The 144,179-nt window shown below is 35.8% G+C and overlaps 1 protein-coding gene and 1 long non-coding RNA gene across 2 annotated transcripts; both read right to left on the reverse strand.

The window, feature by feature from the left end:
• Window positions 1–17,599: 17,599 nt before the first annotated feature.
• Window positions 17,600–67,841, reverse strand: LOC123666382 (calsyntenin-1). Its single transcript, XM_045600477.1, has 22 exons — window positions 67,832–67,841; window positions 66,645–66,832; window positions 56,400–56,521; window positions 53,844–54,061; window positions 52,942–53,088; window positions 49,885–50,085; window positions 47,867–47,947; window positions 46,197–46,379; window positions 45,489–45,616; window positions 44,239–44,419; window positions 43,778–43,915; window positions 43,107–43,239; window positions 42,363–42,556; window positions 41,949–42,121; window positions 41,134–41,250; window positions 40,464–40,612; window positions 37,274–37,471; window positions 34,332–34,530; window positions 33,668–33,818; window positions 31,084–31,265; window positions 29,882–30,002; window positions 17,600–19,860 (listed from the first exon to the last, which is right to left on the reverse strand). Exons 1-22 carry the CDS (start codon window positions 67,839–67,841, stop codon window positions 19,793–19,795), a joined length of 3,282 nt encoding a protein of 1,093 aa, XP_045456433.1. The 3' UTR covers window positions 17,600–19,792.
• A 5,200-nt stretch (window positions 67,842–73,041) lies between these two features.
• LOC123666369 lies at window positions 73,042–77,743 on the reverse strand. Its single transcript, XR_006745247.1, has 3 exons — window positions 77,673–77,743; window positions 77,537–77,539; window positions 73,042–73,052 (listed from the first exon to the last, which is right to left on the reverse strand). It is a non-coding gene; the product is annotated as an uncharacterized LOC123666369 (long non-coding RNA).
• Between the last annotated feature and the right edge of the window lie 66,436 nt (window positions 77,744–144,179).

Here is a 144,179-nt window from a genome sequence, read left to right on the forward strand (position 1 = left end):
ATTTTTGATTTTTATTTTTACCTGCCTGCCCCAGAAGGAGGATAATGTTTTGCTTTTTTTCATCCAGATTTCTCACTAAGCCAACTAGCTTGCAGAGGTGATCCTTCTGACCACTAAATCGTATCGTAATGTAATATAACCTTTTCTAACTTTTTTTTTTTAAATATATAATCGGCAAACAAGCTTACGGCTCACCTAATGGTAAGTGCTTATAGACGTATGCAACACCAGAAACATCGCAAGCGCGTCGCTGACCTTATTCCCATATTCCCCCCAGGAGCTCTGGTCATCTTTCTCACCGACACGAACACAACACTGCTTGAAAACGGTATTATTTAGCTGTGATCTTCTGCAAGGTCGAGGTACTACCCCATTTGGGCTGCTCCATATTTTTAGCAGGAAATTTCCTGCTGTGCCATACCTCAATTAAAAACGTTAACGTAAGTTTTTATCAATGAGTTCACTTTCGTCTATTACAACTAAACATCCCTCTTCATAAAATATCATGTAAATAATAACACCAACTGATAAATAGTTAAACACAAGAGAAATACTACAAATATAAATCGAAGAATTTACCCTTCATAGGATACAAATATAAAATAATATTTTCATTTATAGATCTCGGCAAATGTTTAACAATCATTATCGTGGCCGCTCTACTGTCGTCTCTGGTTCAAACAAAAGTAAATCGAAATAAGGATCAACAAAACATGGACGTATTAAACGGTAATGGGGAAAGCATGGGTCGGAAGATTTTGTATTACCGTAAGCCGCAAATTGTTTATTGGTCGTTGATATGTTGACGTTTCCATTTCTATATCGCTTGTTACGAGTGTTCGTAATTTGACATTTGGCACGAATTTGCTTCTGGCTGTATATTGATAATTTTACAGGACCTTTTTCACTTAGATAAAAATTATAAGAAGAATTATCTCTTATGGAATAATATCTCAAAAATCTCATAAAAATATATACAAATAAGACAGTTTGGAAGAAATCGCTTTTAGCGATAAGATCGCCTTTTTACGTCTTTCTTTGTATGTATCACTTTTTTGTAACTTATTTTTGTGGTGTGCAATGCAGAGTATTTATTATCAAACAAGGACAAATGCAGACCAAATTCTCATACCGAGTTATGAGATCTATGAGATTTTTTACATGGTTAGAGCATAGGTGCTAATAAAAAACGAGAAAGATGTGATTCAGGACTATGATTATCACTAGAAGAGCTGCAATAACGTTACTGGCTATAGAGGTGGCCCAACTGAGGTAGGACACAGCAGGAATTTCCTGCTCAAAATCTGGAGCAGCCTGACTGGGGTAGTACCTCGACTTTACAGAAGATCACAGCAAAATAATACTGTTTTCAAGCAGTATTGTGTTCCTGTTGGTGAGTAAGGTGACCAGAGCTCCTGGGGGGAGTGGGGAGTGGGTCGGCAACGCGCTAGCGATGCCTCTGGTGTTGCTGGTGTCTATAAGCTACAGTAATCTCTTACCATCAGGTGAGCCGTACGCTTGTTTGCCGACCTAGTGATATAGAAAAAAAAAGAAGTGAAGATGGGTAGAGATAAACGTACCTAAAATAAGAGAGTGGAAAGCTGGGTCGGGGTAGTACCTAACTTTTATTTGTTAATTTTTTTTTATAGTTTGCTGTGATGAGCGAAAAGTGTGAAGATGTGTGAAAGTTTAACATGCTTGATTATAATCAATGTTATATGTATAATATTAAAATAATTTAGATAAGTGAATGGATCATCTAGAAGTAGACGTTTCGAAGTCAGCAAATTGTCCCACATTCAAACTCCAGATCGACGTCATCGTTCACAGCGGATTAAGAAGTGTTCGTGACAGCGGTGACAACTTTGGGGTGTCATTAGGTAATGAGCTCAGTGCGAACTGTCGTGCGAATGAATGACGTCGAGTGTTCCGTCTCCCTCCCCTTTTTGACGATTAGAAGGACGAGCGGCGCGACTTATCAGCTTTTGGATGTAAGTTTTATGGCATATACCTATGGGTACACTGAAAATAAGTCGTATTTCTAAACACTAGTGCAAGCAGGGTATATATCCAATTCCCCAGTGCTGCAGCAAAAAATCTTTCTATGACTGTTATTTTTAGTTTAATTTTCTTTTTCAGATTCGTCACTACTTCATTAGTAATAATCTAAAATTTTATATTGTATGTTGTAATGTTAAGGGAGATATAATCTTTAGAATCAAAATTAAATATTCCATTTGAAATATTTTCAGTCTGATCAGTAGACTCAAAGATAAGTCATTCAAACAACATACTTTGCAACTTTTCAATAATAGACTCATATTGCAAATTAAATTATTTAAGATATATTTTACGATAACATGTATATTAACGTATTTTAATATGAAGAATACTCTTTAAAATGCAAAACTGAAAAACTGCTTTAAATGTTACCATTTAACCAAATATCTCAGATTGGCCAAGTTTCTCCTCGATTGTGTATTGCGAGCGACATGTCGGACCTTGTTCCTTTAATAAGTTAAATTAATTAAGACCGACGTGACTTGGTGCGTATGTAACTGCCGACCGGGATCACCAGTTAAGCTTTAGGGTTCCATATGCAAAAAATGCCTAAATCTAAAATTCGGCTACCCGTGGACTATTTTTGGACATATTTGTGGACTCATGTTTAACGATTCTTACTTTTTGTAATTGTTTTCTTACTGTACATTCCCATCGAAAAAATGTCGGCACTAACGAACGTATAATTATTTATTACAAAAATTTTTGTAAACATTACAGATTTTAAATTAATCTAATGCGTATCTATCTAAATATATCTATTTATATCTATCTAAATTAATCTAATCTAATTCTAATAATCTAATACCAAATCTTAGGTCTCGATATACCGCTTGATCGTTCTGTGAAACATAGCAGGCATTGAATAAAAAACGAGCGTGCTTTAGACCACACGACTGAAGTAAAACTTTCTAGTTGCCCCTAAAGAAATGTACGAAACGTAACTATCTCCCTCTCTTTCTATTTTCACGTACCTTTATCTTTCTCTCTCTCGACTTCCGTTCGCCTCGCCCGATCACACTTTTCGTAAAGGTCTCGTCCCACATTCACCAGCTTACTCCCTAACTCAAGCAAGCGTAAAAAAATTTGCTTCAGAAATACATGGTAGAGTTGTATCCACAAGGCAGCACTTCACTAAGCAGTCAGTGCTTGAATTAGCGGTTACTTTCGCACCAACTTCGAACTGTATTTTCGCATAGCAAACAGTTTGCCGCCGACCGTAGCTATACTTTGTTATAGAGGTAATTAAATACTTTAATGTTTATTCGCTTCGCTTCAGCCTGTAAAATCCCACTGTTGGGCATAGGCCTCTTTCCCCGTGTAGGAGAAGGATCAGAGCTTAATCCACCACGCTGCTCCAATGCGGGTTGGCGGATATATTCCCTACTATGAGTAACGATCGCTATCAGGTGTACATGATAACAACCGGGACCGACGGCTTAACGTGCTCTCCGAGGCACGGTGGGGAGACCCACAAGGACTGCACGAACACCCAGACCACGGCAAACACCTGTATGGCCAATACAAATGTTTGTCATGTGCGGGGATCGAACCCGCAACCGCCAGCGCAACAGGTACAATCCATGGCTGTGACCGTTGCGCCAACGCGGCGTCGGTAATGTTAATGTTTATTGTATTTATTCAATTCCGCAGATATCACGTAAGTAAGTATAAATAAAAAATACATGAAGGAGAATAACGGGTTGGTCGATACTGAAACCTTCATAGAACTCTGAAGACTAATAATAAAAAAGTAATAGCTAATATATAGTCAACTTTTAAGTTGAAACAAAGTAAGCCGAAAATACGAAAAATAAATAACAAAATAACATATCCAAACACTATTATTAATCTATATTCAGCTATATAATACTAGAGAATTCGCCATGACAAACCATTTAAGTAAGCAATAATAACATTCATAGGGATGTCATTTTCCCTTCACTTGTTTCTCGAGGACCTCTATCTGACAGCGGTCGTGAACGCTTCCGACGGAAGTGCGGCTCGGGCATAAATCATATTTGGAGTGGGGAAAAAAATGTCAAATACAATCTTTTGAACGTACAATTGATTAGTCAACAGATATGAAAATGACGAAGATTCAATTATGTGAGATTATTTTTCATTATAAAATATACATTTTTTATACTAGGTAGGTTTATCTACAAGTAACCCAGCGAACGTCGTACCACCGTATTTTTGAAGTAAACCTTCCTTACGCACACTTGATTTGTGGAGTGAGCTAGCTAGTGAATGCGTGACGACGGCGTTACGAAAAGTGTGATCGGGCGAGGCGAACGGAGCAAGAGAGAGAGGTGCGAGCACACGTTTTCTTTCTCTCTTTCTCTCATAGCCAGTTACGTTTCGTATATCTAAGACAAAGTGCAGGCCTATTATACAAATGTTTTACTTCGGTCGTGTGGTCTAAAGCACACTCGTTTTTTTAAACATGAACAGAAAAAAAAAGAATTTTCCTATTTGGTGCCGTCGATCGAAGGCGAAAGGATACGTGCAAAACGTAGGTACACTTCAAATTTTTTTTTTTATGTTATATAAATAGAAGTATATAATTGTATAAATGTATATAAAAATTATTTCAGTAGTACAAAATTGTATGTTTGAATTTAGGATTAGCAACAAATGTATGGGGCATATTGGATCTAAGTCTCTGTAATCTCGAACGACTTGATAAAAACTTATAATTAACTATTTTCAAAATATTCGATTGATAATAATCTTTCTTAACATTTTCAAGACACACTTTTTAATGCGCAGTTTATTATGTGCAGTAGGTACAAAAACATAACTATAGGCTATACAAGTTCCAGAGTTTCGTGAGTTTTCATCAATCAAAGGAAATATAATCTGTGTTATTTTGACACCATCAACGCTTATGAACAAATAAAAATTCTAATTATCACTATGTGCATATAATTATACACTAAAAGGTATATAATTAGGTCCGATCGAAACACTTAAATGTTATTTCGATTAAGGGATTACAGTGCCGTTGTTTACTCCCGGGTATCGAACCGCAGACCAATTACAAGGAGCAAATATTTGTCACCCAACATCACCCCCGAGAGGGGTGAGTCAAATTGTAGTAGAGAATAGAATTATACAACTATGTATAATAAAGTTGTGTGTCGACGAGTACAATCATATATCTTATACTATTAAACGAGCAATTCTTGTATATATATATATATATATATATATATATATATATATATATATATATAATCTGAATCTCGGAAACGGGTCCAACGAGTGTCAATAAAGTTGTAATAAGCTCAGGTGGGAAATCGCCCGGTCGCGATCGACCGTAAAGACCACGGTTCTGCAAATCCTTAAATTTTCAGATCGTTTATTATTTTTTCTTTTTTTTTTCTCTAATTGCACTCGTTATTTCTTATTCAAATAGCCAGTTCTTATTTTTTATTATTATATCGGTAAAATCGAAAAATATTTTTCATATTTTATCTTTATTATTTTTTAATATTTTTTTTTTATTTTTGATTTTTTGTTTTTGTTGATATTTTTTTATTATTGTTGGTAAAAAAATATTATTTATATTTTAAAATGTAATTAAATATGTAATTCGTATTTAAATATTATTTCTAAAAAATACCGAGCTAAGCTCGCTCACCCGGGTACTTTTATAAGTTATTCAAATAGGTTTTAGAAGTACCTTTAAATCGTCATTTTACAAATACAAATTATATTTTCAATTTATTAATAATCTATAATAATATAATAATGATGAAAAGTTTGTTTGTTTCGTCTCGTTTAGTCTGCCTATAATTAAATTATTAAAATCATTTTGTTACAAGTATTATCTGAATGAAGTCTGACGCGTCTTTAAAGTTTGACCCTCGCTAGTAAAATTGTCCATCAAAGCAAGCTAATTTAATCCACCCCGGTCTCAACACCTCCGCCTTTGTGTGTCTGTCTGTCACCCCTTTCTATTAGTCTATGCTGATCGTGCGTTGGTGATATCAAGCTTTATGTGATTTGGTCGAAAACATTTTAAAAAAATACCCAACCGACTTTGAGATGGACATACTAAGTTCTGTGTTCTGTGGAACTTAAAAAATGATTTTTTTATGGTCTATTTGATTCTTAAGTATGAGAATTTATTGAAAATAAGTATTACATTAAAAACCGACCGGCATTGGAGCAGCGTGGTGGGTTAAGCTCTAATCCTTCTCCTACATGGGGAAAGAGGCCTATGTCCAGCAGTGGGATATTACAGGCTGAAGCCAAGTATTACATAGGAAATCATCACAAGGTAAGGACGAGATAATTAAAATCGATAAAGGTATCGTTATTTACTCGTAAATGTGTTTTTTTTTCATTTTACAATTAGATATAATTTATTAGTTTTTTAAGATGCTGATTATTATGATAACCTACCTAAGATTGATTTTTTTAATGTCACACTCATTAAAAAAAATCCCAAAAAATAATAAAGATACTACGACGGACAAAATAAAAAATAAATAAAAAAATACTATAGGTACTGCAGGGTATTGCCATATTAAAAAAAAATATTTCATTATTAACTCGGACAAAACCGAAGGCAGAAACTAGTATGCAAGGAAGGTATTTAATAATGTGTTAATCTGTCCCATTAACACCTGATGTTCGGAGGGTCGCGAGGGTTGAAGCGGAGGCAGAGGGCGGGGGTTATTAAATTAGTGTCGGATAAATAATGTCCTTACAATTTGTTCAACTGCCGTGAAGTGCGGCGAACTGAGATTTAATTGTGATATTTTATACGTGATATGATGTTACAGATGTATTGCATATTCTATATAAGAATATATATCTGACGACACACACTTCAGTGATGTCCGATCGAAACCGGAATGAGGCGTTATTAAAATCACTCTCTTAAACATTATATCCTTTATAGGCCTTAAAACATTTGTAAGTCTAAAATCGTTAACTTTAATTTCGCGCTAAAAGTTTTTAATATAATTTCTAAACTATCTAGCACGTTTAATTAGGTGTGGAAGCGCAATGTGTAGGTACATAGGAAGTCGCGTTTGCAGTAAATAATTGAAATTTGAATTCGTTGGAGACCACAGTGAGGTACTTCGTTCGTCTGGAAATCTTACGCTTAGAATCTCTGTACGTAAGACCAAATATTATCAAGGTTCATTTGCTGTTCAGGCTATTATTTTGTGGAATACTTTAACCTTACACATTCGGAAAGCTCAAAGCATTGTCTGTCTCTTAATATGACATAACTATAAATATGTGTGTGTGTGTGTGTGTGTGTGTGTGTGTGTGTGTGTGTATGTATGTGCGTGTGTGTTTGTATTAATTTACTCTATGTGGTGTACAATAAAGAATAAATTAATTAATTAATAATAATTTAAAGAAGATACTTCTGGGTAAAAATGTTTAGTAGTTTTTTAGAGAAACACCGTTAGCGTCGGACCGCGTCCTAGCTTTACTAGACAGTTACAGACTTCAAGATCAACAATCTTTTACGTAATAATCTACCTTCCTGTAGGATAAAAAAAGACACAGGGAATTTAAAGCCAGTGTCATGTTGTTTATTTTCGACAAAAAAATATCCTTAGAAACAATTTTTAGGAAACTAAGCTAATCTCTTGTCCCTCGTCTTTATTAAATACTAGCTGGGCTCGCGATTTCGTCTGCGTGAAATTTAATAAAAAAAGTTGTTTTTCAGTTCGCAGAGTTATAAAATAAATAAATTTCTTAAATAAAAGTAGCCTAGTTTACTCCTTATTACATCAGCTATCTGCCAGTGAATGTCCCGTCCAAATCGCTCCAGCCGTTTCAGAGATTAGCCGGAACAAACGGACGGACAGAGAGACAGACAAAAATTATAAAAAATATTATTTTGTGCCGTGTGTACAAATTAATTTAGTAAAAAGCGGTTATTTTATTATTACAAGCAGACACTCCAATTTCATTTATTTGTATAGATTACAGCAAATTAAGATGACTAACGCTATTCTGCTTCTAAAAGACATTCTTTCCAAATAAACTTTCAAATTTAAAGTAAAATACTTTAACTTAAATAGCAAACGTGAAGTAAAGGCGATGTCCGGTTTATTAAGATCGGCAGTTCCTGTGTCATTGTTCGCTGTGTACAAATATATCCGTACAGCTTAGCGGACTGTAAAGGATTACATCGACTTTAATCTCTCTATTAGAGAAAGTGTTAGGATTTTTTTGGAAATATTTCGAATGGTCAAAACTGCCGCTACACGCTTGATCGCCTACGCTTCCTTTCACGATCAAAATATGCGTTTTCATTTGAGTATTGCAAGTATGTCTTGTGTTGAATGGAATTATCGTTTCATTGGAATTGTATAACGTAATATTACTGGTCCTTGTATTGTGAAGATATTTTTAATAGATATAAAACCAATTAAGAAATGTTTTTTTAAGAAAAACATTTTTCGTGTTAACTTGTTTTACAAAGTATAGGTACTTATAATATTTTTAAATAATTAATTATTTTAGATATTAATGTCAATCTACCCACCGATTCCGATTCCGCTGAGAATGATAGTTACGAAACTGAACAGTTATAATAAAAATTGTTCAAATTAAAAAACCTATTAATTTTGAAGAATTAAAAAAAAAAAACCTACCGCACATTTCTGCTCATAAATATAATGTTTAATTTCATATTTATACTATTCCTTTTTTTTAATTATTATACTTCTGCTATATTTTAATGATTTGCTGTAACTCTAAAACTGTTATTTAATGTCTTCTAAGGCGAGTGATCTATGCACCCGTAACTGGCATGCATACCGGACTATGTACATGAACGTGATATTGTAATGTTTAGTATGTTATGCTGTTGGTGTGTCAGTAAATAAATAAATAAATAAAAAGAATAAAATTAAAAAAAAAAAAAAATTCAAAAATTTGCGTCGAATTAAAAATATTGGAAGTTAATTTTGTTTGATCTAAACGTTAAAAATTAAAAACTATACTCGACCTTGTGTTAATTTTTTATTAATTTATTGATCGACTTCAAAAAAGGGGAGATGTTCTCAATTCAACTATATTTTTTTATAATTGTCATCATTACAGCCTATACAGTCCACTGCTGGACATAGGCCTCCACAAGTTTACGCCAAAAATAACGTGAACTCATGTGTTTTGCCCATAGTCACCACGCTGGGTAGGCGGGTTGGTGACTGCAGGGCAGATTTATAATTGTGTTTGCTTGCAAACGAAAAAAACCGACTTCATTACACCGATAAGTAGTAAATACAAAGTCGGTGGACGAAAAAAATTAACAAACACACTAGTCACCACTATGATTTTTGAAGATTCCCCTCGTTTTCTCTGGAATGCCTTCATCAAATCCTGGTTTCCTTATCATGGTACCATTTTAAGGATATCTCCTTTCTAACAAAAAAAAAAAAAAAACCAGCAAAATCGGTTTATAAACAACGAAGTTATCCACGAGGCCTAACTCCGTCTATTGCAGACGATTTAGACAATGTCAGAAAGACAATGTGTTGCTTAGGACACTCTTCAGGAAAACGCAGAGTTGCCTAAGCTCTGCGCCACCCCCTCGACCTCACTGGCTAGGCCCACAGGAACGACAAGTCGATACGTGTGGAGCCAGTTCGACTGCAGGAGTCTTTCGCATTTTAGAGCTATGCCACGAATGCTTAACGGAGACCCCATTCCGGGTTTCAAATGAAGTTTTCCTTCTCCAGGAGCCTGATGATTTTGGGCCCGGTTTATTACTCGGTCGCCTTTTACGACCACCACGGGAAGAAAGGGGCTGGTGCTATTTTACTCGGCCGACACTACACGGCGCATACGCATGTGTATCCGCGGACACATAAAAAATATACAGTCGAATTGAGAAGCTTCCTTCTTATTGAAGTCGGTTAAAAGTGTATATTACCTAAGAGTTTTTACTGGTTGGGCCGATTTCGATAATAATTTTTTTTAATCGAAAGGTTGTGCTTGTCCTATGGTTCCGTTTAAATTTAATCGAGACCTGTCAAGTACTTTGCGAGTTATACCTAGTAATGCGTATTTGACTATTTTATCGTCGACCTACGTTTTATTATACCGCATAACTTTTTACTGGGTGTAACGATTTTGATGATTCTTGTTTTAATCGAAAACTGGTGCTTGTCATATAGTTTTATTTAAATTTGATCGACATCAGATCATTAATTTTTGAGGAATCTTTCATAACACGTTTTTACATTACTATTTTTTCATCCACCGACGTTGTATTACTTTTCGATGTAATTGAAGTCAGTTTTTTTTTCATTTGCGAATAAACACAGTTATTATAAAATCAAGTATTCTAATAAAAGATAAATTATATAAACTAATTCCCAGACAGAGAATAGTGGCGTTGAAGTCTTTTGTTTCCACGGAAGAGGTTACCTACCTCTTTCACTTCTTACTTCCACGGAATACGTAGGTTTGTGATGTTATGGTCTCATTACACGGGCTATTTTGGTTTATGCACACAAAACTTTATAAATTTAGCTCCAGCCGTTTTCATTGAGAAAGAGGCCTATCCTCGAAGGAGAATGTTATGGGCTGAATCAATCTACATTATAAAAATAATTAATAGTACATAACAAAATATATATAATGTTTATTTTTTATTAAGATACACGAAAAAATATAAATTGCAATTACTAATATTAAGATGTTACAAAAACTGATTTGAGTTTTGCCGGACAACCAGTCTTGTTGATATTATCAGTAGGTACACATTCGACTTAATGCTTACGTACATTAATTTTCTTAATGCTAAGAATAGCATTTATAATAGTAGGGAATATATCCGCCAACCCGCATTGGAGCAGCGTGATGGATTAAGCTCTGCTTCTTCTCGTAAATGGGGTAAGAGGTCTATTTCAGTGAGATATTACAAGCTAAAGCGTTAGAATAGTCAGACAGAAAGACAAGAGGTCTACCAAATCAACCATTGATAGACCGAACAACCAGATCAGAGATATACGTCACTAAAAAGATATTTTATTTCACCAAATGTGATTATGCGAGGTTGAGATTGTTAACTTTGTGTCTTACCTAAGCTTATTTGTGAGGATATGTGTACTATTAGATAAGCACTAGGTTAGTGGTCTTATGGGTAAGTCGGGTCTGAACAATATTGATCACTATATTTAGTTTAATATGTATTTTTTTATGTCACTAGGTCGGCAAACAAGCGTACGGCTCACCTGATGGTAAGCGATTACCGTAGCTTATAGACACCTGCAACACCAGAAGCATCGCAAGCGCGTTGCCGACCCAATCCCCAATCCCCCCAGGAGCTCTGGTCACCTTACTCACCAACAGGAACACAATACTGCTCGAAAACAGTATTATTTAGCTGTGATCGTCTATAAGGTCGAGGTACTACCCCAGTCTGGCTGCTCTATATTTTGTGCAGGAAATTCCTGCTGTGCCCTACCTCAGTATGTATGAGTTAGTTATTTAATTATAGGTAATTATCAACACATTTTGCTTAAAATATATTTAGCACAGCGGTCGCAGCACTGGCTGTTGCGCTGGCTGTCGTGGGTTCGATCGTTGCTCACGACAGACATTGTTTTTGGGCCATATAGTTGGTTGACGTAGTCTGGGCGTTTGTGCTTGTCTATTGTGTGTTTCCGGACCCCCGAGACAGGGGAAAATCCTACTGGGGGCCGTTGAGTGTGAGGCGTTTATTTGTTATTAAAATTGTGTTACAATATTATGAAGTTTTTAACTTGACAATGTTCGTTTTTACGTGTAAGACGTTAAAATGATATCAAACTGAAATCACTTTAAAATCTCTTAGAAGCACCTTTACACAAAACAGAGGAATATATATAGGGGATGATGTGAACCACAACCGGGTTCAGATTCTGCTTAGAATATTAACATTTTGGTTTCTGGTATTTTGGCTACCTACACTTTCTTCTATTTTTTATATTATACGTTTAATAAATATAGAATTAGGTACATATAATTATGTTTTGCACGATAGCCAGCGTTACAACACCTACTCATCTTTGATGTATTTAATTGTTTATCATTTACGGATAAAGTTGTACCTACGAATTTTATTTCGAAATGAAATGAAATGAAAATATTTATTTCGCCATAAGGTGATTAAACTAACAAAAGAAAAAACACCTTAATATTATGTATCATCAACATTACAAACATAGGTAATGTACCCGGGGCTATTACACAACCGTTTTTAAAGTTATAAAAGAGTAATTTAATCTTTTTACGCCTGTGATTAGTTTAAAAAATAAACAAAGAGACGAAAAAGAAAGTTTAACTAGGTATTGTATATCAGTAGGTGGTGGATAATGGCATCGACGGTTCGTTTTAACAATGACGATTGTACCTTATCGCTAAGTTGCACGAAAATAAATTAAAATTTAAGTAGTGATTAAACTAATTTAATCGCATGAATTGTATGAAATTCTTGTGATTAACGCCGAGTTGCACGAAACAAAATTAAAATTTAACTAGAGATTAAACTAATTTAATCACAAGAACTTCATACAATTCTTGCGATTAAATTAGTTTAATCATTACTTAAATTTCTTTTCGTGCCAGTCGACGTAAATTAGTTTAATTCTACTTAGATTTTAATTTTGTTTCGTGCAACTTGGCGTATATCTATTAAATATTAAGTGGTAGTTTAAGGTGTTAAAAGATTTGATGCATCAAATGGATGATTATAATGTATCTAAATTATAATGATTTATAATTACTACAATAAGTATATTCCAGGGATTATATCACCATAAGATCACATTGCCAGATCAATTAAAAATCATTAGAAAATTTTCACAGAGTTTTCTGTCGCGGTTTCTCTTTTCGACGGTATCTTAAGAACAAGAACACAGTAAGAAGACAAATATGATGGTCACCAACCTGCCAGCTACTCTGCCATCACACACTACCACCAAGTGAGCATTCGCGTCACGGTCATTGCACTGACGCAGCAAGATGGCTGCGCGGACGCGAAATTTGTGACCGCGAAAGGCGCGCGAAAAGTGGCCCTGGCAAACATCCCCCCTCGTCCCTTCACTCCCCCCTCCAGCTTCACGGGCATTCGCAGCCCAAACGACGGTCGACGCCTTAATAATTCAAGCCTAGCTCCGCCCCCCTTGCTCTACCTAGCGATCTCTACTTTATAATGTTGTTCTGTCTCGTTCTGATGTGTTGCGCATTTCTATCATTGTTTCTTCCGTCTCTATCTACCTTATGGTGTGGCTGTATTTATGTCTCGCTCGCTCGTCAGGCGGGTCTCGTCGCGTACATTATGCATCGTGTTTGGCGAACGTTTTATGAGGTTTGCGCAGTTCTGTGTAGAGTCAAACATTACAGAGAGTTCTCTGTTAATACTAACATTCATTGAGTCGGTAACTGATCTCTAGAATATTTTATGAGGGTCAGTTATAATTAGTTATAATAATTAGCTGGTCAGTATATATTTTTATTGTAACATGAAAAGCAGTGGCTTGACCTTGTGACCTTTTGTCCATACAATTAATATATAAAATATAAAGCTTTTGTGTTTGTTGATTGTGTATAACTTAGTAAATTACTTGTTTTTTAATTTTTAAATTGACTATCATCAGCTCTCAGATAGCAACCAGCTAACCTAAATTGTCAGTATTTGTTATGATTAAAGATTGAACTCGCGTGGTGACTATGGGCAACATACATGAGTTCACGCTATTTTTGGCGCGAACATGTGGAGGCCCATGTCCAGCAGTGGACTGCAATAGTGATGATGATGCTGATAATGAAAGATTGAACCCGGTAACGCATGAGACAGTTACCGAGAACGTATGTGATGCGCGTTGTCAGTTATAGAATATAAATAAATAAATATTTACAACATACACAAGCGGTCGTCTGTTCTTACGGTAAGCAAGTAAAGCTTGTGATATAGGTAACATCTGACTGGTATAGCTAGAAATTGTTTTTTCAATTGTTGTAATTTTTTTTAATTTTTATTTATTTTATTTCAAAAATAATTACAATGGTCTTACAGCTTGATTGTCCTCGCCAAACTTTGCTGTTTGATGGCGGGACACGTGCAATCATTACTCGTTAGAGAGGCATAACTCGCTTGAGAGCAGATTGGCAGATTATGCTTGCGATGCTTCTGATGTTGCAAGCATATGCTGGGGTAATCGCTTAACATCAGGCAGTCCGCTTGCAATGGTTTGCTACTATAGTGTTATAAAAAAATAATTAATAAAAATTCAAGCAGGAAATTTTATCCGAATTTGGATCGGTACGATAGGTCGTGCGTTTTCCAATGTACCTAGAGTACCTACTACCTACAAATTTATGTAGTTTAACCTCAACAGACAGGTTGACCTAGATATTATATGACTGTATCGATTTTTCATACTGCGTGATATGTATTTGATTTTGCTTATAATATTAGAAATCATATACGAAATATTTAGTAGGTACTTTATCATATTTACGCTTCAGCCTGTAATATCCCACTACTGGGCATAGGCCTCTTTTCCCATGTAGGAGAAGGATCAGAGCTTAATCCACCACGCTGCTCCAATGCGAGTTGGCGGATATATTCCCTACTATGAGTAACGATCGCTATCAGGTGTACATGATAACAACCGGGACCGACGGCTTAACGTGCTCTCCGAGGCACGGTGGGGAGACCCACAAGGACTGCACAAACACCCAGACCACGGCAAACACCTGTATGGCCTGTATCGAGCCCGCAACAATCCAGGCTGTAACCGTTGCGCCAACGCGGCGTCAATATGAAATATTTAGTAGCTACTTTATCATATGTTATAAGTTTGTATAATTACTAGCTGACACCTGAAACGTTGTTTTGCCATATATGTTATCAACCCCCTTAATCCCCGCCCCTTTATAACTTAAGGGTATGAAAAATAGATGTTGACCGATTCTCAGACCTACCCGATATGCACTCGAAATTTCATAAATACCGGTCCAGCCGTTTCAGAGGAGTATTGTAACTAACAATGTGACACGAGAATTTGTATATAAGACTAGCACACTTGGCGTCACGCAAACCTTTTTTTTATTTTTGCAATAAAATATCGCAATCATTGATCAAAATGAAATGTAGCCTATAATCTATCTGTGTAAATAGTTTTATTAAAATCGGTCCAATAGTTTTGGGAATTAGCCCGGACAAAAATGGTGACTAGAGATTTTTTATATAAGTAGGTTTAAATAAAGGTTTCGATTAAAATAATTGAAAAAACTCTGGACTCTGGTAAATTTGATCTATATGTTGAACTGGAATGTTTTGGTGTTTTTGATTTATTATTGAGCAGATGATAATATTTGCAAAATCCAGATAGAAAACAAATATGCAATTATTTATCTGGATGTTGTTTTTTGTGGGTGTTCCTATCAGATGGTAGTCCTTTATTGTCAGCAGATTAAACCTTCCGTCCAAGTCATTATCAACGAACGAAAATAACAATTACAAAATAATATTTTTTTTAATAATTCAATTTAGAAGATTAAATCTCGGTTTACGAAATATTTCTTTGAAAATTTCGATCATTTATTGATTTAGCCTTTGACATCTCACTGCGGGGTAGAGGCTTTTACCCAAGTAGGTCATGTGTGAGAGGAGTCGAATATTTAACCCATATGTTTTTATTAAACATTATAATGGCATAATATGTAGCTTTTATCCATTTATAATAAGTCTTCAGGATTCTATTTTTTTTTCTTAAAATTTAGACATTGTGCCTAAGGCTTTTACTGGAAAACAATTTTTTGTTACATTATACTTAAATATGTTGTCAGATGCCTAAAAGTGGGTGACTTATCTTTTAACCTTGCCGTTTTGGGTCAAATAAAGCGCTTTAAGGTTCGGCCTCGAAAAATAAAGCCCCTCTTTTTGGACAGATTTAGCCAAACATACATCTTTATATTTCGGCTTTGAGTAGCTATTGACACAGCCCATTCAAAAGACGCTCATTATCTTTTTAAGCCTACCTCGATGTTCGATTCCTTCATCAACCAACAGATGGCGGTGCGATCTGCAGTCGTTTGTGGTTCAAATATTAGTGTAAAGTCGACTGCTGCCATCTAACAGAAATTTTCAAGCAAGCTTTAGTATTTAGGATGCAGTGAACAGTTTTTATCTAGCCATAAACTTCAGAGATGGAACCACTGTCTTTTTAGTGATGTGAAGGTTCCATAAAAGGAAATACCTAAACATCTCAAACTCATGAAACCTTTAGGTCTTCGCTTGCCCTGCCCAAGTGTGATTTCATATCATAATTTGAGGGTCACATCGAGATCAAAATCTAATATTACTTTATTCGAGATCATTTGTTTTTAATTTCAAGTTCTCGTAGTTTGAGATATCAATTTGTTCTGAAAATAGATATTTACATCGTTTTTTATTATGCACCGCGACGAAGGTATACAGCAGTATTGTCTTTCCTTATTCCCTGCAGAGTTTTATCTAAAAGACAAGTGTTTATAATAATAAACGCTTCACTCTGCGGCCTCCAGTACTGCTCAGCAGTACTTTCTCTTGTTTCGGGGGTCCGGAAACACACAGTACGCAAGCATAAACGCCCGACAAACATTTATATGGCTAATACAAATGTTTTTCATGTGCGATGAGGGGATAGAACCCGCAACCGCAAGCGTAACAGCCAGTGCTCTGGCAGCTGCACCAACGCGTCGTCAGTTGTATGTTGACGCGCAAAATGTCGTGTTTACGGTATTATCAAGGCCAAAAAGAGGCCTTGGACATACAGAGAAAGTGACAAACGTGAAATCAAATGCCTGTGTCACAGGTAGTTTATATAAGTTATGTGGAAGCCTGCAATCAGGACCATATTACCTATTATCGTTTCTCTAGAGATCCGTCTAACTTAGTTACTTACTATCATTAAAACAGCATAGCAGATTCAAGCAGTATTATTTGGCTGTGACATTATGTATGGTTGAGTTGCGTCCCAAGCCGAGCTGCTTTAGATTTTAACCAAGATATTTTTTTTCTGTACCTTACTTTATACTTAAAAGTTGTATTTGATAAATGTTATGAAATTTAAAAGGATATGTGTAGAGTTGTCTACTATAAGTCCACCAAGTTAATTCACTGTAGGTGTTCGCTTTAGCCATCCCACTGCTGGGCATAGGCCTCTTTTTCCATGTAGGAGAAGTATTAGAGCTTAATAGACAAGGACTGCAAAACACCCAGACCACGGCAAACACCTGCATGGCCAATACAAATGTTTGTCATGTGTGGGGATCGAACCCGCAACCGCCGGCGCAACCGCCACAAACCAGTGCTGTGACCGTTGCGCCAACGTGTCGTCAAAATATGAACTTAGTTAACTGTAATATTATAAAATATAATTTAGTTTCGAACATTAAATAAAAGTGGACTTGGGATTAAAATTGTGTCGTTTCTCATTTCAGAAGCTTTAACGGAAAACAAGAATGTAGAAGGAATAAGTTGTAAGTAAATAAAGGTTTATAATTAAAACATCAATTATTTTAAACCAACTTTATTTTTAGCTAAAATATAATAATTCATACATCAAAGAAGTTACCTAGGTACAGTAATAATACCGCAAAAATACAAAAAAAAAATGAAAAAATATATGGATTAATTAGGTAATATAAAAGTAAGATTAGTAGCTACCTTATGGTACATTTTGAAAAGTAATCAAAAAAAAAAAAAAAATCTGCATTTTGTGCTATTACTTTGAGTCGTGGCCAAAATTTATAAAGTCAGATCTTAAAACTATAAAAAGAAACGGGAAAGTGTCATTGGACGGTTGTCGAGTAAAAGCAAACTCAACGAAATAATTAACAGAAAACAATATGGCGCGTGCTGCGTTCGGGAACGTTACATGACTTCACAAAAAAATGGCGCGAAAAATGTAAGCTACCGGACTCATTCGTACAACCTTCCCGAACCCACTACGCACCTTATTTAACCTGTAAAATGTGCCCGTCATACGAAATGCATATTTGCCAAATTTTTATCATTTCAAACCATAAACGAATGGTCATACAGTCCAAATTCATATAAATCCGACGAATTATTTCGTTCCAACCGACGTTTCGTACCGAGCACACGAACAGACAACAAAACGTGCGAACACACAAAAGTCCAACTCGGATAGAAAGGGACAGAACGAACAACACTCGACGTCAACTAGAGACGGTACACCAATGATTATGTCGCGAAGGTCGCTCAGTGCCGCAAGTACAGTCGGACTACACTAATATGGCAAACTATCCTGATATGCAAACCCCTGAAAGAGACGGAGCGATGCGGAGTCGCGCGTGCGAGCGAGACGGCACTAGTCGGGATCGAGAAACGAAACTACTCTTACGCTAGGGGGTTCCCCGCGACACTAACACGTAGCCACTTAATACCTAATTGTTAGTAAAAATCCCTTAACACATTCAAAATATATATATATATATATATATAATTATATATTAGTTACTTCATATAGTAGCTGATACTAAAACGATATCGTCTGTATAAGTAAGTGTATAGTATAGTACATCTATTTTTTTTTTTTCAAATAACTCTGTGCCTAATATACATTTAAGCCGATTCGTTTGAGAAGCTCGTAAAGGGTGAAAGTGGACATTCCGTTCATCGTAAAACATTAAACTACGTGTGAAATATTTTGTACCGTTACATAAAATGCTCGGACCACGTGGTCCGTATTGTACTAATTAAATGCGTAAATTAATTATGGCGTATCGGTAATGCATCGTTGAAAGAGCTCTTCGAAATGAATTGATCGGACGAAGCGTCTTACATTTAATATATAATACATAGTATTCCATCGCTTAACACTAAAATCCTCTTACGACCGACTCCATACGAAATAACGATTAAGTTTTGATACATAGGTACAGTTCAGAATACCAGAGGACTACGCCCGCTCAGAGAGTCCTACGAAAGCAAGCGAGGGGGAAAGTATTACGTATAGTATTGATATGATCAATTTTTAGACTTATAATACACCCACGTTAAACACTATTTATTTATTTTTATGATACTTCAATAATAATCACTTCGTCGGGACGTTGGTCAAAGTATAACGTAAACTAATTTGTGCCTTCCCTTAATTTAGATTTCTGCGTTTACAAAAATGTGTTTTTTTTTCGTCTACAAAATCAATTCCATTATAAAAAGAGTGCTAAGAAATTTCGCTCGTATTCCGACGCGACCGACACGTAACATGTACACTGTGCGTTACAATCCGAGAACATTTCATTTGCCATGTTATGTATAATTCATTTTGAAAAACAGACATCATTAAAGGTTTATGTCGAAAGACAAGCTGTTTCTAGAAACTCAAACTGGTAAACCGAAGATATAATCCAAAGTTACATACTTCATAATTAATTAAGTACATTAAACAATGTTTTGTAAGTTTGTTAAACAGCAATAAAGTCTTATTTTATTAATTTAGAAACCACTGGATACATTTTACAAAAACATGTTACTTTGTCCAACTTAAAATAAAAGGCTTTTATTTCGATTAACGACCGCGATATTTATATTGCAAAATGGCGGTACAAAATTCGCCAGATCAGCTAGTTTACACGGTATCAAGAGCGCTCGGCCGCGGTCGGGGTCGGTCGGGGTCGGTCGGGTCGGTGCGAGCGAGAGGAGTGCGTGCGAGGGAGACGGCGATAGTGTAGTACTGCATTACATCGTGCTGTTGTCCCACTCCAACTGGCTGATGTTCCTGTACTTGTGTTGCTTGCCCGGAACTACTGGAAATTATCAAATTAATGTCGTGTTATTAATTGAATTCTCAAATTATACTAAATTGATACCACTGTAAAATTACTAAGAAAATGGTGTGCGTTGCCTCTATCAGTTTGACGGTTCATATGTGTTTACATTGAAGTACATAACATTAGGTACATATCATTTTATTTGAAATTAGATAATTAAAAAGTATAACAGAAAATATAAATCAAAAAATCTATCCACTATCAATTTTTAAGACACGACGAAAGCGTTCGATTTCGTGTTTACAGTTACAGATTATTGTACCCACCACAGTTTATTGTTGAACAAAATGTACAGGTACGGTATTAGAGGGAAACAACTCGATTGGTTTTATAATTAGTTTAGCAAAAGAGAACAGTGTGTGGTTATAACAAAAATCGTCAGATCGAAAAAGAAAATTTCTATTCGACCTATCGAGTAAATGGCTATGGAGTACCGCAGGGAAGTGTTCTGGGGCCTCTATTGTTTCTCATATACATAAATGATTTACCAGATGGGTTTGATTATGAGTGTATATTATTTGCTGATGATACGACGATAAACATTAAAAGTGATCATAGATCAAATATTGAAAAGGAGACTAACTTGGTTTTGACAAAAGTGACTGACTTACTAAAAACAATTTGAAAATAAATCTTTCTAAAACAAAAATTATACAATTTCAAACTCATCAATGTAATATTCTCAGTGTAAATATAAATCATAATAACACGAAAATTTCAAATGTAGAATCGAAAGCTTTTTTAGGGATACAAGTAGACAAGTATTACTATTGGAAGGTGAACAAAATGTGTGAGAAACTTGAAAAATTTGTTTACGTCTTAAAACGGCTCAGGAATGTGGCAACTGAGAAAGCGGCAATGCTGGCCTACCATGGCTATGTCTCATCAAACCTTCGCTATGGTGTCATACTGTGGGGAAACTCTGTAGACGCAGATAAAATCTTTAAAGTTCAAAAAAAAAATGTCTGAGATCATTATGTGGAGCTGGTTACCTGGATAGGTGTAAACCACTTTTTAAATCTCTCCGCGTCCTTACGTTTCCTTGGTTATACATTTACAAAACAGGCATATTTGTAAAGAAACATACATTTATTTAAAACTTATGACAGTGTACTTCGGATCAATTTTCGACGTAAACACGAGCTATATATGCCAATGCAAAAGTTGGCCATATATAAAAAGAATGCTTACTGTATGTCAATTCGAATGTACAATAAAATACCAGGATTTACCACTGATAGTATTCAAGAAGGTTTTTTATGAATTTCTGTTAAATAAATTATAATGTTAATGTATGTTACACCTGAATTGCTGCTGCTGATTATGGTAGATAAAAGATATAAAAATAAAAGTTAAAATATAAATATATTTGCTAATATTTAATTGATATGAATGAGCTCACGAACGCGCTGTACGATGATGATATGTGAACGTGAACTGATGTATTTAGCTAATGAATCGTGCAACTAACGTAAACTGCTGATCGGGCGATATGTATGTGCGGCTGAACCGTACATGCTCCCGGGCGAGAAGATGAGTGAGGTATGGATGATGTGAGCTAAACTAAAACAAGGATGAAACCGACATAAAATCTTAACGGCTAATTTACAAATGGACCCGACAATTTTTAGTTAGCGAGTACGTCTAAAATTACATTTTAATAAAACAGGCGAAGTGTTTTTATGAACCGATCGATTAGTCTGATTTAAAATGTCTTGACCGAGAACACTGACACTGTAATCACTTTGCTCTGCTTTTTCACTCACACTTATACACTTAAAATTTTTCGAACACACACAATGTACAGTAGTGTCCTGCTGACCACTGCTTGGAGGCGGGCGCGAGGCTCGAGCGCGTCTGCAGGTCGCGCGCACCCACGCGCCGCCCGCAACCGCCAGCCCAGCGGCCGCCAGGCAGTAGATGGCGACGTAGTGATGGACGTCATGATAGCTCAGGCTATTGGATTCATTTTCTAGGCTGTCCGAAGCCGACTTTAGCCGCTTTATATTGTTTTCGATGTTATCGATATCTTGTCCGAAACCGTCTGATATATTCATCGTGTGGATAGGGATGGATATATTGATGATGCTATTGACGGGTGCGATCTCTGGTGCAAAGATTACCGGCTCGATATTTAACTCATTAGTCATTATTTTATGAGGCGTTATCACTAGCGTATTTCCCCGAATGATGCAGTCGGTACCGAGAATTATAATATTAATACCCGTCACCTGTTCGACGGTAACCCGATCTCGACATATGAAACGAAAGGTACATTGCCCGCAACAATTAATTAGATATGTGTTTAACTTAGTAAGCTTTTTCCATGTAGTTTGACACGCGCTAGTTATGATTTCACAGCTGTTCGTTTGTTTACTTTTTATACAAAGGTTCTCGTCCGTCTGTCTCTCGTAGACGGGCGTTTGAATTTGGCAAAGATAATTTGATAAAATATTATCGTTGTATTCTATACAGTTCTTAAAGTCATTCTCAGTTACCGGTATGAAGGTATCTTTCTTTAAATTTATTGCTATGTGATCAGATATTGGAAGAAGATTAACCATAGTACGTGATGAGTTAGCTATTTGGTGATAGAGAGGTATGGCATTGTAAATTTCGTAATCGTCTCTACTTGTAAGAGGTATTTGGATCTCAAAAATGAAATATTGTTTCGTCATTCTAGCTTTGACCTTTAAAATCCTGTATAGGTTGGATAAATTATTTCGGAGGTTATCTAACGGTAATGACAAATCCTTTGTTATCTGGCTGGATATGATACTTAGCTCGTTTTCCATCTGAATAGGTGACAAAAGATGCACATTAAAATGTTGAAGGTTAGTAATGGTATCCAGAAGAGTATCTTGAATATTACGCAAATTTGCCAGGACATTGTTAGCTATGATGCTGGACATGATGAAGTCATTAGTATTTTCTATGTCCGACATTTTAATCTTAATATCATATGACTCCTTTTCTAAGTTGTTAAGGTGTTGATTAAAAGTCTTGTACTGTCTTTCCACTGTGGATTCTATCCTTTTTAAAACGTTATTTTCCGCTTCTATAATCGATGTTTGATTTTTCCACAGCTGTGCTAGATGGTTTTGATTGATTCGAATTAAATTAATGTCTTTTTCATACTGAGACGCAAAACGCTCGTCTAAGACGCCGAACAATGTATTCGCGATGTAACCGACACCATTGACAAGGCCTCGGCGCTTGCGCTTACGATTATCAAAATGCTGACTTAGTAATATGCGGTCGTTGTACTCGAGCTCGTTGATTTCGTGGATCAGCTGTTGTAATATTATGTTACAATGTATACTTTTAGTCGAGTTTTTACATAAAATTTGCAAGTGATTAATATAATTGTTAAGTATCCTTGTGCCGTACAAATAAGGTTCCATATCGTAGTATGCCACTAACTTCCATTGATCTTGTATTACGCGCATATTTCCGATTTTTTCAAAATATATGTATTTGCTATCGCTCAATCTCGTGATGTTGTAGTTAGCTTGCACTGTTGAAGACATAAATAACATAAAGATCATCAGAATCGATAAAAAATGGCTATAGAAGGATTTCTTTGATGTTTTTTGTTTGTTGTTACGTGATGATATTTCGTTTGTAGTTACGTTTATTTCGCTGCTTTTATTTTCACTGCTATTTGACGGTTCGATGTTGACGGGTAGAATAGACAGCTTTATGACGGGTCTTTTGATAACCGAGCCATTTCTTGTTTTGACGGAGACTACTCGCACCAAGTTGTCGGTACCAGGATGTAATTGGATCACTCGGCCTAGAGCCCACTTACCAGGCGGTAAATTAGCGTCATGTATCAATACTATGTCGTCGATTTTAATGTTTTCTCGCGACTCACGCCATTTGCTTCGAGCTGCTAATTGAACTAAATATTCAGTACGCCACCTTTTCCAAATATCGCTGAATATTTTTTGCGTAAGTTGCCATCTTGTTCTGCCGTCTGTTTCAGTCTCTATAACTGAAAGGATGGGTCCGCTGGACAAGAAGTGAGCTGGTGTTAAATAATCAATGTCATCTGGGTCTTCTGACATCGTACACAGCGGTCTAGAGTTGAGACAGGCTTCGAGCTGCGCTAACAACGTAGAGAATTCCTCATAAGTGAGCTTTTGGTCACCAACCACTCTACGAAGATGATGCTTTAAGCTTTTCACTGCCGCTTCCCACAGTCCGCTGGCACTAGGCCACGAGGGGGCATTAAAATGCCAGTCGATTTTCATTTCGCTGATCTCTGTGAAAAACTCATTTGATAGGGTCGATTTCAAGTCGAAGTGTTCTTTGGCTAAGACTTTATTAGCTCCGATGAAATTGGTCCCATTATCGCTGTATAAATGACGCGGGGTACCTTTTCTTGCTGCTAATCGACGTAGAGCTGCTAAAAACGCCGATGATGATAAATCGGAGACCAATTCAAGGTGTACAGCTTTTGTGACCATACAGATGAACACGGCAACGTATCCTTTAGTGGTTTTAATACCTCTTCCCCGATTCGCTTTAATATCTACGAATCCCGTATAGTCAACACCGGTATGAAAAAATGGGCGCGTCGAATTTGTCCTTGCTTCAGGCAGGTCACCCATTAGCTGTTCGTTTTTATCTGGATTGTGACGCTTGCATATAACACAAAGACGTAAACGATTCCTCACTACTTTGTTTCCGCTTATGATCCAATACTGCTGTCTAAGCCACGACTGAGTAAGGCGGGCACCTCCGTGAAAAGTAGATTTGTGAGCTAGATCGATCAGGAGATTAGTAAGATGACTTCTGTGTGGAATGATGTATGGATGCTTCATATCGTAAGGGATGTTGCTATTTTTGAGTCTGCCTCCAACGCGCAGTAACCCGTTTTGATCTAAATACGGATTTAGGCAGAGAAGCTTACTCTTAGAATTAATTTTTCGTTGTTTAGAAAGATCATTCATTTCTTGCTCAAATTCAGATTTTTGAACGTACATTATAATTTTCTGTTTTGCGTTGCTTAATTCGGTCGATGTTAAATATTGTAATTTAATGCTTTTGTTTGAAAACGCTCGCAATATCCATGCAAGTACGCGCGTCGCTCGCGTAAAACTGCTTTGCTTGTGAATTATTAAATTAATAATATCAATTTCGTTATTGTTACTGCTGTTTGTTTGTAAAGTATTAATTAATTTTACTTTAGTTTCTAAGTCGGTTTGATAAGTTATTTTATTTTCATGGGGATCAGAAAATGATGACAACCACGTAGGTCCGTTCCACCATAAATTGTGCTGCTGTAATTGCTCGACTTTCATGCCACGGCTAGCACAGTCAGCTGGGTTCTCTGTGCTTTTTACATAACGCCAGCATACGGGGGGCATGACGTCAATGATTTTCTTAACTCTGTTGGCAACGAAAGGCTTCCACCGGTTGGGATCTCCATGAATCCATCCTAGTGCTGCTGTGGAATCACACCAACCGTAAACCTCTAGAGTTAATGCTGATAGGCTCTGTTTAATTTTACTCATTAGTTTGGAAAGTAAAAGTGCACTGCTTAACTCCAACCTGGGTAACGAAACATGACTGGAGTTTGAAGTTTTATTAGCCGGTACAAGTCTCGTTTTTGCTGCTAATATTGTTACAGTGGCTGCGTTTTGATGTTTAATACAGGCGTATATTACGCATGCGTAAGCTTTAGTTGAAGAGTCGCAAAACCCATGTAATTGAACTATGCTTTCTTTACCGCTACCGATCCATCGAGGAACTTTTACTTCATTAATCTTTTCAATGTCTGCTCTCAATATTAACCATTTCGCATAAATGTTATCGGATATGACATCATCCCATTTCAGATTTTCTAACCAAACACTCTGGAACAATAGCTTAAGCTGGACTACGACTGGCGCCAAGAATCCACAAGGGTCAAATATTTTTGATATTTCTGCTAGTAGAACCCTTTTAGAAGGCTTGACTGTAATTGGCGTTGTCATCTTGCACTGAAAGGTAAAATTATCGTCCTTAGCGATCCAGGTAAGTCCGAGTGCTTTCGTTGATTCCTGATGTTTGAAGTCATAGACATTTGGGGAGCTGGGTGCTACATCAACACCCTCGAGTAGCGACTTCTCATTCGATGAAAATTTGCGAAGGTTAAATCCTCCCTCTTTGAGCAAATCGATTAAGTCATGCTGTAATGTTTTGGCTGAGATGACGTCATAACTACCACATAAAGCGTCATCCATGTAAAAATGCTGTTCTAACGCTTTTGCTGCTGTAGGAAAACGATGACGCTCATCAATAGCTAGCTGCTTAAGCGTCATCATTGCTAAAAATGGGGCTGATTTAGTGCCATATGTCACTGTGCTAAGCTGATATCTATTTAAAGGTTGATTTGAATTATCTCGCCAAACTATGCATTGATAACGTTGGTCATCGGGATGCAAAATAATTTGTCTGAACATTTTTTCTAGGTCAGCTGTAAAGGCGTATTTATATTGTCTCCATTTCAAAACCAAAATCAAAAGTTCTTGTTGTAAATTTGGGCCTCTGTATAAAACATCGTTCAGACTTACACCCGATGTCGTTTTACCCGATGCATTAAATACAACTCTAAGCGAAGTAGTAATAGAGTCGGGTCTTTCAATAGCGTGGTGCGGCATATAATATAATGGTGTCATATTCGCTTTTGTTATTAAGTGCATGTGACCTAAATTGATATATTCATTAATAAACTGCTTATAATTATAAGCTAAATTTTTATTTTTGTCGAATTTACGCTCAAGCTGATAAAATTGTGCGCAGGCTGTGGGTTCAGATAATCCTAACTTCTCATCAGCGTCAGAGTGAAGTGGAAGACGTACCACGTACTTTCCATCGGATTGGCGAAAAGTAGTTTCCTTGTATTTTTGTAGACATTGATAATCTTCGAACGACATTTCCTCATTTTCGTTAATATCTTCAATGGACCAAAATTTGTGAATGCTGTCTAAGTCAACCATGATGACATTACAGTTGTAGGATTTTACACTTCCGCACAAAATCCAGCCTAGCCGCGTCTGTTGCGCAATAGGCATGTTGTCACTTTCTTTGATGATTCCTCCCATAATTATAGAAGAATAAACATCAGCGCCCAGTAATAAATCTATTGTTCTGCTACGATAAAATTCAGGGTCTGCAAGTTGTATATTTTTAATATATTCCCATGATGGTTTTGAGAATGATTTGTTAGGGAGATTGTTTACAGCGTGGCGCATGATAAATACATCTAGATTAAGCTGGTACGAGTCATGACAAGATGATAGGGTGATGTTCATAGTACCTTTGCAATTATTTTCTTTCGCTCCTACTCCTAAGATAACTCCCTTGCAGTGCTTACGAGGTAGTCCCAACCGTTGAGCGCCATTCTCGGTGATAATCGACGTTTGAGATCCCTGGTCGATAAGCGCTCGCATGGTATGAAGAGAACCATCAACAGCTTGGACGTTGATCAGAGCGGTTGCTAATAAAATCTCCTGAGTGTCATCTAGTGACGCGTTAGATTTCGAAACGGTGCTGTTGGACTTTGTATTCGACGTTGCAGTGTTTGCTGATGCGGCAAAGGCTTCATGAACCAAAGTATGATGATTTAATTGGCACTTATGACATCTTTTTCTTGAAAAACATTCATTACCGTTATGATTATAAAGGCAATTTTGGCATAACGATAGCTTTTGAATTGTTTGTCGCTTGATATTTGGATGATACGCTAAAAACGTTTCGCAATATGGAATGGCGTGATCTTTATTGCAAACGGGGCATTTTGTCTTCGCTGTTGACGTTAACCTACTTTTGCTATTAAAATTATTTGATTTAAATAATTGATTTTCATTGCTTACGTATGATTTAAATGTATATGGTTTTTTTAAATTTGAGGGCTGAGAAATATGTTGCGGATGCGGGATAGATTTTGAGGGATCTTGTTTTCGTTTAGAGGACTCTAGAGCGGTAAATTTGGCTTCTAAAAATTGTAATAAATCTTTTAAAACTGGTAAATCTCTCGGATGCTTGAGTGACTCGATGTAGTCGTTGTGAGTGTCCGCATCTAATTTTTGCGTGAGTATATATACGATGATAGGGTCCCAGTTCTCTATGCTGACTCCCAAGTTTTTGATAGCATTAAGGCATTCGTTGGTGGTGTCGTGAATCCTTTTAATTGAAATTGCGGACTGTTGCTGCATAATAGGCTGGTTGAGTAGGACACTCATGTGAGAATTAAAAATTAGTTTTGTGTTGCTGTATCGGTTGTTTAGAAGATCCCAACATACTTGATAGTTATCTGTAGTTATGTGTAGATGTTGCACTAGCTTTTCTGCTTCGCCCTTTAATTTACTTTTCAAAAACTGCATTTTTTGACTATTTGATAAGGCTCGATTCGTGTGGATGGTTTCGACAAACAAGTCTTTAAAGGATAACCACTGGTGGTAGCTCCCACTAAACACAGGGATATCCATTTTCGGGGTGGTTTTCTCCCGATACAGATCAGACCACATCTTGCTGTTGATACTTTTTTTAATTTCGTTAAATTTTCGCTCGTAGCTGCTGAACATTTCTTCGTAGTCTGGATCGTCTTCGTATAGTTCGCTGTCTATTTCCCAGTGCAATGCGTCAATGATGGTCCAGCGTGATTGTACCGACTTCAAAATATCTTCGTATTCCCATTTTTCTGAGACAATGTCGAGATCGATGCTGCTAATTGTACGCTGAAATGCCTTAAAATTGCTTCTTTGCCTTTTCAACATTTCTTCTAATTTGCTGCTATTACCTTGGGTTCGCGAAGTTTCTTTATCGGATGACGTCACCGGACGTGACACGCTGCCAGACGACGGTATAGCTGTAAAGCCTGGCATTTGCAACGGGGTGGCTGGCTTTAGTACACTTTTTTCTTTAGACTCACTGGGTAAAAAGGTGAGTAAATAGCTGCGTGTGTCATTATAAAAATCGGATGTTTTCTTATAGTAATTGCTAGTGAAATATTCGTTCGATTTGTCGCTAGAATCGCAAAGCCTCAAATGATTATTTTGAAACTCCTGCCAATAACTTTCTAAAATGCTGAGACGCTTTTTAATATGAGCCGGTGTCTTACGTTCGGCACCGTCTTTCTTAAAATTAGTTAAAAATTGATTCATAGCCTCCATGATCTGGGTTTGGCTAGCTAGAAGATCTTCCATTTTATAAAATGATATAAATACTGATACTGCTGATAATAGAGAGCTGTAGACTCACCAAAGCTGCTGCTGGTTGACTTACGTGGCGGCCCTTACTGCGCTCGTAAAAAAATCACTCGCGATATAAGTCCCGCTCACGATAAGCTCGAAGGACCAAAAAGATGTATGTTACACCTGAATTGCTGCTGCTGATTATGGTAGATAAAAGATATAAAAATAAAAGTTAAAATATAAATATATTTGCTAATATTTAATTGATATGAATGAGCTCACGAACGCGCTGTACGATGATGATATGTGAACGTGAACTGATGTATTTAGCTAATGAATCGTGCAACTAACGTAAACTGCTGATCGGGCGATATGTATGTGCGGCTGAACCGTACAGTTAATGACTACTTAAATGACCATATGTGACATGGATTTTGTTATTAATTAATTCATATTCATATTTTATTTTATTTTTTAGTATTGGCATGATTTATTTCGTTTTTTTTGATAATTTATAAATTAAAATGAACCATTTATGTTGGCTAACTATTAAATTTGACAACCTGTATACCATATTCTGGCAATATATATAAATTATTAAATTATTATTATTAAAATATGCTACAAATAAAAATCGTAAACTAAATAAAATCTTAATTAATTATCAATCAAGAGGAAGATTATTCCGATCTAAATTTTAAACTATTTGGACCTTACATTACAAAAACCTATAAGCTGTATGAATCTTTAGTAATTTATATTTTTTGTTATCAAGTTTGTATTTTTTTTTCACAATAATTAAGGTCAGTTACCTTCATCATCTTCATCAGAGGAGTCATTGTGTTCGGATTCAGAGTCAGAGCAGGACTCTCCATCAGAGCTATCCACGGCGACCGCGCCACTACTGGCCACGCGACCACACTCCGGTGCCGCCTATAATGGTAAACATATTTTATTTATTTATGTCGTCAAATATTTTATTATTATTTAGAGACAACACTTATTGGGACATGCAGAGTGAATAACAACAATCATACATATCACGGACAGTTCTGTTTCACAATTACAGTAATAGATGGCGTTACTTGTATTTTGATACAATTAATAATAGTAAAAAATATTAATATAAACAATTACAAATATTAGGTGTATTGTGTGTGGTTTATTGATATGGGTCGAGCAGATATATTTTAGTATGAATTTTGGAGCAGCCCGATTGGGTAAGTAGTTTGATCTTGGCGACAATCACAGCTAAATACTCGCTTATCATCTGGCTAATTTTTAGACACACGAGTACAAAATGATTTGATTAGGCTGTTTTCTCAGTGCGTTTTATGCTCCAGTGGTTATGAGTTTGATTTCTTCGAGTGTGAGTGTAATATAGGTATTTCAGTGAGTCATTCAGTTCACCCTATTGCAGACTGCTCCGTTAGTTCGGAAAGTGTCTGCGGACCAGTGTACGCACCGTCTTCACCACGTTGTGGTCATTTCGTCCACGTCGCTAATGGTTTCCAGCGAATCGAGTAGGTTTTGGAGTACCAGTTGGAATTGCTCGAAGCCACATAATATTTGGGGCAGAGTAGGTCGGAGAATAGATTTCATCAAGCAGGCCCGATTTTTGCGTAAGGCTTATATTTAGAGTGCCCCATAATAACCGGTGGTCGCTGCCGGTGTTAAACCTGTTAACCACTGAGACATCTCTGAATATATGCCTTCTATCCGCTATGACGAAATCTATCTTGTGCCTCGTCACAGTATCGGGGCTTTGCTATGTCCATCGCCTTTGGAGCTTCTTCTCCAAAAAGGAGTATACGTACGTATTTATTTAAACATATTTTCTTTACATAAATATATCTCGAAAAAAGTACCCATGTCAGTCGGCTTTTCCCGACAAGCGTTCAGCTTATTGTACTTCATAGCATGTACTATTTAAGCTTTGTTAATAACGTTTTTGTGGTGTAAAATAAAGTATAAATAAACAATTTTAAAACAAATAGTGTGTAGGACGTCTCACCTCGTCCATGGGGTTGACAGTGATGGTGAGCGCGGAGTCGTCCCACGCCATCTCGTCAGGCAGGCGCGCGCGCTGCAGGGCGGGGCGGGGGCGGGGGCGGGCGCGAGCGCGCACCACGCCCAGCGCGCCCAGCGCCACCACCGCGCCCACGCACACCGCGCCGATCAGCACCGCCACGTTGTCTGCCGCGCACGAGCTTTACTTTACTATACAGCGCTAGGTAGAGGACTGTCTCGCACACGCACGCACGCATACACGCACACACATACACGTGTACCTAATGACAGGTAGATAGAGATACATATATACCGCTAAAACATACTCATTAAATCTGGTTCTGGAGCGCAGCGCGTGCGCCGCGAACAGTGTAGTGTGTATGTGATCAGTGTGGTCGTATAGAGCGGCACTCAACAGAGACACTCACTGGGGGCGCGCTCCCGCGGCAGCTCCAGCAGGCGCGCGGCGGGCAGCTCGGCCGCGTGCGGCGAGCGCAGCGAACAGTGTAGTGTGTATGTGATCAGTGTAGTCGTATAGAGCGGCACTCAACAGAGACACTCACTGGGGGCGCGCTCCCGCGGCAGCTCCAGCAGGCGCGCGGCGGGCAGCTCGGCCGCGTGCGGCGAGCGCAGCGAACAGTGTAGTGTGTATGTGATCAGTGTGGTCGTATAGAGCGGCACTCAACAGAGACACTCACTGGGGGCGCGCTCCCGCGGCAGCTCCAGCAGGCGCGCGGCGGGCAGCTCGGCCGCGTGCGGCGAGCGCAGCGAACAGTGTAGTGTGTATGTGATCAGTGTAGTCGTATAGAGCGGCACTCAACAGAGACACTCACTGGGGGCGCGCTCCCGCGGCAGCTCCAGCAGGCGCGCGGCGGGCAGCTCGGCCGCGTGCGGCGAGCGCAGCGAACAGTGTAGTGTGTATGTGATCAGTGTAGTCGTATAGAGCGGCACTCAACAGAGACACTCACTGGGGGCGCGCTCCCGCGGCAGCTCCAGCAGGCGCGCGGCGGGCAGCTCGGCCGCGTGCGGCGAGCGCAGCGAACAGTGTAGTGTGTATGTGATCAGTGTGGTCGTATAGAGCGGCACTCAACAGAGACACTCACTGGGGGCGCGCTCCCGCGGCAGCTCCAGCAGGCGCGCGGCGGGCAGCTCGGCCGCGTGCGGCGAGCGCAGCGAACAGTGTAGTGTGTATGTGATCAGTGTGGTCGTATAGAGCGGCACTCAACAGAGACACTCACTGGGGGCGCGCTCCCGCGGTAGCTCCAGCAGGCGCGCGGCGGGCAGCTCGGCCGCGTGCGGCGAGCGCAGCGAACAGTGTAGTGTGTATGTGATCAGTGTAGTCGTATAGAGCGGCACTCAACAGAGACACTCACTGGGGGCGCGCTCCCGCGGCAGCTCCAGCAGGCGCGCGGCGGGCAGCTCGGCCGCGTGCGGCGAGCGCAGCGAACAGTGTAGTGTGTATGTGATCAGTGTAGTCGTATAGAGCGGCACTCAACAGAGACACTCACTGGGGGCGCGCTCCCGCGGCAGCTCCAGCAGGCGCGCGGCGGGCAGCTCGGCCGCGTGCGGCGAGCGCAGCGAACAGTGTAGTGTGTATGTGATCAGTGTAGTCGTATAGAGCGGCACTCAACAGAGACACTCACTGGGGGCGCGCTCCCGCGGCAGCTCCAGCAGGCGCGCGGCGGGCAGCTCGGCCGCGTGCGGCGAGCGCAGCGAACAGTGTAGTGTGTATGTGATCAGTGTGGTCGTATAGAGCGGCACTCAACAGAGACACTCACTGGGGGCGCGCTCCCGCGGCAGCTCCAGCAGGCGCGCGGCGGGCAGCTCGGCCGCGTGCGGCGAGCGCAGCGAACAGTGTAGTGTGTATGTGATCAGTGTGGTCGTATAGAGCGGCACTCAACAGAGACACTCACTGGGGGCGCGCTCCCGCGGTAGCTCCAGCAGGCGCGCGGCGGGCAGCTCGGCCGCGTGCGGCGAGCGCAGCGAACAGTGTAGTGTGTATGTGATCAGTGTAGTCGTATAGAGCGGCACTCAACAGAGACACTCACTGGGGGCGCGCTCCCGCGGCAGCTCCAGCAGGCGCGCGGCGGGCAGCTCGGCCGCGTGCGGCGAGCGCAGCGAACAGTGTAGTGTGTATGTGATCAGTGTAGTCGTATAGAGCGGCACTCAACAGAGACACTCACTGGGGGCGCGCTCCCGCGGCAGCTCCAGCAGGCGCGCGGCGGGCAGCTCGGCCGCGTGCGGCGAGCGCAGCGAACAGTGTAGTGTGTATGTGATCAGTGTAGTCGTATAGAGCGGCACTCAACAGAGACACTCACTGGGGGCGCGCTCCCGCGGCAGCTCCAGCAGGCGCGCGGCGGGCAGCTCGGCCGCGTGCGGCGAGCGCAGCGAACAGTGTAGTGTGTATGTGATCAGTGTAGTCGTATAGAGCGGCACTCAACAGAGACACTCACTGGGGGCGCGCTCCCGCGGCAGCTCCAGCAGGCGCGCGGCGGGCAGCTCGGCCGCGTGCGGCGAGCGCAGCGAACAGTGTAGTGTGTATGTGATCAGTGTAGTCGTATAGAGCGGCACTCAACAGAGACACTCACTGGGGGCGCGCTCCCGCGGCAGCTCCAGCAGGCGCGCGGCGGGCAGCTCGGCCGCGTGCGGCGAGCGCAGCGCGTGGGCCGCGAAGACGCGCGGGGCCGCGGCGGGCTGCGGGCACACGGCGCTCTCAGAACGAATCGACAACACTGTGCACTATTCGCACACGGCAGAAGTTAAACTTGTTTAGATCCATCTACATGTATGTATACACAGTCTGTTCAAAAAGTATCGTGATTTCGAATTTCCTCGGGCTATGTATATTCGATTTTTGATTTTTTTGTAGCGTTATGTTAGTACTCAAGTCCCATACTGATGCTGAAAAGGTCGGCCATTTTGAATGTTTAGTAAATTTTTGACAGCTGCTTTGTTTGGATGTGAGCCAAAGCTCGTCTTCAATTTTTGCCTATTCCTAAAACTGGATCAAAGAATCTGTATTAAATTTTGTGTGTAAAACAAAATAAAGTGCGCGGACGCATTCCGAATGTTGACTGTGGCATATGGTGAAGTTACCTTGGACCAAAGCAACGTTTATCGGTAGTACAAAATGTTTTCAGAGGGCCGAGAAGATGTGAACGACGAACAGCAATCCGGACACCCGAACACGTCAACAACAGACGAAAACATTGATAAAGTGAAGAAAATAGTATTGTCCAATCGTCGAATCACCGTTAGAGAAATTGCCGAGAACCTAAACATATCGATTGACTCAAGCCATTTGATTGTAACTAATGATTTGGGCATGAAGCGGGTCGCCGCGAAATTCGTGCCAAATTGCTCAATTCCGACCAACAGCATCGCGTTAACATTGCTCAAGAGATGTTGAACTCGGTCCGTGACGACCCAAATGTGCTCCAGAGGGTCATAACTGGTGACGAATCATGAGTTTATGGTTATGACGTGGAAATCAAAGCTCAATCATCCTAATGCAAGCTGCCGCATGAGCCAAAACCGAAAAAAGCGCGCGTTGGATCGTGAATTTTTTCTCACAGTTTCCTTTGATTGCAGGGGCATGGTGTATTGTGAGTTCTGGTTACAGGGTAGTACGGTCAATATTCCTATATTACTTGCAAGTTATGTGCAATTTGCGCGAAGTAATCTGCCAGAAATGCCCGGATTTGTGAAAGAACAAAAACTGGCTTTTGCACCATGATAACGCCCCTGCTCACACATCGTTGCTTGTGTGCGAATATTTGTCTAAAAACAATACAGTAATGGTCCCACAGCCACCGTATTTCCCAGACCTGGCTCCCTGTGACTAATTCCTGTTCCCGAAACTGAAGAGGCCTATGAAAGGACGAAGCTACGCCACGATTGAGGGAGGAGATAAAGACGGCAAGATCACGAAAAATGATTTTTTTTAAGTGCCTTCCTCCTCGAAGGATTGGAAAAACTATGGCACAAGTGCCATATATCCAAAGGGGATTACATTGAAGGAGACAAAATAGATATTTATGAATAAATAAATACTTTTTTAAAAAATACAAAATTCGCGATACTTTTTGAACAGACCTCGTATAATATCACCCCCCATCCCTCTCTCTATCTATCTTCATTAACTTATATCTCCCTTTCAACTTCCGTTCGGCTCGCCCGGTCACGCGTTTCGTAACGTCCTCGTCAAGCTTGCACCAACTTACTCCCCAAGTCGAGTATGCGTAAAGAAGTTTTGTTTCAGAAGTCGATTGACGGTAGGTCGTTGCGATTCGCTCTACCGATGATGATCACCGTCGGTAGAAAAAGATCGTAAGCGCCATGCGGAACGCGTCGATTACACGTTTCGAACAGTAATGTATTCTATCTTATTCTAATCGTTTTTACCGTGATACATTTTCGTTTCATCGACTTTCAAATCACAACGATTTTAAAGAAGTTTCACTTCAATAGCAATAATAATTTTCATTTGCATTAAAAATGACATATTACACAGTATTGTCAATGCGTTCACATGCTTAATTGACAAAATTATTTAAAACTAATTACAATTAAAATATTACGAAATATAAAAAAATTAAAAAACAAACTGTACATAAAAAAAAACTGATTTTTTACACGATTGATAAATGTAGAGTAAAGCTTACCACAATATATTAATGACAACCACATCTGAATCGGATAAGCCGTTTCTGAGATTAGCGTGCACAAACGCACAGACAAAAATTATAGCAACCATTGTTTTGGCTGCTATTTGCCTTGATAAAGGTTTTAATACATTTTTTCGGTAAAGCTTTAGACTAGGAAAAACCGAATTTCGGGACCGTGGGGGGAAGGGGAGGGTGAAGGGTGCGGAACGTTACCCCTGGTACCACTGTCACACTTCGGAACCCCCAAAGTTTTGAGGTTAGAAAAAAAATCGTAGCTTTCACACGTTATTTTCACATTTCACACGAGTTTTTTTCACATTTCACACGCTATTTTCACATTTCACACGTTATTTTCACGTTTCATACGTTATTTTCAAAATAAAAACGATCTCGATTCCAAGATCAACAAACGATACAACTTACGTTACTCATACTCCGTTCCGTAGTTTTCACATATTACTTTCATATTTCACACATGATTTTAAAATTTCACACGTTAATTTAACGTGTGAAATAACGTGTGAAAACACGGTTTTTTAACAAACGATACATTAATGTTTAACAACTGAGAAATAGATGTTGCAATAAAAAATGACAATCCATTTATCGTTTCGCTCCAAAACAAAGTTAGCATAAATTCATTGTTTTTGTTTAAATACGTATAAATAATATAATAATAATTTCTTTATTTCAGGTAACAATTGACCCATAAAACAATTCCTCTTAAACAATTCTTATAACAACTAGAAAAATTAATGAATGTCACGACAATTTGTAAAATACAATAATAAAATAATAAAATCACATTAATAATATACAATACCTAATACAAATAAATAATTTTAACAATAATTTCATTATATAAAAACTAAAACAACTAATTACAGCAACACAATGTCAAATATGATATTTAATAAAATAGATGTGCATACATACAACGGACACGTAAATTTTACTATTTAAAAATAAAAACATGTACCCAATAAAAACATATAATATGATTCTAATGTATTGTTCACTTCGATATCTAAGGCAAATACAACTTAAATAAAATAAAATTAATAAATGTCACGACAATTTGAAAAATACAATTACAATAATAAAATGAAACTAATTACAATCACACAATGTCCAATATGAATAATAATAATAATTAATATTTAAAGCTTTCGCTCCGGCATTTGTATCGCAAGGTGTCTATCGCAGCAATGCCGGAGGTAGAAGCAGTCAAAACGCTCCGCGATCATCTTCAGCACACTGTTTTGGCAACCCCTTACTCTACGCACAAAAGATGCGCATCGCTTACGCATGGTGGTGTGGAAGCAGTCGGTTCTTGCGTCTGCAAACATGCCTGAGGCGCTGCAGCATCGGGGCAGCCCCAACAGTATCCTGAATGCATTATTGTAGAGGACACGGAGGTCACTGTATCTTTTCTTTGTGTAGTCAGCCCATAAGCTACACGTATAAAACGAGGTACAATATGCTCTAAAAAGTGTTATCTTTACTTGGGCTGAGCAACGAGCAAACCTTCGAGCTAACATGTTCGCTCTAACTGACAGTGCCCTCCGCTCCCTCCCAATGTCTGCATCATCCTTGAGACAAGTAGTAACTATATGCCCTAGATACTTAAATTGCTCCACCATTTTTAAGGGTATACCAGAGAGAAGCACGGGTGGGCCATTCGGGGGGCATTTTGTTCCGATAGCCTCAAAGACCATGCATTTGCTTTTTAAAACGTTATATTTTAAGCCATGATAACACGCGTAATCCTCACATGTCTGTACCAGCTGTCTCATTCCACTGATTGACGCACTCAGCAGTACCATGTCGTCCGCATAACTTATATTATTTACGCATACTCCATAAAGGCAAAGGTCTAAGATCATACAGTCTTATTACTTGTTATGTTTTTTACTTAAATATATTTTATTTTTATTTATTTACTGTTATATACGAAAAATACTCAATATTTTAGTTCATTTTATATGACAATAAATAAATTAAAAAAAAATAGTGATGTGAAAAACATGACATGAATAAAAAAAAATTTAAAAAAAGGGGGCGCGTTTAAAAAAAAAGGGGGCTCTTTATAGGCATAATAACGTTACAAAAAAAAAATAGTCCTAACCTATCTAATTTAAAATTTTATTATATGACAATAATTATTATGACATAATTGACATATCAAAAATTTTAAAAATATTAAGAAGAAAAATGAAGTTACTTCAGACTTGGCTCCGGCCTTGTGTTATATCAGAACGAAACTTACAAATTCAAACTAGGCTGTATGGATTATAGTCCCTTGTCTTTCCTTATTGGGGATAAATTTTAAAACAACAATTAAAAAATATTAATTACTAAACAAGTAAACACGTTTATTTTCGTATAGTTTTTAAATCTTCAATACTATATTAAATATAATAACAATGGCAAGTGAACTAACAAGTGACTTAAATGAAACTGCCAGTACTAATGGTGGAAAATTATTAAACGCAAAATTAAACATAAAAGTATTAATGTAGTTAATGTACATGGTTTATAATTAATATTGTATATACAACTCTGCCCTGCTTTGAACCTGCAGTAATCGATACCACAATTTAAAATTGTAGACCAAAAGATTTTGAAAATTGATTACATATTTTTAATTATGTTTATGCAGTACATACTTATTACGTTTACTGTTTATTAGTTTAGCATATAACTTTTTTGCAACAAATACTAACTAAAACCAAATGTAGTACAACACCTTTACTATATTTTTAGTAGTATTAAATATTAATTCTGAAGCAAAGTTTATGAGACTAAATACATTAATAATTAACAATGAATCCATCTTGATTGTGATAATAACTCTAATATATAAATTAGTTTCGATACTATAATTTAAAATTATAGACCATTAATTTTAAAAATTGACTACATATTTTTAATTTCATTTATGTTTCTATAAAAATATTTTACACAATTGTTTGTTCAGATTGTATATTTCAAAAGAATGATAATGAGTAAAGGTATATATTTAAAAAATAAAAATAATATGTTTAAAAATAATAAAAATTATAATAATTTCAACCTGATGTCTCATGATTCCACTTAATTTAAGTTACAGGCATAATTCCGTTCCAAAAAAAACCCTAACCTATCTAATTTAAAAATTACACCGTTTATAGACATAGTTTGTTACTAAAAAAAAAAAAAAATAACTAACCTATCTAATTTAAAAATTACACGGACATAGTTATGTTACAAAAAAAAAAAAAAAAAAAATAACCCTAACCTATCTAATTTAAAAATTACACTGTTTATCGACATAGTTTTGTTACAAAATAAAAATAACCCTAACCTATCTAATTTAAAAATTGCACCGTTTATCGACGTAATTTTATAACAGTAAATAAAATATATTTAATTAAAAAAACATAACATGAAACAAGGCTGTATGTTCTTAGACCTTTGCCTTTACAGTTATTTAAGCAAAAACAATGAATTTATGCTTACATTGCTTTGGAGCGAAACGATAAGTGGCGCGCCATTTTTTTTAAAGCATCTATATCTCAGTCATTAAACATCAGTTGTATCGTTTGTTAAAAAACCGTGTGAAAACAATAACTTAACGTCTGAAATGTTAATATCAAGTGCGAAATGTGAATATAACACCTGGTTACCGCAAGTTGTATCGTTTGTTGAACATCTTGGAGTCGAGACCGTTTTTACGTACTCCTGTTCGAAAATAACTTATAAAGTTGCGAAACGGCGCATGGATTGCACTGCCCGCAGCGTCGGAGCTAAGGTGAAGTCAGACGCGGAGCTCAAAGGTATTATAATAGCTTTAAATCCTTCCTCTAATCTCAAAACTTTAACCATGGATATCTCTATAACAATGGGGTTTCGAAGTGTGGCAGTGTTACCTTGTATAGCTTCCCCTACACCCTCCACCTTTCACCCCCAAAAACCCCATAATTCGGTTTTTCCTAGTCTAGAGCTTAGCCTATTTTTTCTTATATATCTTCCATGTACATACAGCGATCCGCTACATTTTTATTTTAATGTATTGATTATAATACTTGATATTTTTTTTCATCATAGCATCTACTCGCAGTCCACTGCTGGACATAGGCCTCCACAAGTTCACGCCAAAAATGGTGTGAACTCATGTGTTTTGCCCATAGTCACCACGCTGGGCAGGCGGGTTGGTGACAGCAGGGCTGGCGTTGTCGCACCGAAGACGCTGCTGCCCGTCTTCGGCTTGTTTATTTCATTGCCAGCTTTCATTGCCAGATATTTATTTATTTTTATTTTATATATAGATATTTTTTTTTTACAATTTTATCATAAGACGAAGTGACCTGTATGACCTTTATGAAAGAATTGCTTCGTTGAGATACATCACAAGAAATTATAACTTTTTAAATATTTTGTTTACAAAATTCATAAGCAATTACGTACATTTGTAAGCAGTGGTCCAAAAAGAAACTAGACTGAAGAATTCTAAACATTTTTGAATATCATAACAATGTCATCGTTCCATAGCTTAATTGGCTAGAGCGCCGACACGGTCAGTCAGAGACGCGGGTTCGAACCCCGCTGGAGCGGTCAATTTTTGATATGATATTCAAAAATGTTTAGAATTCCTAATGTGTGGGTAACAAAAAATAAAATCGTATATATTAGACTGAAGAATGTTACCCCTTCTAGTGTACTACTTTTTTATTACTTGTACCCCCAAATTGACCCAAAAGTCCCAAGTGTATAAGTGTAAGAAGAATGTCCCACCTTGTCCCTGGCGACGTCCAGCTTGTCCGCCAGCCCCGCGGGCCGCTGCGCGTGCGCGTCGCCCGCCGCGCGCGGGTGCACGACCGTCAGCTGGGGGGAGGGGGGGGGGGGGGGTTAGTGAACGGCGGTCTACTTTTCTCATATATATATATATATATATATATATTTATATTTATATTTGGTTATATATATATTTGGTTTTTTAAAGGAATATTTCTCCGTAAGTGATATTGGTACTTTATCGACAACTTTTTTTACAATTAAAATATCAAGCTTTAACTGAGGTAGGGCACAGCAGGAATACACTTACTGACTTACAGAAGATCACAGCAAAATAATACTGTTTTCAAGCAGTATTGTGTTCCTGTTGGTGAGTAAGGTGACCAAAGCTACTGGGGGGATTAGGGATTGGGTCGGCAACGCGCTTGCGATGCTTCTGGTGTTGCAGGCGTCTATAAACTACGGTAATCGCTTACCATCAGGTGAGCCGTACGCTTGTTTGCCGAACTACTGGTATAAAAAAAGAAAATCAAAATCATCAAATCAAAAGTACAATCGAATCGAATTTTTTTTTTTGTAATATGTTAAAACTTAGCAATGGAAACACTCACGGTCTGTACGTATTCGTTGCTGGTGAACCGCCCGTTGAGCTCGGAGCACGTCAGCTTGAACACGCGGTTGAGGTAGTACGCGGGCTTCTTGTTGCTGTACTCGATGTTGCGGAGCACCTGCCGCGGGACGTGGCGTTACAGTTGTTGTTGGTGCTGGCTTGATGTGTGCACTTGTTCTGTACTATTGTGTGTATGTGTGTGTGTGTCTATGTATGATTAGTAAGTATTGCAATGAAACACTACTATTTTTGGTTGAGATGTACGAACGGTCGTGTCATGTAATGTGTGAACGTGTGTGAAGCGTGGGATGTATAACATAGTGTGTAATATGAAGTGTAGAGGCTGTAGTATATAGAATATGGAATTTGGAGTGTGAAGTGTGGAGTGTGTAGTGGGGAGTGCGTAGTGGGGAGTGTGGAGTGTGGAGTGTGTAGTGTGTAGTGTGTAGTGTGTAGTGTGGAGGGTGGAGTGTGGAGTGTGTAGTGTGTAGTGTGTAGTGTGGAGTGTGTAGTGTGTAGTGTGTAGTGTGGAGGGTGGAGTGTGGAGTGTGTAGTGTGTAGTGTGTAGTGTGGAGTGTGTAGTGTGTAGTGTGTAGTGTGGAGTGTGGAGTGTGTAGTGTGTAGTGTGTAGTGTGGAGTGTGGAGTGTGTAGTGTGGAGTGTGGAGTGTGTAGTGTAGAGTGTGTAGTGTGGAGTGTGTAGTGTGGAGTGTGTAGTGTGGAGTGTGTAGTGTGTAGTGTGGAGTGTGTAGTGTGGAATTTGGAGTGTGTAGTGTGGAGTGTGTAGTGTGGAGTGTGTTGTGTAGTGCGCGGGTCACCTTCTGGTAGTTGTCGACGGTGTCGGCGCCGGAGAGGCTGACGCCGTCGCGGGTGAGCGCGGCGCGCACGTCGCTGTCGGGCAGCAGTGCGCTGCGCAGTGCCAGGGCCTCGTGGTCGGGGTTGAGCGCCGGGTACACCGACACTACGCACGAGTCCAGCTTCTGGCTCTCCGCTTCTGTGGGGACAGTTAATCCTTATTAACTGTTATGTAATCGTGTCCAGAAAACTTCTATTTTGGGTCTATAAATCGGAGTAATTGACATATCTTGGAGAAGAGAGATGTAAGTCAGTTTTACAAATTGATCACATAAACTTAACACGTGTGTGTTTGCAGACTTCTCATTTAGCCAAGTACGTAGTCAAAGTTAAATAATAACAATTTAAAATAACACAACGTCGCGCCAAAGTCGTACCTCTAACGCTGTCTCCAGATCTGGCCAACACTTGGACCCTCAGATCGGGGAAGACCGGTAGACCAGCTCGGAAGTGCGCGTAGTCGCGAGCCGCGTCCGCGCTGCCGTTGAGCAGGATGGTGGGCGTCTGAGGAGCCAGGACCATGACGTAGGACTCCGCGGGACGAGCTTTGATTACACGGCCGTTGTCGCAACTGAAAGAATAAATAAGATAAAATTGCTAGATTTTATGAAATTGGCACATTTTGCATAAAATTAGTCTAGAACTATTACTAGTAGTGTACATGTTCAAGAATATTAAAATGTATTGATAATTTAACCAACTATTTTATAATGTGCTTTATTGTTATTATCACTTTTTGAGCACCATAAATGCAATTTCGATTATCATAAATATAATTGACGATGGTTTGGCGCAACGGTCACAGCACTGGTTTGTGGCTGTTGCACTGGCAGTTCGATCCAGGCCATACAGATGTTTGCCGTGGTCTGGGCGTTTGTACTTGTGTATTGTGTTTCCGGACCATCGATACAGGTGATAATCCTACTGAGGGCCGTTGAGTGTGAGCCGTTTATTTATTTATTTATTTATTCAATTCGGTCATTATTATCTTTATCTTGACTTTTATCATTTCTCCATCTAAACGTTAAAAAAAAATTGACTTCGAACATATCAATTGAACAAAGAATCTAAATTTCTTTAGCAATTTTTTTTGAGTAGTTCTTTATTAGCAGAATACTTACGTGATAGTGGTAGCTAGGTGTACGTTTCTGCGACCAGGCGTGGGGAAAGCGCGCGCGTCTCCGTAAGCCACACGTCGCACTAATGTCTCTACTTCCGCTGCGCCGTCACCCTCCACTGATACTGATCTTAGGTCTGGAAGACAATAAGATAGAATAGAAGATAGTTTATATCAAATTTAATCAGACATAGCCCCCCTATTTTGTCTATAATGGTTTAGAATCCTGTAGTTTTCTGCAAAGAATTGATATTAGCATTATACCTTGTTTATCATTATGGAATGAATTTTTTATGCAAAATATTTTTTTAACACAAGATATGGGACAAGTGTCTAATTTGATAGCAGTTCAGTTATGAAGTAAAAGGCTCAAAACTTTAGCAATAGCTGATCTACTTTTTTCGGTAATGATAAAAACTTTACTGTATTAAACGTATACCTTTATGTTTAGTAAGGACCAAGTTTTAATGTTTACTGACTTCTGACCAGAAAGGTTCTAGTGGACCATTTTTCCAATTCGTTTATTACTCCTACCTGGTTATAGACTAGACGTAGAGGAAAATAGGGAAAATAGACGTAGAGGAAAATAGAGGACCGTTGTTATCAAAGTCCTGTATTCTTTTAGGCTAGTTCGAATTCTGGTAGAGAGTAGGAGGGGAGGGCGGGTGTACTTACATAGGTCGGGAGCCAAACTGAGACCCTCTCGGCAGCGAGCGGCACAGCGCAGAGCCTGTGGAGCCTGCACGGCGCCCGGCAACACGCCCAGCCCGGCCAGCCAGCCGTGCAGGTGGTGCTTCATGTCGCTTTCTGTGCCTGACATACACACAAACACACGCATAGTTGAGATACCACGATTTCGTAATTTTTTTCGACATTTATCTTAACCAGTTCCTGGCAAATGTAAACACTTAGTAATGGATGTTAAAGTTAATGATCAAAACCTTAACTTAAGAAGAGTATTTATGGTCATTTTTTTCTCTAAGGCTTTACTATCAAGACAATCAACAAGATCTAAATAACGTATTCGAATATTCATAGCCATACAAAAAGAGACTGGAATATAAATCTTCGAGACCTTAGAGCTGGTAGTATTTGTACAATTTAGTCAGTAGTATGGGTACGTATGTGATGGTTACCTTGCCAGCAAGCTCCCACGACCAGGGTGGTGTTGATGCCGTGGGCGGGGTGCAAAGGCCAGTCATCGATGACCTCCGGCCCCTTGCCATCTGGAGCGCGGTAGGGCTCACCGTCCACGAACAGTTCCACATTGGGGAAGCGAACGTTCACGGCGTAGTGATGCCATTCGTTGTCGCACACCTGGCAATTGTACCATGACATTATTGTACTATAATGTTTTTAAATTTTTTCAGAACTACTCCACGATATTCAGTTGAGGATATTTTTGAACGAGATTATAAAAAGATGAGGAACAAAAGTTTTGGCAAAAGTTGAAGAACTAAGGTAAATTAATTCCAATAAAACTTTTTCGGCTGGCAGACATGGAACTGTCAAGATTAGTTTGTTAATTACTCCTCAATTGTTATTACATTTAATGTGTATCTCTGTTTATTTGTGCCATAACAAGTATATCTGGCCTAACTAGAATATTATCTCATTTTCTTACTCAGTAACTTCCATTTTTTAGACCTCTTATATATGATAAGTCCAAGGGTAGGTGGTTAAGACAGCAAATCCATTAAATATGTCACCTACATTATCCCTAAGTTTTTATTTATTTATCCAAGCCAGCTTGCTTTGGTACTTAAGAGGCTGAAAAGTAGATTAAGTGCAGAACCGTTATCTTTTGAATAATAAACAGACAAGGTGTAACTAGATAGGTCAGAACTTTATTCTTAATACAGAATAACTCTAAGCTGAAATTAGGAACACAACACCTGAAAACTGCTGTTTTAAAATTCACAAAGAAATAATTATTTGGTGCATTTATGATCTTTAACTGGTTACTAGTTAATTCCTTCCTTTGCTAACGGATTTTAGGTTTAAAGAGCTTAATTTCTCAAGAACATTACAGTTCACTTATGAGTATTGTACATATAGACTTTATTAAATATGTAACAAACAGTTCGACCGCATGTGTTTAAATAGGTAATGACTCAAAAGAGGGAAAGGTAGCGATAAAGAATCATGTTTATTTATTTGTTTAGTACGAGTATTATGAATCATATTGCGAACGTGGTTTAGTTTGTGTTTTCGTTTGATTGAAAGTAGTTGATAAATTAATGTGCAGTTTATGAGTAATTTTTTTTTGTGATTGTATTTTTTTAATGTCAAATATTTCACATCGTGAAGAGGTCGCAATTGAAAATAGTTTAGTTCCGCGCAAAAGTAAGTAAATTGAAAAAAAAAATTGAGTAGTAAACAGTACCTCAGGCAACTTCCAACGCCACTCCGCTGGTCTGAATATGTTCAAGTCACCCTCGCCGAAGTCTCTCCTCAGGAGAAGAATCAGACGGCAGTTCCGGACGAAAAGTGCGTAATGGTGTCGATTCATTTCTAGAATATGAGAAATTAATTAGCTGATAATAAATAACAATCTAACAAACGAAGCTTGTGCTATTATTTGGATTTTATATTGTATATGAAATATTGTTTTTTTTTTGTAGTTCGTCTTTTCTTTAATTTCCTTCATTTCTTATTGTTATTGTGTTATTTGTGTACCAAAACAATCAAACAGCGACGAATTGTGGGTTCGACTCCCGCTCGGAATGGATATTTGTATTTGTATAAACGTTTCTTACTAGTTTGGGTGTCTGTCCTAGTGGGTCTCCCCACCGCGCCTCGGACAGCACGTTAAGCCGTCGATCCCGGTTGTTATCATGTACACCTCAGAGCAATCGTTACTCATAGCAGGGAACATATCCGTCAACCTGCAGTAGAGCAGCGTGGTGGATTAAGCTTGAATCCTTTTCCTAAATGGTGAAAGAGGTCTATGCTCAGCGGTGGGATGTTAGAGGCTGATTGCGATATTTGTGTGTCTATAAGTAGTGTGTGTGTCTCAAATAAATGTCATTTCATTTCTGTGATTAAATTTGTTTGACAGTTTATGGTTTTAGAGTATATAATATGAACTTACTATGATCATCAGCCAAGCAGAGCACGTGTTCCTTTCTATGTTTATCGTGGTCTGGAGGTGGAGCGTGGCGCATCCAGGTCGAAATGGAGAAGGTACTTCCAAGGGAATGTTCCAGGATGGACTCCGGGACCACCGCTGATGTGGACTCTCCGTCGAATTCGAACATTTGCTCGCCGTCACGCCCTGGATTAACTAACATTTGTTTGAAACTATGTTTTTTGACAAATTTAAATATAGTAAATCACTTTTTTACTTCAAACAGGACCTTCAAGTACAGTAGAAATTCTGAAATACTTCTTCAAGCAAATAGTGTAGGGTAAGGAATTAACTCCTACACTACACTATGGTTGTGGCGACATCTATCTCGCGACATACAAACTAGAGAAAACTGTACGTATCCTATATCGCGATATCAAAGTTATCAAGAGCGATTGAGTAGACAGGAGTCGACACCGATTATTTATTTACTTTTTAGTTTAAGGAATATTGTTAGCTTTTTTTTGGTATTACTGACCACTGGAAGTGTTGCCACCCGCAAAACAGAGAACAGTCGAGTGCAGGCAACATTGTGTATTTTAGTTGGAAATTGCTCTTAGCCAGTAAATTAACTGAGGTAGGGCACAGCAGGAAATTTCCTGCTCAATATATGAAGCGGCCCCACTGGGGAAATACCTACCTTATAGAAAATCACAGCTAATACTGCTTTCAAGCAGTGTTGTGTTCCTGTTGGTGAGTAAGGTGACCAGAGCTCCTGGGGGGAATTGGGGATAGGGTCGGCAACGCGTTTTCGACGTTTCTGATATTTTCAAGTGTCTATAGGTTACAATAATCGCTTACCATCAGGTTATGTAAAAAATAATGCTCGTGACCTATAAGCGAATATTAATTATGCAAATATTTGCTATCAATTTAGTTTTGTATTGTTTTCGTATTATTAATGTACAAATAAACCAATAGATGTGGATTCTCATATTTTTGTGAACACAGAATCGACGTTATTTATTTTTCGATGAAATACAAACAATCGTGTATCGGTCTCGCAAAGTTTATTCATGTAATTGATTGATTTCCATGTTTTTATTGAAATATTTATTACAGTAATTGTGTGACGCTCTTTCCTTTACACACTAGTGTGTTACTTTTTTGTAAGTACTAATTATATGTACCTATTTTCGCAAATTAGTTGTTTTTGTGTTTTACACTTACTGGTTCATTTTAGCAAGTTTTCATTTACAAGTTTTATTTTTTTATTGCATGAATAATAGTTGATAAAGAGTAAATATGATAATGAGAACTTTATTTTGACAAAACTAAGTATGAAATTTTTTAATCTGTTGTAAAATATGAGAAAGATATCTCAAGTAAAATGTTTTCGTCGAATTAATGAGATAACCAGAATGTTCGACACTTACCACAAAGTGTTAGTGGGATAGTTTTTATTACCACGAAAAAGGACTTTCAGTTTTACGCAAATTTTACGATTTTCGGACATTGTTACCGATTTTTCTTGATCTGATATCCGTATTCGGGCTTTAAAATTTAAAAAAAAAAATGTACAAAGATAGAGGGGTTAGAGAATTGTAGAACTGAGAAAAAACCAGGATGGCATATTTCTAATTCCTTTTAGTAAGTCTTACAGTAAGTTAATAAAATAATTGTGTAAAACCAACCTGAGTCTGGTTTCAGAGACTTGGCCCACTCGTTACCCACGCCTGGGCTCGGCAGCAAGTCGACTGTCTTCGCGTCAACACCTAGAGACAAAATGGTGACAATTAAAAAAAAACGTAAGAGAAAATATTTAAAAACACATGTAATGTCTTAATTTTCAGGTGTGAAATTAGTTATATTTTAATTGTATCTTTTTAACCTATAACAGAGGTTTGCAACAACCTCTGTTATAGGTAAAAAATGTAGACGAAAAATATTAGTTTCGATAGACATTAATTGATAGTAGGGAAACAGATTGTTCTATTGTGACGGTTTTATCAGTGGCTTCTTTACTTATTTAAACGAATTATTTTGTTATGTGTGACCTCAGAAAGATTAACCTGAGGAAGTTCTAGGTGACACTATAATTGTCACTTCTATGTGTACACTTCCCTACCGCTTTCACTACGCTGTGTCCGCTATGCCCAAAGGTTGTCTGGAAGAGATCGCTACTCTAGCGATAAGACCGCCTTTGTACACTGTTTTTTTATTTGTAATATGTCATTGTGTTGATTGTTGCTGTGTACAATAAAGAGTATTATTGTATAATTTTTGAGTTGTTCTTGATGATGCGGATTCAATTGACTTCGTCAACTTGGTGGCATTGCAGTTTGTTTGTTTTTTTATGTTTGAGAAACTCATAATACAACGCAACACGTACAACGCATTATAACACCTAATCCATTACAATCGAAGCAAATTTCAATCGAAACTTCGCACATCGTTTGTTAATTACAAGTTAATTTATCCTCAACGTTTAAGATTCCCACCGGCTTGTACAACACTAATCCATTAGACGCACCTGTTCGTCTCTCCTAACGTAACTGTAAACTTCTATTTAGTTTCGATATAAAATTAAACAATCTGATTGTTTCTAAGACTCAGGGCAAATGGAAAATATTTGTATTTTATCGACAAGCACAAATACTTATAAGAAAAGCTTTAAAATGTATGAATAATCACTAGAATATGTACGCTCAGTGAACAATATGAGTTACACATTAAAGATATCATCATTACAGCCTATCACAGTCCACTGCTGGACATAGGCCTCCATAAGTTTACGCCAAAAATAGCGTGAACTCATGTGTTTTGCCCATAGTCACCACGCTGGGCAGGCGGGTTGGTGACCGCAGTGCTGGCTTTGTCGCACCGAAGACGCTGCTGCCCGTCTTCGGCCTGTTTATTTCAAAGCTAGCAGTTGGATGGTTATCCCGCCACAGGTCGGCTTTTTAAGTTCCAATGTGGTAGTGGAACTGTGTTATCCCTTAGTCGCCTCTTACGACACCCACGGGAAGAGAGGGGGTGGCTAAATTCTTTAGTACCGTAGCCACACAGTACATTAAAGATATATATGCAGTCAAATTAAGAACCACCTCCTTTTAAAGTTGATTAATAAGGATTGCGACGTGTATCTTGATGAAAAGGAAAATTGTGTTTGTATTTAATTTGGGATCCTTATTTCAATTTATTTCTTGATCTGCGGTAGATGGGAATGTTATAAGAAAACGTGAAAGTTTAGGAACGACTTATTTTATACACCACATGTTTTGAATTTGTACGATTTTATTTTTGTGTTACCCACACATTAGGAAATTCTAAGCATTTTTTTAATATGATATTAAAAATCGACCGTTCCGACGGGGATCGAACCTGCATCCCTGACTGACCGTGTCGGTGCTCCAGCCAATTAAACTATGGAACGATGTACCCACTAGATCGAAATTTTTTATATGATGTATTTATTTTCGGTCTAAACGACCGTGTCGCCGTCTATAGTGAGTTCTTTACAGAAACCCGTTGTATTTGTACAAACATTTCTTTCCGGTTTGAATGTCTGTCCTTGTAGGTCTCCCCGCCGTGCCTCGGAGAGCACGTTGAGCCGTCGATCCCGGTTGGTATCACGTACACCTGATAGCGAGCGATTGTCACTCATAATAACATATTATAATATTATAGTAGTATTCAATTAGTCCCTTACCACAGATATTTCGTTGTGAATGCAAGCTGTAAGTATCCCGGTCGCAAGCGACACCAGCCCGGGAAGCCTGTAATGTCACGGCGGCTTGGATGCGGGTCACTCCGGGACACCTCTCGTCACTGGAGCAGGCCTCCAGCCTCGCTGCGGGGAACAGGGCCAGGGGTCCGGTGCCTGGGGCGTAGTCCACGCGTTCCGCAAGACCTAGATATTTATACATGTACAGAAATCATTAAAGCAGTGTTACGTATCTTCTTCTAAAATATAAAATCAAAAACCTTCACAAAAAAATATGTTAAAGTTTTTCATGTACCCGTGATCAAATGAACTTTGCGTGTGCCTAAAGTCATAGAATATTCTTTTCTTTTTGTTCTGAGACAGCAAAAGGCTTTAAGCAAGCTGCAGAATTTTCAGTTACATAATTCGATGCTTATAAATCAAATATCTTTCATATACCATCTCCTTACGTTATCAACCCCATGCTTAGCGGGAGAATTCTCCACAGTTGATTAGTAAAGACATATTACACGTAATATTAACATATTAATTGTTATGGTACGTGTACTTGTCCTGTGTTTCTGGATCTCCAATTAATGTCACGGCAAGATATTCAAATGACATCCCTCAGACAATCTCCGAGGGTTAATTGCGATGCATTATATATGACGCTGATATATGAATGAATTAATATATTTATAGTGTTTTGGTTCCATTATCACATATAGCGAACTCATATACAAGCCGGTTCTCGCAGTTTGCAGTGATCCCGTTCTCTGCTCCGTGAGTTATGGATTCGATTCCTGCTACGAGTCTGGATGTAACATATATATCTATTTTATATGTAATGTTTGTATGCTTTTATCTATAACACAAGAATCAGGTTGCTTATCTTAGGAAGAGACCGTGGATATGTTATAGATACTTATTTATTGATACTAATGGTAGCCCAGTGGTCGAAATTGGACCATGATTTTTTTTTTTATATATCACTAGGTCGGCAAACAAGCGTACGGCTCACCTGATGGTAAGAGATTACCGTAGCTTATAGACGTCTGCAACACCAGAAGCGCGTTGCCGACCCAATCCCCAATCCCCCCAGGAGCTGGTCACCTTACTCACCAACAGGAACACAATACTGCTTGAAAACAGTATTATTTTGCTGTGACCTTCTGTAAGGTCGAGGTACTACCCCAGTCGGGCTGCTCCATATTTAAATTATAAGTTTTAAAATTATTAAGGTTCTATTGTCAAAGACTATACTTCTATATTAATAAACAAAAGCGTATATCTATATGTGTGTGTGTGTGTCATGTATAATATATGGTAGTGTGTGTAAGGTTTTTTATTGATTTAATGTGTTTTTATGCCTAATTCAAAAAAAAAATATCAACATTCTTCACTCTTTCTCTGTATAAACTATAAGTGTGCGAAATTTCACACTCCTATGTTCGCGTTATTTTCGTAAAAAGGGGTACAAAGTTTTTGCTTCACGTATTAATATATAGATATTGAGAATAAAGTTAAATAAGTAATGTATTTTCGATATTAAGATTGAAAATAAAATATTCACGTCAAAATAAAATATTTACAAAAAAAAAACATCAAAGTTTTCAGTTTCTCAAACGTTTTCAATATATATATTAATTTATTCCATTACGAAAAGGTCGGAAATTTCCATTGAAGTTAAATGGAGCGTAAACGATAACGCTGTATGTTTATTTTATTTGCCAAATGATAGTTACTTCATATTATAAATAAAATGAAATTATAGTGAATTTGATTATGTTGGGTACTTGTTTCATGTAACTAAGGGGTTTACTTAGTAACACAAACACTCTTAGATTATCTTCACTTCAGCCATGTCCACTGCTGGATATAGGCCTCCACAAGTTCGTGCCAAAAATGGCGTGAACTCATATGTGTTGCCCATAATCACCACGCTGGGCAGGCGGGTTGGTGACCGCAGGGCTGGCTTTGTCGCACCGAAGACGCTCAAGATCATCTTAATATATATTTATTTACTGTATTTATTGATGGCGAAAATAATTAATATTATTAACAATAATAATTTATTCACGCGATATATACGAGGATCAACTGAAATTAAATTATAAATACGAGTTAGGCATATAAACATACATTTTGACGAAGGTATAATAAGGGACGAAAGTTTGTTCAACCTGAATCGATAGGAGATACCAACACACATTTGAAATGTGTTCATTCTGAGATAAGTTAAGTAGGATAATGAATGGACGGTAATGATACACGATGAACACATAAATATCTATAACACATACAGTCATCTGTTCCTACAATGATATGGCTGCATATTTTAATGCCGTGAGATAACGAGCCGTGTGGTGTCGACCGAGTAGAATAGCATCACCCGTGGGGGTCGTAAAAAGCAACCGAGGGATAAACCTGGTTCAAAATCGTCAGGGTCCTGGAGAGGGAAAACTTCATTTGAAACCCTGAATGGGGTCTCCGTCAAGCTTTCGTGGCATAGCTCTAAAATGCGAAAAACTCCTGCACCCGCACTGGCTCCATACGTATCGACTCGTCGTTCCTGTGGGCCTAGCCAGTGAGGTCTACGTTTCCTGAAGAATGTCCTAGGCGACGAAGTGTCTTTCTGACACTGTCTAAATCGTCTGCAATAGACCAATGAAATAGATAACGGGAATCAAACTCATACCGCCAGGAGAATAAGCAGTGTCACTGCAAACTACGCTAACGGGCTAGCCAAATATGTTTAAGGTGGCAAACAACCATAGCTGTTATCACCTCACTCGTCACAGGAACACAACACTACTTAAGATCAGTAATATTTGGCTGCAATGTTCTGCAAGGTACGATTTGCTTCCCCTTTTCAGACTGCTCCAGATTTTGAGCAGGATATTTCTTGCTATGTCCTACTTCATAACCGTTTCACACTCAACGGCTCCCAGTAGGATTTTCTACTAAATATTGGGCTCAAACTCATGACCACAAGCACAACGGCCGGTGCTGTGACCGCGGCGCCCACGTGTCGTCTCATCTTCGTCAATGAAAACTGCTTACCTTTCCATCCAGCTCGGCAGGGTTTGTTGACCTTGATGGTGACCATGACGGGCGCTGACTGCATCATGCCACAGTCGTAAGCAACCACAGACAAAATGTGGTTGTGGGACTTTTCGTATTCCAGCTGTTCCGTGTTGCGGATCACACCTGCGACATTAATTATTATGATATATGCCTGTTTAAATTAAAGATTATTTGATTTATGTGACAGCTGGTGTTACTTATGTTTGAGATTAAATAGCCTAGTGTCTGGCACGTAATTTCAATTTCGTACTGTCGCCACTGAAGCCGGGTTCAATGCTATCCTGTATTTATATATGTATATCCTGTAAATATTTATAGGAGGACTACTGGATACATCTATAGGTGTCTATGGTTGCTGTAAGGTATCCGAAACATCGGGCATTTAAAAAACCCAATAGATCGCGAGAAAATCCAAAAAAGTTGTTACATTATAATGAGTGAAATTCGCGTAAACATTAGAAAACCATATATTTATATATGTTATCTTGAATTGCTAGGGACTATGTTTTTTTTGGTTAAAGTAAGTAAACGGAGCACCTTTGCCAACCGATTTTCAAACTTCGTAAATGCACTGAATTAAAATAGAAAGAAAGTCTAAACAATATAATTGAGAAGGAAGGAAAGAGGAAATAGGCCACCCCGAAAGAGAAATAGTGGCTTCCAGCTGTCGGACTCTTTTTTAGAAAAGAAACAATTAGAGCAGCTTCTTCAGAATACCTTTTTTGGGAGTTTGGTTTAGGCTAATTCACTAAAGATAAATACAGCAGCAATACTGGCTTCTTCTCAACAGCTTTGTATTAGAGTTTAGTACTAATCTTTATCAATGTGCCAAAGACATAATAGCCCCAAAATAACTTAAATTTATCCAAAGATCTTACCTTCATTATCGATCGTGAAGGGCTGGTTCCTATCACCGTCGTTCAGTATCTCGTACTTGCAAACATCCCCGTACCGCGGCGTGCAGTCGCGGTCGGTTGCCTCCACTCGCACGATTTCGTCGTACAACTTGCCCTCGTCCACAGAACGGACGTACGCCGTCTGGCTGAAGACTGGCGCGAATTCGTTAACATCCGTCACTGTTATGTGGACTGGTACGCTGGAAGAAATTATAATTTATTTCAATAATTTTATTGACGATTGAAAACTTCTCAACAGATCTCGATTAAATTTAAATAGAACACAGGACAAGCGCTAAATTTGAGAAAAGAAAGAATTATCAAAATTAGTACACCCAGTAAAAAGTACTGAGGTAACAAACATAACAAAAATACAGTCGAATTGGGAATTCTTACTTTTTAAGTCAGTTTAAAAAGAATAAAATCCTTGTAAATTGATAAATATATGCCATCGCATTAACCAATCTGTCTTGATGAAAACAGAAGATGAAGTAAGAATAGAAGATGAAGTTAAAAGTACATTTGAATTGATTATTGAATTTTTTAAAGTCTCTTACGCTATTGTAGGTCTGCAGATTGGCGGATAATTTTCCTATTAAGAGAAACGATGGGTTCCAAGTATTAGTGATAACAATCTACGCCTATGACTTTACACCTATTCACTATTTCAGGTACGTTAAGAATACTCTATAGGGGAAACTTCCCGACCAGAAACCAGAAGGTCTACAAAGGCAAATATCTGATCTGAGTGAGAACGGAACCCGCGTTGTAGGATATCTCATCACCACTACAGCAGAACAATCGTTGGCACGATGGTTTATTTTAAACTAGAAGTGAAATATTTATGAATGTCTATGCCCCAGAGCATTTCACCGAGGCAGCACTTTTAATATTTTTTATTTGTTCGACTTTTGTTTATAGAAATTATTCCAACAATCGACGCTTTACAAAACAGGAATAGAGCTTTACTGAAATAAAACCTACAATATTTGAAATTTCTTAAGAACTTGGATATATATTTAGATACTATAAATATTTATATATGACAAAAGAAAAATGTTATTTAGAATCTAGGTCGGTGTTCCTTGATTTCATGTGGCAGAAAGTCGAGATACTATCACCAATGGCAATGTAGAGGCAATTTAATGTGGTCGACATAAAATTCCATACACGAATTTTCCTCATCTACGTTTCTGACCAACTACAAAAAATAGGTACGATTCTATATACCGTTTCATTTTAATTTAAATCAGAAAATATTCGCTCTAAAAGCGTTACAGTCATAAAATTAAAAACTATGCTGATGAGTATTAAATTTAGGTTCCAGGCATCCTATGTTTGTCACGTCATCCTAACCTAACATAACGTTAGAACATGTGTATCTTATTAAACAATGACACAGCGGTTTAGCGAACAATGATGGATTACTGGAAGTGTTGTTTTAACTACTCTGTTCTAATGAGAAAAGGGACAACTCAATAACCATTACGCATTTACAATGATAAAGTACAATTTTCTTTGTCCATTATCTTGAATGGTAAGATGTTGGCAAGTCCAATAATTTCTTGTCAGAATTTGCAGATTGTCGGAACATAGCAAAATAGGACAGTGAAGATGGTTGTACAATTTAATTTCGACTAGCACTGCATCATACAGTACGAACAGTGCTTAATTGAAGGAAAATTTGTCAATCATCAAGACATCCTTTTCCGAGAGGTTTCTCTCGGCCTACACTAGGGACATTACTTTGTTTATTGTAATCTATTTATTTATTTCATACATACAAGTTTACAGAGCTTTGCTCCAGACACAAGTCAATCAAAATTTAAAAAAAAAAACCCGCGAAAACACAGGTATGACAAATGAAGAAATTAATGATAAATGTAGAATTAGAAATAAACAATCTTATCAAAATACAATAATTAAAATTTACAATGTCAATAAAAATATACCGTTATAGTTGATAATATTAAAAGTCAGTTGATAATATTAAATCTATATATATATGAATGTTTCTTTGTATGTCCTTTATAGAATCGTAAACTGTGCATTTGATTATGTCATGATTTTCAGCAAAGTGTTGTGCATGAGCTCACAAAGGTTTCTGAGTTGGTACGACCTTAAAAAAAGCGTAGCAACGCGCGCAGAGTACAGCTAGTACTTAATAAAGCCGTGCATATAATAGGACCATAATGTCTACCAAGGCATCAGGATTTAAGTGTTTAATAATTATTGTGATTAAGCTAAGGTTGCTGGATAACACTTGGTACATTACCTAAGTTTATAATGTACCTAATGTTTATTTTTTTTAATTGATTGATGTTTTTCAAACCTTTATTAGGTTTTTCCTTTTTATGGATGTATATTCTTTTGAGGTTCAAGTTTGTGTCTTATAAAAGGCCAGCAATGCACCCAAAGCTCCTCTAATATTGCAAATATTCGAGCAGCAGTGACTAGTTAACATCAATCAGGTGGTGCTAACTCCCCATTAGAATAGAACAATGATTAACTCGTTAGTCTAATTGTCCGGTGACTCACGTGTTCGAGTAGGAACCGTCGCAGCCGACCGCGGCGATGTCGAACTTGTAGTTGCGTCGCTTCTCGCAGTTGAGCGGGTAGCGCACGCGTAGCCGGGCCTCGTTCTCGTCTATCACCATTATCTATAACAAAAGAGATTTCTAATGTCACTAATCACTAATATTATACGTGCAAATTGGACGTTTGTTACTCAATCACGTGCGAATTAATCTGGATGAAACTTGGCAGGCAGAAATTCGGAAACCGAAAGTAACCTAGATTACTGTATAGCTTAAAATATTTGATTCATATTATGCCAAACTTGATTCAAATTCGTTCAATAGTTTCGGAGATTGACACAAACAAAAAATAACAAAGACAATATTAGCTTGAAAATCAATAACAGAACACCTTACATTTTTTTATTTTATTTAATATACATTCAATGTAGAGAACTGGACCAGTTATACCTATATTATAAGTAAAAGAATAACAAGTACCTTAGATAACAAAAGTGCCAACACCTACATATTATATTTGAAAAACTGGGGCGCATTTAAATCTAGAGTGAAGTCCGTAAGAAAATACAATAGCATAAGAGCTACAGAAGCAACAATTACTATTAGTGGCTGCAAGTTTGACGGTTAATAGCGCCCTCTTCCGGTATTGCGCGAAAACAGGGCCGAATTAGAACCAAACTATTTATGGAGAAAATGGATGTAGTTAACTATTGCAATCTTTTTTGTTGTTTTTATATTGTTTCCGACCTTGACGATTTCTACATATTTTTAGTCTTTTAAAGATAATATTTGTTAGAAGAATCAAAAATTTATAACAAGAACAATAACTAGAAATTGCAAGTATGAACAAAATAAAATACAGTTAGTTAATGTAACACTATTTACAACAATGAACAAAAATAAATAATCTGCCTAAATAAAATCACTTTGCCCCGTAGATAATCCGTCCCTGTTCAAATATACAATAAAACAAAGAAACGCGAACAAAACGAAGCAATAAATGGTCTGCGCTGAAACTTACTCCGTTCAGCTTTAAATAGACACTTTCAAAGTAACGTTGAAGGATTCACTGCACCGAGCGTCTTTATGAACAACTTCAAATCACTCATGGATTCAGTCTTCAATTTTTGTCTTAAGTTTACTTGCATATTTGCTTTGAGAACAGGTATCAAACTGAACTTAATAAGCCTAAGAACTTTCCTCTCCTCTTCATATAGGAGATGTTGGATTATTTTCGGCATTAAAATATTTTGGCCTCATCTTCAAACAACAAGGGAAACTGAGCAGAATGGAAACTAGATTAGTGATCGGCTCTTTCGATTTAAGGCTGTCTTCAAACATTCTACAAGGTGTTATAAAACATTAAAATAATCCCTATTGCTTGAGCCATTTTCAAAGCATTAATTTCATTTTTATTTATGTAAAGGATATAATATTATAGATAAAAATAAGTGCATCTTAAGAATAGGATGAAGCCTTAATTACATTATTATAGAAAGTTGTATACAATTTTCGGACATTGTATTCGAAAAATTTATACAGCTACATTTGTATTTAATATAATTGTGTTTGCTCGCTAACGGAAAACAACAAACTTCAATTACATCGACAAGTAATACAACGTAAGTAGACGAAAAAATAGTCAAGTAAATACGCGAAGTGAATACGCGCTATCATAGATTACTAAATAAGTCGTGATCAGATCTCAAATAAATTTAAATGGGACCACATGACACGCACCATCTTTCGATTAAAACAAAAATCATCAAAATCGTTTCACCCAATCAAAAGTACTGAGATAACATATCTAAAAAAATACAATCGAAATGAGAACCTCCTTCGTTTTTGGAAGTCGGTTAAATATAAATTGTAATAACAAAAATTAACGAGTGTTCATTTTATAAACGAAAAAAAAATGTACTAAAAAATAATTATACCAAAGAAAAATTGTAATTAATAACAAACTATTCTAATTATTTATTTTCAATGTAAGTCTCGAGCAGAACTGAAAACGTCAGTCTATGTAATTGAGATGGCAGTCGTAAAAGGTGAGTTTATCAAGAGTATGGCTTTCCCGAAGTCTCTAATGAAGGCCAAGTACACTTTAACGAGGACTGGATTTTAACAACGCTTCGTAAATTTCGCCCTAACAAGACGATATCGTGTTACCCGTTAAAACTATGTTAAACGATGGACGAAAGTTACTTCAAATAAGTAGAGTTTTAATGATCATTTCAAATGCAGACCTCAGGTTTCAGGACTGCTGATTTGAACTTCTATTATGAGACACACTTGAATAAGGAGAATTATGTTACACATAAATTGCAATTTTATATATTGGTTTTATGCAGCTTAATAAAAAATCCTTTTTAACCGACTTCAAAAAAGGAGGAGGTTACTCAATTCAACCGTATAGACATATATATTTTTAATGCATGTTCGGGGATAACTCCGTCGTTTATGAACCGATATTGATATCTCTTTTTTTGTTGGAAAGTAGATATCTTAAGTATGGTGCCGTGATAAGGAAACCAGGATCGCATGATGGGATCCCAGAGGAATTGAGGGAAACTCTCGAAAATCCGCATAACTTTTTACTGGGTGTACCGATTTTGATGATTTTTGATTTAATCGAAAGTAGTTTATTACGTATCGTTTTATTTTATCGAAGTAGTCACCAACTTTTGGAGTAACCTTTGATAATGCGTATTTACTTGACTATTTTTTCGTCTACCAACGTTGTTGTTGTCCTTTTCGATGTAATTGAAGTCGGTTTTTTTCGTTTGGCAGCAAACACAATTATTATTTCATTACTTCATCATCATTTTTTTTTATTATAGACGGGAGTTTTGTTGAATTTTTATGGTGTGAAAAGCTCTTTTCACGTCTACAATCTATCTCACTTGGGAGTAGATATTTTGAGTTATCACAAATATTCGTTTCTGATCTGGATTTAAGCCTTGTAGATCTCTTCACCGTGTCTCGGAGAAGACATAAGCCGTCGGTTCTAGTTGTCATCGTACTAGCTGACCTAATTAAGCTCGGTTTACTCATCATATGAAAAGTCATCTGCAAATCTGCAGCAATATACCAGAGCACATACACCTTCAGGCTCTATCTTCTTCTATACAGAGATGAGGCTTTTGCCCTTTTGCTATTTAGTTCTTGTGTTCGACACTATCGAGCTACAGGTTTGCTTGTTCTTGGAACCACAGACTGTTATCTGGATTACTATGAAATATATCAGAATAAGAATATTCTGTTTAGTAATTAAAAAAAAAAACAGTATAGTGTTCATATGTATGCTACATAACATTTTTGCACCCCATCCCACACTTCTTATTTAGTCCTCTGCCCAAAGGTTGCCTGGAAGAGATCGCTGTATTAGCGATAAGGCCGCCTGTTGCAGCTGATGCAAATTTTATTTTTATATTTCATTTGTTATGCTATTAAAACCTTGTATTAGTGTGCGGAAGTGTAAATAAATAAATAAATAAAAAACAGTATAGACGCGCAGTGTGAAACAGAACGTGAATAAAACAAAAGTCAAAGAAAATGCACGTGTATTGTATATTAAAATGAAAAGCAACACAACAGCTCACACACTACAAATACATAACAAAAATATTAAGCAACTATGTTATACGAAAACTAGTTGCGTTACAATTCGCAATCCGCAACAATGAGCGTTTAGAACTAACGCCAGATAATTTCTCCTGGGAAATTCGTATCCGCGCTATAATAACTCAACTGTAAAATATCTCCCTTTTATAACTTAGGCTAACATTCACATGTACTGTAACACAGTTATGAACTATATGACCTAGATAATAAGGTTTATATTTGGAAGTTCCGCGTCTGACATGTTCAATTTTATTTATCGCCCTTCGAATTCGTTTCGGAAGTTTGAAAACTTTGAAATGTATCGTTTTAGTCGAGTTTTACATTATTCATTTGACGTGTTTAAAATTTTAAATGTAAGTTTTCGTCGAGAACATTTGTAAAAAAGTATAATTTGTTCGAGAGAAAAAAAAATTGTATTTTAGGATCAGCAGCGCTTTTACAATGCTTCTGATGTTGCAGGCGTCTATATATGGCAACCGCTTAACATTAGTTGGGCTATACGCTTGTGGGTCACACTAATTGTACACAAAAGACAAATATAGACACAGGACCATATTCAGTAATGCTTCCTACTTTTCCGCTTGCCTTGTGTGCCGATATTATTTCGATTCAATGACATTTCAGCTGTGACGTTACCCAGTCAGTTCTCAAGGTGCAAAAAGGTTCATAAGACTTAACTTTACAGCTTTATTAATTTAACAGAAACGTTCAGATAAAAAAAAAAATATTAATCACCTAAGGGATCGGATTTCATTTACCAGTGACAGATGTCTGACATAATTCTTTCATAAATCTAAGTTTATGGTGTAATGTTATCTAGTAAATTTTAAAATAAAAATATAATGGATTGTCTGGAAGAAATGGCTAATTAGCCATAGGTCCGCCCATTGTACTTCACTGTCTGTAACTGTCTTTATGCTTTGTTTGTAATATATTTGTGGTGTACAGTAAAAAATAAATAAATAATAATAAAAAATATTATTATTGAAACCGCTGCCGCGCCGCGCTGTTAGACGTGGCTTCGTGTTTCTAATAATTCTTTATAACTTTATTAATAACTTAATAATAAATTTATTGAAAACTACATTTTTAATTAAGTAATTTAACTAGAATAACAATTTATTTATTAAATTTATTAAGCGCCTGAAACTAAGAGTTTATAAGCAGTTTTTTTTTATACATTCTTCTTCTTCAGGGTTAATGTCTTTCAATAGTGCCAAATGAGCACAGATGATTCCGCCAATGTCACGTAGAATGGAAAATACACGAAGGAGATTGATCGGTGCGGTCGAGGTTACAATTTTTTTTATATACAACTAGGTCGGCAAACAAGCGTACGGTTCACCTGATGGTAAGCGATTATCGTAGCTTATAGACACCTGCAACACCAGAAGCATTGCAAGCGCGTTGCTGATCCTACCCCCATCATACATCATCATACTCACCATCAGGAACACAACATCGCTTGAAAACAGTACTATTTAGCTGTGATCCTCTGTAAGGTCGAGGTACTACACCAGTCGGGCTGCTCCATATTTTGAGCAGGCAATTTCCTACTGTTTCTACCTCAGTTAAGATATACTATACGTGATATATACCTCAGATAAGAGTTAAGGCCAAAAAATTATAACTAAGGAAAAATTAAAGAGAAAGAATTTACCAATACATAAGGGTTACAGGCTTTCTAGCATATAGATCAATAACAATTAAATCACTTATAACACATAACCATTTTTATAAAAGCGAAAGTTTAAGAACTGTTTCTATTTGACTGATATGTTTGCATATCTCAAAATTAGTACCTTGTATAATGTATATGATCAGCGGTTTAATATTATGTCTCGTGCTTGTATCCACACGGTCTATAAGCAGCACAATATATCAATGTCAATCATTCTTAATATCTATCTGATTACATATAACACATTTGAGAAAACATTCACTCAGTCATGCGCCATATTTGATATTTCGATAAACATCGCCAAATTGAAATAATTTCGGAGTACTTGGGTTTAAAGGGTTTGTAGTACCTACTTTACTTTTAAAGTCGAAACTTTTCTGAGGATTTAACGGTATCGTTTCGTTTCGCGAATAATCAAATTAGCTCGGCTACGAGATCAAAGTTTTATTATCTATTAAAGCTTAACTTTGAGATAAAATATAACTGATACCTGTTGGAAGATATTTCAGCATCAAAGTTATCTAATTTCTTATGAAATTACGTTTTGTTTTTTAATTAATTATATTTTTAATGATTTGATAACGGTAACGGACAGGAGTCATGGTAATTGGTTGCTGAGATACCGGTCGCTGGTTTCGATCACAGCCCATGATAAATATTTTTTAGGCAATTTCGATTTCGTAAGTACATTATATAAAGTTATACCGTAAGTTATAGAGTAACCAATGGAAAATATTTTTATTTTTAATGCAGCATGTTACATCCCACTACCGGTCAGAGTCTTTCTCGATGTAGGAAAAGGATTGGAGCTCAATTTATTTATTTATACATACATACATACATACATACAGACTAGATGACCTGGTGAACTTCGTACCGCCTCATTTTTTTTCTTGAATATAATAATTATATATATCGAAATAAAATATAGCCTACCTTTCAAGTTGGATCAAACTGCACACGGTGTGCAAATTTGATTAAAATTGTTTGTAGTATAGGAGTTCATGGCGGACCAACAACGACGCGTAATTTATAATATACATTTAATATATATTAAGACGTATGTAGATTAAATTGTAACATAGACCCAGCTGTTACATACATGTATGTAAGTCCTCCTCGACAGGGAGTTGGCAGCGTGCGCAGTGGATCGCTTGTTCGAACAGCTAGTGCCAAGTTTGAACATTACGCGCTATTATGAACCCATTAACAGTGCTAATATGTTCGTGTCATTGTAATTATGATTATTATCGTATTTTGTATACATTATATGTATTAATTTATACTATTATTATAAAGCTGAAGATTTTGTTTGTTTGTTTGAACGCGCCAATCTCAGGAACTATTAGTCCAATATCAAAAGTTTTTTCAGCGTTAGATAGCCTATTTATTGAGGAAAGCTATAGGCCATTTTTTTTCAATTAACGCGTGTGAAACCGCGCGGCACAGCTAGTATATAATACACTAGATCCTAGGTACGGCTTTGAGTATGTGAAATTTGAAATGAATCATCTTTCTTTGAATGAAGAAATATATTGATTAAATAGGCACAACATTTCCGCATTTTACGAGCCAAATCCATAATCTTGCTTTTGATTTGCCATCTGCTAGTCACTGTGCTTTTTGGAGATGTACTTGATGTAAGTTTTGTAGCATTAGTTTAATCACTGTTTTAGATAACCGATTTTATGTTTGTCTACTGAATTGTATTTACCTATATGCATGCGGTCTTTGCCTACATGAGTTGTGGACTTAGATTAAGTATAATATATGTTGTATGTTCCGTTTTGTAAGGAATGTTTTAGTGTAATAACTGCTGGTAAAGCAATAAATAAATAGCAGAACTTCTATTTATATAACAACGGTAATAAATATTGTTTTATGTAACAGTGAAATATACTAATACATATTTTGTAACGAGACCATTAAAGGGGCCTTTGAAGCTTATTTACATTAAAAAACTTTTGAATTGATTTAATGTGATATGTGTATGCCGTGTATCTTTGACTCTGTCGCCCTTTAAACTTTATTTAGGTCTTTACCTCGGTCGTCAGTATTGTCGCTATGTAGCTCTACGACCATATACCATACCATTACATAACCCATACCGTTGTATATTGTTTTTCTTTTGTAATTTTTCGGTTCTAAATTGTATCTTTTTTGTCATTACATGTAATAAATTAAAAAAAAAAAACGAGTGTGCTTTTGACCACACGACTGAAGTAAGACTTACGAACGTAACTCCTCGCTTTCTATCTTAACTAATTCATATCTCCCTCTCAACTTCTATTCGCCTCGCCCGATCACACTTTTAGTAACGCTCGCGTCACGCATTCACCAGCTTATAACGCAAGTCAAGCATGCGCAAAGAAGCTTTCCTTCAAACATAATAAATCTAGTGAAAGTAAGAAAAAAAAACTGACTGAATGATCGAAGTTTAATAATAAATTTAAACGGGTTTAAGTGATAAACGACATATACGATACTTCTTACAGTGGAAAATAGTTCCCCAAGCACACCGAGAGCCAGCGAGCAAATAATTGAATCAGCGAACCGACCAACAAATAAATCAACGAGATATTGACTTTCTTGCCGCTTATTCTCGGTAGGATACGCATTACGAAGCGTTGCTCGCTTCGGCTTAAATAAGTCTCGCAAAATGAGTCAATACATCATTGTTAACCTAACGGAATGAGCATTGAGAGGTTCTTAAATAGCGTATACGGTAATGTAATAGAATTGTAAATACTATTTTAACTGAGGTAGGGCACAGCAGGAATTTCCTGCTCAAAATATGGAGCAGCCCGACTGGGGTAGTACCTCGACCTTACAGAAGATCACAGCTAAATAATACTGTTTTCAAGCAGTATTGTGTTCCTGTTGGTGAGTAAGGTGACCAGAGCTCCTGGGGGGATTGGGTTGGCAACGCGCTTGCGATGCTTCTGGTGTTGCAGACGTCTATAAACTACGGTAATCGCTTACCATCAGGTGAGCCGTACGCTTGTTTGCCGACCTAGTGACATAAAAAAAAATACATAATAGATAAGCATCTGGCATTAAATGACCTAAGAACGTTTAATATTTAGCCTCTAACCTCCCAAAGGTTTCATTCTCCGTGGAGAAGAAGGATTGGAGCTTAATCCACCACACTGCTTCAGTGCAGATTGGCAGATATGTTCCCTAATATGAGTAACGAACTCTATCAGGTATTTATGATAATTAACGGGACTGACAGCTTAACGTGATCTCCGAAGCACTGTAGAGAGGGGAAAAGTCCAATGACAGGTATCCAAATGTAATGAAATGGGGTATAAATATAATAGCTGGTAAAAATCGCACCCAGTATTTAAATAACGAAAATAAACCCATTATTAGTACTGCATATTAAAAACAAAATCCTGTGTGGCTACGGTAGCAAAGAATATAGCCACCCCCTTTCTTCCCGTGGGTGTCGTAAGAGGCGACTAAGGGATAACACAATTCCACTACCACTTTGGAACTTATAAAGCCGACCGATGGCGGGCTAACCATCCAACTGCTGGCTTTGAAATACACAAGCCGAAGACGGGCAGCAGCGTCTTCGGTGTGACAAAGCCAGCCCTTCGGTCACCAACCCGCCTGCCCAGCGTAGTGACTATGGGCAAAACACATGAGTTCGCGCTATTTTCGCCGTGAACTTGTGGAGGCCTGTGTCCAGCAGTGGACTGTGATAGGCTGAAATGATGATGATGATGATGATGATTTTTAAATAAAATATTAACAAAGAAAAGATAAAGTTTTGAACAATACACAGCATTCTCAGTAGGTATCCGCTGCGTCATCAATGAATGTGCAACTCATGAGGGTTGAAATTTGATTAAAGATACACATACGTCTAGAACATACAATGTAAAAGCTCTACCGTTTCTCTGACAAAATTTCCTTGAAATAATGACGAGTCATGTTTCTCATTACTCTAAAACACAACTAGCTGTCAGACCAACGTATATCGGGATCTGTTACTTAAATTGTTAAATTTTGTGTTGTTTTGCCTCTTACATCTTTTAAATATACAATTAAATTGATCCTGTAGACAGATTCGATGTGATTACAGGAGGTGAAGGCTGCGTTAACGATCGATCGCCGCACGTGATAATTCGCTCGCTTCAGCCTGTAATATCCCACAGCTGGGCATAGGCCTCTTTCCATATGTAGGAGAAGAAACAGAGCTTGATCCACAACGCTGCTCCAATATATATGGGTTGACGGATATATTTCCTACCATGAGTAACGATCGCTATCAGGTGAACATGATAACAGTCGAGACCGAACGCTTAACGTGCTCTGCTAGGCACGGTGGGGAGACCCAAAAGGACTAATAACCAGACCGGAAATAAATATTTGTATATTACATATATCCACTCTGAGCGGGAATCGAACCTGCGACCGTCGGTGTTTAGGCGCCGCCGACAGGGCACACGAACCATTACACCAGAGCGGTCGTAACAAAAAGAGAACATGATAAATGTTTGTCAAAATAATACAGACGGTTGCCAATATCTGAGTGTTTGTGTTAATATTGTTTATCTTTCCAGATCCACGACAGGGTTTCCATCTTTTTGTATTTAATTTTATCTTGTCAATATTATTACACTGAGATCATACAAACATTTTTCTGTTGACGACAATCTTAGAACAGTTTTAGATTTGCAAATATCTTTCGTAAAGAGTGGAGCAGCCCGACTGGGGAAGTACTTCAGCCTTACAGACGATCTCAGAATTATACTGCTTTTAAGTGTGTTCCTTTCATAAGGTAGCCATATATTTTCTGGGAGGATATGGTAAGCAACGTACTTGTCATATTTTTGATGGTTGTTGCAGGCGTTGATAGTGCGATAGCTGCTTACCATAACGCAGGTCGTACGCTTGTTTCCCACCCTAGAGTGGCATAAAAATTCGTACCTCAAACGGCGCCTCTCCATGGTGCTTGTTGTTGAGGATGAGGAACGAGCATAGCGGCCCCCGCGCGCGGATCGTCGGCGTCACCTCGACAAGGGTTTCGTTCTCCCGGATCAGTCCATGGTAGCCCTCGTCGGGTTCAGCCAGCTCTAAATATGGAATGTCTGGAACAAGGAAATATTCGTTAATAACTACACAAATATTATTATGGTGGAATTATGACCCTAAAAATTTGATTTTACTAATGAAATTTAATAGATTTTATTGACGGATATTACATTATATTCAGTGGTGATGGATATAAGACCTCAAAGGTCTCGTCAAAGTAAAATATAATTGGACAAACAGTGATTATATTTTATCTCCCAGTAACTTAAGATTAGGTGTTCCATAACATCCCCGATTTTAATATTCGCACTCATTCAGCTAATCACATCTCGCATTACTCATGAGGCTCCTGGTGGATGCATTAATGCACAGATGCAACTGCTAAAATATGGATGAAAGCCGCAGACGCAGCCTGCAATTTGGATAACGGCCAGCCGCCTCGCGACCACTGAGCATGTATGAGAACTGTTTACACGTTGCGAGTAATTGGAATTTTTAACTGGACGCAATTTATGCTCCGACGTATCTTTGAATTGGTATTCCGATAAAATTTCCTGGGCAGAAAATTTTCAACCTCACCTGGATGTTTTAACTTTTTTACTTAGTTTTTTATTGTAAATATTTTTAGGCATTTGTTATTTATAATATTACTACCGCATCTATTTCAATGATGGTAACGTATAAAACATTTGATTTTATTAATCATCTATTGCACTTCAACAGTATTATAATCTAAATTATTCATTAACAATGAGTTACTAGGTATATATTAATATATATATATATATATATATATATATATATATATATATATATATATATATATATATATATATATATATATATATATATATATATATATATATATATATATATTTTAAATACATGAATAAAAACAATTTTAACGAGTAATAATAAACAAGAGCACAATAATTATTTTAAATAATAAGTTATTACAAAGTCGACACGACACGCGGCTTCACCCGTTTGATTTCCAATCCCGTAGGAATGTCGGGATAAAAAGTACTCCTGTGCTTCTCTAGAAACTATAATCGGGATTTATGTGTGAAAGAGTGACGAACATGCATCCATCCTAAAAAACTTCCGCGTTTATATTATTATATCTGGACTCGTTTACACAATGTACACACAAGTAAGTCACAGAATTAAAGTTACTGAAAGTTGAACAATTTACTAATGAAGTCACACTTAAAAACTGTATACATACGGTTTGCTTGCCATGAAAATAAATAAATAAAATGCTGTAAGTACGTTAAGGCGGCCTTATCGCTTGTAGCTATCTCTTTTAGGCAACCTTTACTGATAGTAGTTTAAAACATTTAATTTTTGCTAATATCGTGTCGTGTGTTTGTAGTTAAACTCCTCCGAAACGGCTTGACCGATTCTCATGAAATTTCGTGTGCATATTGGGTAGGTATGAGAATCGAACAACATCTATTTTTCATCCCCCTAAATGTTAACGGTTGTCCACACCAAAAATTTTTTTTTTACTTTTTAGATAATTTTTTTATTTTTTATTTTATTATGATTTGGCGTTGAATAATACATACGACCCTAAATTTTTACTCTTCTACCACCAACCTCTATTTTAAAACAGCGTTTAGCGGCAAGACAACGTTTGCCGAGTCAGCTAGTTGTACTATAAAATACTGTGTAATGTATTCTATCTCGTTCTCTCCTATACATTGTGTTTTTCCTTTATCGTGATGCATTTTCGTTTCAACGAGTTTTAAATCAAAACGATTCTTTAGAAGTTTCACTTCAATAACACTAGTTATACAAAAACGATTTCAACGTTTTAGTTCAAATTATATTTTTAGACGACCCAGTGATATCTATTCAATTAAATATATTTGTGATGACTATTGAAATAGAAATGTTCACACAGCGACTAATTCAAAACAAACGGGAGGTTAGGTCATGCATGCGCGAGTGTCAATCGAACTGATAGAAACATGTTAAAATATTTGCTCTGACCGTTTGTTATTATTATATTTGACCGTTTGTTATATATTATTTGTGTGAAAAGCATTGATATTTATTTATTTTTTTTGTACACAACAAACATATAAAGTTGATAAAAGTCAAATAGTATAATTTCTTCTTCTCAAACAAAAAATTGATTTCAATTTACATCGCTACGCTACGCGTCAGCCTGTAATATCCCACGAGAAGGATCAGAGCTGAATCCACCACTCTATTCCAATGCGGATTGGCGGATACATACTATGAGTAACGATCGTTACCAGGTGAACATAATAACAATCGGGACCGACAGCTTAACGTGCTCTCCGAGGCACGGTGGGGAGACCTACAAGGACTGCACAAACAACCAGATCACGGCAAACATCTGTATGGCCAACTCAAATGTTTGTCATGTGCAGGGATCGAACCCGCAACCGCCAGCGCAAGAGCCACAGACCAGTGCTGTGACCGATGCGCCAACGCTTCGTCACTTTACATTTGCAAGTAATAAAATGAGATCAACGTAGACGAGGTTAATTAAAAACGAATTTTTACAAATACTAGTCATCAGTTGTCGCTTAAACTTAAATGGGATAAAAATAATACTACGGCAACAATTACACCCAATCATCGGAATCAGTACACCCAAAAATAGTTATGAGGTAAACATGTACACATAAAAAAAATACAGTTAAATTGAGAACCTCCTCCTTTTTGAAGTAAGTTTAAAACCTAAGAAGGACCCTCGACACAAGAGAAAATCCGACTGGGGACCGTCGAGTGTAAAGCGTTTCTTTATTTATTTTTTTTGAAGGTCAACAAAATCGCTTTCTTTCGTTTAATTTCGTAAATTAACTAACAAGTTCATGTCATTTCTATTTGAAATTACAAAACTCGTTTCGGAAATAATAATATATCAAAAAGTTATGATTAATTCGAGATTTAAAAATCTGATGTCCCTGAATTCAAAGGTAAATAACTTTCTGGGAACGATGTGTTTGATGTTTGGGGCATCTTGACGGGCGTAACAAAAGTTTTGATCTGTGGAAGTATTTATTTAGTAGGTATACTAGTTGTGTCCCGCGGTTTTACACACGTTAATTTAAGGAAAAATAGCCTATAGCCTTCTACGGAAATGGGCTATCCAACACAATAATAATATTTTCATTTCGAACCAGTAGTTCTTGAGATTGCCGCTTCAGCCTGTAATATCCCACTACTGGGCATAGGCCTCTTTCCCCATGTAAGAGAAGGATCAGAGCTTAATCCTGCTCGCTGCTCCAACGCGGGTTGGCGGATATATTCCCTACTATGAGTAACGATCGCTATCAGGTGTACATGATAACAACCGGGACCGACGGCTTAACGTGTTCGTGCACGTTCTTGAGATTAGCAAAAAAAAATAAAAAATCTTCCACCTTTATAATATTACTATAGATTATGTACTAAAACCACAGACATTGTACTGCTTTGCAAAAATGCAAGCTATCATACGCCTGCACTGTAATCGGCTAGACACGAAGTAAACTTCAAGGGTTATTTTCATTCATCCCCATTCAAAGGAGCGGTTCTACTAAATTTGTTATAGAAACTCTACAGCCTCACACTCTTCTATAAAATTTACAGCCTAAGTTAATAAAATTCACCACGTATAATTGTTTTGTTGAGGTCCCTTTATTTCGGCAATGTTTTAATCTCTCATCAAGATCTCCATTCAATCTCATCAGACACGGAGAGAGAATATAAATTTAAATAGGAAAAGTGATCGCGTTAGCTTAAACAATAAGGAAAAGTGATCGCGTTAGCTTAAACAGTACATTAATAAAATTCTTGAGTTGTTTCTCATATTTACTTAACTGATTCAAATGTAAATATGTAGTTGGAAAGTGGAATCCAGATCAAACTAGATCTTGCTTATATTTGTTCTAAGCACACATTCCGGGTCTATCTCAACATATCTATAGACAATCCAGACACCAAAATATCTAAGAAAAACAATAGTTGACAGTAAGAAATCTAAATATTTACGTACACCTACTTATCATTAGATATTATAAAACAAAGTCGCTTCCCGCTGTCTGTGTGCTTAGATCTTTAAAACTACACAACGGATTTTGATGCGGTTTTCTTTAGTTAATAGAGTGATTCCAGAGGAAGGTAAGTATAATACATGCATAATACAGTAGAGTGATACTGATAGTTTTAGAGGTTTCTAATGTGACGTCGTAATTAAACACATTTTTTTGCGCTTATATTGCAAATATTTATTTTATATTTAGTATCAGCATTGCACCCGTGCGAAGTCGGGGCGGGTTGCTAGTTTAATTATAATTTTATTGCAATTTTTGAAATGTATGTGAAAGAAAAGAACAAAATAAAAGCTTAAAATGAATAAATAAGGTAAATAAATTACCAAAGTGCAAAGGCGGTATTACCATTGACAGGAATTTCTTATGGACGACCCTTATTTTAAATACGGTACTCAAGTTGATATCCAATTTATTGATAAAAATAAAAATTATATTGTATACTAGCTGACTCGGCAAACGTTGTCTTGCCGCTAAACGCTATTTAAAAATAGGGGTTGGTGAAAAAAAGGGTGAAAATTTAGGGTTGTATGTATTTTTCAATGCCAAATCATAATTAAATAAAAAATAAAAAATTTATATAAAAAGTAAAAAAAAATTAGGGGTGGACTACACTTAACATTTAGGGGGATGAAAAATAGATGTTGTTCGATTCTCAGACCTACCCAATATGCTCACAAAATTTCATGAGAATCGGTCAAGCCGTTTCGGAGGAGTTTAACTACAAACACCGCGACACGAGAATTTTATATATTAGATAGATTTATAATAAACCCCATAGTAAGAAAAGGTATTTTGTACTAGTGGTATTACGCTCTCCTGCTAGTAACGTTTACAGCAACCCCTAATAGGAATATTGGCAATGTTGAATGCTGATGTAATACCGAATATTGCTGAAATCTTGCCAAGGATTGGTCTGTAGGTAATATCATTTATGCCGCTAATGGTTGAAAGATTGATTGGCTTACAACGGATGAAATTACTAAAAATATGTTGGTAGTATATTCAGAGAAAAAGGCAACAATTCTATTAATGAATATGTATCGATCTTAAACAACATTATATCTTTAGTCAAATCAAATATTATATATTTTTTTAAAGATTCTCGTGTCACTATGTTAGTTACAATACTCCTCCGAAACGGCTAGACCGATTTTTGTGAAATTTTGGGTGCATATCGGGTATGTCTGAGAATTGGCCAACATCTATTTTTCATACCCCATAATATATACGGCAAAACTTAATTTTAAAAAAAGACACTGGCAATTACGATCCCGTGGTTGTCCTTCAATTAAAAAAGTCACTACCTCAAAGTGTTCATATTACGACAAAAAATATACGACAGTAAAATCAAAAATCACAAACAATATTGGCAACCTCAAGAAATACACGAAAATATAATCATGAGAAACATTAAAGGTAATGGAGCTATACTCAGCGAAACGATTCATTCCCTCGTAATGTCCAGTAAAAATCCATTCTATAGGATATTCCATCTCGGTGAATTTAATAAACGCACCCGTATCCCGGGCCCCATAAACGTAACGAGCGATTACGACTTTGTCCCCGTTAAAACCTTTCACGTTGATTTTAATGCAATGAAGGTTTTCAGATTTATCTCAGATTGTATTTGTTGTTTTAATTACGTCATTATTGTTTGTTTTTGATTCTGATTAATTATTTTTTATGGTTTTTTGACACTATTACAAAACCACTAAACCAAAAAGTTGAAATTAATTATAATTGTATTTTTTTAAGCCTCGTAGATGTTAATGTTGAACATTTCAAAATTCAATACAAGTATAACAACAGGTCCATAATTTTTTGAACAATTGTCCAAGCCAATTTAAGTCTAAAGTCAACAGACAATAAAATAAGTGACTACGTTAGTTTTCAAAACCGATTAAATCACTTTTAATCCATACATTAAAGATAACAGAAAAAGGAAGATACAAACAAAGAGATAAGTAAGTACAAAACTAGTAATTATTGAAACATTGTTTACTAAAAGACAAGTTATCCTTAATCGGCTGAACATTCAACTATAAGGCTTTTAAAAAAAATTACAAACACAACAGAAAACTCCTGCTTATACTTGTGAAGCGATCGCATCAGCAAAACGTCCAGACAAAACATCCACAGTTAAGATGGATATAAATTCCAGCATCAAACTTCACATTCGATTAAAGGGACCGGTTTGCAAAACAGCCTCATCGGTTATTCAACGCGACTCCGCTAGAAAATAACCATCGTAAAGCTGACCCTCGAATCAAACGGGGTTTTACGAGCAGTGACAGATGGCATTGGACGCTTGTTTACAAAAGGTTTTGCTGTTCGAGACAAGGTGGCAATCTCGGGACACAAAATGTTATAAATATGATACGTGTTCTAATGAACTAACAGCTTTAGTGATTTAAAAAAAAATATTACAATGGTAATAATATGTTATTAGTATAAGTATTTGATTAAATGTACGAGCATCAGTATTGTGAATGTCCCCCATGTGTAATTGCGGGTACGGAAACAATTTAACAAAATATTTTTTACATGACTACGGTAGCAAACAAGACGACAGCCCACCTGATGGTAATCGGTTACCGTAGCCTATGGACGCCTGCAACATCAGAAGCATCGCATGCGTTTTGCCTATCCATGACCCTTCCCTTCTGGGGCCTAAGCCATCTTATTCACCACACGAACATAACTTGAGAGTAATTTTATTTAGCTGTAAGGTTGATTTTGGACAGGATATTTCTAGCTATGTACCTCAATGTAACCTTATATTATTTACCGTGTTTCTTGCGTTGTTGTGCCTTCAATAAATAAAGGCAATGCTATTTTTTAAATGAAGTATTTAATCTCTAGATCTATATTTTCTGCTACGTAAACTTTAACTACGTAATTTCCTGTTCCAAGGTTGCACGAAAATGGTCGCTTTATTGCTAGAAACGTTTTGTTAGCGCCATATATCAATTTTATTATATTTATATTTCGTGTAATTACTCTGAAGTAGAATGTAATGAACTGTAAGTGTTGTAATGCGTTTATTTTTTATTTTTTTATCTTTAATTTTAATTTTATCGTTCATAGCATTTTATTTTTCAGTAAACATAAGCGGAGCTAAATATCTTAATAGATTATTGTTACTAATTATGACAGACAAATCATTGGCGTAGCGATCACAGCAGTGACTCGTGGGAAGATGCTTTTTTTATGCAACTAAGTTGGCAAACAGGCGTGCGGCTCACCTGATGGTAAGCGATTACCGTAGCTTATAGACGCCTGCAACACCAGAAGCATCGCAAGCGCGTTGCCGATCCTATCTCCAATTCCCCCCAAGATATTTGGTCACCTTAATCACCAGCAGGAGCACAACACTGCTTGAAAGCAGTATTATTTAGCGGTGATCTTCTGTAAAGTCGAGGTACTTTCCCAGTCGGGCTGCTTCATATTTTGAGTAGGAAGTTTCCTGCTGTGCCCTACCTCAGTTCAGCTCTAGCGGTTTCGATACTTATAAATGAAACATATTTGTATATCCACAAAAAAAAGCTCCGTTGTGATGGTTTATCTGGGTGTTTTTGCTTGCGTGTTTTTTGGACCGTCAAAAGAAAAAAAATCATGTGAACCTTCTGTCGACAGTTGACTGTCAAGATTTTTTTTACTATTATTTACCTACATATTGAAAGTTAGCGTTATCTGCTAACAATCATTTCAAACCTACTCACCTGATTATAATTACTCTATACTTCATTGGAGAATTCGAATCAATTTTCTACATTTTAACATTAACGTGACGTGTCGATACATGTTCAAGACGTAGGAGGTAATTTAATAGTTTGTTCGTTGAACATACATTTTCCGCGGAGTTGGCAATTTTGTTAACCTCTCTAAAGAGCTTATAACGCCGTTATAATGCGGTGAAATGCGTTTGTTAAGCCACTAAAATTTTATACGCCCCAGTTAACGTTTATGACGTATGCGGGCTAATTAAAATAGCAACATCGTACTTTTTTATTTATAAACGTGTGTTATTCTAGTATTAGAAGCTTTATAATTGCTATAATCTTCAATATGAGTAATTCATCATAATTCATGCTTTTGATTCATTGCTATAAAAATCTTTATACGACTTTTCCATTGAAAATCGAAAATTTAAAATTCCTTTGTTCACATAGGCTTTCAAAGCATTTTAAATCGACATCGTTTTACAAAGTATGTAATACTAGCTGCGCCAGGCGGTTTTACGCGCGTTATTTCTGATCCCGTGGAATGTCGGGATAAAAAGTAGCCTATGTGTTATTCTAGATTTCCAGCTATTTTGTAGTTTTTGCGTGAAAGATTGACAAATACACATATACATTCATACATACCTACATTTTCACAAACTTTTGCGTTTATAATATTAGCAAGAAGCCATGGAAGAAATGTGGAATATGGGATCATTGGTAAGAAAATCTGAAAACAGTCGTTAAAGTTTGAAATCACTATGTCACGCTTTACGCTTCAGCTTGTAACATCCAGTGGGAATCCTGTGGAATATCGTGCTGGGCATAGGCCTCATTCCCCATGTAGGAGAAGGGTCAGAGCTTAATCCACCACGCTGCTCCAATGCGGGTTAGCGGATATATTCCCTACTATGAGTAACGATCGCTATCAGGTGTACATGATATTAACCGGGACCGATGGCTTAAAGTGATCTCCGAGGCACGGTTCTTAAAATCACTATACCTATTAGTAACAAGTACGATCAAACATTTTAAATGTTACTCTTAGGATTAGGCTCAAGATTTGGCCCATCTTACTGACTAATCTTATTTACTAAGGATCTTAAGCATCTTAAAGTTTTTAAGGACATCAATATCCCTCAGTAGAGGAGCAAAATAAAGCCGGTCACGGGTTCGACTCCTACTTGGGACAGATATAAATATTTGTTTCTGATCTAGGTATATGTACTCATCGATCTCCTCATCGTGCCTCAAATAGCAAGCAAAGCTGTCTCAGTTGATTTCTTTAGGACAAGAACCCGCTGTTGGCAGTGTTGTGGATTAACCCTTTTCGTATATGGATAAGAGGCCTTTACCCAGCAGTTGGATGTTTTGACGGCTGAACTGTTCGACAATGGTTAAAGAAAAGTTCATATTAAATCAGACAGAAAAATTGACGTTAGTTATAATATATAATATAGTTCATCGAAGGCCGGCAACTTGTAAATCAATATTTTTTAACTTAAAGGCGTTGTGGGTCACATCGGGTAATAAAGAATTAATTTAGGTCAGTGCGGTACGAACGTACGAACAAAACCTTTACAATGCGCCAGCGGTCGATGAATACAACTTGAATTGACGACGTTTTTGGTAATAATGAAACAACTTTTTCGGATTTTATCGCGGTTCATTAAGTTTTTTAAATGCTCGCCGTTTCAGATACTTTACAACAACCATGGTCAGGGGAGGACTAAGGATGGGGAGGTTCGGAAGAAGTTATTCGCGTAAACATTATAAGACATTTTTGATGTTCTACCAAGCAAAGAAGAACATTATTCGGTTTTATTGCATTTTAAAAACTACTTTGCTCGTTAGGGAACATCCCTAAACTACGTCACTCTTTCAGGTGGAGAGAAATCGGTACATACTAACTGTTTAGTACGTTCTTTCAGATATTTGGCGCGATTTCGAAAATTGTCAGAATGACAAGCCATTTCTACATGTAGTGTATTCTATGGCGATCATTTTTGTTGTTTTTGATTAGTGTTGTGGAATTAGCGTTATTATTTACTATTTTTGTTTCTCAAAATTTAACAAAGATTAATATTAATTATTCATTTGTCGCATTCAGCCAGTAACATCCCACTGCAGAGCATAAATCTCTTTTTCCGTATAGAGGAGAACAATTAGAGCTTAATCCACCACGCCGTTCCACTGCGGGATGGCGGATATGTTCCCTACTATGAGTAACGATCGCTTTCAGGTATTTATGACAATAACTGGGACCGACGGCTTAAGGTGCTCTCCGAGGCACGGTGGGGAGACCCGCAAGGACAGACATCTAAACCGGAAAGAAATATTTGCAAAAATACAAATATCCATAAAATCCATACAAAACCGATCAAATCTCCTTTATCGATGGAATATCTGTGGTATTTTGGCATTATTGAAATCCGTCAGAGCGAGTGAATGATTGAATATATGTGAGAAGTTACTTCATCTATCGTAACGCTTTCTCGATAATAACATATTTTTGACATGCTGATTTCGACAATATTGTACCCTACAAACGAACCACCCCAACTACCCAGGTTAAGAGTGTATATCGAACCCACGACTAGAAGCGCAAGCGTTGGTTGCCCAATCAACCAATGCATTGTCAAAACATATAATATCTATTTTGTGCAGAAAAAGTATTATCAAGGAATATAATTGAGATTAAATCCTAATATGACCGTTAGTTGAGTAGATCACTCGTTACTGTATGATGGCTATCTTACAAGTCTGGAGCACGCTTCAGGGACTGCAGTCAATACACAAATTGGAGCCAAATCGATGGCTCACAATTAATTTTGTGCACTCATGCTTGAAAACGTTGTATTGGACGACCTATGGTCTCTACAATGTATATATACTGTTGCTTATAAGTTGTATTTTATGGCCATAGCTTTATGGTGGGTGGGCTATACACTAAACAATATTTTTATATATAAGATTAGAAGTAACAAACAAGCTTACAATTCGCGTATTGTTAAGTTATATTATTAAAGCCAAGTGCGGTTTTCGATGCTACTACCGCTGTCAACATATTGCAGCCCTTAGATTTTAGTATACACTACACTATACTATAAACCTACTTAACGGACCATCATGAAAATTTGTACACATATTGTTGAAGGTATTAGAAGTAACATAGGATACTTTGTTATTAAAAAAATTATATGATATAAATTAAGATGGGTTTTCTAGACAGAATACATGGTTCTAAAATGTAAGATTAAAGGCAGTAACGCTAATTTTAAGTACCATTTTTATTACAACCTTTTATTTAACTTGCAATGTAAGTTCGGGTAAAATCTTGCAACTCGATTTTGAAGCAGATATCTTCAACCAATTAAGCTGCGTAATAATTTTGCGTACAAGTTCAATTTGGATGACAATGCATGGTTAACTTAAAAAAAGGTTTTAAATGAGCTTGTTTTTTTAAATGGTTTTAACTTTTAATTTATCATAACTTAAATAAACGATAGCGCTTAAAAGTAAATCGCTTTAAAAATACAATCATTGTAAGTATGATTCCACCACTTTAGTAACACAAAAGATTTTATACAGCCTTACCCATTTACATTTCAGAACAATGATAATAAAAAAAGACTTGTCGAAACGATTTTAATATTTTCAAGTGATACAATATCGTAAAAACTTTGAGCCATTCATTGTATGTAAAATTGGCGCCCAACGTGGGACCGACGTTACAATTTTCTTATTACTTTTCTAGAAGCGATGAGAATATATTTCAACAATAACTTTCATAGCGAATGCTCCATGCCATTTATTGGCGTATTTTTCAATATCTACAAGATATTAAATACACGAAGGGTTTATCTGGAGCAGAAATTTTTTTTCTATCGCGTCGTATTTCATAGCAATGTATAAAATTAATATTATGTTTCGAGCATGTATTAACATTACTGGTTCGACAAAATAAGTCATATGACAATATTGGATAACATACGTTTTCGGCGGGAAGACGTATAACGTTCGTGCAACATTTGGAATTGGCAAACGATGGAACGATCCATTCTTATTTATTTTTATTGATATAATATTTGATATAATATTAAAACATTTTTCACTTATCTCAGAATCACAAGAATTTTGTAAACTGAATTCCCATTTCTAATGTGATAATCACATTATGTTGACATTATAAAACAGTATCTGTCGAATTTCTTGCTAATTTTTTTCAGGATTATCTACATTCCAAATCGATGTTGGCGTCACATTAACCATAACTGATAAATTAAAAGTATTGTATACTCTTGTATGTAAAATGATAATTCATAGTGCTTTAATATTTTTAACTAAAGACATATAATTAAATATATATATAGCACCCAGACTCGGGTTGGGAATCGAACCCACAACCTTCGAAGCAGAAAGCAGGGTCACTATAAACTGTGCCAACGGGCTAGTCAAAAATAAATAAATACATTTAAAGTGTGTTCCACAGGGCCTTGAGCCACCACAGTCTCAGAAGAAGCTCCACGAAAATACTGCGCAAAATAAAATAACAATTTCTTATCTAACATCAAATGGAAATGTTACTGTCACATAATATGATTTATATTTTAGGAACACAAATACAACCAGCTTTTGAATATTTAAAGCTTTCGTACATTTACTTTTATGAAAGGGGTTCCGTTGTCGAAAAGCTTTTTTTCTGTATAGATGTACAAACTTAAGACTAAAAAGAACAATAATTTTTGAAAATAGAAACTTTAGTATAAAATTTGAATTCAATATTGCAAAAATTATCAATTTACTAAGCCACAATTGGCAGACAGTAAATTAAATAATTACAAGTCCTAATTAATTACAAAAACATTATTATGTGTCTAACTATGATAAGTGGGCGATTATCGCTAGAAAGTAATTACCTAAATTCACATAAGGTACAGAAATCCTTGATAATCTATTGTTGTAATCTTTCTCATATATTATTAACATAAAATAATTTTTAACAAAAAAAAAACCGACTTCAAAAAGGAAACTAAAAAGTGAAAAATAAATTTACTTAGTACAAAGTAATTCGTATTTTGATTTAGTTAATCAGAAATGATCAAATAAATATTTTATAATTTTGAAGTCGGTGCCAAGTAAAACAATCTACTCTAGTATCTACTCGTAAGTTATATTCAGTTTTCTTTCATAATTTGTTTCATTGACTATTAGGTTGAATACTGTTATTATTCTGTTATTGTTTTGACATATCTAATAATATTTTTTGCACTTGTTTGTTGTGTGTGTGTGTTGTTTGTATTTGTTATTGTAGCCAGGTTGTTGTAGTATTTACTTGGTACCAACTTCAAAATTATAAAATATTTATTTAATCATTTCTGATTAACTAAATCAAAATACGAATTACTTTGTACTAAGTAAATTTATTTTTCACTTTTTAGTTTCCTTTTTGAAGTCGGTTTTTTTTTTTGTTAAAAATTATTTTATTTTACAATTTTTAGTGATGGGTAGACCTAACAAGGATGCTTTTTCTTTTACGTCGGGGGTTCGGAAAAATACACAATACACAAGCACAAACACCCAGATCATGACAAACATTATATGGCCAATACAAATGTCTGTCGTGCGCGGGGATTGAACCCACTAACGCCAGCGCAACAGCCGGTGCTGTGACCGCTGCGCTGACGCGTCGACATACTATGAGTAAAGTTCGCTATCAGGTGTACGTAATAACAACCGGGACTGACAGCCTAGCGTGTTCTCTGAGGCTAGGTTGGGAGAACCACAAGGATTAACAACTAGACCGAAAATAAATATTTGTATAAATATAAATATCCACTCCGAGCGGGAATAGAACCCGCGACCGTCGGTGTTTAGGCGCCGCCGACACGGCACATGCACCATTATATCAAAGCGGTCGTCAAACAGCAAAAGGTAACTGCTGTAAATTGTTGAGAAATTCCCTCGAGTGTTTATCGGCTCCATCATCAAACCTGGTCCTGCGACATAGATGATCACACAGCAGGTAATTGCTATAAATCGTTGAAAAGTTCCCTCGACTATCTTTCGTCTCCATCATCAGACTTTAATGGTACTTGTAACTCATATAGGTGCAAAGTTCTCATCAATAGAAACGAATTAAGTTCAAACAGCAGGTAATTGCTATAATTCGTTGAAGAGTACCCTCGACTATCTTTCGTCTCCATCATCAGACTGAAATGGCACTTATAACTAATATATATGCAAAGTTCTCATCAATAGAAACGAATTAAGTTCAAACAGCAGGTAATTGCTATAAATCGTTAAAGAGTTCCCTCGCCTAACTTTTGTCTCCATCATCAGACTGTAATGGCACTTATAACTCATACAGGTGCAAAGTTCTCATCAATAAAAACGAATTAAGTTCAAAAAGCAGGTAATTGCTATAAATTGTTAAAGAGTTCCCTCGACTATCTTTCTTCTTCATCATCAGATCGACTCCAGACCTTTATTAAATAGTAGTGCTTTATAGTGCTTAATGAAAACATGGTTAAATTTACTAGTCACCCTTACGATTTTTGAAAGTTTCCCTCGATTTCTCTGGGATCCCATCATCAGATCCTGGTTTCCTTATCATGGTACCAAACTATGAATATCTCCTTTCCAACAAAAAAAGAATTATCAAAATCGGTTCATAAACGAAGAAGTTATCTCCGAACATACATAAAAAAAAAAAAAAAAATATACGGTCGAATTGAGTAACCTCCTTCTTTTTTTGAAGTCGGTTAATAAAATACAAGAATAGCAGAAATCCTTAATCTTCCAAGGCGTAATATATTGTCTCATTATTAAACAAACGAATGTAACGCGGATTGAAATATATACACACGTGTAGAAATGAGATCGTTTGAGTGAAATATTTGAGCGAATGATTTTTTTTAACGACTTGTTAATCTTGATGATTGAGATTTAATAGGAGATAATAAATTTGAAACCTAAAAATCTGCAATACCCTTATTAAATGCCATTTTGGGTACTGTTTAACTTCCGAATCGTGTCAGTCTTTGGTGGTTTTACTGAAATGTAATGAAGGGCTCCTCTATGAACTTACGGTAGGGTAGGTAGATAATGTGCTTACCTGAATAAAGATCGACATTAGGTATCTATTATAACTGAGGGCGATAAATTTAAATGCTCTTCGAGGCACGGTGGTAAGACACACACAAAATAAAAAGAATTATCTTATTCATTCATTAAATCACGAGATTAGAGTATTCAAAGTCAGAAATTCTTGAATATATTAAATAAATAAAGATTAATAAGCGATAGAACTTCATAAAGAAATTTAAAAAAATCACGAAATGAATGTCTTTGTACAATTAATTATTCCTTCTGTAAGACGAATGATGGACTTACTTGATTACGGGAGCGTGACTTGATGAAATTTTTTGTAAAAAACACAGCGAGAGGAAAAAATGATTTATTTAAAGTTTTAATGAAAAATTGGGTGTTTAAATTAATCATCTTACGAATTACTTACGGCCTGCCTCACCGATTACTGATAAGTAAGTACTGGATAAATCAATAGAAGCTTAAACAGGTCCACAAAGCTACATTTAAATGGACTAACAAACAAAAAAAAAATTCGGATTCACTGAATAACTTTTGCATGTGACTTATATGACCACAGATTTTTCTTGTAAACAAAAAGATGTCATAACATATACCTCATTTATTTCATCTCCCTCTGGTCAACTATTCATTGAGATCGTAAATTTTTCTAACAATGACCTCGGGGTCACCTGTCTCCGGGCGGAGCTGTTTTATAAGGAGACATCTCGTGAATACTTGATGAGGTGCTTAAGAGTATTTCTGACGCGTCGTCCGGACTGCACGCCGGGAATATTAGGACAATGTGAGTTTTCAATACTGGGAACGTTTTAAATGCATTTATATGCAGTTAATTATACTTAATGGAATTGTTAGTGTTATTTGAATATTTTCTTTCGTTTTGTACGCCTACCTATTTTTCTGTCTTTAATTATTATTCTTTGTAGTGTGTTCTAATTGTAATTACTGCTAGGGATAATCACAACTTCACACTTGTGTATATACTTATATATGAGAAAGTGTTGAATTTGGAATAAGAGAAAATATTCATCATTAACAATAAATATTAGTGTTGGTAAAAAGAAAACTTACGTCGGACGATCTTCTGATAAAGAGATGCCTACAACTTGAACTCAGAAATTTTAACTTAGAACCAATAACCGAGACGTTTAAACTTAATTTTAGAGTCTCTGTAGAATTTATCATCATTTCAGCCTATCGCAGTCCACTACTGGACATAGGCCTCCATAAATGGTGTATTTTTGTTTTCTTTTTTATGTAATTAGCTTTAAACTAAGTCTCTGTACACTGTCTGTTTTCCAAATAAATCAAAATAAAACAAGTTCGCAACAAAAATGGCGTGAACTCATGTGTTTTGACCATAGTCACCACACTGGTATGGCGGGTTGGTGATCGAAAGGCTGGCTTTGTCGCACTGAAGACGTAGAATTTATACAAACGAAAAACAAATTTGTTTAAAAACATTATCATGCGCGACGTATGATACAATAATGAAATTATTAAGTAATACCTATATGGATAGGTTTTGAAACAGAAACTATAAGATTCTTGCCGATTCCTCTCAGCACAATTTACATTCCAAATCGGCGGTAGCTTCATTTAACATAATACATTACACTACAAAGACGATTCAAAGCGCTTTTAAAGCCTGCTTGAATAAAAGTAAATTTCAGTTCCCTTTGAGAAACAATACTGTTTATATGTGTATCACACATTGTTACGGAATATGTAGTACCTTTTGTTATTCCTCGTAGGAAACATTTGAAAAATGAAAAAGCCTCTGGAAATGAGAAAACAGCTGATTATTCTAAGTTTCGAGCGCGTTTCGTTTGAGCAATAACTCTTTGACTCTTTGAGTACAGTTCAATCTCAGGGCTGTGAATAAACAGCTATTTTCATTTCGAGTCATTGTAATCATGGTACTGTACAATGATACAGGGCTGTGCTTGTTTGATATAGTTTTTATTTGTTTTTTTTTTTTTAGTTCACATTAAAATACTATTGTTATTACAATTCTAATTGTTTTAATTATACGTATACTTAAGTAATTATGTCGCTTCAGCCTGTAATATCCCACGGCTGGTGACCTTTTTCCCGATGTTGGAGAAGGATCTGAGCTTAATCCACTACGCTGCTCCAATGCGGTTTGGCGGATATATTCCCTACTATGAGTAACGATCGCTATCGGGTGTATATGATAACCGGGACCGGCTTAACGTGCTCTCCGAGGCGTAGTGGGGAGACAAGGACTGCACAAACACCCAGATCACGGCAAACATCTGTATGGCAAATACAAATGTTTGTCAGGTGCGCGCCCACAACCGCCAGCGCAACAGCCACAACGTTCACACCAGTGCTGTGAACGTTGCGCCAACGTGTCGTCAATAATATATTTGTGAATTATTTTTTTTCCTATTAATGAAACAATTGTGAACAATTAAGGCTAAAGCACTGTGTATGTGTAAAAACTGTGTATGTGCGATACTGTTACTATCAATACCGATTTAGCAAGGTTTAGCGCGGGGAATTAGTGATTTCGTACGATAGTTTTTTAACATATTTCATTATATCGATACCATTTGTAAAAAAGAAGAACAATCATCGTTTCGTATTGACCTTTATTCGTAAAACAAATTAACCATTTCTTTGCAATACAATGCTACTGTGCCTAACACAGCGGTAATGTAACTAATTACATTTTTTTACTTATTTCCTAAAACTTTAACAAATATTTTATTCTAAAACAAAGACCATCCTTGATACATTGTCAATGTACGGAATAAACTGACGCCACTGTTATGACTGAGAACGGTTACAATGGACTTCGTTTTGCTAAGTACGGTGGGCTTGCATATACATCGCCATCGTAATGTAGCCCTTAGTCCTTCGGAATAGGAGTGCTTTGTCAGAATATCACCAGGTACCAGCCAGGAGTTAGGTTAGCCTTGTTGAAAAAATATCTTTATTTAGACTACTCTTTCAGTTTTAACTGCTATTTTTCTGTTTTTTATTTCTCTCTGTGTACGCTACATTGTAATTTTATATTTGTGAAGTTTTGTTCACGTCGACGTTTAAAACTTTCCATTATGATATCAAGTTACTTCTGAAAACGTGATACATAAATGTTTTCTATCTATATATATTAATTATTTCATTTTTTTAATTACTTGAAATAAAATTATAATATTCAAACCAAAAATAGTGAAACTAAATATGTATAAATACATACGCATATCACACAAAAATAATTAAAGGTACGGATCATGGTCGTACCCACAATGGGTCAACGCGGGGCAATCGCCCCACCCTGACTTGAAACTAACAGACGCTAGATTTTAGTATGGAAATTTTTGGTAGATATAGCGGAAACCGCAAAATATGATTGAAGTAACGTAGATATTACAGGTTGAAGTAAAAGCTTTTTTAATTTTCTGTCACTTGTTAAGTTTTTATATTTGTTTGTTTTGACTAGCCCGTTAGCGCAGTTTGTAGTGGCCCTACTTTCTGTACCACGGATTGCGGGTTCGATTACCATCTGAGTCTGGGTGTAATATTTGTATTTATATATGTATCATTTCTATGTATATTTAAAAAAAAATGTTATAACGATCGTTGTTACCTGTAATACAAGCATTAAGTTGCTTATCATAGGAACAGACGACAGACAGTGTGTGTATGTTATACGATATTTATTTGTTTTTGCCCTATCCTTTACAAAATTGTTGCTACGCTCATGATGTGTATTTTATAAGAACGAACCTAAAGGATTACATATTTCACACAAACCAGTTTCCTATGCTAGTAAGTGACAAACTATTATATCAAAATGAAACCGTCTGAGCCATCATCATTTATATTATTTATTTTCATATTTTATTTCAATCGCTTTACTGTTATGAAGCCAGGTTTCTGTGTTGTACAAATTTTCCGTTATGCGTTGTTGTCTATTTCTATATTATATGAACAGGTTTTATTTATAGATTTGTTAAGTTTAAATTAAATTTAGTGTTTAATAAAATTTATAACGTGTGAATTTAATTTTTGTACTGTCAAATTTGAGTTATATTATTTTTACATTACAGAATACCGTTCTATACAAATGATATTCTTTACTCAGGAAATAGATTAAAAACTAATAATTCAGTTCCGAATTCAGACTGGCGCTGTGAATTTTTCGTGCTGGCAATATTTTTCTAACAAATTGAGGAAACTTGAGACTTTAGTACGGACTTGCGTGGTTATCCAATTAAAGGATGGGTTCACAGCAGTGAGTGGGATGTTTAAAAGAAAATACAATTTATAATATGTTATACCTATTCATAAATATATTTATATTATAATTCATAAGGGCATACTAATCTAATAAAATAAAAATTTGTCGAATATCTATATAATAAACTGAATTACACTCTAGCAGTGTTGAAAATAATACGCCTCAACGTTTTGACACTGAAAATTTAAATAAAAAAGGCATGGGCACTTAAGAGTCCATGAATTTAAAAAAAAAACTACACTCTATATAGTAAACTAATCTATACATATAATAAAATGGTAGGAAAGTCAAAACTGTACATCGAATATTTTTTTTAAAGAATACTTTGGGTGTGATCTACAATCGACACCGAAGCCAAAAATATGGTTTTTAGAATTTTTGTCTGTTTGTCTGTATGTATGTCCGGGATAAACTCAAAAAGTACCTCATGGATTTACTTCGAATTTGGCACGAATATTATTAAGAAGTCGGGTCAACATATAGGCTACATATTATCACGCTATCACCTACGGAGAACGAGCAGTGAACCTTTATTTCTTCAACGCATTCTGTAACAACGCGTAATCTAACGACGCATATTTGAATTTTGTTGTTATTATGTTAATAACCATGATATAAGCTAGCTTCACACTATAAATAAAGACATTCCGTAGTATATTTAGTACGGACGAGTCGCTAGTGTTTAATAAAAGTCTCTGTGTGTGTAGGGGCTTCCCCTGTTAGTGAGTGCTGGAAGAGAGAGAAGATTTAGGTAAGAAAGTGTACACTAAACTAAATACTTTTTTAATTGTTGCGTTCGCTATTGCCAGGACAAGATTTATTTAAACGTAACAAACACGCGTCCCTTATTACTCAATATTACAGATAAATACACAATATTCATTTTGTTTGTGCCCCTCTTAAACTATGTACTATTCGATCGTTACATCGAAAGCCGGCCCTTCTCGGCGATGTTTGTTTTCGGTCCCTAGTTTGTACATATGAGGTGTTTGTTATCCAAGGGACGTTCCCTTAGCCTCGCTAAGCGTCCCTTATGGATTCAACGGTTGGCGTTTCTACCACTGAAATGAAATAATTTATAAAGTGCTAATACACACTTAACGAAAGTAAAAAAAAAGGTAGATTTAAAAAAAAATAGATTAACACAACAAAAGTTAAGGTATCGAAAGCATTTATTAATTTTAAAAGTTTTAACATTTAAACATAAGGTACATTAACGAGTGTACGGTAGACCACACGACTGTAGTAAATCTTGCGAAACGTAACTTTCTCTCTTTTTATATTCACTTACTTATATCTCCCTCTCAACTTCCGTTCGCCTCGCCTGATCACACTTTTCGTAACGCTCTCGTCACGCATTCACCAGCCTACTTCCCCAAATCAAGTGTACGTAAAGAAGTTTTACTTCAAAAAATACTAAAACGAATGTGTCTGATAGGGTAAAATAATTAATGTCTTTTTATATTTTTAACCGACTTCAAAAAATGAGGACGTTCTCAGTTTTGCTGTATTTGTTATATGTTACCGATTTTGATAATTCTATTTTTATGCGAAAGCCGGTGATTGTCGTGTGCGTTGTCTGACTAACATGGGAGGTGGGGTGAGCGAATATATCACGAAGATTTGACAAGACACTAAGGAGATTTGCCTCATTATATCGACGCTTCTATTTATTTGATTTTGTCAATAAACCTAAATATTCTAAGTGTTTATAAAGTTTGTAAAGATAAAGAACCTTCATTTCGCGGACCTTATTTTACCACATACCCAGAGATCAGATAACCACATCATAATCATTACCACATCACATTAGTACGGACGCCGCGTTGGCGCAGCGGTCACAGCCATGGATTGTACCTTGTTGCGCTGGCGGTTGTGGGTTCGATGCCCGCACATTACAAACATTTGTATTGGCCATACAGGTGTTTGCCGTGGTCTGGGTGTTTGTGTAGTCCTTGTGGGTTAAGCCGTCGGTCCCGGTTGTATCACATGTACACCTGATAGCGATCGTTACTCATAGTAGGGAGTATAGCCGCCAACCCGCATTAGAGCAGCGCGGTGGATTAAGCTCTGATCCTTCTTCTACATGGGGAAAGAGACCTATGCCCAGTCGTGGGCATAGGCCTCTTTCCCCATGATATTACAGGCTGAAGCGATTAGTACAATTTAACGTTATAATAAAATTAACTCAATCAAACAAATGTTAATGAAGCTTTTACAAATGAACACGCTTGTAGTTATTTAACTCGTTTTTAAAAGCTTTGGCAAAGAAACCGCACAGGTTTCTCAGAAGCAAATTTCAAAGTAAGCTCAGATATAAAATCAGAGCAAAGAAAAATGCGGTAAGAGAGTACATGTAATACATGAGTTATTTTCGTAGAAACACACTCTGTATGTCAGTAGACGTCACCAGGCAGGGTCTTAGCATAAATTTTTAAGTCGCTCCGTGACTCCGGCCGAACGTGAGTAAGTAATATTGGGGCAATCCCTCGTCTTGCTTGCGGATAGCATTACGTTTTTGTGATGGAAATGTGTTATTTCGTTAAATTAAGTGCTACCTTTTCACTAAAACTTTGTGAGACTGTTTGGCAATGAATGGGAAACTGATCAATTTATGTGGACTACTTTTTTGAGTTATAAATAAGGAATTTTTTTTTGATTATTTTTTATCTTGTTGCTTATGGGTAGTGAGTTATACTTGAGTTTGTACTAGTATGTCAAACAATAACTGATCTATATTTTCTCAACTACTTATATCACACTATAGAAGGTAAAACAAAAGTATAACATCATAATGATATAAACATAAGCCATCAAAGTACTCAAAAGGTAGCCTTCGCCAAAAAATTTTAAAAAGACGAAAAAAAAAAAACAGCAATTTACAAAAAGCAACATTATTTTCTTAGATCTCGAGTCGAGAGCGCCGCCATCTTAAGTAAGTGTTTCATTTGCAAATGGCGGACGAGCATTGTCTGCAAACCGCTCCACTCCACGCTCGTCAGCGATTCAGTGTGTGACAAGATGCCGGGAGAAGTCACAAAATATGAAATATTTCCTGCCTTTGCAATTTCAACACCTGGCTCAGAATAGACGAAAGTTCAAAACGTTTATTATTTATCCATACAGTGGTTGCCATGGCAACGGTGAGCGATGAATACACGTTTATTGTCCCGGAAACAGAATGTACAGGTGGCACTACAACACTCTCGCAATCTGAGGATAAAGTTCGCCAGATCATTATATTTATTTACTGTCGCTCTTAGGATCAATCGAGTTGGAATTAGGCAAATGGCATTTCGGTATTCAATTTTCCACAAGTGCCAATCTTTTATTTACCTTCATTGTACAATGTACACAAACGGCAAGATTAATGCTAAAAGCTTTCCACGAACCAACCGCGCAACCTAAAACGTGTAAAGAAAAATGGGAAGACTTTCGAAATAAAGTAAAAGAAAAGACATATATAAGTAAAAGAAAAAGGCTTTTAAGCTCATTGATTTAGATTACAACACTTTTTTAGGAGTTTAGGTCGCTATTAGTGCTTTCGAATTGGCAGAAAGATAAGTGGGAATACGCTGCGGATTAGGCTTTAGTACTTTGTTTGGGATTGTTTATTTTAACACCGACGGTGGTCACCGAAACTTTTATAACAATGTTTTCAATGTTACGTTTTATATTTAGGTCATTCATTGAAAATACTTTAACTTCTAAAATAGTGTATAAAACAATGTATTGTTTAGAAGAAATGTTCCGTGTTAAGATTTACTTTGTAATAAGAGTAATTTGCCAATACACGTTATATTAAATCGAATACTGTGCGTGCAATATCTCGCAAATTTTCCTGTAAAATAACGCTGCCACATCACATCGCTTGGTTCTAATAATTTAGCGTTTCTGAGAATATCCTACTAAGCCTCTCAATAATTTCTCGGTGTAAATAACAGAGAAGCATACATCTAGAAAATTACACGTAAGTAGTAACCTACGTTTACAATTCATCCCGTGCTCCGCGGCTGAGGAAAATGTCGCGAGAAAACCTGAAAAATTCAAAAGAAAATCCGAGACATGTGCATCAGCTAACCCATATACCTGACGGATCACGCTCCAAATACCTCTTCATTATACACGATAACGTCGCATGACCGATATTTACACACTGACGTTACAGTACGTTAAAAAAGAAAAAAAATGAGGGTAGTGGAAACGTACTTCTATATTTCTCAATTTATCACGACTTATTTTGCTTTATTATGACGACGTTTTCGATTTATTTTGATAAGTCGTTTCCAATATACTTTTATAATAAAAAAAATATCCGGGTAAAATTATTTATTGTGAGTCTTTATAATTTTAAAAAACAATTATATACTGAAATTTATTACATAGGTACAAATGAATACCAGCGAAAGGCATAGAATTACTGCTTATAATACAAATATGGTATCATTATCCATTAGGATCTTTAGTTTAAAGTTCAGTTGTAAGCCTACCTTGTGCCTAAACTACTGACTGATTTGTATGTACAAATAGAACTATTTCTAATCATATGCACAAAACATAATTTAACGCACATGTATTCTCACTGTATTTAAATTTAAACTATCACTAATATGTCCACATTCCATAACTATTGAATATCTACTAAAATTTGCCCTCAGTTTCATCTTTAACATTCGTCGTTGATATTAAAATAATTTATTTTATAGGTGAAAAGCCTTTTAAAAAAATTAGCTCTGGATTAATATTCATATTGCTGCTGGGTAAGGAACTTTTAAAACCAGGAAACTAGAAGCGAGTAACCGGTAAATATGTTACAAGATAATGGACTGCTTGGAAACCTGAGAATTTTATAGTGCTACTAGGCAAGATCAGACTGGAAAACTAGTTGAGAGTTATAAATAAAAAATAGATTTGAAATTATTTTTTCTTTTATGATATTGGATTTAGTTGATTGACTAAGAAGGGTAAGGTAATCTCCACATTGAAAGATAATTTTTTGTTGCTTGAGAATTTTAACTTTGAATTTCTAATGTTCCTTTTAGTTTTAGCGTTAATTGGTACGTGTTTGTATAGAGAATGGGTGACCGAGCTTAACTCGGTATTTTTACTACATCGTGTTTTTTTGGAAATCATATTTAAATACGAATTACATATTTATCATTACAGCCTATACAGTCCACGTCATATATTGTGTCCATAGTCACCACGCTGGGCAGGCGGGTTGGTGACCGCAGGGCTGGCTTTGTCGCACCGAAAACGCTGCTGCCCGTCTTCGGCCTGTGTATTTCAAAGCCAGCAGTTGGATGGTTATCCCGCCACCGGTCGGCTTTTTAAGTTCCAAGGTGGTAGCGGAACTGTGTTATCCCTTAGTCGCCTCTTACGACACCCACGGGAAGAGAGGGGGTGGCTATATTCTTTACTACCGTAGCCACACAGTACAATTAATTAAAAATAAAAAATAATTAAAAAATAATAATGATAAAATATTAATAATATTTTTCGATTTTACCGACCTAATAATAAAAAATAAGAACTGGAGGATTTAAACCGTAGTCTTTTAGGTCGATCGCGACTGGCCGATTTCCCACTTGAGCTATTACAACTTTATCGACAAATGCGAAATTTACTTGCGTATTCTAACGATATTGTAGCCCTTTTTTCATTGTCTAAAAATTAGGATAAAACAACATTTTGCTAAAAATGAGTCCTAGCTAGATTTATTTATCTTCTCCGAAATTCCCTGCATACTCAATTTCATGAAAATTCGTTGGAGCCGTTTCTTAGATTCAGATTGTATATATGTATATATAGAGGACAACTTTATTTAATACAGTCACATAAAAAACTTCTACATACGAGATACAAAATTTGTTTTTCTTTGTACAAAGAGCACTCGTCATTTCACCGTTCCAATGTCGCTTCCAATCACGCAGGAAAGTAGAAAACTGACTTAGTTTACATAAAAATGACATAAAAGCTGTGTTAACAATTTTCTTTTCGAACGAATGGCACTTATAGCGAAGAGAATAAAGTTGTCTCACGTAAAGTTCAATTTGAGGAAACAAGATGGAAGGCAGTTCTGCGACTAGCGTTACCGCATCCTTGCAATTATTTTAGTGGGTCAGTAAAGTTCTCAGCGTTATTTTCTACTTTGTAACTTTTGATTCGAGAAACTTCGTCTATTGCAATGGTTTAAGGGAGCTTATAAGCTATCTTTATAAGAATTGCGTATCAAATGAGATTTTATTGGTCTGAGTTTTAGGATTTTAAAGTTTTAGGAATTAGTTACGCTCACCTGATAATTATTTCAACTATAATGATAAATACTTATTAAGGTTATTCTTCTCTATGATTATTTTTGGAACTAAAATATATATAATGAACTTATCTTCAGTTGTCAATTAAAATACACTTTCGATACCTGCAACAAAAACACAATTATTATTATTAACAATAATGTTGACAAAACAATTTACAGAAACATAAAATAAACTGTTAGAATAAAAGTTGAACGTATAAAAGAAAAAGAAACACAATTTGATAAAGAAATAAAACGGACAGACAATATCTATAAGAACGTACAATCTCGGAATACTAGCAAACTTCGCAGAACTACCGCAAAACTTGTGCAACTGTACAATATTCGCAATTGTAATATAACTGCGGAACTTGCGACATTGTAAACAAGTAAAGGAACTAAGAACAAACCAATGAATACGACATGACTTATGGCGAAATCTTTTAACGTCCAGACCAACTCGTTGCACTTTCGAAACTATAAAATTTACCAGAAACTTTTGCCTTAAACTTGAATCAACTATCCACTTTCATAGAGAGCGTTACTTTGGGTTCTTAACAAATGCTTCATTTGATAGAAGTAAGTTTTCCTACTCAACGGTATAAGGTAATATAAGGTTAGGCAAGTTAACTTGTGTTCTTGATTTGAAATGAAATTGTTTTTTAAATCATTCAAGTGTAGATTTTTTTTATATATATCACTAGGTCGGCAAACAAGCGTACGGCTCACCTGATGGTAAGCGATTACCGTAGCTTATAGACGCCTGCAACACCAGAAGCATCGCAAGCGCGTTGCCGACCCAATCCTCAATCCACCCAGGAGCTCTGGTCACCTTACTCACCAACAGGAACATAATACTGTTTGAAAACAGTATTATTTTGCTGTGATCTTATGTAAGGTACTTCCCCAGTCGGGTTTCTCCATATTTTGAGCAGGGAATTCCTGCTGTGCCCTACCTCAGTTAAATAGTATATTACAGGTGATATTGCGGGTTCAAGTTCCGTTCGAAGGGAATTTGTTTGTACAATTGTTTATTTTGGTCACGGTGTATCCTTCTAGGTTTTCGCACGGTGCGACATAAAATACGTGAGATTTGACTTGGTCCTTTATATAATACACCAACTGTAGGTCGGATAAGAAGATTCGCAGTCCTATTATTCTGTATTAAAGAGGATATCTTTACTCAACAATGGGCTATTATTGCGAGCCATAAAATATTTTTATTTGATACATTTACCAATAACTAGCTTATGACCAGTTGCTTACATATTAAAAGTAAAAATACTTAATGAGTTCAACCGTGTAGCTATTACAAAAGCAAAGGAAAAATTAGTCTTAAAATCAACCTTCTGCCAAGTATTTCTTTTATCTTAATTTCGGTCCGAAATTAAGCCTACTGTTGAAAGCATTGGCAGTGTTTTTGAGTAGATTTGGAACAAAACAAATTCGGTCTTTCACTCTAGTGTAAAAGCGGCACTTTGCCAAGGTCTGCGTATTACGAACGGGCCTCTAGTGTTTACACCAAGCTATTACCTCTGTAACATTTAACTGCCTAGGCAGTAAAACGAATGAAAAAATTACAGAATTTCTTTCACCGCTTTAAGATATTTGGAATGTTACGAGTATGATATATATGAGTATAGTAACCATTTGATTTTTAAGTATTTGTCTACTTGTGGTATATGTTTATGCTAATAGTATACATATATACGATTGTAAAACTGAAAAGTTTGTTTATTTAACAACGCTAAACTCAAGAATTACTGGTTCGTATTGAATATTTTTGGTGTTGGATGGTCCATTAATCGAGCAATCACTAGCGAGGCTTAGCTAGTGACTATGTTATCTTAATTTAAGATAGTTTAACTAATGTTTAGTGCTTACTTTTGATATCAAATTGAGTAAAATTTTATTTTCAATATTTAATTTTGACTTGCACTTCTTTACAATTTAAACGTGATTATCACAATGGTCTTAAAACCTAATTAACATTCCCTAAGTTATAAGCAAAGTTTGATATTCTTACATTAAACCTTGTCCATTTATGTACTTCACAAAGTGTAGTACAATATTTTCAAATTAAACAAGCGATCCATTTAATCAAATCAATGTGTTTTAAGGACCGGTAAACACATTGATTGATGCAAACCAAAAACAAACTCGCAATCAAATAATATAATACGAAGCGAAACATTAAGAAAAAATCATCCGCAACTTTATTGGGTACATAAATTCGTTTTACTATCGGGAGATATCGATGGACGTCGTCAATTAGTAGGAATGGAGTCAGGATCAGAATACACTAAGAGCCTTTCACTAGCTGTGGGTAATTCTATTTGAAGGATAACATTTTTTGATATAATATTTTAATCACCATCGAATTCCACTGTATTTATAACATATTTCTATTCGCAAACATACATCTAAAACTTGTACTTTATTAATTGAGGTGAGACAGATCCTAATGGCCTATTCTACATCATTTTTAAAATGTATCTTCAGACCGTAGAGCGAGGATAGTAAGAGTCTGCACTCTGGAACTTTCACATTTCTGGTCAGACGAGAAAAAGAAAACTAAAACATCTATAGATGTGTGAATTTGAAAACAAAAACAGTCTTGCGAGTAAGCGATTTACAGACTATAAAGTACGTCAAGGTTCAAATAAACTTAAAATGGTATAGGTTTAAAAAAGGCGGAGGTTCGAAATTCGGCTGCATTTTTATTTTATTTCTTACTCTTTACTGGGTGTTCCGATTACAGTGATTCTTTTTTTAATCGAAAGGTGGCGCTAGTTACGTGTTTCCATTTAAATTTGGTCGAGATCTGCTGAGTACTTTTTTTGAGTTGTCTCCAATAACACGTATTTACTTGACTAATTTTTCGTCTATCTATATTACTGGTCGATGCAATTAAAGTCGGTTTTTTTTCGTTCGCAAGTAAACCCAATTATTTGGTTTTTTATTAAGAAAATAGTGGTGAAACGTGCTTCTTTATTGTTTATTTCATCATCATCATCATCATTACAGCCTATACAGTCCACTGCTGGACATAGGCCTCCACAAGTTGACGCCAAAAATAACGTGAACTCATGTGTTTTGCCCATAGTCACCACGCTGGGCAGGCGGGTTGGTGACCGCAGTACTGGCTTTGTCGCACCGAAGACGCTGCTGCCCGTCTTCGGCCTGTGTATTTCAAAGCCAGCAGTTAGATGGTTATCCCGCCATCGGTCGGCTTCTTAAGTTCCAAGGTGGTTGTGGAACCTTGTTATCCCTTAGTCGCCTCTTACGACACCCACGGGAAGAGAGGGGGTGGCTATTGTTTATTTATTGGACACTAATAATAAAAGTTAAATGACACATTATTTACGCCTAATTCAATTAATTAGGAGGATTCCGCAATGCTTGAAAACAAAAGTCTTCGAACAATGCGTCCTGCCTGTTTTAACATACGCAGCCGAGACGTGGACACTGACGAAAGGACTGGTCCACAAGTTTAGGGTCGCTCAACATGCAATGGAACGGGCTATGCTTGGGGTTTCTCTCAAAGATAGGATTAGAAATGAGACTATCCGCGAGAGAACGAAAGTAACCGACGTAGCCAACAGAATTAGCAAGTTGAAGTGGCAGTGGGCCGGTCATTTGTGTCGCAGGACCGATGGTCGTTGGAGTAGACGGGTCCTAGAGTGGACACCGCGTCTTGGCAAACGCAGTGTGGGACGTTCTCCGGCCCGTTGGACCGACGATATACGTAAGATTGCCAGTGTCGGCTGGATGCGGATTGCGGAAGCCCGGGATGTCTGGCGCGAACTTGGGGAGGCCTATGTCCAGCAGTGGACTGCGATAGGCTGAAGTGATGATGATGAACCCAATTATTTTTGTTTGCTTGATTAATTCTGCCTGTTACATCTCACTGTTTATAGGCCTCTTTCTCCATGTAGATAGGTCGGTCCTTAATCCACCACGCTGTTTAACTCTTGGCAGATGTTTGCTTAATTCCATTTTTTGTTACATTTTGCAATGACGCACAAATATGTTGAATAATTAAATAAATATTTTAAATTCAGTTTTGTTTTAATTAAAATAGGAAATACGAACACAAAGGTTTTTAACAGAAATATTGTATCTCTATGTTTCCTAGGGCAGAACAAAAAAAAAAGTATGGCAACTTTAATTACATCTGGTTAACTAAGACCGGTTTGTTTCGGCTTTTTAATATCCGTGTAGTTTCATTACACATTTGGGACTCACGCTCAAAGCAACTTTTTGTTCTCGAATATAAATTTTCGCTGGAGAATTTCACGGAGTCCGTAACAAATGTACCATTATTATTTCACATTTTACCCTGACATCCCTCTCAGGAAAACGGAGTATGAGCGGATATTTTTATCTTTAACACAATTATTGATGAAACGGATACATAGATAATCGTTATTGTTTTGACACGTGTGCGTGACACTCCGACACGCTTTTGGTTTAATATACCGACACATCGTACACGTATATCGTTATACAGGTGACATTTCAGATAATTTATTTCTTCAACGAAACGCAGCGCCGTATTCCGACGATTCCCTCACCTCTGAAATTATTTACAGCAGTGTAACATGTGCCATTAGGCCGCCATTACGAGCGCCATCTCGCTGAATTACATTTGTGTCGATTTAGTTCAGCCGCCTGCGGTTGACTCTACGTCGTCTTAATGGCCATCTCAAGGTTTAACTTACAAACGTTGAACGAACATAAGTGGTATTCTAATTGTTAATACGTTATAGCTTGAAATTAGTATGAAATTGGTCCCACATCCCACGTGCGCTATTAATATCGAACATACTAGGATAATGTCCAAAATGGATTTATTTCGTCATTTTGTTTAAGAGGTTGAAACCTTTGAGCATTAAATTCTTATAACCCAAGATTCCCGCGTGCAACGACCAAGCTCGATATTTATGAGAATGCCTCGTGTGCATCCAATATTCTTATTTATGTAATATTCTTCGTACTTTAACCTAGACATAAAAATTTATTCATATTAAACTAGGCTTGAAGTATGAAAAAAAAAAAAATTTTAATATACAACAATTGTAGCCTGCTGGCTATATTTTCTTATACTTGTAAAGAAAGAACCCTTCGTCATTTACATAAATAATATATATGTCAAACAAACACACACACACTCATACCTGTATATATATTATGTATATTAATTATATTTCAGTAAAGTAGAAAATAAAATTAAATATTATAATAACGATAAATTTAAATATCGTACGATGTAAATGGACTCTGCCTATTATTTAACTTCGTTACCGATCGACTGTTTTTCAAATCTACCGACATCGACATCGTGCTTACGTCTCGTTTACGATCTATGTCTTTGCTTGTATTTAATATCTAAGTGCTAAATAAGTGTGAATTGTTAGTGTGTCGTTCAATGTACTCTAATCTATTGTGTTGTGTATTAAACTGTCTCTTAGTGCTGTAATTGGACTTTCTTTTCTGTGTACGACGCGACCCGGCTTGCATAAAGGTACCTACACCGAAAATTACTACACACCCCTTCTGAGTTGTCATCATAATATATACAGTGGTAGTGAGTAATCTGATTATAACCACCACTACCACCATACCATCTAACCTCATATACTCATCGGACATCTTACATTCACAAATTAAAAAACAATCTAATTTCTATAAAAGTTTATGGGAGCTGAATTTACTTAAATGATATCATATTTTAAGAAAAATAAAAATATAAAATACAGATATCCGCCAGACCGCAGTGGAGCAGCGTGGTAACCTCCGAACCTTCTTCTGCACGAAGAATGAGGCCTATGCCCATTAGTGGGATGCAACAGGCTTAATCATGATCGAAAAGTGTAGTGTTTTTCATATGTAAAATACACATTAAATATTATATGATGGTACGACTCAAACCATTTTATATACAAAGTAACGAATGAATAATTAATGTATGTATGTATATGTACTGAGTTTGGTACGTGGTAAATGATTCTATTTAGTCGGAAGTAACCGAGCCAAGCATTATTGCTTAGTATTACCTTAGATGGTGACCAGTGTGGTGTCGGCCGAGTAGAATAGCACCACCCCTTTCTTCCCGTGGCGGTCGTAAAAGGCGACCGAGGGATAAACCTGGCTCAAAATCTTCAGGGTCTTGGAGAAGGAAAACTTCATTTGAAACCCGGAATGGGGTCTCCGTCAAGCATTCGTGGCATAGCTCTAAAATGCGAAAGACTCCTGCAGCCGAACTGGCTCCACACGTATCGACTGGTCGTTCCTGTGGGCCTAGCCAGTGAGGTCTAGAGGGTGGCACAGAGCTGAGGCAACTCTGCGTTTTCCTGAAGAATGTCCTAGGCGACACAGTGTCTGTCTGACACTATCTAAATCGTCTTTAATACACGGACTAAGGCCAATGATGATGACCTTAGAAGATATTTCACGTACAATTAATATTCGAAATAGGTCCGATAGGTACTAGAGTTTAGTGTCTTCGTATTTTTCAGCGAACATTAGTATGGATGGGAGATCCGCCACAAACGTAGCAACGCCTCTAGTCATGTGCCTTCCTCACCTGAATATCAAGTACTGAATGCGTGTGAACTGACAAATACAATTTGAGTGCTTGCTAAAGCGCTATCTCTAAATTTATCGAATCTGCAATTTTTTTTCCGTTAAGAATGTTGTTGCTTTTTTTCTAATATAAAGGCGGCAGAAAAGCGTATGGTCCACTTGATGGTAAGCAGCATATGGATCCGTGTAAAATCAGGAGCTTCGCAAGCGCGTTATCGACCATAGATAGCCCTGACCTTATCCACAAGCTCTGTATCGAGTAAGCCACAGAAATAAACACTATTAATAAACATACACCAATTTCATTTATCTTTATATATATATATATATTATATACTCGTACGTTTATAAACAAACAAATAAACGGATTTCAATATTATTAGATGTTATCCTATGATATAATTATCACCTAATTATTATACGAATTTATGTAGTTTAATTAAGAGTAATAACATTTAAGTAAAAGAAAAGTAATTGGTAAAGCGAATTAAAGATATCGTAGTCTCCGACCTTACATTAATTTAGTTATCCGCGGACAGGATAGAGCGCGCTTACATACTTCGGAAATTTAATAAAACGCAACACGGGACAACGAACAAAGGGGATTGATTAATTGAGGAAAATTAAAACATGTGGATGGTCTGACGAAGGAATGTTTCTATATAAATGCCAGTGATATAATCTGCGCTGGTTTTTCTTAACTAAAGCTAACAATATTTTGATGTGATAACACTGAATTTACTAACCTGGCTGACCTGACGCCAGAATATGGTGAAACATTGGTGTCGGTCTCCAAAAAGGGAAGAGGTTTTGAAGAATTCGAAGAAGGTATTTTGTAACCACATGATAAGAATACTCAGTATCTCTAATATACTTTGTAGCGAGGTGAGTTTGTAGCTTATGGTATGTTCACGTGTCATACAAAACACGAAGTACATATTATATACTTCGTGTATTACAATTTTTAAAATTATTGCTGGACATCACAAAACTAAATTATGTATTAGAAAGACACTGAGAATTGTAGTAGATATTATATATTAATCAGATCGTTCGGATTACATCGCCGCTTCTGCTATGATTGAAATTATTAATGAACTAGCTGTAGCCCTAGGTTTGACGCACGTTAATTTGAAGGAAAAAAAAACAGTCGCTAGCCTTTTTCGGTAAATGAGCTAACCAACGCAAAAATGATGAATGCAGTAGTCCCTGAGATTAAAGCGTCTAAGCAAGCATACAAACATTTCGTTTTATTTTTTTAGTATAGACTGGCTGTGCCACGCGGTTTCTCGCGTGTATTTTCCCATCCCGTGGGAATGTCAGGACGAAAAGTAGCTTATGTACTATTCTAGCTGAAGAGCTATCCGCTTAATTTAATTTGGTACATTTCATTAAAATTTATGAAGTAGTTTTTGGGTGAAATAGTAACAAACATACAGACATACACCCATTCTCACAACTTTCCCTTTTATAATATTAATAGTATACAATTATCCGTGAATTTAACGTAAACGAAATAATTGTTTTAAGGTCTATTAAATAAAATGTCTACATAATAGTCTGCAAAGCCTAACAATAACACATCACATTATTTTGTCATGTAATACAGTCATATAAAGCCGAAAACGAGACAGACATAAAACTATACAAAAAAAAAAACGAGACGCAAGATTGCAAGGAATATTTGATAAAACTCTAGCTGACGTGAGAGAAAATTATGTGAAAAACAATAACAACGCATTAATGGAAAATTGATTGTTAACTTGAAAATGTAATAAAAGAGGCACTGACGCAGTACTTTCACGCTGAAACGGCGTTGATCGAGTTACGTCGCTGTTAGCAGATATCGGCTTTTCATACGTCGCTTTTATCCCCTTTGCCGGAGAAAACAGACTCTTAAATAGGTTATTAGTTGACGTAAATGAAAAATAACGTTAGAGACATTTTTTTTTCGCATTAAAATAAATGAAAATATAATTTTTCTTTTATTGGTAGAAGGCGAAGAGTTAAGACTTTATTTAATGAAACAACTTCTTTCGGACTGACACCTCAGTCCTCCCGTGACCATGATTGCTGTAAAGTATCCGAAACGTCGGGAATGAAAAGTTAATAATAAACCGCGATAAAATCCGAAAAAAGTTGTTTCATTAAATGAGTAAAATTCGCGTAAACATTAGAAAACAATAGTTAAGACTTTAATTAGGAACATTTGCGTAGGAAGACGGTGACGACGGTTGACGACGCGTTGGCGCAACGGTCACAGCGCTGGTTTGTGGGTAAACGCAACCGCCAACGCAACAGCCGCCAACGCAACAGCCACAAACCAGTCAGTTCGTCAGGCGTAGTATACATAATATGACAAACAATTTTAGACAATAACAAACAACAGTATCGACTTGTCAGAATTCAGATTACATAAAACAATACAGAGATCATTTATAATGCATAAATCAAGAGCACGACAAACAAACGACAAACGTTGACTTGCCACCGGTCAAGTGTTTACACGCAGCAGTTTAGAAAGAGCGTATGCAAGCGTTAGCCATATTGTAAACACCGGAGTCGTGACCGAGTCGATTTAAAATTTTACGAACGGAAAAGTATATACATAAGCGTTAGAAACCACCAAACGTGTATTATTTATACAAGGGTATATCGTAAAAAACCATAGCAACATCAGTCGGTTGTTACCTATGTATAACACAAGCATTAAGTTACCTTAGTTACCGTAAGCTTACCTTAGGAACAGACGACCGTGTGTGTATTTTAAAGGAAAAATCTGTAATATTATTAATGTTCACCTTAATCTTGATGTCTCCGCAAAGTAACGGTCTTAACTTCAATTGATTTATACATTAAAAAAACTAAGTGGTTAGATATTTTCGTACTACCCACACATAAAAAAGAGAATGTTATAAAAGATATCAATTCTTAAAATCCTAAGTATAGTAGTACATTAAACATACGAAATGTCCTTAAAAGGGTTCGAACATACGAAACCAATTCGGGAAATTTCTATTTCAAGACACGTACAGACGGCGAAACTCAACGCATATATAGCTATAGAACATTTCACACACGGCTTTGACGCGAACTAATAGACCCTGAACTGCGCTACTGAACAGCAGATATAGTCAACCACCACAAACTTTCTGACTAATTATTGCCCAAACTTCGTTTTCACTCGCCCGCGGAGTAATTAATTATTCACATTTCAATTACACGATAAGTGCAAATGCTAAACTTTGATAGATGCTAAAGTACTTGGGTTGTAGAATACAAATGTCGTAATCAGTACTTTTACGCCGAGTTGCACGAAATGAAATTAAAATTTAAGTAGAGATTAAACTAATTTAATCACAAGAATTTCATACAATTCTTGCGATTAAATTAGTTTAATCACTACTTAAATTTTAATTTATTTTCGTGCAACTTGGGGTTAGACTAGATTTACTGCTAAAACTTTACTAATTTTTAAAAACAATTTTTTCAAAAAGGATTGTAAAACGTTTCTAAATAAAAAGTTACTAATAATCAAAGCCACCAAGCCGCCAAACTTCCTAAATTTACTCCTCGAAAAAGTTGTGGTTCTCCGACGTCCGTTGTAAAATACTGCCGTTAGTTATTGAGCCACATTTTTGTCTCGAAGGACATTTCCTATTTTATACAAAAGTTACTTGCGTTTTCCTAGAAAACTTATAAGAATTTTGTGGCTTTTGAAAGCATGATAAAACAGATTGTAATAGTTTATTTCAGGGGAAAATTGTCTTGCTTAGTAAATATATTGTGTAAATCAGGTATTGGTGATTTCCTTGCTTATTTAATATCTTGATGATATCTGTTATTACTGATCATCAGTCCAGCCTATTGCAGTCCACTGCTGGACATAGGCCTCCACAAGTTCGCGCCAAACCACCAGGCTGGGCAGGCGGGTTGGTGACCGCAGGGCTGGCTTTGTCGCACCGAAGACGCTGCTGCCCGTCTTCAGCCTATGTGTTTCAAAGCCAGCAGTTAGATGGTTATCCCGCCATCGGTCGGCTTCTTAAGTTCCAAGGTGGTAGTGGAACCTTGTTATCCCTTAGTCGCCTCTTACGACACCCACGGGAAGAGAGGGGTTATTACTGATACTTACCTAAAAATATTTCTTTCAGAGACTAATATCATCATCATCATCACTTAAGCCTAATACAGCCCACTGTTGTTCGCGCCAAAAATGGCGTGAACTCATGTGTTTTGCCCATAGTCACCACGCTGGGCAGGCGGGTTGGTTAACTATGCTAAATTCGTTTGTTGTTGCGAATAATTGTTTGGTTCCATTGTAATCAATTCTATAGCTTTTTGGGACCAAACATGTAAGACACATCTGTCTATGGAATGGGTAATTCCTTACACATTTTTGTTATCATTACATAGTTAAACAAAGTCGCTTCCCGCTGTCTGTATGCTTAGATCTTTAAAACTACGCAACGGATTTTGATGCGGTTTTCTTTAGTAAACAGAGTGATTCTAAAGGAAGGTTTATACATATAACACATGCATAATATAGTAGAGGAACACTAATAGTTTTTGTAGTGTGCGAAGCCGGGGCGAGTCGCTGGTTATAATATATATTATGCTTCGAGCTACAGTATCAGAGTGCTATGAAAAAGAATGTTGATTTATAGCGGAGTGGAAGTTACATTTTAAATTAGAATTCAAGTTATTTATTCTGCGCGATCTACATTTTATTTCAAAGATAAATTTATTCAGGTGACGTTTCTTGTTACAAACAACGCAAACGACGAAGTGAACGCAAACGACGCGGACGCTAGGGTAATATTCGTTTTACATTTTTTTAACGGTTCATTAGTTTTTTGAATATTTCACGGTTCTAGTTTTAAAACTTGAATATGACATCTGGTGAAAATTATACGAGGCTATTGAACCCAAATTGACCTTTTTGGGGTGGCGGTAATGACCTTTTAAGCAATGGTCGCAGGTTTGAAGCAAATATTTGCATTTGAACAAATATTTGCTTCTAGTCTGGGTGTGTGGCCTTGTGGAAAAGCACTTAAAGTCGTCAGTTCGATTGTTATGAATACAACCGATAGTAATCTTTATTATTAGTTTGTAATTTGGTTACTAAATCGTAGTAGACAATGTCTTCTCCTGTTTAGAGATGAGGCTTATACCTAATAATGGGAATTTTTCGTTCAATATACAGCACAATTCGAAGGTAAGCATATATAAAAATTTCGGGTCATTTATACGGACTAATATCCGGGACTACTGGACCGACTTTATTGAAATTTTGTACAAATATGTTATTTTGTCCAGCTTAATCGATCTCACATTTTTATTGCAAAATTAAAAAATATGACGGTACAAATTTCGCCAGGTCAGCTAGTTTCTGTTTCTATTAAAATATCCTCGAGTCCAAATAAGAGCGCATAATTAGCAAGAGCTGTTTCGTTTCGACTTCGAAAAAACAAGAAAAAACGAAAAACGAATTTAGCAAAGTTTTAATAGTAGCCGTTAATAAACATGGAAAATTCCGAACTTCGGGAAACTTGTTTCAGAGGAGGTTTTAATTACTCGAAAGAGATATGATGTGTTGATTGCTGGACCACTGAGTGCTGTGGAGCTTTTGCAGTTTCTAAATGAGATACCATTTCTGTATCAAAGTTCTGTTTGAAATATTTATTAAACTGTTAAGATAGGGCACAGCGGAAACATCCTACTCGAAATTTGAAGCAGCCAAACTGGGGAAGTACCTCGACCTTACAGAAACTTACAGCTAAAAAAAAACTGCTTTTAAGCAGTGTTGTGTTCCTATGGTGAGTATGGTGACCTCCAGATTTCAAGCAGGAAATTTTCAATTGTGCCCTTACCTAGGCATGAAAATCTTATATAAAGCAAAATATTAACAGTCAATTTGACAAAGTCCTATGTTCTTCTTCTTCTTCTTGTATAATGGCTTCCGTGACAAAGTCCTATGGATAACACAGTACATATGAAACGTACATTAAACGCGAAATAATTATTTTGACACTCTGTCATTAAGGCGCTAATGAAGTGAGTGGTCTCGGCGAAGCGAATACAATGAAGTAATTATATTCATGCTTCTTTTGTGATGTAAAGACAAGTTTATACTTGTAGCTGAAGTAATTGGTACGCGGGTACTTTGAGATGTATATTATTATGTTAACTTTTTTTTTGACTAAAATATTGTTTAATTGTTACTGAATAAACCTCATTTTTCATGTTTTTTTGGTTTTAAATTTTCAATTTTTTGGCTTTAGGCTTCGATCCAATAAAATTAATTGGTGTATTTATAAGTGTAATTCTAGTACACTTATAAGCCTGGTTGCTATATGGTTCGTTTTACTAATTAATAGATTTAAAAAAAGGAATTTGAGTGTATTTTTTATCGCATAACCTTTTACTACAGATTTTAATGATTGTTTTATTAATCGAAAGCTGGTGATTGTCAAGTGGCCCCATTTAAATCTAGATCTGACATGAACCTTATGACTTATCCCTAATAATGTTCATTTCATTGTCTATTTTTTCGACAACATGGTATTCCTTGTCGATTTAAATTAAAACCAGTTTTTTTTTCGTTTGATATCGAACGAGACAGATTAAAAAAACATAATTAATTAAATTAAAATTCCAAATTTAAAAAAAAAACACTATGGAACCGTTATATAAATATCGCTACCGAGCATTAATGGAATTGACACTATCAGTTAGAATTAGCACACAATATCAATTACTTAGATCACAAATGCTAACAAAACATCGCAAGTAAACATAGCGTTGAATATGAATATAATTCGAGAGTTACCCAATAGTTAGACAATGTTAGCGTAGTACTAATGCGATTTGACGAACTTTCACACAAAGACGATAATCTCAAAACAGAATTATCCGAAGTTGTCAGAGGCTTAACTACTCTCTACGATTAAGTTAATTTAAAACTGTTAGCTTTAAGAAGAAAAACTGAAGACTGTAGCTTGTTAGGCGACGAGGGACGTCTGAAAGAATTCTTAAGAGAAATGAATGCATAATTTCAGTGATTACGGAAAACTTACTTAAGACGAAAATAGGTTTTTATAAAATTTTAAAGTACTATTAAAACTTTTATTAATTATAAATTTAAAAGTTTCAGGTATAATTGGCTATTCAATAGTTTAATGTTGAAAATTCTAGTACAGATCATAAACCAAAAGAAAGTTTAGTGATTATAAGCCTCATATTACTTTAAAACTTTAAAAACAAAAAAAAGCAATTTAATTATTTCTACTCACAAAATACAAGAACAACCACATACACACGTACACACACAAGCTTAAAGCGCCAGAAGTAAACTCGAAACAAAATACTCTGAAGCCAACCGATAATCCTCCAAACTTATCCAGAACAGCTTCAGAAAATACATCCTACATTTTTATTAGATGAGGTTCAACAGGGTTTAGAGAAAAATGTTCTTAAACAAATTACTTTATAAAAGATTTTAAATAACGTGTTTATATCGCTGCCCGAGGTAGCACGACGTAATTTTAAAATGAAGTATAAATCTCGTAATCTACTACCTAGCATCCGGTCTAATCCGGAACTCCCGCAATGGTATATAATCCGGTGGACGTGAATAGACGTGTGCTTCACACAGCTCATGGGGCTTTAGTGGCCTACTTCAATCGCAAGCTCTATAATCTTCTCCTTAGTATCCCTATTCGAATTCTTAAGTAATTTTAAGATTGACTTACCTACTTGAAATTGTAATTTAAAAATACAGCGTTACAGCGCTTTAAGATTACTTATAAAACTAAAGAGCACAAATAAAATATTAATTTGGAAATAGTTCTTTGGCAAATCTTAGCGTATTGTTTTACAAACATGTACGTATTAATACTTGGCGCCCATTGTGGGACAAGACAAAAGAGTACACAAATTAATATTTTTTAATTTAGGACCAGCTGAGGAATGTGCCAAACGAGGCGAAACCATTAATATTTTATCTTGCAAAGTCATTGTAATGTGGATCGTATCCAAATGGGGCGTATTCTTTTCATCCCTTAGGCCAATTATCCATTCTGTGGACAGAGGATCTGGATCGGAATACGGGCGGATAAAGATGAAGACCCATATTAGGGAGTGTCATGTGGACGACGCGTTAAGCTGACAATCGCGTTCCCATTACGTATTTCGTACAATTTTCGTTTACACAATGTAATAATACAGTTTCTCTTTGTTAATGATGTGTCTGCTTAAAAGATTTTGTTTCTATTTTTATGTATTTACGGCGTACATTTTACATACTCAGACAGCATTTTAGCTTCATACTTTTATTAATCTTTAAATACGCTAGTGTAGTAGACTTAGTTTACTAAATTTTACTTATTTTATATAATACCGAAATAAGTTACGATTCGTAGTTGAAGGGAGATGGACAACCACACTAATCGGTTTTATAACGAGTACAATTCACTATAATTCTAGAACGTTCAAAACATTCGACATTTAGATAAGCTCTCTGTGTTACGACCTACTCACGTAAACTCCGGCCAACATCTATTACTAAAACTGGAACCGGATAAATAGGCGTTAAATAAATACTAGTTCCAAACGAAATTAAACTCTATCTATATGCGAGTAAGGTCCTAGTGACAAAATATTCAGATTTAATCTGCGTTGTGTAATGTTCGGTTAGCAGGCAAATCTAAGGCCATATACTGTCGCGAAAATATCGCTTAACATCCCATTGTGGCGTCTGTGAATACTATGAATCGTTAATTAAACCGTATACAGAAACATGGTTTTCTAGACATCGCGATATTAATATGTGATAATATACACGTTATTATCATTATGTATCCTAATATATATTGTATATGTATAATTATGTATATGTACATTTGCTAGTTTGATAAACTCTCATAACGTATGTACTTAAACGCCCTGATATATTTTAGTCTGGGGGTAGGTCTTTTTGTTGTGTATTTCGGAACTACCGATGTTTACGTCGTTTTGGGGTCCTTGATTGTATGGCATTTATTTATGCGTTCAAAGAACATAAGTTATTAAAAATTGACAATATTAATAGAGGTACTATGTACTACACTTCTTTACATGTCTACCAATTATTTATAATAAGTAGACATATTTCAAAATTAAACCCAATTTCGCAATATTGATCTCATTGAGGTACATTGATTTAAACCTACTTTTTACCATTAAAAGAGGAGAAAAATAATTTTAAAATAATCCTTACCTAACCATAATTACTTTGCGTTAGTAAAATAATGTGAAACAAAATAGGATAAAATACACAATTTCAAACGTCCAAAAACGTAACTAGACAAAATTATAAATTGGAAGGTTATTTTACGAGATATCAGGGAAATATGCAAAACGAAAGATCCTTTGAGCGGAGCTCTGCTTTTCTAATTTATTTCACAGCCGACTTTGATATTTAATGTTTACATTGTACGGTCATTAATCAAAATGTTAATTTCTCTTCACAATTTAAATTAATCGCTAATAATTATTATAACTAAACTAGCTTTTAATTTCTTATTCATGATAATAGCAGTTTGTTTTGATATGATAATTTTAGTTAACGATGATTATTTTGGAAAATTTTAAAAACTTATTAATTCTATTTAAAATTGTAGAAAATATTCTATTTCAAAAATTTAGATTTCAAATAATGTAAATCAACGCACACATTTTAATGTCATGTCGTATCAAATTCAATTAATAAAACAATATTTAATTAACATTGAACGAAGTACCCAAAAACATTCAATTTAAACTGTTTTCAGAAAACTGAAATTAATCCATTTACAGACGCAGATCAAATCCGAAACAAAACTGGGTCTCGGGGCGATTTATCCGACTGTTATCTTCCGGAAGCACGCGACAAGTTCGCAGTTGTGACAAATAATAAATTTAATATGGACAAAGCTTTTGATGTTTTACAGAAACTTGAACACCTGCTTCGTGTTGCTACTGAACCGCTTTGTGAATTCAAGCAGTTTGTTTAGTTGTGTAAAAGTAAATACATTTTAGGATATAAAACATATACATGTGTTAATAGTAAAACCTCTAAACATTGATCTGAAAGAACTGAACTGATTTCGGAAACTCATTTTTGTATAAAAGAATGGTTAGAGCTTAGTACATCCACTAAGGAGAATGGCAATTGTCGGATATTTATCCCTACTGTGAGTAACGATGATTGTCTCGTGACTAGGGAAACAACCACAACCGGCGGCTTTAAGTGCTCTCTCAGGAATAGTAAGAATACAATACACCCACATACATCTAGTCCAGAAAAAAAACTAATATGATAGGTGACATTTTTGAATATCATATCAAATATTGACCGCTCCAGCGGGGTTTTAACCCGCGTCTCCGACTGACCGTGTCGGAATGTTTAGAATTCCTAATGTGTGGGTAACACAAAAATAAAATCATAGATATGATAGGTGACGTTAAAATAACTTTCCATAACACTACCAGCACGGTCTTTCTATATTAAAGTCTTTGGTGACACTCACAAATCCTACGTACCTATCGTATTTATTACTACTTTTGTGATATAATTCAATTAATTTTAATCCTTTGATTGTAATATCTTGTCATGAACACTAACATATAAAATTTATCAAAAGTAATTTCGGTAAAATTTTATGAAAATGTATTCAATGCTATAACAACAGAAACGTAAATAAACGCCAACGTCCGACCGAGAATCTTAAGATTTTTTTTCCTTATTAACAAGGTACATTTAAATCGACGTAGGAGCCAGTCTGTTGGTCTGGTCTGTGAAAATAATAATATAAAAGAATTTTTTAATAAAGAGATATAAAAAAAACGCTCCTGGGAAATGAGCTTGAAATTACAGATTTAAGAAATACAGTTGAAGAACTGAGAAACCTTAATAAAATCTACAACTTCTAAGTTAAAATGCAACTTAATTTTTCATATTTTGTTAAAGTAATTAATTTTATCTTAGCAGAGAAAAATTAAGCTACTAATAATACTTTTATTATTATTATAAAATAAATGTTCATACATTCTCTTCAAATTTTATTAATTACATTTGAGTTGAGAAACAAAATATAGTCCAACTTTGGCTATAGCGCTAGTCGTCGCGGTTTCAACCCAACTCAAAAAAAAAAAAAAAATTGTAAGCAGATCTTTATCGTGGTCTGGAGTTTTGTTCGCATTATAGGGTATAGGCCTACAGGGTTTTAATCCTTATGGGCCTATATTTTAAGGAATATATGGAGTTTATTTTAAGAGATATCCAGGCAAGAACCTTTAAAATCTAATCGAAAAACTATTTTTTTAGTAACATTACAGTAGTAAACAAGAATACAGTCCAACTGAAGGTAAGCAGTTACCTACACAAGTTTGCAACAAGTGCACTGGAAACGCGTTGCCTTCTTCCACCAACAACACAAAGATCTCTCTTTAAAAGTATTATTATTATTTTACTGTAACCTTCTGTAAAGTACTAACTGCATTAGTCGGTTTGCTCAAGATTTTGACCGTATCGTCATATATCGTCTAGATCTTCATCGCATTACTTTCACTACGAAAACAAATAAACTTCAAATCGTCATAAATTGTTCGGAAAGCTACCATCGTTTCGATCCCACAGGGAACTCGAAGCCAACGTCACGTACCCTGTGTCGTACAAGTTCATCACAAGTGTTGTGTTTTCGTGACACGTCGTTTCCCATTTGAGGTAACGTTTCATATATATACTATTTATTAATATAGGTTTATCGATAAGTTAGTTTCGTCATACACTATTATTTTCTAATTTATAATTAAAATGTCAATATAAAGTGTTACGGATTTGGAGTAGGGATTTAGAAAACAATTTCGATATTCCTTTTCATAATAAATTTCAGGGATCAAGAAAAAACCGCATATAAGTCATACTATAGACAGGCTCTATTAGCTGGTAAAACTGACCATTGCATTATTTCACTTTAGTTAATAAACAAAAATTTTACGTCAAAATGAAATAGAGTTTCCTTGTCGAAAAAATATTAAACCAATATTTGTCATAAACTTCCAGCAAAAAGGCACCGTTATTCATCGGATAGCATTATCAGCAACATCTTAACCAGTCTCTAAACCAATTATTTAAACAGTTTACATTTTAAATAAAGTACACGTCCTTAACCAGATATGTAAATTTCGTGCAAATCATTTAAATCGCGTTAAATTCAATTACATCCCCCAGTCCAGGTCCAGTTAATTTCCTGTTAGCTCTGCGTGTTTGTTTTGTTCGTCACCTGTGAGCGTCGTGTTTTTATACCAAAACCTTTTCGTCCGTTTGCTGTATCGCGTTTCCAATTTACGGTATTGCGTTAATTTTGTTTTATGTTGCCGTAGTTCCACTATTTTGCTTCAAGTTGATTACTTAGAAATGTGTGTTTTTTTAGCGACTTTTAAGTAGATAATTTAAAATTTTATTTCGTTGTTCAATTGAATGTTACTTTGAAATTTATAGTTCACTTGCAATTAATTTTAAATTCTTCTTGATAAATGTTCTAAAATAGTGACGATGCGAAAATTATATTAAGTGAATCAATATTAATGTCTAGTGCGGTCCTTGTGGGTCTCCCCACCGTGCCTCTGAGAGCACGTTAAGCCGTCGGTCTCGGTTGTTATCATGTATACTTGATAGCGATCGTTACTCATAGTAAGGAATATATCCGCCAACCCGCATTGGAGCAGCGTGGATTACGTTGTGATCCTTCTTCTACGTGGGGAAAGAGGCCTATACCCAACAGTGGGGGTGTTACAGGCTGAAGCAATCATAATGGATGGGCATCAACAAATCGAGACAAATTAATCGAATCAGTCTTATATCTGCCTTTTATACGGAAAAGGAAACTTTCACAGGGGTAATGAACAGAGCGAAGTCTACTATGTATCTTCTTAATACTAGACATTTATATTTTAATATTTTCAAACCTATAAAGTAGTTTAGGGGGCGGAGATACGTTATGAGTTCATAAAAGTATTATCACTACAAATACAAGCTTGCTGCTTCAAATTTCGGTAAAGCTTCTGTAAAGTTAGGTTTTATATTATAAGTCCTTTTGAGATCATATACCACTTAAGCTGTCAGCCTCCTTATTACCACACAGACCGATATGAGATGGAATCTACTGCTATCTCAGATACCTGTAATTCTATATAAAACAATATATTTGGCTAAAAATATCAAAGGCTCGGTGCAATCGGTTCACCGCTATATCCAGAGGCGCATGGAGCCAAGTGAAGTAGGACACTCCTACTATCAGTCAAAATGACAATTTTATTATTAAATACTTTAAATGCTTTTCATTTTTCGATTAATCACGATTATCCAAGAAAGTTCTAATATCAATACCTAAACGATCATATAGTATATAAAACGCAACACGATCATTAACTCAAATCTACGAGAGAAGCCAGACGCCTGATTTATTACGATTGATCGCAGATAATTCACTTGACCGTTTGAGAAATGAAGATCAATGAAAGAGATTCTGAGTTATTACGAGTTACCGCCGACGAAACTTATTTTTAGTTTCAGGCATAAACGTTTGATAGTCTAGACCTGTATAAAATTACACTTCCTATTACTTAATACTAGTTACCTTTAATCATACAAACTATGATTCTTTTTTTAAATAACTAAATGTGTATGACCATCAAAATTATAATATGTCAACATATTTATCAAAAAAAAAAAAAAATGATTGCAATGGTTACAAAAAACGAAGAAGCAGTAAAATCGTAGGCAAATTTTTTTGACTTTCTTATAAACATAACCTCTCTAGGTTATGGGATTCGCATATACTCATATCACAAGCATATTACTCTTGTAGAACATAGAAGAAAATAATTTACGGGTTTGAAACCCGTAACTTTTGAGTTAATTGATATTCCTTGTCAGCTGAATTCACACTACTAATATGGGATAATTCAACTAATAATAGTTGCACATTATTGTATAATGACGATTCAAAATTGCTTTTAAGGCTCAATTTTGGTAACCCACAAAAAAAAAACAACAAATAAATATATATGTTTGCTTCAAACTAGATTCCTTGACAAGGTGCATACAAAATACGTTCAAAATTGAAGGAGCAAGGAGCACAGACTAATGAACCCAGTTCTATTTCCATTCTAGGAAACATATTGATGAGGCTACTTCAAAAAGCTACTAATTAGCACCTACACAAGTCAAACGACGGCTATATTACAATTTGAATACTCAAGTGCATGTAGTGTTAACTAGGAGTTGAAACGTAATTTAAGTATCCTTTGATTAAGAAAAGGAAGGTTGAGTAAGGTGTTTTTTTAGAATATATCTAAATATATAGTGTGTTTTTTAACAACCATTGAAATTATTTCAATAATCGTCACGAATAGTCAGCGTTATCAGCGAATGTGGCCCATAAAACAACATGTATACCTTAGGACCTATTAGATATGATAGGCCTGGTTGCTAGTAATATAATAATTGAATAAGTTGCGTTTAGTCAAATGTACTTAATTTCACTATAAATCATCAGTTGATGAATTCTAACTGCCTTAGAGTAAAAATTAAAAATCACAAGAGAAACACAAACAGTCATGCTTTTGAGAAACAGGTTTGAGTACAATAAAAATGTATATTGTGAAAATTTTCAACATTTATTTACTAACAATTAATGAAGACAACAACATAAAGAATGTGATGAGGATCAAAAAAAATGTTTCGAGTGAAATCCATGATGACTTGTACGATTATATCTCATCTCGTGAAAAACATGCGAAATGAAAAGTAGAATTAAATTACAACAATAAACATTACACGAGGCTCCCATCTGTCCGGAATTTAAATGTGGCCTTCATAAATTTTCATTTCAACTTATATAATAAAACGTATGGTAAATTTGTCGGATGATATATCATGTCGGCGGTACGGGACAAAACATTTTAAACTTATAATATAATAAATAACATGTCATGTGTGGGAGATATGCGAGACATAAAAATGCAGGCTAAAAATAGTTTTTAACAAATACCAAATATTAGGTAATAACCGCATCTTCAGTACGAAATCAGGATGGCGTCGGAAGAAAAAACAATAAATAAAAATATATATGGCTAAGCAAAAATTTATTTATTTATTTGCGAAGTTTTTGGAAATAGTCGAAAAATAAAATAGCCTTGAATAAGTCAGGGACAAAATTGATTTGTCGAACAAAGTCTGTTCACGAATTGAATCTAAAAACAGTATTCTAAAATTGTAAATGAACCAATGAAAGCATTAAAATCAACTATCCCAAATAGGCTGTGAATTTTCGCTGGGTAGCAACGCTCAACACACAAGCACAAATGCTCAGATCACGACAAACATTGCATGGCCTTTTAGTATTTGTCATAAGCGTGATCGAACCTACAATCTCTAACTCATCAGTCAACACAGTGGCCCTTGCAATAACACTTCAAAAACTAAATTTTGATAGCATTTTTTACTAACCGCAAAAAGACAAGAACCCAACTTTCTGTATTGGGGTAATATATACGCAAAAACTTATTTAATATAATGTACTTTATTTATACATTATTTACTAAATACCCGAACAAGCTTAATAACGGGCATCGGAACGAGATCGATGGTTAGAAAGAGATAGCATCGAATTCTAGTAGGTGAGAATAGGGCAAAAAAGAGTCCCATTTCGTGTGTCGGTTCCGATGATAAGTGTTAGATTGAAATGCACATTAGAGTGGATTATATTGGTCATCAGCTTTCATGACAGAATAATTATTTTGAGTAGTTCTATTCCTATTTTCTGAAATAATTATATATTAAATAATCCGAAGACTTAGTTCCCGAAAATGTTCTAAATACAATCCTATCATGCACTACTACCTCTTTTCCCATCATTACTCGAGTTAATGATGGAAATAAAATATAATATAGAGTCTAGAGTAGTTGGGAACACACCCAGAGAATAAACGATGATGGATGAAAGCAAGACACAATATGAAGAATGAAAGTAAGAGAAGTAAAATTGATAGAACTGTAATGAATGAGTTGGCTTCATAACAAATTCCTTTCTAAACTCGTGTGTCTAAGATCATGTATCTTACAAAAAAAAAAAAAAAAAAAAACTTCTCTTTGACCATCTTATATCTATCTTTTTAGATCTATTTTGGTGATAAAAGGTAAACCTGTGCTCTTTAATATAGATCAATCTATAGTTATACCTATTACATACATAATGATAACAATGCACATTGTGATACAACACATCAGTATCTACATATATACCCAAAATAAGTCAATTCCAATTTTGTACATTTAAATTTGAACAAAATTATTAATTCCGAGGGTATTCTAAAAACAATACCGAATTAAAACAAAGAATTTTTCTGGTTAAGCTAAGTCTTAACCGAAAGTACTAAACGTAAAACAACTGTTTATATGAGTTTATACTATAAAATAAAATACTCAAATAGTTCTTACCCCCAAACAAAGTAAAAATACATAATATATAATTGCAGAACCATATTTGTAACAAAATATGTAATCCAGCATCTAATTTTTTTTCTTCTAAATATAATATAACATTAGAACGATAAGAAAAATGAAGAACCAGCGTTTGTGTCCCACGTCGGGCGCCAAGTTAAAAGTTTGAGAAATCATTACGTTGAAAATTAATTAGCAAGTTGTAATGCTTCCCGCCGCAAGTCGGTCACGTACTCTTGTAATTGGCACATGTACGGAAGTACTGAGACACGAGGCTTTTAGAGACTTATTCTACATTGCTGCGTATTAGTTATTTTTTTTGTTAATTAATTTTTGATACCATCATTTGATGTTAAAAGCTTCTATCTGTCAGGTTTTTATTGAATATTTGTAAGAATGTGGCAACATTAATATTTTAATTACAATAGTATATTGGTTTGTAATTTAATTTTAAGTATAGCAACTCTCTCCGTGTCCGCCGGTCAAGGCGATCATCCATTTTGTGTGTAGCACCGAAAAGTAAAAAATTAAACAACGCAATTAATCCAAAGTTATAACCTTTTATTTCGCTCCATCCGCTGCTAATATACCTGAAAAGGTTATGGGCCCAGTCGCCCGGAGCGAAAAATAGGAGTATTGCGGTGTAGCTGTGGTAAAACGGCGGTGTGGTACTGCGGTCAAGCAGAAAACGGCGGTGTGGTACTGCGGTCAAGCAGAAAACGGCGGTGTGGTACTGTGGTCAAGCAGTCACGTTCGGTGCAAAAAATGGACGGCGAGGGCGATATCTTCGGGGCTAGCAATCGCTTCTTATTAGAAAATGCCGGTAACTGGCATACATGGAAATTCCAAGTAAAAGTCATACTAAAGGCGGTGAATGCCTATGACTTGGTAAACGGCTTGTCAAAATGCCCAGAAAATGACGACACAAAGTTAGCCACGTGGAAGAGATTAGATGCGAAGGCTCAAGCAGTCATCGTAGGCAGACTAGGCAGCACAGCTATGCTGCATGTACAGAACTGTGAAACAGCCAAGGAGATATGGGACAAATTAAATACAGTTAATGAACAAAAATCTGATGTGTCACTCCACATATTGCAGCAGCGTTTCTTTGAAGAAAAATACAACGGTTCAGAAGATGTATCAACATTCATAGCCAAGATAGAAGCAATCGTGACACAAGTAAGACAAGCAAAAGGTGAGATTGCTGAAAATATGATTATTACAAAAATTATAAGTTCGCTAGGTGAAAACTTTCGACACTTCGTCTCTGCATGGGACTCCGTTCCAATAGAAAAGCGAACCCTGTCTGAGTTGACAGCCAGGCTCATTATAGAAGAGCAAAGAAACAAAATGTACCAAGAGAGTGGAAGCAGTAGTTCCACAGCATTCAAGACTGACACTAAAACAAGAAAGTGCTTTATCTGCGGTAAAGTGGGGCATTATAAAAAAGACTGTAAAGCTAAAAAGGGTGAAAACAGCTACAAGTTTGAAAACATTCAATTTTGTAAACAATGTAAAAAACGTGGACATTCAAAAGAAAAATGTTGGTACAACAAGAACAAAAAACAAGAAAATACAAATAATAAACAAAACGCGTTTGTCATGTCAGCGTGTGGACTTACGTCAAAAAGTATAAACAATGAGTGGTTCTTAGATAGTGGTGCTTCCGAACATATGTGTTCTACAGTGGACAATTTTATAAACTATAAAAAGTTGTTAGTGCCTAAAGACGTTGTTATTGGGGATGGGACCATATTAAAAGCATTAGGTTATGGTGACATTAACCTTGAAGCATATGATGGTCAACAATGGATTAAAACATCAATAAGTAATATTTTGTATGTGCCGAGCATCAAGATAAACCTATTTTCCATGAGTGCTGCTCTGGATAAAGGCTACAAGCTAGAGTCAACTTCTACCGAGTGCCAGTTTATAAAAAACAACAGTGTCTATGCTATAGCGAAGAGACATGGTAAAATGTACACAATGTTATTCAGACAACCCGATGCTTGTGCCATGGTTGGAAAAGTGATGTCAAATTTAAGAGAATGGCATGCTAAACTAGGTCATCAAGACATTAACCAAGTGCAAAGCATCTTGATGAAACAAAATATTAAGTTTGAAAATAGTAAAGAAGAAACCTGTTTGCCATGTTTGAAAGGAAAACAACATAAGTTTCCCTTCCCATCGAGTACCCATAGAGCAACAAAACCAGGAGAGGTTATCCATATAGATATTGGAGGCCCAATAGAAGAAACTTCACTAGGAGGGGCAAGGTTCTTTCTACTCATTAAGGATGATTATTCCAAATACAGAAAGGTGTATTTTCTGAAGAACAAAGGTCAGTCTATAGAATATTTAAAACAATATTTGAAGGAAGTACAAGTTAACCCCGGTCACACAGTGAAATTTATAAGAAGTGATAATGCAAAAGAATTTATCAGTAAAGAAATGGAGAACTTGCTAAAGGCATATGGAATACAACACCAACAAAGTGTAGCTTACACACCACAACAGAATGGTTGTGTAGAGCGTGAGATGAGAACGGTGGTTGAGTCAGCACGAACTATGCTTCTAGAGAGCGGCCTTAACAAGAATCTGTGGGCTGAAGCGATCAATACTGCTGTCTATGTCATCAACAGAACTGGTCCAAGTCGAGTGAAGGATGTAACTCCATATGAACTTTGGTGGAATAAAGATTTTGATGTTAACAACCTACAAGTCTTCGGTAGTCAAGTATCTGTACATATTCCTGATCAGAAACGATTAAAATTTGATAGCAAAGCAGAATTGGGATATTTCATTGGATATGGAGAAAATACAAAAGGATACAGAATATACTTTCCTGAAAGAAACATAGTAGATACTAAGAGAGACGTAATATTTATAAAAAAGTCTGAAGAATACAAAGAAAGAGACAGAAGACAAGAAAAAGAAAATTACATAAATTTTGACACTCAAGAAGAGACAGAACAAGTATCAGAACTAGAAGAAAGCCAGTATGAAGATATTGAGAACCCTGAAACAATAGAAAGTGAACATGAAGAGAACTCAATTCATTCCTTTCATGAGGAGTCGGCTATTTTAGAGGAAGAGATAGAAGAAGAACAGGAAACTTCAGAACAGACAGAAGAGGTAACCGAAAGACCTAGAAGAGCGAGGAAAAAGCCAAGCTGGTTTAAAGACTATGAACAAGGAGAGGAAAATATGTTCCTGAGTTACAGCTGTGATGAACCTATTTCCTACCAAGAAGCTATGAAGAGACCCGATAAAAGTAAATGGAAAGAAGCCATAAATAAAGAATTGCAAACACTGGAGGAAAATAATACATGGGAGGAGGTGGCAGAAGTTCCTGACGGAGAAAACATAGTGAGTAGCAAGTGGGTATTTAAAGTCAAGGAAGCAGAAGGAAAAGCTTTGTATAAAGCTCGCTTAGTGGCCCGAGGATTCGAGCAGAAGAACTGTGATGACCAGACATACTCGCCTGTTGCTAAATTAACCACTTTCAAAGCCATGATGGCTGTAGCTACCCAGAAAAGACAACCAGTGTACCAGATGGATGTTACTGGAGCATTCCTTCATGGTGACATAAATGGGACTGTTTTTATGAGATTACCAGACAATAAAGTATGTAAATTAAAAAAGTCAATCTATGGTCTTAAAAAATCACCTAAATATTGGAACACAAAGTTTAATAGTTTTATGGCAAAAGAAAGTTTTCTAAGATCAAAGAATGACCCATGTTTATATGTCAAACATATTGGAAATGACTTTATTTATGTGTTATTATTTGTCGATGACTTGTTGTATTTTGGTTGTAATAAAAACCAAGTAAATGACTTTAAAAATTCAATATGTAAAAACTTTAAAATGAAAGATTTGGGTCTAGCCAGTAATTATTTGGGAATAAATATTAAACAGGATCTTGTAAATTGTGTAACTGTAATTAATCAGAAAAAGTATTTATTAAAGTTGTTGGATTTATATCAAATGTCAAATTGTAAATCTGTATGTACTCCAATGGAACAGAACTTTAATTTTGAATTGTTACAGAGAGATAAAAGTGAAAGTATTGAAATAGAAAAAACCTGTAGAAGTTTAGTAGGCAGTCTTTTATATGCTACTTGTACTAGACCAGATTTATGTGTTGCAGTAGGATTTCTAAGTAGATATGTGCATTGTGCTAGTGTAGCTTTGTTAAAATGTTTAAAGAGGATATTGAGATACATAAATGGTACTATTGATTTATCTTTAACATACAAATATGATAAGGACAGTAAAAATGTATGTAAACTGCAAGGTTACAGTGATGCAGACTGGGCCGGTGATGTATCAGACCGGAAGTCAACATCAGGACAAATATTTTATATTTTTAATTCTCCAGTTTCTTGGTATAGCAAGAAACAATCTTGTGTATCACTGTCATCTTGTGAAGCTGAATATGTAGCTCTTAGTATGAGTATTATCGAAGGATCTTTTTGAAAAAGTTACTCAAAGACTTTGGGTATGTTAATGTTTATTTTGAAATACTTGAAGATAATCAAAGTGTAATTAATATAGCAAACAACAACGACAGTAATAAGAGATTAAAACATATAGACATAAAGTATCAGTACATAGTAGAAAATGTATCAGCAGGTTTAGTTAAATTAAAATTTGTTTGTAGTAATAAAAATGTTGCCGATTTGTTTACTAAACCATTAGGAAAAATACTTTTTGTTAAACTTAGGGATATGATATTGTCATAACTTTGTAAATTAGCTTTGTAGGTAGATACATGTATAGGAAAGTGTTCAGTTAGTATCTTATGACTGTAAAAGATGTTCGATATTCTTAAGTTGAGGGCTCTGACTCTGTGTATTTATTTTGAAGTTATGTTTGTGTTATTAAGTGGGTGCACTACAGTATCTCAAAATTGTTAAGGGGTGTTAATAAGTGTACTTTAAATTAAAATATACTGTTGAGGGGGTGTATTGAATATTTGTAAGAATGTGGCAACATTAATATTTTAATTATAATAGTATATTGGTTTGTAATTTAATTTTAAGTATAGCAACTCTCTCCGTGTCCGCCGGTCAAGGCGATCATCCATTTTGTGTGTAGCACCGAAAAGTAAAAAATAAAACAACGCAATTAATCCAAAGTTATAACCTTTTATTTCGCTCCATCCGCTGCTAATATACCTGAAAAGTTTTGTTTATAGTATTGTTTATTTTGTTGAAGTAAAACTTCTTAATGCAAAATTTCTTAATTTTCTCATAGTCAGTTATGTTCCGTATATCTCAGTCAAAGTGCAGGACTATTGTGCTGAAGTTTTAGTTCAGTTGTGTGGTCTAAGGCACACTCGTTTTTTGTTTGCAGTACAGTGTTTATAGTAGTACAGTTATTGTGTGAACTATACTGTGCGTATAGTGCTGGTACGTCTGATTATTTTTTTATAGCAAGTAAGCAAATAAAGCTCCTCTATTCTTTGTATGTATCGCTTCAGCCTGTAATGTCCCACTACTGGGCATAGGCCTCTTTCCCCATGTAGGAGAAGGATCAGAGCTTAATCCACCACGCTGCTCCAATGCGAGTTGGCGGATATATTCCCTACTATGAGTAAAGATCGCTATCAGGTGTGCATGATAACAACCGAGACCGACGGCTTAACGTGCTCTCCGAGGCACGGTGACGAGGCCCACAAAGACTGCACAAACACCCAGACCACGGCAAAAACCTGTATGGCCAATACAAATATTTGTCTTTTGCGGGGATCGAACCCGCAACCGCTTTGTATGGAAAAAAGAAAATTTGTGTTGTTGTTATTATTTTTTGAGAAAAGGTATGTATTTTGTATAACAGTCCTTAAGTATCCCACTGCTGGGGAAAAGAATTAAAAAAGCATAACTCATCTCTCCTCCCCCGGTGAACATACTCAGAACTTCACCTCTATATCTTTTTTCTTACAAGCGATCACAAACCAATTTATTAAATTTTTTGCTGGCACTACACTTTTCTTTCTTGCTAAAAATTTTCCAACTCGAATCCTCGAATATGATTTTCTAACAAATAAGCGATGTAACACAACACAGGTAGAACACAACTTTCCTACAACTACCCTCCTTCCTTCAAACTTAATTACAACTAACAGACGCCCACGCTAACTTTACAAAGTTGAAATCATTACGTTGACTCACATCTGATAGTGGTTTATGTTAAATTGTAATCTTCTTTTCTCGCTCTTTTCTATTTTAAAGATATATTTTGCTTTGACGACGAAGTAAAAAAAATGTAACCGAAGCTAAAAAAATATTACATTGAAAGTCAAGGTTTCAATTGAAATAAATTCTATTTCTTCAGACATTATAATCATAGACTGTGACATCTTATCAGATGTTTTGACATTTAGATACGTACGATAAAAGGGCGCAAGAAAATTATTAAAGAAAAAAGAAAAAAGTAAATGTGAAGTAAAAAACGGAATAATTTTAAAAACTTAGCAAGAAATACTGTCAAGAGCAGACATTTGAATTACAATTGATCTGAAACGATGGTACCGCAATGGCGGAAAATAAACCTGGCCTGTCGCACGGAACAACTAGCGCAATTTAATGGAAATTATGTATGAAATTATTACTTCTCGGACTTGATAATAAATTATACGCTGAGAGAAAAAAAAAAAATAGGAAGACTTTTAAAGTTTTTTTTTTTTATACAAATATTTGGAAAACATTTTTGAAATAATAAGCCAAAGTTAGATTGAATCTTTTTGACATAATAGGTTGGCCTAGTTAAATTGCATTTTAAAGTTTATTAGTATTTACATACTAGAACGAATATGTAATGGATAGTTGATATGAAAATCTAAAAATTTTATATATTTATTTTTATATTAGCGGCTTTATTAATGCATATAATAGAAATAGTTTTGAGGATAAAGTTCAGAAGAACTGGACTGAATGTGTTTGTAGGTAAATATCCAGCTGCTGGTCAAAACCACCTATTTATAAAAAATAAAAACGCCTCAAATTTAACAGCCTTCAGTTGGATGAAACCTTTTAACGATACAAGATCAAGTCTATTAACAGCCTTCCATTAGATGAAACCTTTTAACGGTACACGATTCAGTCTATAACATCTCACTGCTGAACACACGCCTCTTTCTCCATGTAGGAGAAGGATCAGAGATTAATCCACCACGCTGCAACACTGCGGGACCGACAGCTAAACTTGCTTTCCATGGCACGGCGGGGACAGGACCTACTAAGACAGACATCCAAACCGGAAAGAAATATTTGTACAAATACAAAGAACTATCCCAAGAGGATATCGAACCCACGAACTGTTGGTGTTTTACACCAGAACGGTTGTTATAACAAAGATCGCATCGATCAAATCTCCTTTGTGTATTCTCCTTACTACGAACCTACCATACAATACACCAGAGATGTTAGAAACCTTTTGACAGTAGCCTGAAAGTAGACTCAACACAAACAAACTCCCAGACCGTGACATACATTTGTATAGCCCACACAAACATTTGTCAAAGCAGCTCGCAGTTAGGATCATTAAACCAACTCGCGGCAATGTGTATAAAGTTCATACTATGAACTGTATAATAAATCTCCTTTATCACCATAAGACTATAATATTACATTAGAATTCGCACAACGTAGAATAAGTCGTATAATCTGTACATTTGTAGTCGTGATGTAGTTCAGGAAACTATTTCTTTTATCGATCATACGATAACTTTACTTCTAACTATTAATATTAGATGTATATTCTTTGTTGCACTTTGAATTTAAAACAGTAATTTAATTTATTTATTTAAACGCTTCACACTCAACGGCTAAAGATTTTATCTTGTGTCGGAGGTCCGGAAACACGGACACTATAATACAAGCGCAAACGCACAGACCACGGTAAACATTTACATGGTCAATACAAATGTTTGCCAGGTGCGGGGATCGAACCAGCGACCGCCTACATAACAAATTACCGCTACGGTAACGACGGGCTTATAGTAGAGATTTCAAGGGTCCACTAGTGGATAACATAGATTGTATGTTTTAAAATCTTCTTAAAGTAAATCCTTTAATGAGGAATTCTTGAGAGTAGCAAAGTCTGCATTATATGATACTCGCTTCAAATGAATCTTAATGCTAATTGCTAAAACATCGTTAATAACAATTTATGTTTGAAGTTGTTACCACAAAGTTTTATATCTGATCCATCTAATATATAAAATTCTCGTGTCGCGGTGTTTGTAGTTAAACTCCTCCGAAACGGCTTGACCGATCTTCCTGAAATTTTGGGTGCATATTGTGTAGGTCTGAGAATCGAAAAACATCTATTTTTCATCCCCTAAATGTTCAGGGTAGTCCACCCTTAATTTTTTTTTTAATTTTTAGATAAATTGTTTATTTATTTTATTATGATTTGGCGTTGAAAAATACATAAAACCCTAAATTTTCACCCTTCTACCACCAACCCCTATTTTTAAATAGCGTTTAGCGATAAGACGACGTTTACCGAGTCAGCTAGTATATATATATATATTATCAAAAAAAAAAATATATATATATATATTTTTTTTTTGATAAAAAAAATCATCTTATATCAAAATATCTTGTTACATCTCTGTAATGAGTTAGATGAGACACGGTTGCTACCCTCGCTCGTTACGTACCTTTTCATACAATCAAATAAAACTTATAACAAAACTATAATTTGATATTTTATTATAGACTAGTGGTTACCCACGTCTTTGTACATGTGGATTTAGTTTAGAAATGACAGCGACAAAATATAAAAAAAAAAAACATTGAGTGTACAAAACGGTATCGTTGGAATTGCACCACAGTTTTTAGAATATTAACTCAAAATTCAAACTAGTGGGCGCCCGGTACTCGAAATTCGACCATCATTAATTTAAATTTTAAGTTTGAACTCTTTTAAGGTTTTGTTGGAGACCTCCATAGTCCAGAGTTCTCGAGACGCTGAAAACCGCATCAAGTGGAGACGTATAGTGGGGGCTGCTTTAGCTAATGAATCGTCGTCAACCACGACCACTCTGTCAAGAGTGAACGACTGAGAAGAAGAAGAAGAAGAAAAGGTTTTGTTCCAAAGATACTTCTATAAAAATAAATAAAAGAGTATATGTGTGTATGTGTGTGTGTGTAACTTTTTTTTTTAAATATATTGACTAGCGCTTGACTGCGATCTCACCTGATGGCAAGTGAAGATGCAGCCTAAGGTGGTGCGCGCTTGCCTAGAAGATGCCTATTCATTCTTGATTTAAAGATACCCAAATTATAGTTCATTGGAAAATCGGAAGCCGGAAGGGCATTCCAAATTTTTGCGGTGCGTATTAGGTACTTTTAACGAACGGTAACTTTTTTTATACATGGTAGTGTGTGTAATTTTTTTTATTAATTTTATGTATTTTTATGTATAATTTTTAAAAAATATTAGCAATCCGCATTCCTTGTTTATACAAACTATATAAGTGTACGAAATTTCATACTCCTCCGTCCGCGCAATTTTCGTAAAAAAAAAGGGGGTATAAAGTTTTTGCTTCACGTATTAATAGATAAAAGATTTTAACCTAGAACTGATGAAATGCTAACTAAGGACCAAACTTTAATATAAAATCCGTACGAATTGTGTGAGTGTATCGCTGGTAATCAAAACCATAAGAAAGTTAGGCTCATTCGGTTACTGGGAAAACGAGGCGACATTTCGCTATGGTCGAGGTCTATGTATATGTATATATATATATATAGTTTTTTTTTTTTTTTTTCTTTTTTTTTTTTTTAGGTCGAGTCTAAAATATTTCTTGCGGTGTAATATAATTGGGTTTGCTCACAAACGCGAAACAAAAACGAATTCAATTACATCGACAAGTAATACATCGTAGGTAGACGAAAAAATAGAGATAATTTTGATAATTCAAAAATTACTTGCCAGATTAAATTAAATTAGGAATACATGACCAGCTCCATCTTTCGTTCAATAAGAAGTTCTGAGGTATAACACATAAAAAATCCAGTCTAATTGAGAACCTTATCTTTTTTTGATTCCGAAGAAAATTTTACCGCAAGTACGCCTTCAACAACTATTACGACAACTACTTCGGGTATATTCCTATATAAATTATTTACGCGCTACGATTTGCTCCTCGACGCCTACTTTGTGGTCGGTTGTCGTTTTGATATTTACGATTTTCCGGATCGCTGTATTACCTGAAACGAAAAAAGAAAAAATAAATTAAAAACACATATTTCACACAATATTAAATTAAAAGAACAATACAAGTAATTTAAGTGATAATAACCGCGAGAAAATATTTCTTGGAAATATATTTCATGATTTTCTTTAAAGATGAGGATCAGCAATGAAAACATACATTTAGGGACATCATTATTATACCCTACAATATTTCATTTCGTTACACATTTTAATAACATTACAAAACAAAGCAATTGTTTCACGACTCAACCCTTTTACGCTCGATGGCGTTACAAAATCGATCATAAAGAATTTATCAATATTGACATAAAAATAACCGCTTTGAATTTCATGTTTCAAACACGGATAAAAATTATAATTATTTCATAGAAAACTAACTTATAAATAAAATAGTTTTGCGGTAAATACATATACGGTATATTTTACACAGGTAAGTGTAGCGGTAAATAAAATTGAACGTCAATCGCTTCGTAATACTGCTGTCAATCTTAATCACGGTCAATGGAAAATACAAGGTATGGAATCTTCGAGAACATTCGATAGATAATAGTCATCGAGCACTGAACGGGTTCGAGACGAAATCGAGCGCGAAGCAATTTAAAGCTATTTATCGCATTTTTGTGTAGCGATCTTTTGGACAGGTGATCTTTTGGACAGCTGATCTTTACTATTGCGTATTCACATTACGATTATTGGTTTACATATTTATATTGTTTGTTAATTTATATTTTGTATAAAATATAATGTGTTCGTTATTGATTCAACAGGCTTTAAAATTGTTAAAGGTTTGCCGTCTTTTTATTATTTAAAAATAAATATAAGTAAGATTGCAGAAAAATAAGTAATTAAAAATAACTGCTATTATACAAAAAAAAAACTTAAGGCCATATAAAATCAAACTCTTGGATAAATATCATCAGTGTGGACACACTTTTTAAACCAAGAAAAAAATAAGAGGACATCGGTAAATGTAAACACATTTACTTCATAAATTATAAGACAACAACAGCGCTGGTATACTAGTGCGTGTAAGCCTAAAAGCCTAAAACACCCACGGTTTGCGGGTTCGATTCTCGCTCGGAATGGATATTTGTATAATTCTTTACGTGTTGGATGTCTGTCCTTGTGGGTCTCCCCACCGTTCTTGGAGAATACGTTAAAACGTTATTATCATAAATATCTGATAGCGCTCGTTACTCATAATAGGGAACATATTCGGAAACCCTTAATTGAGCAGCTCCGATTTTTCTTCTACATGGAGAAAGAGAGCTATGCCCAGAAATATGATGCTACAGGCTGAATCGTGTTATAAGGCAAAAGTTTTCAAGCCCCGAATTTCATTTATCAAATGTAAACCTTTCAAAATCCAGACCAACAAAGTAACTGCAAAGCTTCCTTAGAATTTATTTAAGCCCTTCAGCACTCACACAGATTTTTACTTAGAAAGTACATTTACTTAAGGTCTCTTTTCACTTAATACGAACATTCAAACGCACTTGAGATGATATATTATTAACAAATTGGGACCGAGACCCAACCGACCGGGTGACATTGTACCAGTCGGGCATTTCGAGGGTTGAAATTTAACTTATTGATATATAAGGGCGTGTGTTAAATTCGTAGGGAATGAATAATTTGTTATCAATAATAATAGGTAATTTATATAAATAAAAACGAATTGCACCAAATTGGTTTTTTTTTTTTTATATCCGTCAATTGCGTTCGTGGAACCGAAAAAACAACCACATAACAAATTTTGGTCAATGATATGTGTAAAATATTATAAATAGTAAATATCTATAACATATACACACGGTCGTCTGTTCCTACGGTAAACAACGGTACTTGTGTTATAGGTAACAGCCAACTGATATAACTTTATATAAATTTATTTTTTTCGATAGATACATAGAAATAATAGTTATAAATAAATAAATTCATATATCACACCCAGACTCGAACCCTCAACCCCCGAAACAGAAAGCAGGGTCACTACAAACTGTGCCAACGGGCCAGTCTATTGTTCTATATTGATTAATTGTTACTAGTGGTCGTCCAGAAGTCGAAATTCGAAGAAAGAAAGCAAAAAAATAATGAAAATACAGAACCTCTTTAAAAAATTTCAATTTGACTACAGACTGACAATCAACAGAAGAGTATATATGGGTGTGTGTGTCAAATACATGGTAGTGTGTGTAATGTTTTTTTTTTTTTATTGATTTAATACATTTTTATGTATATAACTTTAAAAAAAGAATTGGCATTCTGCACTCCTTCTCTATATGAACTATAAGTGTACGAAATTTCATACACCTCCGTCCGCGCAATTTTCGTAAAAAAGGTGTACATAATTGTGTTTGCTCGCAAACGAAAAAAAAAACCGACTTCAAATACATCGACAAGTAATACAACGTAGATCGACGAAAAAATAGTCAAGTAACTACGCGTTATCAAAGATTACTCAAAAAGTAGTTATCAGATCTCGATAAAATTTATATGTGACCACATGATAAACATCAGCTTTCGATTAAATTAAAAATTATCAAAATCGGTACACCCAGTAAAAAGTTATTACGGATTTTCGAGAGTTTCCCTCGATTTCTCTGGGATCCCATCATCAGATCCTGGTTTCCTTATCATGGTACAGAACGAGGAATATCCCCTTTCTAACAAAAAAGAATTATCAAAATCAGTACATCCAGTAGAAAGTTATGCGGTATAATACAACGTAGGTCGACGAAAAAAGCGTCAAGTAAAAACGCATTATTAGATATAACTCGAAAAGTAGTTGTTAGATCTCAAATAAATTTAAATGGGACCAATTGGCACACACCACCTTTTGATTAAAACAAAATTTGTCGAAATCGGTCTACCCGGTCAAAAGTTCTGATGTAACATACATAAAAAAAAAAAAAAAAAAAAAATACAGTCGAATTGAGAACCTCCTCCTTTTTTGGAAGTCGGTTAAAAATTTGTGCTTCACGTATTAATATATAAATCAGTTAATATCGATAGTAACCAAAGCCATTATCAGTCCGACATCTACATTATGACAAAAACAGATATACACAAAAAGAACCCCTAAACAATATTAAAAACGCAATAAAAACGTTATAAAGGCGCCGAGACACGGACCGATCTCGCGACGTTAACGACCGCCCCGCGCCGTGTGTGCGCTGACTAATTTAATTTTTACGAGTATGAGGGAAGTCAGCGTTTTTTCCAAATATCCGAAAATGGTATTAAATGTAATAAAAAGATTTTAACGTCGGAAAACGTTATTTGAGCATGAAATATAGGGTTATTGGATGGTGAGCGAAAAGTTTTTAATGGAAGTGTGATTTTTATTGGGAAATTGATGATATATTTATGTTTCCAGTATTATGTACTGTATATATTAAATAACACATTAATTATTAAGGAAGATAAATTATAACGTAACTTTACACATATTATTGACGTGAAAAAGGATGACTAATTGTAGCGTTACGCTCGTTGTCCCGTTGCGTTCATTGTATGCTTGCGCCGCATCTATCTCTCTTCCACTTGATCGGCCTATGCGTCCGAGGAGATGTTTTGTTTTAGCATTGTCACGTTAAACTATCGTCCGTAAACCAACTTCACAGACAATCAGTTTTTTGTGTAATTTGTAACATTGCGAACTGTTGCTTTACAGCAGTTACTGACAGTACATTATCCCACAGCTGGGCAAAAAAAAACTATTGCAAGTTGAAGATAAATCCATTACGCTAGACCACTGGTGGTTGATGATTTTATCTACCCATGTCTTAGATTGTTTTGTAACGGCTGTTTTTCAAAAGTTAAATCGGAAAGCAATTATTATGTAATTTTTTTGACATGAAATGACAATACTAATCTTCGCGAAGTGTTGCCAGTAGATAATAATCCAACGATAACAATAAAAGTATTGTTAAAACGATACTCCGCTAAAGTGCTGTAAAGCGCTGCTGAGCGCTGTAATGGCTGTTACCGAGTTTATTGAATCTAAGTGGCTCGTTTTTTTAACGGCTTAATATTTTAAGTAAATTCATAAAAGCGTTTATTAAAACGGTAAAAGCTCGATGGTTGTAAAATAGGTAATTTTATAGTTTAATTTTCGTATTTATATTAGTAAATGTACTTGTGTAAATGTACTACGTGTAATGTGCTTGTTTACTGATAACTAATATTAACTAACTTCATTTAAAAGTGTAGATAGATATATTGATATAATATAGTATATATATATAAACACTATATCCTTCGCTTAAAACCTGAAAGTACTTTAATCGTGTAAACATCTTACGGAATAACTAATCGTAGCGGATTCGACTCCGGGTGGGAACGGATTTGCATATAAATTGCGCTTAACTCACGAGAAATTTTCAGCTAAAGAAACACATGACTTTGTTTTATTACGGCACACGTTTGAGGGATACTAAGGGATCATCGTAACGACGTTTATATTTTCACTTCGAAAATTCCGCAATGCTTAAAGACAAGTCTTTGAATATTGCGTCCTGCCTGTGTTGACGACTGCCGAGACGTGGATACTGACGAAGAGACTGGCCCACAAGTTTAAAGTCGCTTAGCGGGCTATGTTTGGGGTTTCTCTCAAAGATAGTATAAGAAATAAGACTATCCGCTGGCTTATAATTCAAATTCATTATTGTCGAATTTCGACCACTAGGCGATCACTGGTAATTATAAAATGACCAATAGCAAATGTCATCTGTCACTGTAGAAGACATTGACATGTGATGTTGTAAGAGAACCAATAATTTAAATACATATTTTGAAATATTATTATTATTATTAATATTTTTAAACTGTAGCAATTATATGTGTTTAGTCTGTAAGGCAATTAAACAAAATAAATAAAAGATTTATATTAAAAAGTCAAACACAAACAAAGTTTCAACGGTCGAAAAGTTCGAGATCCGTTCCTCTGATTTCCCGTCCGGATGCTGTAATTAGTCTCCGAGCTCGTATTAATCAACATCTCAGTCGAGATGAAACTAATGACGGCTGAACTGTTCTTCCGAACTTTTACTATTACTCTGACGTCATCTCGGTAAGGAGGAATTTGTACTTGAGTGACAGGTCGTATATAAACTATCCGATGGCCGCTACTTTGTTATTAGTCCAAAATAAAAAATAAATCGCCGAAAGATATACGTATAACTTAAACTAGATTGGATATTTTATATACATATTTCTTATTGTTCCTTCTATCTCGAATCACCTAGCTCGAAAAACCTGAAATAGTGTATATATTGTTTTTTTAATGTTTATGCGAATTTCACTAATGAACCAACTTTTTCGGTCACGGGTCAAACTTAATAAACCGCGAAAAAATCCCAAAGTTGTTTCATTATAATGATTTTTACTGTTCCTTTATCTCACATTAAAGCATAACCTACGTTACTCACGATAACACAGGATTCTACTGACGAAAGAATTCTTAAAATCGGTCTAGCAGATTTTGGATTATCCATTACAAACAAAAAAGCCGAATATTTTCGCTTTATAATATTAATATAGACAGGTCAGTATAAAATTATATTAAAAAATACATCACAGTAATTTATTTTAAATAAGAGCTAAGATTCTAAGGAATAAAAATGGAAAGAGTTAATTGAAATCCATCTAGCAGTATCTCCGTGATGCGCACAAAATAACAGATTTTATTTATACTTATACAGATAAATACCAAGCTTTTTGCGCTTCAAGAGTCCCTCGGTATTTATTTTATTATTGCACTAAATATAAACAAGACAACTTTCACGCAAGTAAAGGAAAGTCATGAAAACTTTACGTCTGTGCCTTGTACTCCTGTACTTTTTATTTTATTTTAGCAATGAGCTAATGTAATAACGAGTAAATTAGGCTACTTATATTTTTGAAATTTATTTATTTTGTAGTTCTACGAACTGAACAATATTTTTTTTAAGTTCCACGCGGACGAAATCACGGTCATAGCTAGTATACATATATTTTTATTTACATTGTATAATAACACTTAATCTAAAACATCAATTAGCGAAATAGAAAAACCGAACACCCAAAAGCATAAATCGTTCGCTTAGGCCATTGATTTCGATACGGCCGCTCTCCTCGCCACTATTCCTCGCTGCGGCGATTCGTTTAGAAACTATTGTAAAATATTTTTGGAAAGGTCTTCTGCTAGTTTTAGTGGCTGTAGTATTTATGGTTTTTGTTTGCGGTATACATTGAAATAAATTTCCCTTTGGACAGAAGACATAAATCGACACCAAAAAATTCTAAAACTAAATAGCTTATCGTCCTATTTTACAAATTTATCTCGACACTGTTAAGTTCTATAAGTATAAAATCAACAGATTCTTAAGTTAATATTTAACTCAAACTAATAACCTCCAGTTTGTTACGAATTGAAATATCAGAGAGACAAAGTGAAATTTTATTGTGATAAATTAAAAAAAATGTCAAAATTTTATCTGCTGGATAACTTAAAAAGGAACCGTGAAACAGGCACTAAGAAAGATAAGATAATCATTTTATCCCAAGATTGGCACCGACGTAAATTTTATCCCTTAGCGAATAGAATTAAAGTCCTGACAAAAATATCATCTTTTTTGCCATCACGATAGTAATTAATAGACGTCAATTTTGTCCTCGAACGGTTAACTATGGAACAATCGAGAAATCACGAGAATTTACCTTTGAAATACTTTTATAATACGCGCCACTACGGTCGTCGACCGCCACTTAATTGGTTTTCCCCCCGAAATCTAATCACTATAAACGAAATTAATTTCGTGACAAAACCTCCGGAATCATTCGTGTTTATACATTCATACACAACTTTTTCGGAGATACGGTTGTGTTGGTCTAAGTCCGATAAGTATAGACACGATTCAGATAATCCTGAAAACTATCGACGTTCAATGGGGAAAGTTAGGGTTATAGAATGGCTACATCTCTTTTCGATTATTTATTTAAGAATTAAAATATCTATGTTTGCTTATTCATATCAACTCATTACAAAACTGTCCCAACCGGCTAGTTATACTAACAACCGCGCTATATCACTAATAAATGAATAAATATCTTATAACATACACACACACGGTCTTCTGTTCCTATGATAAGCAACTTAATGCTTGTATTACTGGTAATATCCGACTGTTATAATTATATTTTTTAATAAACTTAGTAATAATAGATATATAAATACAAATATTACACCCAGACTCAGGCAATCGAACCGCAACCCGCGGAACAGAAAGCAGTTCCACTACAAACAGCGCCAACGGGCTAGTACAGTAACAAATTATTAATTCATCAGTGAAGCAGAAATAGCAATTATTTTAACCCAATTCCATACCATTAATAGTAAGGATCGTTTCCTATAAATAAATAATTAGTGAAAGCTCGCCTCGGAATACGTCGTTTTGGATTCTGTGTATACTTTTCATAACATCCATATTATTTTTACTACATTTTTAAACGACTTCAAAAAAAGGAGGAGGTTATTCAATTCGACCGTATATATATTTTTGTATGTTCGGGGATAACTCCGTCGTTAATGAAACGATTTTAATAATTCTTTTTTTGTTGGAAAGAAGATATTCCTAGTTTTGTACCATGATAAGGATAATCTGATGATGGGATCCCAGAGAAATCGAGGGAAACTCAAAAATCCGCATAACTTTTTACTGGGTTTACCGATTTTGATGGTTTTGTAATTTCATCGAAAGCCGATGTTTATCATGTTTAAATTTTATCGAGATCTGATCACAACTTTTGGAGTAATCTTTGATAATGCGTATTTACTTGACTATTTTTTCGTCTACCTACGTTGTATTACTTATCGATGTAATTGAAGTCGGTTTTTCTTCGTTTGCTTGCAAACATTATTATTTTACTGTTTTGTTTAAAACTAGTTGACAACTCAATAGACGGTATCAGCGAACTGTAAAAGGCGTGAAATATAATCGGTACGTTTTCAGAAGTTTTCAAAATTTTTGGCGCCAATTTTCTTAATATTTCATTCATCTATTCAAATTATTGTATTTAGAAGATGATAACTTATCAAAATTATTGTATTTAGAAGATGATAACTCATCAAAATTATTGTATTTAGAAAATGATAACTCACTTTAAGATTAATATAGTGCACAACATTCAGTCTCATTCCTACGAATTTCTCTACAAAGGCTATCTCAGAAACATGTGACACGCCAAGTAAATAACCATCAAATATATGAATAATCTATCTTCGCATTGTTACCAAATCATTATAATATTTATAAACAGAAAACAGTCAAAATAGTACTAAAATTTATTCCAAAACCTCGCAATTTACAAGATTTAGAAGAATATTAAGAGATAGCTCACATTCAAGTTAAATTATACTTAAAAGTCGACGTCGCATACAAAATACCAGACATTCCAGAAATTTCTGGAAAATTCGAGCACCTTCGAAACGCAGCAATTACCGAGGCGGGAACGCAATACCGACTATATTAAGAACACCTGCTAAATTACTTAAAAGAATAATTAAAGTTAAGTTAGTAATTCTGTACGTACCTAGCTACTAAATTGAGTAAAAAGTTTATACGAGTGTTAACCTCCTTTGTGAATGTGCTTTAGACAGTGTGATGATGAGGTTTTACTACATTTTTTTTAATTCGTGACTTTTACTTGGTACAAACAATTCCAAAAAAAAGGAGCGTAATGGTACCCACATGGCTTTAAACAGTGTTTATCAGAGAAGTCTTCACTTCGAAGATTCCGCAATGCTTGAAGACAAAAGTTTTCGAGCAATGCGTCCTGCCTGTGTTAACATACGGAGCCGAGACGTGGACCCTGACGAAGAGACTGGTCCACAAGTTTAAAGTCGCTTAACGTGCAATGGAACGGGCTATGCTTGGGGTCTCTCTCAAAGACAGGATTAGAAATGAGACTATCCGCGAGAGAACGAAAGTAACCGACATAGCCCACAGAATTAGCAAGTTGAAGTGGCAGTGGGCTGGTCATCTGTGTCGCAGGACCGATGGCCGTTGGAGTAGACGGGTACTAGAGTGGAGACCGCGTCTTGGCAAACGCAGTGTGAGACGACCTCCGGCCCGTTGGACCGACGATCTACGTAAGATTGCCGGTGTAGGCTGGATGGGGATTGTGGAAGACCGGGATGTGTGGCGCGAACTTGGGGAGTCCTATGTCCAGCAGTGGACTGCGATAGGCTGAAGTGATATCAGAGAAGTAGAAAGTGGTAAATAATTGTGTTTGCTAGCAAACGTAAAAAACCGACTTCAATTACCTTGACAAGTCGTCACTACGATTTTCGAGGGTTCCCCTCGATTTCTCTGGGATACCATCATCAGATCATATCTCTTTCCCAACAAAAAGAGGATTATCAAAATCGATTCATAAACGACGAAGTTATCCTCGAACCTACATAAAAAAATATATACGGTTGAATTGAGTAACCTCCTTTTTTGAAGTCGGTTAATATGAGGTAAATGTAGAAGAGGTCTTATTACAAAAACTTTTAAAAAACATTCTTGGCTAAAACTGACTGTAACTTGAAAAAATATTCGAAGAAAAAGTAAAAAAGCGTCCCGCTTTTGAACTTTCAAGTTTGTCACAAGCGAGTAATGGGATAAATTGGCATTTTTTTTGTTGATAATTTTGTATTTATAATTCAGATTGTCTAAGGTGTAATAAATGACACAACAGAGCCTTGGATAGAATTAATAACTGTGTAAGTTCCTGAAAAAACATACGAAAGGATTTGTGCTTGTTTGTCGGCCAGACAATGACAAACAGCTCATGACGCTTCAGCCTGTAATAAAAACCTTTGGCAATTCACCTGCGACTCCTCTTGTGTTGCAGATGTCCATGGACGGCGGTAGCCTTTTAACATCAGATGGCTTCGCCTGCTCGTTTGCCCCCAATTTTATAAAAAAAAAAAAAATATCCCACTACTGGGCACAGGCCTCTTTCCCCAGTAAGAGAAGGCAGCTCATAAAGTTATTTATTTGCTAGCTGTAATTCTTGCGTCAACTTATTAAATTATTTTATTGTTTTTTGAAGTGAAACTTCTTTAGAATCGTGATTTGAAACTCGATGAAACGAAAATGTGTCATGCTAAAGTAACAAACACATATAAATGTACAGGCGAGAACGAGATAGAATACATTATACAGTATTTTATATTCTCGGAGAAACAAATCTCTCGTAGGGTACTTTTCAGACGTTTCATTTTTGCCGTGTGTAAATTATACAAACACATTTTACACTTTATTTTTTACTTTTATTAAGACTAAATTTGTCATAGGATAGTTACTTATACTGTTTTACACATAATGGAGTGGGCCGATAAGTGTGATGTATTGTGTTAAAGATTATACGTAACTAGCTGTACCTTGCGTGTGTTGCTTTTATTTTTTTTGCTCGTACCGACTCAGAAACCTTGGGCTCATGCACAACACTTTGCTGAAGACCATGACATGATCAAATGCATAGTTTACGATTCTATAGAAAGGAAATACAGACAAACATTCATTTATATATATATATATATATATATATATGTATATATATATATATATATATATATATATATATGTATGTATAGATTATGTACTACTAGGTGTTCCCCGCGATTTCACACGGGGTAATTCAAGGAAAAAGAAATAACCTGAAACCTTCCTCGGTAAATGTTCTAACGAACTTGAAAATGATTTTTCAATTCGGACCTCTTCCTGAAATTAGCGCGTTTAAAGAAAGAAACAAACGTTTGAGCTGTACTGATTACCTGCAAATACATAAATTACGACTCAGTCGTGTCTGCCATGAGATTAGTAAGTTACATACAAATTTTACAAAGTTACAATATTACGTTCAGATATTATTGACAATCAAATCGCGAACGAGTTCAGCTTCCACTTTCATAAAATGGAAATAAATATATATAACCAGAAAACCAATTTTCCTATTCGGATTGGAATTCATCGTAACGGACAGTTGCAAAAGATTTTAATTCGGTCGAAAATTTAATGATTCCTGTTAAATTTTCATTCGATTTTCCTATAGTGAGTTTTTATCGGCGATTGTCAATACGCGTGGTTTTACTCGAGTTGTTCTTTACTGCTTTTCTAACTTAACTCATATAAAATTTTAAGAAATAGTTACTACACCTTACTCACCACAGGACCACAACACTCTGTAAAGTCGACGTATCGCCCCAGTCGGGCTTCTACAGGTTTCCAGCTGTGCCCTACCTCTGTGATATATTTAAAATCAACATTTGAGGATTTTTCTCTTACAGGTCACAATTATAAATATTGCACAAGTAACAGACCGATTAAGCGATTCCGATGTATTTAAAACCCGGTGACCCGCGATCACATCGACCCGAATTAAATATTTTATTTCAACGAGGCGTGCCGCGTGCGTCGATTGTGTAGCGATTTTACACGTGGAATCGATAATAAAGCTATTTTGCCCCTTACTCGCTACCAAACGCGGCGTGACTCGCACAAAATCAGGTGAAACATTGTTGGTAAAATCGTTAGACAAACAAACTACAACAACAGACAAACTTTAGATAAGAGGAAAGTATGCATAGAAAAGATCAGCAAGCAAAGAAGCAGTCGAATTTTGAGCAGGATTTTACCCGCTAGGCCCTACCTAACTCATTACAAACTTTGACGCTACTTTCTATAATTTCAAATAGATGTTTAAAACGCTTAACGCTTGTGCATAGATCGCTAGTTGACAGGCCACGCTCGCTCGTCTTTCCACTCCGATATATTGGAGTGATACATACATACATACATATATATTTCGACAGTTTTACCTGATACGACGTGTGATTTAACGTATATGAATATTAATCGATACATTCTGTATTACAGATTGACATTTATTTGAAATGACATACTGTGATACAGTGACATTTTCACAAAGATTAACTAGTAATTTATTCACACGATTCAGCTTGTAACATCCCACGGCTGGGCATAGTCCACTTTTTCCGTTAACGAAAAGGGTCGGAGCTTATTAGTCCACCACACCTGATCTGCCGGATTCATTTACTCATTTGGATCGAATGGCTTTCAAATTATCAATCAAAGTCCTAAAACAAAGATTTAGGACTTTGAGGATTTTGAAACACATTCTGTCTTAGTAACAGATAATTCCTTGTTAGCTATAACAATAACCTTAATTGACTAGCTCGTTGACGCTGTTTGTAGTTTGTGCTTTCTGCTCCGCGGCTTGCGGTATAGATTCCCGCCCGAGTCTGGGTGTAATATTCGTATTTATATATACGCTTTTTCATTATTTATTTTTTTTGGTCGTACCAACACTTGGCGAGGAATCATGCCATGATCAAATGCATAGTTTACGAGTCTATAAAGGACATACAGCAAACATTCATATTTTGTTTTCAAACATAATAATCGACTTCAATAATCGACACGCCATAAAATGAAAATCATCATAAACGTAAAAGTCAACTAAATACGCGTTGTTTTCTTACGTATGATGAGGGGTTTATTAATAGATTGAATATGTCACCCTCAGATGGGCTTATGTTAATATTATCTAGGCCTAACAAATAGTCTATATAAACTATACGTATCATTATAATCTCCGCTAACACTGGATTACTCAAAATTATATTAGACTCAAAGCGAAACAATCAATATTATTTTTAATCAAAAAAAGCCGCCTCTCCGACTCAACTTATGGTATAAGAAATACGCATTATTCGTCAAGAACTACTTGTCATGTTTCGCTCAAATTTAAATGGGTGCCTCGGAGAGCACGTTAAGCCGTCGGTCCCGGTTGTTATCATGTACACCTGATGCGATCGTTACTCGTGGTAGGAAATATATCCGCCAACCCGCATTGGAGCAGCGTGGTGGATTAAGCTCTGAACCTTCTCCTACATGGGGAAAGAGGCCTATGCCCAGTAGTGGGATATTACAGGCTGAAGCGTAAATGGGACCATATGACAAACACCAGCTTATAAAAAAATCATCAGAATTGATACACCCAGTAAAAAAATTGAGTTTTCCGTATAAAAATAAACTCGAATTGAGAACAACCTCTTTATTTTAAGTCAGTCAAAAAACGAAAAACCTTTCTAAACACAATTATGGATATAAATACAGTTAATGAAATACCATGTTTATTAATTTGGTTCCACATTAATGAGAGATTTTCCCCATAATTATTTTCCCGGTAACTCGCTGGGGTCAGTAATGGTCAATACCTCTTTAGTGGGGGGAGGGTAGGCGGAGGTGGCTTTGTCGTAATTAGACCCGTGATAGTCGCTGCGTGGCGATTTGAGGAAGCATTATTTACCGGAATTAACGAGCTAAGCGTGGCTTCTTTTTTCCCCTTTTTAAATTCTTAAACGCCCCGGACAATGTGGTGCCGTGGACCTGTTAAATAGGCGTCACATAATTATTACAATTAGTTTCAACTGCCAGTTCTTGTTATAAGAATATGAATTTATTTTCTGTAACGTTTTAATCTTTTTAATTTAAATTAGCAGACCCCCTAACATTCACAGCTGTTAAAATACTGGTGTACGTGATTTTAATCTACAACTCATTCTCACATTTAACTGAGGTAGGGCACAGCAGGAATTTCCTGCTCAAAATATGGAGCAGCCCGACTGGGGTAGTACCTCGACATTACAGAAGACCACAGCTAAATAATACTGTTTTCAAGGAGTATTGTGTTCCTGTTGGTGAGTAAGGTGACCAGAACTCCTGGGGGGGATTGAGTATAGGGTCGGCAACGCGCTTGCGATGCTTCTGGTGTTGCAGGCGTCTATAAGCTACGGTCTCTTACCATCAGGTGAGCCGTACGCTTGTTTGCCGAACTAATGAAATAAAAATAAAAATAAAAAAACATTGTTACTTTTTGGTCTCGTCAAGTATTTCTAGGCTAACTCTGTCCTACGAGTTGATTGTTACATAAATATCAAAATGTCATATGAAAACAACCTCGAATGACGTAGCTTAGTCTAGGAAACGTAGTTTAAACATATATAACATATTTAAAAACACGAAAAGTCTAACAATAAAAGAGGCGCATCAATCTCTGATGAATCTTCTTCTTTCTCGCAATGTTAATGAAACCCTTGGACATATATTTACCAGTTTATTTTCTTCTTAAACAAAGTATTTTCTTCGCATACTTGGTACGTTAGTCTTCCGGCCAAAGTTTGTCTTGAAATCGCTGCGTTAGCGATAAGGCGGCGGCCTTCGCAACTTAACTATTTCAAATACATTGTTATTTTGCATTCGTGTGAAATATTAAAAAATGAATAAAATAAAAGTATTGATTTCTCAATAACAAAATCAGTACGTCGATAGAGTAACACATGAACACAGTAAATTTTCATTACTACATATACGGTTTGAGGCAAGTGCTATGCTTTTTTATGGTTCGTCCCGATCTTTTTATTCGCCATAAACATTTCCAATCTCGTACGCACTGAATAATGAATGACCGGCACCCGAGGGCGCGTTAAGATAAAACAGCCAATAAAAATCGGTAAAAACAAATACCATTAGTTCTAACGGGGATCTGACCATATATATTCCCATACTCTACGTCTATTTATGTCTCATTGTTGGCCAAAAACCTAATACTATAAAAAAGTATAGTTCAGTCATGCTGCATTTGTATAAACGAAAATATATGTTCGTTGCGATGTCGAAAAGAAATGGCTAAATTTTCTAGCCATAAGTCCGCCCACCGGATTACAAAACCTGTAACCACTTTAAAACTATGTAATGTGTAAACAAGTACCTAAAACATACCACCCCTACAAACTATTATATTAAGTTCTACAACTTAATCACTAGAATAAATAGCAAATTACATTTTTCCAATTAAGAATAAAACAATTTACACACGAAAAAAAAAAATATAAATTACAAAAAAGAATAAAACGAAAAACTGTACCAAGTTACTGTCGGATAAATATTGGATCGCAGTAATTCCCCTGTCATTCAAGCGAGCGAACCCATTTAGCGGGTTAATACGAGAACAGGTAACCGAGCGCGCGAGCGACGCCGCGCAGTCCGCTAATTGATCTTTCAATCTTAATTAACAACGCATTGTTTCTTATCAATTGGAATGTATGAAAAATACAACCTTTGCACTTTATACTTGTGCTACGGATACTGGGAATGCACGGTCTATAAAACACAATAAAACCGACTCCAATTCACATCGACAACACAGCACAATACGCATTAATGAGAACTCTCAAACTACTCGTCAAATCTCACTCAAGAATAAACGGGATATAATGGTAAGGACTAGCTTTAAAAAAAAAAAGAGATATATTAAAATCCGTACACTCAGTAAAATGTAATCATGTAATACATAAAGATAAATATTATCGAATTGAGAACCTTCCTTGAAAAAAGCTTTGAATATTGTTACAAATCACCGGATTCCATCAATTCAGACCGTAACCTGTTAATTACGTTTTATTGATTGATTGTTATTAAAAAAATGTATAATTAAATGTAATCTTCAACATATTTATTAATTATAAATAATAAATATCTACACAATACACACACGGTCGTCTGCTCCTAAAGTAAACAACTTAATGCTTGTGTTATAGTTAACAGTTGACTGGTTTAGCTACTTTTTTTTTACTAAATATAATTCAAATTCAAACAATTCCATCGAAGAGAAGAAGAGAATATTAAATTAAATTATTATTAATAAGCGCGTGTTTATGTTTAACATCACATTGTATGGTGAAAACAAAAGTACAATCATTTATTACTTCAATTTATATCGTTATCTGTTACTGATTGATAATTGCATTGGTGAAGTTAATTAGTCACGATACACAGTAATCTTAGCGATAATAATTATTGCTATCATTCAAGAGTAATTATATTATTGTTACACTATATATGTATACTCATATCATATCAAATTACTGAATTAATAATAAAACATTGAATATACAACGTGTTACAAATCTGGCGTCCTCCCGTTTAGAGCCATATAAAGATCGAGGAAGAAAGATAAAATCTTTTAAAGCCAATGGACGAATTAATTCCATTAGTAACAAAAGAGCACAGATGATTTCGCCAAAAAAATAGAATATACATATTGTGTTGTAACATGATGATAACAAGATGATTGATAATAATTGATGAAAATGTTTCTAAATCCTACTTAAATAATTTTTGTTTTGTTTTGTTTTGAATTTCGAAATAATTGCCAAAAGATGAATATTACACAATAGGATACTCTCTACCCGACAATTTACCTAATTTACTGACCTTAAAAATAGTTAATAAAACGTGACATATAATAAACATTTCAATTATTGTAATATTAATTACATAATTTTAGTAAGAAATTATATCATATATTAACAATTTAAAACTAATTCCATGATAATTGTTAATATTGTTTAAAATATTGTATTGAGCCTCATTAATATTTAATATTTGCACACCGTAAGGTAGAATATGTTTGGATTATACTAATGTTAATCTTGTACAACAACGATACTACGTTCTTGCAAATAAACGATTATTATTAGCTTACCTATTAAAAATTAAATTATTTATTTTATGAATACAAATAAGATTGGGCATATTCAATACATAGCCAACTCTATGACGCGGTCGGTTAACAATAAATGAACCTTGTAACTGAAGACGCGCCCATTACGTACCGTTAGACATTAATTACTCCAATATTATGTATCAAAAGGTAAACCGTTTCGATATTACGATATCCCTACAGTTTATTGAACTAACTCAGCCAGTAGGCCCAGCAGCTGTGTAAGCGTGTGTATAATTATCAAATCTATTATCAATTAACCAATCATACAAAAATTTATTGCAACATCAACAAAGTAACTTTTTACTTATACGAGAGTCTCGTATTAAGCGATTATAATTTCGTGACAAGTCATGTTAACTTTTATGACGATAAGTCCTTTATAGTTCGTTTATAAAGGTATATTTTATCGTTATAAGTTATTTAAATGAAATTCAAATACACTAATAGAGCTAGCACAATATTTATCAAAAATAAACGGCTCATTTTGAAATAAATAATTTGAGTCAACTTAAATAATTAAATTGAGTTCGACATGAGAGTATATAATAGTAATTGTTTGCTTGCAAATGAAAAAAAAAAAAAAAACTTCAATTACATCGACCAGTACAACGTAGGTAGATGAAAAAATAGTCAAGTAAATACGTATTATTAGAGATTACTCCAAAAGTACAAGTACTTTGAAAAAAAACAAACATCGAAATCGATACACCCAATCATAAGTTCTGAAGTAACAAATATAAAAAAAAACAGTCGAATTGAAAACCTCTCCTTCTTTTTTTGAAGGATCTTCAAAAAATATATAAATACAAAGAAAATAAAACCACTTAAAGTACGAGTATACTACTACGAGTATACATCCTGTAGACGTATATAGCCGGGTATGTACAGCCGGGTATAATTCCAGGATACTGATTTAACAATACACTCGTAGAAGGAATGTCGGTGGTTTCTGATCGTGACACTGATATGTTAGCCGAGACGTAATCCACGATCACTCGGTGCCATTTCGTTAAATTGGTTTTCAATATATAATGTACTTATGTGTATCTCTTGTGTCGAGCCCTTGTATTGGTATATTACAGATATTTCGTTGGTTAAAGCGGGTTTTATAATAGAATTTGCATATTAAAAAGTCTTTTGACTATTTTTAAGGAAGTAGGCTTTAAATTATTACATTGTAGGACTGTTTCACCGTTTGTAGATTAATTTTATCTTGCACATAAGCCACGAATAGGCTCTAAAAGCAGGAGGTAGAATCGGCCATTATGACTTGTTTGCCTTTGTTGCAGTTAATAAATTTAAAAATTAAAACTTAAAATTTAAACTGGAATTTGATGGCGAGAAAAAATAATATGTCATAAGCTTTATTGGATACTATTAGTCTATTTAGTGACGCTGTATTTCAAGCAAGATATTACCAATTTTGTATTAAAGGACAGTTATTTTTTTTAAGGTTAAATGCGGAGTTTCGTTAAGTTTTCAAAAGTTTGATAATCGATGCAAACTCGATTCAAAGGCAATCTATTCTGGAATTATCAGCGACAAGTCGATATATAGAAATATTTCCTTCAAAGGTCTTGCGCGAGAATCTTTGATATTGGAAACGATATGAATACTGGCAGACATTCTTTGACGTAACAGAAAATGTATTTTAATTTTAAATCACGAGTCTCGTCATCGATACTAATACTAGCTAACTCACTTTGCTGAGGTAGAGGAAAGCAGGATATTATATCCAGCTGAAAGTCTGAAGCAGCCCGACTGGGGAAGCTCGATAGAACAGAACAATTCCTTACTTGAAAGTAAGGAGCAGTGTTTTTTCCTGTGGTGAGTAAGGAGACCAGAGTTCCTGGGAGGGATTAGGGGTAGTATCGATAACGCGCTTGCGACGCTTCCGGTGTTACAGGAGTCTATAAGCTACGATAATCGCTTAGCATCAGGCAAGCCGCACGCTTGTTCGGCGACTTAGTTGTATAAAA

The sequence above is a fragment of the Melitaea cinxia genome, chromosome 26 (genome assembly GCF_905220565.1).
Source record: "Melitaea cinxia chromosome 26, ilMelCinx1.1, whole genome shotgun sequence".
Lineage (NCBI taxonomy): Eukaryota > Metazoa > Arthropoda > Insecta > Lepidoptera > Nymphalidae > Melitaea > Melitaea cinxia.

Excerpts from the sequence above, each read along its gene's own strand:
- LOC123666382 (XM_045600477.1), bottom strand. Across the intron at positions 46,380-47,866 it reads GTCTCTGAAACCAGACTCAG|GGCGTGACGGCGAGCAAATG; the intron begins GTTGGTTTTACA and ends TAGTTAATCCAG. Across the intron at positions 42,122-42,362 it reads ATCTGGAGACAGCGTTAGAG|CGGAGAGCCAGAAGCTGGAC; the intron begins GTACGACTTTGG and ends TCCCCACAGAAG.